The following is a 111,518-nucleotide window of genomic DNA, read 5'->3' as shown; positions in this document are numbered from 1 at the left end:
GGGGGAGTTCATGTGCTTGTCAAAAATACTAGATATTAATTCGAAAATATTAATATAAGATATATAGGAAGGTTCAATTTGAGTTTATCAAATGTCCTAAAGCTAGAGGTGTCTGAAACAACGTTGAAATGCATTTCGATTTGCATAAATCGTCTGTTATAATAAGTCAATAATTTCTTGAATTTTTTACCAAATAAATTCGATGTTGTAACTGTTGATTCGACAACTTCAATAGGTAAAAAAATTAAATGTAACTATAATTTGGTCTGTTAAGTGTCTTATCTTAATTTGTAGTAGTAGTAGATTTGTATACCTTGGCGCAGAAATTGGCCAACTCCTATAAAAACTCCTATACATTTTATATTTTTTAGCATTTGTATTATAATAACGTTATTGTTATTTTAGAGCGCAAATACTTATTTATACAAAATTTTCAGTAAACTCACATTGCGTTTTTTCACCTCATTCATTTCTTTTCTATATATAAATTTATTATATGAGTATATAAGTTTTTAAAACAATATCATGGTTTTTAGAATAATTTTATAATTTATAATATGAAAATTTTATAATTTAGTTTCTAAAAATCAGTAAATACTTTTTTAACTTCCCGTAGGTTAAGTTATAGTCATAGCAAAAAAATTGAAAATGAAAATTTTTGTCTATATTTACGTTTGAAGACCTCCTGAATATTTGGGATATCTTAGAAAAAATGTTTGTATGTATGTGTGTATATATTTGGATACAATTTTTTGTCTACGGCTTCGAGAGCATGGATCATTTGAAATTTGATTTGTATGATTCAAAAACAATTTGATTCGTGTTAATGGGGAGGTGTGCTGAATATGTTTTGTCAAAGGCAGGTCCCGCCGTTTTGGAATTACACAGCAAAAATGGTAGTTATTGGGAGGACGGATCATCCCATTAGAATAATTTAAAACATATATAGCTTATGATGACGGAGTGAAATATTAGATAAGGATATGGATTAGGTTTTGTTTATATGTGTTCACTCAAATATAAGCACTTATGTTAGATCTATAAAATACGAGTATTGAATTTCACGGTATTTATAACAATTGTTTGAAAATATTTAAAACAACTATTATTAATCATTGAACAATATCCAATTGATTTTTGTTAATTTTTATACCTCAAGTATTTAATCAAGGTACGGGAAGTTCCAGCGATTTGTCTTAAAGCACAATCCCTTGCATTGCACCACTAGATTTGTAATAAAATATAAATGCCGAACATAAGTATAAATATCTCAATACATATGTACTAACATACAGATGTCGTTTAGAATAAAATCACGGTATTTTTACCGAGAGTTGATTACATTGAGAGTGATTCATTGTGGTTGAGGTTATTCAAGATTGCATGTATTATATTTCATTTCATGTTACCATGATAATTCATATGATTTCTAACAATTTAGTCATTACTATAATGATTTAAGATTATTTTGAAATGAGATATATAGGAAGTTTATAATTGAAACATTTGATAATTTTGCTGTTTTAAGAAATTCAATTACGAGAATTTTTTATAGAACACAATAAAAAGCAAAATTAACTGTTTAAATTCTAAAATGTTTGCTTTTATTAAAATAGATCAATTTTATGAATTTACATAGCACAGATTTGATCTTTATCACAGATAAAATGCTAAACTAGTAGTGCATGGCATTGCTTTAAGGTAAATTGCTGGAACTTCCCGTACCGCAAAATTAACTGTTTAAGTTCTAAAATGTTTGCTTTTATTAACATAGATCAATTTTATGAATTTATATAGCACAGATTTAATATTTATCACAAATAAAATGCTAAACTAGCAGTGCATAACATTGCCTTAAGGTAAATTGCTGGAACTTCCCGTACCGATGATTAAAGTTTCTAAAAAAAACTGTATGTGCATATGTCTAACGATCATTTTTGATCGCTAAATGACATTTTTTTTATAGGATTTACAAAACGGCTGCATCTGCTTTTCAAAAAATTTAATCAGTTCTTCGTCAATTGTTCGTCAATACAAATAAAATGTATTTTAAATTATTCAAATCGGACTCTCCGTTCTCTCAAAAACGGAATTACAATTTTTGGCACTTTTTGCCCTTTAATTTTGAAACGACTGGACCTGCCTTTGTCAAAAACTATAATCAGCATATAAATACTAATAGAATGTTTTTAAAATTATTTGAAATTAAATTATTTTTAACGATTGTGATGAATCCTATCATGATTATAGAGTTTATGGTTAACAAACATTCTATCATAAAACCTATTGAAAGTGCTTTAAATGTAATTTTTTTCACAATGAAGTTTGTAATAATGGGCTCCAACAAAATTTTAAATTTCGTAGTGGCAAAATTTCAATTTAATTGATAAGAATTTAGTTGATTATTTACACATGTGGAAAAGTTAGTAAAACTTGTCTTAAGGCACACTTAATTTGTTTTAATTATTCATATTAATCTCATGCTAATCTTTATTGCGTTAATGTTTGAATCTGATTTAAATGATGACTGATTAAAATAATAATTCAATTATGAATCGTGGAGTTCTGATCTAAAGTTGAAAACATAAGGAAGACTATTCATTCAATTGTGTAGGGCGGATCATCGACCCAATTGATTCCAATCTAATGCCATTTGTCCGCCATGTGCCCATACTGAATTATCAATGAACCGTATCGTCGGGCATGTTGTTTCAATTAAAAGAATGAGAAATTATAAAAAATATTCTATATCGGATGGAGATTAAAACATAAAATATCAAAATTGCCGTATGAGCTATTTAAATTTAGTTACAATTAAAACTAGTGGTGCATGACACTGTGTCTTAAGGCAAATTGCTGAAACCTCCCGTACCGTAATTTCGAAAGCTTCTGCAATTTTGGAGATTTTAGTTTTTTTTTGGTTGCTTTTGAGTTTTTTTCAAAGCGCGCTCTGTAGCTTTTTTAGTGACGAAAGAACCGAAGCGCGTAAGCGCCGCGTAGTAGTCTGTTGGCTAAACATTATAAATCTTGGTACTGAATCCATAGAAATGTAAACAAAATTTGGATTAATTATTATTATCTCTTAAAATTACTCATAATTTTATGTGCATATATCTAATTATGTACGTTTTAGACCGTCAAATGCCATTTTTTTTATTTGATCTCTGAAACCGCATTCCTCAAAAATTTAATCAATTTCTCATTCCATCAATACAAGTGAAATGTTTTTTGAATCATTAAAATCGTACGCTCCGTTCTCTCAAACTGAAACTGAATTGCCATTTTTGGCACTCTTTGCTCCGTATCTTCGAAACGACTGGGCCTGTCTCTGCCAAAATGCTAATCAGCACGTTCCTGCACCAATAGAAATATAATATTGTTTTTATTTATTCAAATCGGTTAAAATCAAATTGGTTTATAAGTGTTCTTGAAATCGTCCAAGAAAATTTGTATCCGTACATACATAAATACAAACTACACAGGCACACACAAACTAGCATGTTTTCTAAGGCATGCCCGAAGCCTTTAAAACGTTTGTAGAGATTTTATAGAGTTTTTTTATCGTCGACAAAAATTTGTATCCGCACATACATATATACAAACTACACATGGACACATAAACAAGCATGTTTCTTAAGGAATGTCCGAAATGTTCAGAAGGCTTTGAAACGTTAATATATGCAAAAAAATCATTTTTGATTTTTTCATGAGAACTTTAACTTACCCTACTGGAAGCGCATTATCCAAATCATTGTGTAAGTTATTGAGACTTAGTTACAATTAAATGAAAATGGTAATATTTTCGATAACTTAATTACTTCTTAAATTTAGAACCTGTATTAATTGTGTCAATTGTAAAAATGATTGTGCAGAATGTACATGTTTCTATGAGCAATTAATGGTTCCGTCACGTACGCGTCCAAACACATGTATTTATTTCTTGACAGTCGGGCAGAATTCCGATACATTGATTTGCATAGTTGTTATCTGTACAATAACTTGTGCATGGCTTTGTTTTCAGTTGCTTATCTATTGCGAAACCTATCACAAGTTGCACGGAAATGCGACATAACTTAATGCGTGTTATGCCTAATAAATAAAAATATAAAAATATATTGTGAAGTTAATACAAAGACGGTTTTTCAGTTCAGACTATTTCACTTATTTTCTCTTTCATTTCCTTTATTATTAATAAAATATAATAGAATAAAAACTATTTTTTCCATACGTTTGAATTTCTTCAAAGATTATTATTTTCACTTGAATTAATAAAATATTAGAGCATAATTTATAGTTCTGAAGTCAAAAATCGCATCAAAATAGTATTTGATATGCTACTTTATCACTGTAGCATATGGGAGACTAAAGTTATAAAATATCTCCTATAATTTAACTTATTAATATTTATATATTTGGCATAAATCAAAATCAGGGGCCGATTCTGCCGTAAAATAGGCCCACGTTATGGCAAGACTATGTTACGTAGCGCTTCTCATACAAAACGGTACTAAATACTGTCGATTTTTTTTGAAAATTTTGAATTTTTTTCACAGCAATAGTGCTGCGTGGCTGTTTTAGAGAAGAAATATCAAAGCGCCGTGTCGCACTCTAGCGAATAAACATTGGTACGGAACCTATAAAAAATTCACACTTATTATGAAAAATTCTATAAAATATCTTTTTATGCTTTTGTTTTACTTTTTTCACTCGGTCTCTGAAACCGCTAGGCTTGCTTTCGCAAAATTTAAACGGTACTTCATTTTGTCGATAATTATAAAATGTTTTTGACGCTCCGATCTCTAGAATACTGAGTTCTATGAATTACCATTTTGGGCTCTTTATGCCTCATATCTGCGAAATGGCTATATTGGACTCACCCAAACACTAATCAGCACGTATCCTTATCAATACAAATCGAATGTTTTTTTTTAATTATTCAAATCGGTTGATCCGTATTCGCAAAATTGTCGACGAAAATTTGTATCCGCACACGCACACATACATCCATTTTTTCTAAGATATGCCAAAATGTTCAACAACCCCTGAAATGTAAAGATATATAAAAATTTTTTTTTTCGATTTCAAAATTCTAAAAATCTCATTTTTTTCAAAGTTCATAAAATTTTAAAGGTTTTTTAAAAAATTGAATTTTTGGTATCAATTGCCTTAAGGCACGATGCCATGCACAACTAGTTTAATTAAATCACTCCTCATAGACCTATAATATTTTAAGGCTTGCGGTTTGACTATCAACTTTATAACCATACGAAATTTCATAAAAATCTCAGAAGAGTAAACCTGAGGTCTCCACGTCAGTGTTGATATAGATTAAAATAGTTATATTTGTACACTAAATAATTTGAGTTTATTGCCATGGCATATTCGGACATTCGTGTTTATAATTTTATCATTTGTTGCCGAATTTTTGTATTGAATATAGTTATTAGTCACTTTATGCATGACCCATATCCCACCTATGAGAGACCTTGTCAACTGTAAAACAATTACGGCATACAATGGCGCATTAGGTGGAAGAGTTTATAACACATGGTAAGAGCAGAGCTGGAAAGCCTTTTTTAAAATGCAAAAGAATCTAGTATCTAGATGGTTGCAGCAAAATCTTTAATAGTTTAATTTATAAGGTTGTTCAAAAAGTCACTTCGTATTTTTACCACAGAGAATTTAACTAGATTCTTTGAACCTAACACCCCACTTAAGCCCTATAATTATTATATGAAATGAAAGCTCACATTTTAAAGCTTGTGTGTGAAAAATTATAATCAATTACATTCAATACGAAAAGAATCAAGCAGCATTTTCGACATATTTTACTCTTTTGCTATAGAAAAGGTAAAAATACAATAGAAAAGGTATAAATGAAATTGATCAATGTGTATGAAAATAACGTGTTAATAGTACGACAAAGCAATAATTGGTTTGCTGAGTTTTATTCCTGGTATTTTGATGTCCAAGATGCACAACGTTCAAGAAGTATCGTTGAAGCTGATAAAGACGCGAGAAGTGCGTTAGTTGATGCAAACCGGCGAAAAACAATACATGAGATCTTATTGAATTTAAATTTCATAAATTTAACAGTTCATGACCACTTGAAAGGTCTGGGATATTCCTCTAAGCTCAATGTGTGGTTGTCATAGAAAAAAACCTGTGTAGTCGCAATGGCGTCTGCGATTCGCCTCTAAAAAGTCCTGCAAATTATTAGGTTTTGAAGCAAATTGTCAATAGGAATGTCAAATAATGTAGAATTGTATAAAGTATTGTAGAAAATACAATACACGCAATTTCCCACAAAACAAAAAAGAAGAACCTGCTCAAAACAGATGCAAATAAGCTGAAACTTGCCAGAAAAAGGTGATGAAGTATGTTTGGTAAGATTTTGAAGGAGTTGTTTGTTTTTCAGATTTCCCAAGATAATATTAGGGCTAATTCGAATGCCTTATGTCATCAGCTGGATAAACTAAATAATGTACCTTAATAAAAAAGCTCAGAAAAAAACCACAAGTAAGGTATATAACTTCATCAAGACGACGCAAGACCTCAAATAAGTTTGGTCAATCGCCAAAAGCTTTTGTAACGTGAATGGGATCCAATGCCCCGCATTCATCATATTCTCTAGACCTACCATCATCGGACCATTATTTGTTTAGGCAGTAAAACCTTTACCTCAAATCAGCATGTCAAAAAACACTTTGATCAGTTTTTTGCCCAAAACTCTCGGAAATATGCTAATACCAGATATATGACAAAAGACTTTTGATTAAAACAGTTAACACATAATTTATTAAAGTATTTGTTTATTCTACGAAAATTACGTGCCTAAATGTCTATAGAAAACAAAGTTACTTTCCGAACAACCCCATATTTTAATTATAAGATCGATTTTTAATGATCTCTTTGATTGCAAATACATATATGATTTTATTCATAATATATAATTTGTTATTTAGAGTGGAGCGGGGCACAAAGGTCCACATTGACTAAGTTTATTAAGTATATGAGAACCAAATCAATTATATCACAACAGAAAACACTTATCAAACAAACAACTACTAACCTATATTCAGTCAAACTCTCCGCTACTTCATTATTTTAAAAATGTGCTTTTTTGCTGTTTTTTAAACATTTGACTTCTGGTACTTTTTACTTTATAGGCGGGGTAAAATGGGAAGAAATGTGTTAATTTTAATTTTAAAGGGATTTGACGAAATATATCTACATTATTCAATCAATGGAAAATATAAATTTCAATAGAACATTTTTTACAAAGATAACACTGTATCTTAACACTGTTTTAGTCTCTTAATCCGATATTTCGTCAGAAATATTTATCTGCAGAGCTGGAATAACTATTTATTTAATTTATCTCTAGATTTTTTTTAACTTAATTTTTTTTATTTGCTATGTTTTATTGTTTACAGCTTTGCCAGAGTAAAGGTTCAGTTGGGCAATTTTACCACGCCAACATGTAAGCAATTATAGAGATTATATAAAAAACGGTTAAATATAACTTTAAAATACCAATACATCTTATTAAACAATATACTAAGGTATACACAACCGAGAAAACTAACAACGAAAGAAAGTACTTTTGTTATAGATTTTCAAACTTGGCCGCTTATTTAAATTATAGAAAGAAAATATGCAGCAAAACAAAGTATTGCGTATTATATGGAGAATTTAAACTAAAAATAAAATTTAAACTAATAATAAATGAATTAAGATGGCGCAAACATGAATTGATTTACGTGACATGAGATAAGAATAAATTACGAGAACTGCAATGCAACTCATTTTCTTATGTTTCTTTAATCATTTTGTGAATAATGGTGATTATGCATATTATTAAAATGTCCTTTAGCTCTCTTTGCACATGGGAAACTTATGTTTTTCAAACCAAGCAACGATAACAGACCATAAGCACGCACAGCTCTTAACGCTTCAGCAATCGCATGTGCACGATGCAGAAATTACCTTATGGGAATATTTTAAAAGAATTAGAATATTAAGTATATATTTTTCTATTTTATCTCTAAGGACGAATCTATTTTGTTTAATGAGTTCTTTGTTATTAAAGTTTTCGATAAATAAAAAATAGTTATATTACTGCGTCAACAAAACTATTGAATTAGCATGTTCTTAGGAGTTATTGTAGTTATTTCAGTCTCATAATGAGATAATTACATTACTGAGAAAAGAGAGTATTTGTCACAGTACCGGCATAATCTATTTTGAAGTAGAACTTCTATAGGCGCGACATGAATGTAAATCCGTACAAATGCAACGGAAGTGAGTTACGCCAAGATCGAGTGCCAATAATTCGTCATTCGCTCTCGATGTATTTCGGTCATATCTGTGTGAGGCTTCTTGGTATGTGTGACTTTATACGTGCGTCGTATTTATACGAGGCTTCTTTGTATGCGTGACTTTATACGTGCGTACGTCACCGAAATCGTGAAGCATATTGTTCATTATCGGTGTTTCATGTTATTACATTTTAACGTTAAATATTAGTACAAATCTTGAGTTAATAAAAAATGTCTGGATCTGAAGAATATTTTATCTCGTCCCCCATAAATAATTATAATGCAGATAATAAAGCAAATGAAAAATCTGTGCCGTATAAGACACGTAAGTTTATTGAAGTACTTAAGTTAAATACAAATGTATTACTCGTGGTTACTAGAAAGTTATTTTTGAGGTTATTAAAATGAAAATTATTTTTATATGCAAATATAAAATCATGCATTTACATCATGATTCTTGAATATTTTGTTTATTAGAGTTTTTCTTTAATATAATTTTTATCCAAATAAGTATGAGGACGTCTATTCGCATGAAAAGCATTCTAGTTGAAATAATGGCGATTGCAAAAATGTTAAGACTATGAATCTATATTGATTCCCGAAACCAAAAAAAACGCAAAGTCTACGTTAGGTTTCAAATTATATACCGAGGTTTTAACAAAAAAGGTATTGAAATAACAAATAATTTTCAAATTAAACCTAGTGCCCTGAATTTTAAAATAAATTGTGTGGTCCTCTTTATAACATCATGACATGCGACTTTGAGCAAATATGCTCAAAGAGAACAAATCATACATCGAAATATTCAGAACCAACCTTCTCTGGGCTCAGAACGGGAAAGAGGTTTTTGCAATACATGCAAGTCTATTTTTTTACTGGTGGATTGGTTAAAAAACAATAGCGTTAAACTATAAAATAGCAATATGGTTTATAACGACTTTTCCTGTCAGAAATATGTAACACAACACAACATGATTATTTAAACACCCACAAAACTTATCAATATATTATAACAAAGTATACTTTTTAAACAAAGTTTAAAGGAAGTTACTTGCGGTCAAAATTAAAATCGGTCAAAAATGTTAATCTATATTTTTCAGTTCAAAAATTAAATGCTAGTAATTCACTAATGATTGTCAACTTCTAGCAAAATAAAAGAAAGAAATCTATATGTATGCAAATAACAGTTATTACTAAAAGATGTTGATCGAAAAACTTGTTCGAATAAACATTCTACATCTTTCTCCTCTTGGACCAATATCAATATCAGTATAGTTCAGCTTAGTTTACCATGGCACAACGTTACCTATGCCATTTTGTTTATTGTTTTTGTTTGTGTCATTTTGTGCGAAAATGAACAAGAATTAACGAATAATTAAAATTCCAACAAACACCTGATAATTGCAATAAAATTGATCGAACTTACTAGCCTAGTGCTAGTATAAGTATATTGATTTTAATAGAAATAATTACAAATAACAATGAATAAGGTCTGAAAAAATACATGACTAAAGCAACAAAATAAACTTTTGAAGGCGAGACACGCGTTTGAACTGATTATTTGACAAAGCTGTAATAATGACGCTCAACATCTGACATGTTATACAGTCGCAGTAACGTTACTAAAACTAGCCAATTTTTAAATAAGGCCACTGTGACATTTTGTCATATATACCATTTTGTCTTACCATAAAAACCAGCCCCGTTTGCATTTAAACCATAGACCTTACACTACATGAACTGCTAGTCCTCATATGTTTCCGATTTTATTAAGTATATAAAGATAGAAAGAGACTGTGGGGTCACTTGCGTTGCTGACAATGTCCCATGTTTTATTTTAATAATATAATGGCAATTGTGTAGACTGATTATTTTATAAAAATTTTGATATCAATACATATAAGTACAAATATTCGAATCCACCTGTTAAAATCGGTTTATATGTTATAAGATTTAAGCTTGTTACGTTTATTCATTCGGGAGTGTTCCAGAAACCACTGCGTGGACTGGTTTTTTTCATCACATCAATTTAAGAATTTTAAGCACAAGATTCAATTTTCGGGAGTGTTCCACGATTGTCGGAACCTCTCGTTTAGCAAGTGACGTCACTAGCCACTTTAATCTTTATACACTTATTTTGCACTCGACTAGCATATGTAGTGTAAGGTCTATGGTTTCAACGCCAGTTTATTTCATCAACTTTATTAACACTAGAAAGACGGACGAATTGAGTATACCTACATTGCCTGAAAACAGTCAAAATGACTGCGTCGTGAAAAAAATAAATAATGCGTTTAGAAATTTGTTTAAAATTAATTTTTATTATTTCATGTACTATTTACATTTATACAAATTATCTGAGTGCTAAGTATAAAAAAAAATAGTTCATCTGACAAAAAAGTTCATTATTTTTACAATTCATGCAAATGTAATTTGAGATCTTTTTATGAGTACATTTTCCGCAAACATGTTTGTTGCAAATTTGACACCTATTATTAGTTTTATTATTATTACAAAGTCTTATTTGGCAAAATTTTCTTTTATTACTACTGGTATGTGCATGGTGTCTGTGGGTCATCATTTTCCTTTGATTTTTTTTGTGTTGATGTCGTGTAGTCCGCGGAAAGCTGTTCTGCCAATTCAAACAAAAACTGTTCTCTAAGGATTTGTTTTCTTTGGATTTTTATTCCTGTCGCTTCTTTGTAAAGAATCCAGACATTTATCGCAGCCAAATCCAAAATATTGAAAAATATTTGCAGGGGTCATCTACGTGAACTACGTGGGATTTCACGGTATATTTTCTTTACCTTTGATCTGTCATGTCTTCTTTGCTGACCATAAGTAAGTCAATTTCAAATTTTTTGCCTCATAGGCCCCACAAGCATATAAAATTCCAATAAATGCATTCCAATAATATTTCCTGTAACGATGTTGTCCAATCGTACACCAAAATTTGACTGCCCTCTTTTTCTGTGCACTGTTTTATGTGTTTGATAATATAATTATCTATTATCAACGAAAATGCACTGACAAGATCACCTGTAATAATATTCTTTTTTGAAAAGCTCGTTGGCCCTTTCACACCCTTGAAAACACAGATGATGACCTTCCTGGAGTACCACCTTCGGCAATTTTTGTCCATACAGTACCATCGAGAGCTGTTTCTGTTCCTTGAATTCTTTCATCAGTTTCTGGGCCACTTAGCACCCTCCTGCATACACTTTCATTTTCATCAATAGTTATCACCTTCATCGCTACCCTCAGAATTAGATGATTCACGTTGAATATAATCCAATTCATCATCAAATGATTGTGCCCAATTTTCTGCATTTGATTCTATGTCGGAACACTCTTTACTTATGTTTGTTAGCTTTTGCAATAATTCACTTCTCTTCGAAATTTTATTTATAAGTTCTAAAAAATCAACTGAACAACGCGTTGTACTGAAAGTTACTACGTGAAAAAGACCGGTCTAATGTCAATACTTACCAAAATTCGGTTATTTTTAACTTCCCGTAGGGCAAGTTATAGTAATCGCAAAAATATCGAAAATGAAAATTTTTGTATTTCTCGACGTTTCAAAGGTTTCTGAATATTTTGGCATACCTTAGAAAAAATGGATGTATCTGTGTGTGTGTGTGTGTGTGTGTATGTGTGTGTGTATGTGTGTGTGTATGTATGTACGTGTGTGTATGTATGTGCGGATACAAATTTTCGTCGACGATTTCGGGAACACGGATCAACCGATTTGAATAATTCAAAAAACATTCGATTCGTATTGATAAGGAGACGTGCTGATTAGTTTTTGGCGAAGGCAGGTCCAGCCGTTCCAAAGATATGGGGCAAAAAGTGCCGAAAACGGTAACTCAGTTTTTAAGAGAACGGAGTGTCCGATTTTAATAATTCAAAAAACATTTCACTTGCATTAACGAGATGAATAACTGATAACATTTTCATGAACGCAGGTCTAGCGGTTTTGGAGATATGGAGGAAAAAGTAAAAAAATGAGCCGTTTGGCGGTCAAAAATGATCATTAGACATATGCACACCAAATTATCAGATATTTTATAGAGATTTTAACAATAAGTATACATTTTGTTAACATTCCTATGGGTTCCGTATCAATGCTTATGCGTTAGACAGCGACGCGGCGCTTACGCGGTTTGATATTTTGTCCCTATGCAGTTAAAGCAGTACGATTGCTTTGAAAAAAAGTTTAGATCTTTCAAAATATGTCAAAATAAAGAAAACAAGTTTTTTCAAAAAATTAAAAAAAAAAATTAAAAAATTTTTTTTTTTTCAAAAAAAAGTAATTTTTTGTCTAATTGTTTGTCAAAAATCTTATTATTTCGAAGTAATTTTTTTTCAAAAATGTTAATCGTTTTTAAAAAAATAATAATTTTTGGTACGGGAAGTACCAGCAATTTGCCTTAAGGCACGATGCCTTAATTGCCTTAAGAGAGAATTCCACTTACAGCTAGTTATATAACAAATGCATTATCGCATATTGTAGATGAATGCACGCGATATAACGATTTGCATTACAATAACAAAGCCGTTTGTAATGTAAAATTTCTAGAGCAGTCAAAATGACTGTTTTCCGTCCATGCAGGCATAACATGTAAGAATATTGAAAATAAAAGTGAGATAAAGCAAATAATACGATTTATCTACGCATTTATATGTTGTATAAAAAGTCACAAAATTTCACGAAGCTGCGACTTCAAATACATAGTTATTTTTATGTTTGAAAATGGAAAACAGTCAAAATGACTGCGTCCGTCTTTCTAGTGTTTACTAAATTGTTAAAAACCTAAATGTAATAGTAGCTAAAATACATATCATAGTAAATGATATGTTTTTATTGAAATCTAGTAGTTGACGTTGTTTTTGTCAAAGTTTAGTAGATATGTTTAAAATAATATTTCAAAACAAAAGCTTTGCCAAGGAATCGGTCCAAAATTCAAAATCATTTTTGTTTGACTAAAATCTTTCCGCGAGTTATTATTCATCACAATGATGTATTATTAGTTTCTAAATCACCGCGTAATACCAGTACGTCCAATGTTCAATTAATATTCTAAAATTTAGTGAAAATGAGTGATGATAATTCTGGAGAGCGAACTCCTCCAAAAGGTGTTCCCAAAAAAACTACAGCAACATACTCCCTTACAAATGGACGCTGGTATACGGAAGAAGAAATTGACAAACTGCATGTCAGACATGAAACACCATTGAGGTTGTTATTTTGAATCTTTATTTAACTGAATGATTTCGAACAAAATAAGTTTTGTTCGCGTGAGTTAGATAAAATCAAGTCAATCAGTCAGTTGTTAAAACTTCTTGAATACTTACTCTGTTTATCTAATTTTTCATTTGTAAAGTTTGAAATATGTATTTTTATTAGAGATACCGTTTAAACATTAAAATAAATAATGCTAGAAGTCAATACTATGGCTGTAAGAGTGTGATTAAAATTTTATTAAAACAACTCAGTTGTCACTTTCGGCATTTTTTAAAAAATCTTCGAGAGATATAGGAAATCTAAACTAGTCTTTAGAGCAATAAATATATCCAAATTTAAATAATCCGTCAAATATTAATAAATGGGATTGATGAGAATATTAAGTAAGTAAAATTGATATTCGCATTCGTAATGTATGTCAAAAAATACTATTAGAAATGTAATTATAACTAATATACGCTTTAAAAATGTATAAACATATGCATTATTAGAAAACGACAATCTGTGTCTTTTCGTCCTGATAACTACTTTGACTGGAGGCAAAGGAAGATTATGGAAGAAAAACCTCAACCTAATCCTAAAAATACAACTTTTGTATGGAAAATTGACACTTCTAGAATAGCAGAAAAAAGGCATAAGTCAGCAAATCATGCATCTAGACGAACTACTGATAACAGTAATGAATTTTCCTCGAAAATAGTTGATGATTCAGAAGAGGTAAAATCTAGTCATGAGGCTGGTCTGGCATATCTTGTCGAAGCTCGGAGGAAACTGCAACTAGTAAATATTCTCTATTTTCTTTTATTTAATTGATTTGATAATTGTATTGAAGGATGGTTAAGATATAATTTGATTGAGGTATTTGTACTCTCTCAGACAGAAACATTAAGGTATCTGTACTTGATTTGTAATAGTAGTAAAAAACATTAAGGTTTCTGTATATGCCACTATATACAGCAATTATCGTTTGTGCCCGCTTACCCAGAAAGAAAATCAATAAGTACTATGTAAATTTGTGGCACTAAATCTCAACTTAGGAATTATCTGACCAAATAAAATCAGAACCAAGCATTTTTCTAGAGTTTTAGAACTACTTATTGGACAATAACAAATAACATAATGAATGGCGCCTTTTTATATACAATTTGTTAGAGACTATACATACTGATAACATTAAGATATTTTTGGTAAAAGTAGTGCGAGCATATGAGATAGTTGTAATCGAAATGCGGAAAATTTAATATCCTATGAGCGATTTACTCATTTATAAAATTTTACACTACATTTAAACATTATCCAGTATATAACAATTCAAAAAAATAACTAGTGGGGTGTATGGTGCCTTAAGGCAAATTGCTGGAACCACCCGTACCGTAGCAAAATGTTCGAGGAATACTGAATGTTTTCAAATAGATTATTATAAATATTGTAACATTATTGTAATTATTTTCGATATACAAAAAAACTAAAAAAAAAATTTTTTTTACAAAATCAATTATTTTCTTAAGACAAGCAGAAAGTTCTTTGAATCATTCAAATCGGACGCTTAGTTCTCTCAAAAACTGCCATTTTTCACATATTTAGCTTCGTATCTTCGAAACGGCTGGGCCTGCCTTTGCCAAAAACTAATAAACACTTCTCCCAATCATTACTAATTAAAAGTTTTTTAGATCATTCAAATCGGATACTCCGTTCTCTCAAAAAGTCGATTTCTATTTTATGCACTCTTTGCTTTGTATCTCCGAAACGGCTGGACCTGCCTTCGCCAAAAACTAATCAGCTCTTTTCCCTATCAATAGGAATCGAATGTTTTTTGAACCATTCAAATCGGTTGATCCGTGCGCCCGAAAACGTGACTGGAAATTTGTATCCATACATACATACACACACACACACATCCATTTTTTCTGAAGTATGCCAAAACGTTCAGAAACCTTCAAAACGTCGAGAAATGTAAAAATTTTCAATTCCGATTTTCAGCCCATTACAATAACTTACCCTACGGGAAGTTAATAATCAATGTTTTTCCAAATATATTCTATTTTTTTGTTGTTCAAAGTCTAGTAGTTTTAAAGAATTATTCGTTACATGAAATTATAGTAACTATGTCTTTAATATAGAGAAAATTTCAAGTAAGAACGTTTTTAATATAACGACTTTAATAAAGAAAGTTTTTAATATAGAGAAAATTTCAAGTAAGAACGTCTTTAATATAACGACTTTAATATAGAACGTCTTTAATATAGAGAAAATTTCAAGTAACGTTTTTAACTGATAAAAATACTTGAGATATTTAGAAACTACCCATATTTATTATCAGGACGAGCAACCATATCCAGATTAAAATTCTTGAAGATGATTTAAAAAAAAATCATATTTAAAATTGCATAAGTAAACAACTAAGTTTTGACAGTAATTTCTATTAAATAGGCTAGAACTTAATAAATTATTAACCTAATAATTATTAATATTATTTTATTTCAATGTTTTCTTATAAAGCAAAAAGATACTGCCTTTATTGAAAGGCATAAGAGGGTGCGATCACATTCCGAAGAGAACAAAGGCAGGTGTCGTCGTATTCCTGCTGATCCTTACACGGGACCAGAAATTCTACCATTGCCCACAACGGCCATGCAGTCAAAGCTTCGGTCGCCATCAATTCATAGAAAATTAAAACTAAACCATGCTCTACCGGTACCATCACCTATTCCGGAAGAATCAAGCTCTGCATTAAGCTCTGATAGTAAACCTACTGTTCGAGGTGCTGGCGATAATATGAATAAACATTATTTGAGGCAAAATCATAGTGTCCCTGAATTAAAAAGTAACGAAAAAATTGCAAAAAATACAGATGAAGAATTGAACGCTCTGCAAGAAAATGCTTTGAAGAAATCAGAGGACAAAAAGGCTTGCAGATCTCAAGTTATTCATAAACCTTTAGAATTTTCCATGCCAGGAGTTTCAATCAAATGTGAAGCATCTACTACCACTTCCAAATATAGTGTGAACAAAACTTGCGATAACATAAATCTCTTACAGCATAATGTTCGAACCCAGTCCCTATCAAAATTGCAAAGCCGTGCATTTGTTAATGCGTTTGATAATTTATGTGAAAATTCCAAAACACCCTCGCAAACTGTCAGAGAAACATCTCCAAATGAATCTTGCACTCATGTTCCCCAAAAATGTGTTTCAAGACATAATTTGCCAATCGAATGCAAAGCCCTGAGAAATGCAAGTGTTTCTCGACATAGAAATAAAAGAAATCAAATCAAAGAATCACTACGACAAAAAACCTTGAAAAAGAATTGTATGGCTAAAATTTCAAAAATCTACAATTTGGATATAGATCCAAAATATTACGAATATATTAAAATAGAACAGCTGCAATGCACTGACATTTTGAAAGAACTTCCGAATGTTAAGGATTTCAAAGAACCACCACCACCTCTGTCTCCATATTCGCCTGCGTGGCAAAAGAGGTAAGAAATTCAACACAATTCTGAATTAATAATTAAACCATAATAATATATAATATAATAAAATATCCGTGATATTATTTAAAAGTTATATAAATAAAATCATTCAAATGCGTATACTATAAATATAAAAGCAAACCTGAAGTTTCTTTTTGTGTAGATGTAGAGTTTTGCCCTTTAGTTTCTCTTGCAGATATTATTATTATACAGGGCAAACTATTTTTATGTTAAAATTATTTTATTTATATTAAATTAAATTATTATATTCGAGGCTCCTTTTTGCAGTTCCTTAACGATTATTTACATGAAACTATTCTTGATATTTAGTAGCTCTGTTATCATGTACAAATGATAATCCAATGTCATTAAATAATTAATCATCATATATTTTCAATATTATTCTATTTATGTAAATATAAAATTTACAATATATTCAATTCAGATGCAGTAATTGCTCTCGCACATATCCGGAGTTAGTTTTTAATAAAGGCGTGCAATGCGATTGCCGCAAAGAACGAAAGGATTTAGAGAAAAATGGACGAAAAATATCAAAAATAATAGACACGGTGGACAGCACTACTTCAACTGAAAATATCAATTTCGAATCAACAAGCATTGCATTTACAAGCTGGAAACTTATGTGTTTGGTGACACAAAAAGTTTTATCTCTGCCGTTTATCCAAAATATCAAGTACGAAAGCAGTTTTAACATAATATAAAGAAAGTTTTATCTACTTTTCAGCAGCCAATATATTATTTTTATTTTTATTTTCCTTTGCACTTACAATTAACTTCTATGATTAGCTCACACTCAGTAATATGAAGTTCATTTATTACACCAATAATAATTTAGTTATAAGTAATTTATTACAATTTGATTTATTAAAACGGCTCAATTCAAAAATATTATTTGGTTAATTCAAAACCTCATATTTTAATTTGGTTTGAATGGGGTTAGGTGCTTATTGTAACAGTTTTTACTTTAATTAATATCTATTGAGATCCACTAATTATATTTTTACAAAATAATAATCGATAGTTGCTGTAACTATTTCTCTACCAAATACAGCAAAAATAATTCCACATTTATAGTTCATAAATTCACAATCAGTTTCTAATAAGAGTGCGTTGTTGTGTTTGGGGCTAGTTGCAACATCTACCGGGGCTAGTATACTATATATAATATAACTATAGTTATGATAAGCATACGACAATAATTTCTCTTATAATTTATTCACGCATTTTTGAGAAAATTGTCTTGTTTCTAAGTATTTTTTTCATACATTTACGTTAACTACAATAAATACAAATATATGCTGTGGTATAATTTTTTCACATAAATCAATATAAACTACTAATATCATAATTCAAATAAAAGATGTAGTGCTTCATGTAGCACAATTTACACGTACCTACATCTTAGAAACTAAATTTTCGATTAAATCTTCTTGATTTGAATCTATATATATATATATTATATATATATATATATATATATATATATATATATATATATATATATATAATATATATATATATATGGGGTGGTCCTTAACAAGGACATTTTCGAATTTCTTTTGCTCCCAAGGGCTCAAATGGTTCCAAATTAATAAAAAATGAATATGTAATAGTATTAGCTCCTAATAAAAACATTTAGATAGAGCGCACGCCAATTGAAAGTTTCTTATATTTGTTATTAACATATGTCATTAAGATAATTCTTGCGCCATTTGTATAGTATTTCTGAACTCAAATATTTTGGCACGTAAGAATATTGATCAACCACTTAACCTATAATTAAATTCACGACAAAATAAGATATAAAATTTAGAATTAGTCAATGATAATAATGCAAGTCAAGATTTTATGATATATCAATTTTATGTTTCTTGTCAAAAATGTCGGACCGGCACAGTTCTGTATATTGCGTAGTGGATGAAGACGGATGAAATATTTCTCTATTATTGAAAATTCTATTGAGAAAGCCTGCTAATAGTTACCCTGTTAAAAATAGCACCTAGTTTCCCTATGATTTGGTAAATACTTATTATGAAATAATAGGCATATCAGCTTTAACAAAGATGTATTTAATCATCCTTGATCGTAATTGATTGGAAATATAACAAAAAGGATTACCAACCATGAAATTGCAATTCCGATCAATTCAAAGATAAATATGAAATATTAGACAAAATGTTTTTACAACATAACACTGAGAATATTTTGCTATTATACATTCTTCTTCAATTGTGTTCCAAACTAAAAAATCTCTACAAAATAATAATAATGACAACGGTTATTTTTATCTTTGTTTTTCGCAGAAATTTTTCACTAAATGCCTTCATAATAATCAAGAAGGCAAACCACGATTCTTTGATAAATCGAATCATAGTTATTAATTTATTCATTTGGGTCATTTGATCGGAAGTAACAGAACTTTCATTATGTAAGTAATGATCCTTTAGTTCGGTCAAAGGCATTAATAATGACGGTAAAATAATTTTTGGTTTTTAGGCGGACTTGGATTCGATTGATGCCGAAAAAATGTCAAAATCTTAATTCGGCTGTTATAGTTACGATGCTGGGAATATTTTTGTCCTGTCTTACCGTACAGCAATCCGAAAACCTTTGGGATATTGTCGCAGTACTTGCGAGGTGATTTTTAAAAAGATATTTGAAATATTTCGAATAATTAACCAGAAGAAACTTTTTTTTTTTAATTTATTTAAAATACTTAGAAAAGATTGTAATTATATTAGACGATATATAATTACAATATTTAATGTGGTTATGAAAACCAATAGACATATTATTAACATAATTACTTAGACATTACCTTTTTAAATAACAATTTACAAAAAAATATAGTTTTAGGCCAATATACTGTAAAAGCTCCAATAGATTTAAATGCAAATCGAAACATTTTTTATATATAATTACAATGACATTCTATTAAAATACTATATTTAGTATAGAGGAGACTGGGCACGGTTGTGGCACTTTTTTATCAGCAATAATTTTGTGAATTTTCCAGTTAGCTGGGGGAAAAGAAAATTAAATGGTAATTTGAACAGTTGTCTGGAATACTGTCCTTAAATACGATGGACTTGTCATTAAATCCTATCATATAAAAAAGGGCTAGTGTCACAACCGTTCATACCCTAGGGACGGTTGTGACAGACATAAAAATAAGTTAAAAACCAAAACAGTTTATAACGACTTTTATTGTCGTTAATAACAATAATATGTAACACAATAAAGCATAAATATTTAAACAAAGATCACGAACAATATATATTTAAACATAATTTTTTAAACAAAGTTAAAGTTTCTCTTTCACCTCCTGCCTTACTTAACGTTAAGTTAGATTTTTTTGATCTGTTTAACCTTCACCCTGTAATGTAGTTGGTGGGTAAATGCTCAAGTTAGCAAGGCCAATAAATAAAAAAAAAAAAACAAACTTCACCCAAAAATGACAAGAAATACATGTCACAACCGTACCCAAAGCACATTTTTGAAAACAAAACATCATTATGGAGCTAAATTATCTGATTGTAAGCAAAAACTAAATGCTGGTAAACTCATAATGTTCAACTTACAGCAAAATAACAAACAAATTGATCTATCTGTAATATACAACTTTTTGTAACAATTATGATTGAAAGAATTTGAACATGAAAACTTACTTTTGGCCCTTTAAAAGCAATTTGGTCTACAGATCATGTTCACGTAAGGCATTGAACACTGACTGAAAGCAATAATGGAAACTTGCTTGAATAATCATACTTAATCTTTCTCACTTTGGATCCTATCTTAAAATCAGTTTAACAGTTATGGCAACTGTCATTACGTTCCCTGGCTTAACCGTATATAATATTCGTATTAATATTCGTACCGATATAATTTTTGATTTAAACATTGTATATAGAACTACATAATTAAGTTTATCTAGTAATGAGTTTTTAATATGGATATTTGCATAGAACTTCCATGATGTCTAGACGTCATTAATTGATATCAAACTTTGTTCGAATTAACCTAACCAGGTACGCTTTCGAGAGCGCGCCGGTCAACCAGGAGCTGACGTATCAAGAAAAATTCAATCAGATCGCCAAATTTATTCTGGAATGCGCGTACACTATTTTGTTCTCCACCAAGGTCGACAGTCAAGTTTGGCTACGCCGTGACATTTTTTAGAAAAAAAAATATTTTTGAATTGTTATAGTTTTAGTTTTCATATGTACGTGTTTGTATTTTTATTATATTTATTTGCTTTTTTTGATAAATTTATTTGAACATGAAAAATAAATATTACATTTTGTTTTGACCGATTTACTTACTAGTGTTTTAGTTTCAATTATCAATAAGGTAAAACGGGGCACAAAGGTCCAATTTGACTTTGGGAAATTATATTGTAACTAGCTGTAAGTGGAATTCTGTCTTAAGGCAATTAGGGCATCGTGCCTTAAGGCAAATTGCTGGAACTTCCCGTACCAAAAATTATTACTTTTTTAAAAACGATTAACATTTTTGAAAAAAATTTACTTCAAAAAAAGTAGATTTTTGAAAAACTATAAAATTGACAAAAAATTACTTTTTTTTGAAAAAAAAAATTTTGTTTGAAAAAAAAAATTTTTTTATTGAAATTTTTTTTTTTTTTTATAACAAAAAATTTTTTTTAAAAACAATGTTTTCTTCATGTTGACATATTTTGGAAATTTTGAACTCTTATTCAAAGCAATCGCACTGCTTGAACGGCATAGAGACGAAATGTCAAAGCTCGCAAGTGCCGCGCCGCCGTCTAACGCATAAGCATTGATACGGAACCCATAGAAATGTAAAATAAAAATTATACTTATTGTTAAAATCTCTATAAAATATCTGGTAATTTGATGTGCATGTGTCTAATGATCATTTTTAACCGCCCAATGGCATTTTTTTTTACTTTTTTCCTTAGATCTCCGAAACCGCTAGACCTGCCTTCATGAAAATTTGATCAATTATACATCTTGTCAATACAAGTAAATTGTTTTTTGAATTATTCAAATCGGACGCTCCGTTCTCTTAAAAACGGAGGTACCGTTTTTGGCACTTTTTGCCCCGTATCTTCGGAACGGCTAGAACTGCCTTCGCCAAAAACTAATCAGCACGTCTCCTTATCAATACGAATTGAATGTTTTTTGAATTATTCAAATCGGTTGATCTGTGTTCCCGAAATCGTCGACGAAAATTTGTATCCGCACATACATACACACACGTACATACATACATACATACATTCATACATACATACATACACACACACACACATACATCCATTTTTTCTAAGGTATGCCAAAATGTTCAGAAACCTCTGAAACGTAAAGATATATAAAAATTTTCATTTTCGATTTTTTTGCGATTACTATAACTTGCCCTACGGGAAGTTAAAAACCAAACCAATTATATAGCAATAAATAAAACATATCAAACAAACATTTTCTGTCTATGTTCAGTGAAAATCTCAGCTAATTCTTAATTGTAGAAATGTGTTTTTGCTTAGCTTTTTCAAAAATTTGTCACCTTGTCTTTTTTGCCCTATAGGTGGGGTAAGATGAGACGGCAGGGGGCAAACAACAATTTTAAAACGGTTTTACGAAATAATAGCTACATTATTCAACCAAAATATGCAAAATATTAATTTCATGGGTACATAACCTTGATTTGTTATTTCATCAGAAATATTGATTAGCAGAGTACCTATTTATTTAATTTATCTTTTGTAAAATTGCTTTTTTAAACTTAATTTACGTTTCTATTTATTATTCATATTTTTTAACTTCCCGTAGGGTAAGTTATAGTAATCGCAAAAAAATCGAAAATGAAAATTTTTATATATCTTTACGTTTCAGAGGTTTCTGAATATTTTGGCATACCTTAGAAAAAATTGATGTATGCGTGTGTGTGTGTGTGCGTAGTATGTATGTGTGTGCGGATACAAATTTTCGTCGACGATTTGGGGAACACGAATGGAGCAATTTGAATAATTTAAAAAACATTCGATCCGTATTGATAAAGAGACGTGCTGATTAGTTTTTGGCGGAGGTAGGTCTAGCCGTTCCGAAGATATGGGGCAAAAAGTGCCAAAAACGGTACCTCACTTTTTAATAGAACGGAGCGTCCGATTTTAATAATTCAAAAAATATTTTACTTGTATTAACAAGATGAAGATTTTATCAAATTTTTATAAGGGCAGGTTTAGCGGTTTCGGAGATCTAACGAAAAAGTAAAAAAAATGCCATTTGGCGGTCAAAAATGATCATTAGACATATGCACATCAAATTATCAGATATTCTATAGAGATTTTAACAATAAGTAAAAATTTTGTTTACATTCCTATGGGTTCCGTACCAATGTTTACCCGTTAGACAGCGACGCGGCGCTTACGCGCTTTATATTTTGTCTCGTTTCTCAAAAATCTTATTTTTTCGAAGTAATTTTTTTTAAAAAATGTATCGTTTTTAAAAGATAATAATTTTTGGTACGGGAAGTTCCAGCAATTTGCCTTAAGGCACGATGCCCTAATTGCCTTAAGACAGAATTCCACTTACAGCTAGTTATTGTTTACATTTTTGACACATTTGAGGTTCAGTTGATTTTATCTTCAAACATTGCTGTTTATCTCCCAATGGTGGCACCGTAAGAATCAAGGTGATAATTGGTTATACTTAACTTGTTTTTGAGATATCGCTGGTGAACCTTTTTACCAAGGGGGCCTTTAAGCCCCGCTCTACCCTATCATGAACACAATTTGAGTTTCTCCAAGTACCAGCATTATTTAGAACTACATCTAGACAAAACTAACGTGGAGTATCCATATTAAACAAAAGAGGAAACAAACCATGAAAAAATTCAACAGTTGTACTGGCTCAAATTAGGTTATCAAAAATGTCATTCTCAAACAAAACATTGATATATAAAACAGTACTAGCACCAATATGGGGCTACAGAGTATAATTATGACGATGTGCAAGTATAACAAACATAAAAATTATACAGCCAGAACAAAATATTAATAGCGATGGTAGATGCACTTTGGGATGTTACTAATGGGACCATACACAAGAATCTGGAAATTAAAACAGTAAACGAAATTAATATTCACGGATTTATTCTTATTACAATAAAATCGATGAACGTTGAAACGCAGAGAAGCAAATCATCAATAAAACGAACCAAACAAAAACACTGAATAACAAAGGGCCTACAAGTGCAAATCTTTGGCAGAATAACTGAGGATCTATGAACTGAGGAGTCTCTACTTTACAGAGGAATCCTCTAAACGCCAAATAGACTTATAGAAACTATGTATTCTGATTGTCTATTTCAATAAAAAAAAATCCTATATGGTAAAACTCCTGTTTATTTCTCTTGTATCTTGTTGTGTAATTACATGTTCACTTGTTCTATAAATATCAACCTCAATACAAAAAAGCATTTTTGTCCTAGAACGGTAACATTTGGTAAAATATAATATAACATCAATTGGACCATTGCCAGTGATTAGTCGAAGATCATATATATTGAATTTGATGATAACTTTTTTTTTATTCTGGCCGCGGTAGTGTTGTGGCGGAGTTTTCTGGAGAGCATGTTTGGGTGGTCCCCGAGATGGCTTTTGTACTCGAGTGAATGACTATTGATACCTTTCTTGACTGAGCTAATGTCAGCATCTTTGTGTATCAACCCATTTGAAACATACTTTGGTGCTTTAAATTTTTTTTTTTAATAAGTCGTTTTAGATTAAAAAAAGCAGAAGGTGTTCCATATCACGATGACAGTAATTCAAGTTGGAGCATTTTGTTTTTAATTTTTCTTGTTACTTAGTTTGAGAATGAATTAACGAATATATTGATATATTAATTGTAACATTAATTATATTAATAGTAAATCTTAATCAAATCAAATATTTGCAAGTATAGCTTATACATATGCGCAGTAAATCATTTATATTACATATGCACTGAAGCATTATTATACCAAATAACTAGTGCGCAATTGAAATGAAAAATGACTTACTTTTACATCAAATTTTATTCCATTTTTTGTATTTTTCCTTATTTTATTTTACCTCATAATTTATAACTGCCCTTAGTGTAAATAGTAAAAATGACAACTAAATAGTAAAAATGAAAGTTGCCAGTGTAAATTCCTACATGAAAAATAAAATAATGGATATGAATTTAATTCCTTCAAGAAGATTTCTAGCTTTTTTCGGTCTGTAGCAGACAAGAGGTTCTGTTCTACTTGTTTAGGATCAAATTGATTTCAAAAAAAATGTTTGCTTTTTATATTTCATAACGTCGAATAACTTAAGATTAGAACAAAATTTTCAAATTATTTAAAGAAATAGAAAATTCCGAAGAAGAAATTGTGGGAAAAATTTCAAGATTGGTGTATTTTCTTTGTACAAAATTGTTTATGATCATAATTACAATATAATAGGAGCATAGATTCGAAAAATATGATTTTTACAAAATGTGAATTTACTAGAATATAAAAAGTGAATTATCACATCTTATGATTAATTTAAAGGTAACTCATTAACCATTCATTATTGGCTGTAATAACAAAATTTTTCGTGTCGTTGAATGGAATGCAATGAACATACAAGTGTGAGTTTATAAATTCAAAAATATTATTCTTATAGGAGAACAAACAAGACGAAATAATATATGACGTCAAAATAGCTTCTATGCATACAATTTACCTATATTATTTATATATGAATTCCAAAAAACAAGTGGCGTTGAACATTAGCCATGTCGTCTGTATGAATGACTAATCGGATTTAATAAGAAAGACGACGTCATTTCTGAGGAAAAAAACTTCGCTGACCAGCAATTTAGCAACACCTTTCAAATGAGAATCACATGTAAATTTATTGTTCAATGAATAAATCATAATGCATTTATTTTAATATCAAAATAATACATTAATTTTATAAATAGTGAATTTTACTATAACGTCGTTGAACACATGTGAATTTGATTTATATTTATTTCATTAAAAAATTCATAAATTATATGCGAAGTTATTAATAAATCAATATTTTATTAGAGATTTTTCAATAATTGACTACTAAGACAGTATTATTTAACTTCCCGAAAAAGAAACTTGTTTTAGAAAATAAATACAATTTTCTAATTTGATGTTTTTTGACGTTTAAAGTCATTTTGAATCGAATGAGACCAAATTTGGGAACAGTATCGTTCTCCCAAAAACGTTCGATTTCAAAAATTTAAAAAAACCATTCGATGGATCTCGATAGAGACTAGCAATGATTAGTTTTGCGCAACGATCGACCGAGCCGTTTTTTTTGTAATTAGCAAAAAAGTTATTTTTTTTGCCCACGTTTTAGCTCACAATTTTGAATCGATTTTAAAAATTCACAAACTGTTCAAAGATATTGGTTGAGAATTGCGCTGATTAGTTTTTAGTAAAGATCGACCAAGTCGTTTCTTCGCAATTAAACGTTGAAAATTTGACTAGTTTTGTAATAAATTAAAAAGATAAATATCTACAAACTATAATTTCATTATGTAAATATTTTGTGACATTCTATAGTTCCTTGAACGTGAGAAAATACTTGACAGAAAAAATTGTTATGATGAACGGTGTGCAGTCAGATAACATTTTAATGCAGACACTGATTAAACATGGTTTGATTGAACATGACTGTATATTAGTTTATATATATATATATATATATATATATATATATATATATATTAATCAAGTCGCTTTAATTGGAACTTCAATTCGCTCCATATCTTATTTTTCAATTGGATATGGAGCGTCAAATTTGTTGAAGCATATTTTTTTATAAAAATAATATATTACAAATAATACAATATTTGCCTAAAAGTATATTATCCTAAAAACGTATATTTTTATAATTTTTACAATTGCACGAGCAAGGAATTTATCAACGCAGATAGTTTTACGCAATACTGCAAATTAATTAAATATAATCATTTCTTCATAGACAATTGATTTTTACTTTTGAAAAAGTTGTCAAGCCATCGCAGTTGGTATACAGAAATATAATTTTTAATTTGTTAAAAAAAAAAAATGATTTCGATCTCATGATTTATTTTTTAAATTGAATTATTAATTAATTTCATTTTTAGTTGTGCTATTGAAACAGATATCAAATGCCAATGAAAGCTAATGGTTCAATAAAAATACACCTATTACGTTTTATGATAGATTATATCTTCATTTTATATGTATCATAATAAGTTTGCATCGTCAAGCGTGAAAATTATCATAAAGAAATAAACAAATAGAAAATCAAATCCAGATTCAACATTGTGAATTTTTTCATGTCGTGAATATATAATAATAATATATAAACTATATAATAAATATTCCCGCATAGTGAGTTATGGTAATCGCAAAAAAATCGAAAATATTTTTTTTTATATATTTACGTTTCAAAGATTCTGAACATTTAGATTCCTATTGACACGGATATGTGCTGGTTAGTTTTTGGCAAAGGCACACCCGTATAGAAGAAATAGAGCAAAAAGTGCTAAAAATTACAGATTTTAAAAAAGCAAGCAGGAAGTTATTTCAAAATTTCAAAAATATATTTTTTTCATTCAAAAAAAAAAAAATAATATCGAAAATGATTCGGGTTTTAATTTTAATTATAATAAAATTTTAAATATCACTTATATACTTGAAATAAATAATTTTATATTCTCAGAAATTGATTAACTTCCCGTAAGGCAAGTTATAGTAATCGCAAAAAAATCGAAAATGAAAATTTTATATATCTTTACGTTTCAAAACCTTCTGAATAATTTGGCACCTTAAAATGAATGTATGTGTGCGTGTGTGTATGTGTGTATATGTGTGTATGTGTGTGTCCGTGTATGTGTGTGCGGATACAAATTTTCGTCGACGATTTCGGGAACACGGATGAAGCGATTTGAATAATTCAATAAACATTCGATTCGTATTGATAAGGAGACATGCTGATTAGTTTTTGGAGAAGGCAGGTGTAGCCGTTCCAAAGATATGATGCAAAAGAACGGAGCGTCCGATTTGAATAATTCAAAAAACATTTTATTTGTATTGACAAGATAAAGAATTTTCATGAAGGCAGGGTTATCGGTTTCGGAGATCTAAAAAGTAAAAAAAATGCCATTTGGCGGTCAAACATGATCATTAGACATATGCAGATCAAATTATCGGATATTTTTTTATAGAGATTTTAACAATAAGTGAAAATTTTGTTTACATTCCTATGGGTTCCGTACCAATGTTTATCCGCTAGACGGCGACGTGGCGCTTACGCGCTTTGACATTTCATCTCTATGCAGTACGATTGCTCTGAAAAAAAGTTCAGAATTTCCAAAATATGTCAAAATAATTTTTTTTGAAAAAAAGTATTTTTTGTCAAATTTATAGTTTTTCAAAAATCTAATTTTTTCGAATTAAAATTTTTTCAAAAATGTTAATCGTTCTTAAAAAAATAATAATTCTTGATACGGGAAGTTGCAGCAATTTGCTTTAAGGCACGATGCCATACACACCACTAGTTATGTTTTGTTTTAATGAGAACATATGTAAACGACGTCGTCCCATTTATAACATCTGATATTTTATCTATAAAATACGAATAATGAAAGGTGCAGTATGTACAGTCCATTCGAAAACATTTGAAATTTCTCGAATATATGATTACGGAAAGAAAAGTTCCAGCAATTTGCCCTAAGGCACCACTAGCTCGTAATCACTTCGTTTTGCGCTTTAATCTTGTCTCTATAAAACTAACAAAAGTTTTTTTCTAATCTGATAGACATAATATATTTGATTTCACGAATTTAATACAAATCATAAGCAACTATATGATGGGCTATAATATGACAACAAATGGGTTATAAGATTGATAAGTGATATTTGCGTTATTTATTACCAAAATTAATACGAAATATTTACAGGTCATAATTTACATAATAAATCATAAAGATGACAATTTTAAATGAACTGTTTTGTGTGCCTTTGTTATTTATTACTTAAGTAAATAGATATAAAGATCAAAATAAAATCAGATTAAACCGAGAGGGATGTTAATAAAGTTTTACAATTTCACTAAAATTAGGTATGCATTTATTAAGTTATGCACGCATATGTTGCGTTGTTAAAAGTAATTTTTATTTCATACAGTGTATTAGCCTTCACAATTTTTTTAGTCAATTAAAATCCTATTCACTCAGGTATTTTTTCATGTATTGTCAACCCAAGCATTAAATTATTTTTTTATATAATTAAGTTAAATCATATCTTAATAGACATTATGCATTAAATATGCACTATTATTTATGTTTTTATATATTCATTATTTTGTCAAAGATATAAACACAGTATTCACAGCTCTTTATATTTGTGGTAGTATCAAAGACGATACATAATTTATTCGCAATCGATTGAAGATGAGGTTTTACTGAATTACAAACTTGCTTGAATTCTAAGGATTTTTAATAAGAAGTTATTTTATTGACACAGTTAATAATTATTTCAATAATGTTATTAAATTTAAGTTATTTTTAATTGTTTATCAAAGAACGTTTAAACCTGATTACTCATAAACTAATTACAGTAATGTATCAGTTAATTGAAATATTATACAAATCATGATTCATATTTTTAATCATGTACGATGGTATGAATATGTATATATATATATATATATATATATATATATATATATATATATATATATATATATACGTATATATATATATATATATATATATATATATATATATATATATATATATATATATATATATATATATACCTTGATTTTTATGACATCGCTATAATGTTAGAAAATCCAAAATAAAAGTATTTTTTTCGTTGTTAGTTTTTATGATTCTGAGCACTGTTTTTTAGTTTACCGGACCCTAATATAATTTTTAGGTTTACGTTATTCATATGTTTTAAAAGATGCATTGCTATTTTCAAGTTAGATTTAAGATATGTTTTTATATAATCTCTATAATATTTTGCATGAACTGAACCCCTACCCTGGTGACTGAACCCCTACCATGTGTAAATAAAAATGTAAATTAATGGAAAAAAGCAATTTTACAAGAGATAAATTAAATAAATAGTTATTCCAACTACGCTGATTGTTATTTTTAAAAAAAATACTATATCAAGGTTATATACAGTATTTTCTCAGTAAAAAATGCACCCATGAAATTTATATTTTGCATTGGTTGAATAATGTAACTATTATTTCGTAAAATTCTTTTAAAACTAAAAATAAGACATTGGAGATATTTGCCCCTGGCATATGAACTTTTTTTAAAAAAATATTCATTCTATTCACTAGTTCAAACTAAAAAAAAACAAAAAATTAAGTAAATGCAATTTTAGTTAAGAAAAATATAACAGTTAAAAAATTAAAGATCAAATGAAATAGAGTTGATAATTACAATCACATATTCTTGATCAAATTACATCATTTTCTTTGAATGAGAGATCGGAATGTAAACTTTATGTAAAATGTAAAATGACTCATTTTAAATCAAATGTCTTTTAAAGTAATTTAATTAAAAAATAGACCAGAATGTTGAGTAATATTGACTCCATTTGACCTTGTTTGGACTAGAAATTAAAACTAATATTGAAAATCTCAATTGTTGATGGTCACACGTTGGAGAATGATATAGATTAGAATCGAATTTTTATTATGAATTTAAAAACTGTGTTTTATGAGAACATCTTAAAATATTTATTACTCAAATATATAAAAGAACATAATTTTCAATTGTTATTTATGTATGAATATTTTGAATGCCAATGTCTGGGGATAAAAAAATTCATCAACATTTTCTCAAAAACAAACAAAACAAGTAAAGTATAGTATTTTTTTCGATACTATTTTAAAGTAGAAGGTAAAGGATGTATAACCAGCCAGCATCTTAATTCTTATTACGTCGTTTGTCAGGAGATAAACGGCCTTGTATCAATATTCATAATAAAATTTTTTTCGTTGGTAGTTTTCTGGGTTTGAGCACTTGTATTTAATTTATGATACCTGCATATTATTTTCAAGTCTACGCTATTTAATTGTCTTATAAGATGTATTGTTATTACAAACTTGTATTTTTATAAAATTTTAGAATAGCTTAGATCTAGTTGAGGTAAAAAGGATCACCAGAACCTTTACACTGGAAAAGGTCTAAACAATATGAAAATAGGATAAAGTTGGAACAAGCAATTTTACTAGAGATAAATTAAATTAATATTTATTCTAACTCTACTGATGAATATTTCTGACTTTTTATAGATCATGATTATAAACATTATAAGCATTGCCAATGAAACTTTTATTTTGCATTAGTTAAATATTTTAACTTCGTAAAATCTCTTTGAAATTAAAAATAAGACATTGTATCCGTATGTCTAATGGCATTCTCTTTTTACCCAGACTATGGGGTAAGAAGAGGCAGATGACAAATTTTAGAAAACGGTAAAAAACATACTTCTATAATAGTGAATTAGCTGGGATTTTTACTGAACATGGTTCGATAGTTGTTTATTTGATACGTGTTATTTGTTGTGATATAGTTTATTTAGTTTAAACGGTATAGTTACTAAAAGTCAAATTGGACCTTTATGTCTCGATCTACCATATTCTAAATATAGAAGTCGTATTTTCCGTATTATCAGTTCTGTCTTTAGCTCACTGACTGAGTCTTACTATGAAGCGCAATACTTTAATTTGAATGCCAATAATTAGGTACTAAATTTATTAAAAATTTAATAGAAAATGTGCCATTTTTTTTAAATTGCAAATAATAGTTTATAAATGTCTATCTATATTTGAGAGATTAGAATAAAATGTTGTTTAGCAGCGTCTGTGGCCGAGTTGATTCTCGTTTGACCGCCAATGACTCTCGATTCATGTGCGGCTGACACACCTTTACAGTCCGCGGCAAAACGTGGAATTTCATAGCAGCACGATAAAGAAAAATCTATAAAACTGACCCTTTGAAATCCAACTGGACGGGGAAAACTACTAATGTAATGATAGACTCTTTTTTTAAATAATAGAGTAAAATTGAATGTAATTTTTTTATGTTAACTTATGATTATTAACATATTGGGTGGGGTTTTATTGTTTGGAAAATAAAACTTTGGATCAGTTAATTGGAAATTTCAGAAACGAAAGGGTAAATTGATAATATAAAGTTTAAGTATAATAAAAATAAAAACATTTTAGTAAAAACTATACAATTTTTTAAAATTTATTTTGTGTAGTGTAGAAAGTATGTGATAGAAAGAAAATAATCAGCATGGAATTTATTTTAGAACAAAATATTTTTTTTATAATTTAATATTCATTTAAATTATCACATGTATTTTGAATTTAAGTAATTATGATATTATATATTTATGTTTGGGAATTGATGTCACACTATCAACTGTATTTGAAATCATCACACCATAACGAAACAAGGAAAACATTGTGATACACATGAAATGAAAGAGTACAATATGTGTTATTTTCGATAAAAATTGATGGAGTCACTAATTTAGTACACATTATAACTCACCGTAAGAAAATCCGCGGTATTCAAATTCAAGATGCGCAAGAACTCTTACATGGCCTATTTTACACAATTTAGAATAACATAATTTTGTTTTACACAACAAGAACGATCGGTTGTACCACTTTCACGACACTTTGATATATGTTTGTTATTAATTAGTAGTTGGCTTGCACAGGTGTGTTTGAACACATCATATGGTGCACGAATGTATAAATACAAATGTATATTATTATTTTCAACTTGTACAGACAATGTCTACTTACTCCGGGCGCTGTTGAAAGACTAAAGCCTCGCGTTGGTGAGCGTGCCGCCGTTCTTCGCGTGGTTTTCTCTTCGGCGCGTGCATTTGTGTCCATCAAATGCTGCATTCGGATATAATTGCGTAACCAACTTATACCGGTTTTTTATTTGTTTATCCCGACTTCTATCATTTACATTCTTGTTTGTTTTTCTTACGTAGATTCCAAAAAATTCTACGGGCGATCCGGTTCTACCACTGACAAAATTCAATTCGTCTTCACATAGTTTCTGTTGGCTTTTGTTTCGATTTCGAGAGCGGGTTGTTTCTGTTAAATTCGTCTCTATATTAAACGGTGGAGGGGAATGTGGACGTTTGGACTTATTGTTAGCGCTTATTCGCTCACTCAATAAATGACTCGTACCTGGATTCGGAATCGGAGGTTCATATCAAACATTCAAAATATATGTATTATTATTGCTCAAAATTTAAACATTGGGAAAACGATTTACTTTAATAATATCAGTATGTAAAAACATTTTGGGCTTGTGAAATTTAAAATTTTATTTTTTTTTAATTTTATTATCAATAAATAAATAAATATACATACATGCACACACACATATATATGGCGCTAGTGGGCCATTTATTATTAATTAATTATATTTTAAAATGAAATCGCAATTAACTGTTGTAGACTCGATGATAAGTGAGTTTATCTATAACTCAATTTACAACGAAACTGATATTATATAAATTTTGATATAAATTTATTAGCCCGAATATTGATCGTTGACTAAAAACCGAGAGACAATTTTTACGCTCGTGAAAACAATAATCTACTATAGCTTGCTAGATGCGATATTCGCATCAGTGTAGCTCCAAGTGTGCTGTGTAGTTTAGTCATTCCGCCATATCATCGAGTCTACAACAGTATAAATTATTTATTATTAAATTATATATATATAATATATATATATATATATATATAATTTATTATGTTTAATTACATAAAGTTGCTCCACATTTTGTAGTATGATTTACTTTAATTCATGAATTTATTGAATAGTATTATTTAATTTATATCTTCAATCTTTTAAAGGTATAAATTTATTCTTTTTTAGCATCTAAAGAAATCTTTATAAAAAAATTAAAGTTTCTCAGATAAAGTTATTATTTGAATCACACAATGTGTTATGTGTTTTTATTACAAAAATCGATATATGCATCATCACAGGTCTAACTATATGATATGATATTATTATTAGTTTAGGGCGGGGCACAAAGGTCCAATTTGACTTTAACTAATTATGCTCTCTAAACCAAATTAATTACAGCACAATACAGGACACGAAATGTTTTTTTTTTTTTTACTAAAATTGTAGAGTCAGAGGGCAAACAGATCCGATGCCTTAATATTAATTTTAAATGAGTTTTACAAAATATTAGCTACAATATTCAATGAATGCAAAATATAAATTTCATGGGCACATTTTTTACAAAGATGGCACTGTATATAACCTTGATCTGATATTTTATCGGAAATATTTATCAGTAAAGATGGAGTAACCATTTTTTCATATTATTTTTAAATTTCCTTTTTAACTGAATTTACATTTTCATTTACTATTTTTTATTCTTTACACCTTTGTCAAAATAACGGTTCAGTTGTTTTCTTATGCCATCTACATCTAAGCTATATAGAGGTTACATTTTAACATTTGTTGAAACTCACTTAAAATTAACAATTCATCTTATAAAACGATTAAATAACTTATATTTAAAATATTTATCAAGGTATCGCAAATTAAACAACAGTGCTCACAACCGAAAATAAACTAACAATGAAAGGAAGTACTTTTGTATATTTTCAAACAAGCTTGTTTATCTTCTGATAGCAAAGTAATTAACACATTTTTCCCTCTACTTTTAAATGTTGCTAGTAAAAAGTTCTAAACTATACTTGTTTTTGATATTTTTTAGGGGTGGTACTTTTTACCCGTGGACCTTTAAGGCCCGCTCTACCCTATATTGCTAATTTGGTTGCTGTAGTTTATTTTATCTCTTTTTTATCAAAATGGTAAAATGATAGCAAAAAAATAAAACAAACTGATACAAATAAATAATCAATTTGATATACATTTTTGAATACTAAAAATTATATTGTTGGTTACTCTATCAATTTTTCACTAATATTTATGTTGTAGAATCCAATTTTCGGATTTTTGTTAATGTCATGTTACGGGTCCATAATCGTATAAGTTGGTAGACATGAAATGTAAAAAAGCTATGTGTTTGTTGTGCGATCAAACGTTTTACACATAACACCTAACCTCTAAAACGCATAAAAGTCAAATAAGAATTTACATAAGTGCAACTTTCTGATGCAAAGAATTTATATTTTATCCGAGAATTGGCTCTCTAATCTTATATTGTTAAAACTATAGTTGCGTCACAATTGAGTGATTTAAAAATTACGCAGTAAGTAGAACTTTTATGCAAATAGTGTAATATATTTTATATAGAATTATATGAAAATTTTATAATGATAATATTTTTGTTTTAGCAATATGCATTATATTTTTTAATAATAACAATTTAATCTAAAGCTGAAAATTATATTGTTAGTACCTCAATTAATTTTAACTAATGTTTGTTTTAAATTTCATATTGTTTAGAACTGTAGTTGCGTCACGATTGAGTCATTTAATAATTAATTTTGTAATTGGAACACCGATTCATAACACAAGTCAATAAGTAACGAGCCAAGCAAATTTTTTGTTTTATATTTATGAATTAGTTCTCCGATTACAATCACCTGAAGCATCGACTCGATAAACGTAAGCATATCGCCCGCACCTGACTACGGCGAACAGAAAACACACCTTGCGGACGATACAAACACACTCATACAATAAAAGGACTCGTTCGCTCATGGAATTACTATTATGTGCGAGTTGAATAAAAAATGATTGGGTTTGAAAAAAAGGCTCTTCGGAGATATCAGGGGTGTTTAGGATAGAAAATAACTAAAGTTCTGATCTTAACAAACAAGATAATAATGTAACCATTTTGTTTAATTAACTTCCCGTAGGGTGAGTTATAGTAATCGCAAAAAACGGTTTCTGAACATTTTGGTATACCTTAGAAAAAAATTATGTATGTGCGTGTATGTGTGTGTTTGGATACAAATTTTGTTGAAAACCTTTTTAAAAAATTTTGGTACAGGAAGTTTCAGCAATTTGCCTTAATAAGGCATGATGCCATACATCACTAGTTTGTATTTATTGTTAGTTGAATTTTTATATTTAACTTCCCGTAGGGTAGTTATAGTAATGGGCCGAAAATCGAAAATAAAAATTTTTGCATTTTTCGACGATTTGAAGGTTTCTGAACATTTTGGCATACCCCAGAAAAACTGGTTGTGTGTGTGTGTGCGTTTTGTATGTCCGCATTTTTTCGTCCACGTTGTCGGGCGCACGGATCAACCGATTTAAATGGTTCAAAAAACATTCGATTCCTATTGATAGGGAGATGTGCTGATTAGTTTTAAGCAAAAGCAGGTCCAGCAGTTACGGAGATAAAGAGCAAAGAGTGCAGAAAATAGAAATCGTGTTTTTGAGAGAACGGAGCATCTGAATTAGTAATAATTGGAAGAATTGGTTATTAGTTTTTGGCAAAGGTTGGCCCAGCCATTTCAAAGATACAGAGCTAAAGTGCAAAAAATGGCAGTTCTTGAGGGAACTAAGCGTCCGATTTAAATGATTCAAAAAACTGCTTGTTTTAATAAAATAATTGGTTTTGAAAAAAAAAATTTGTTTGAAAATTTTTTTTTCAATTTTTATTTCCAGAATTTTTTTTTGTCGAAAATAATTCAGATTTTATTTTTAATTCTGACTAAAGTTCTAATATACTTTAAACAAATAATATCAATTTTGCAATTCAGTTTATATAATTCTCATAAATATTACACAATGTTACAATATTTATAATAATCTATCTGAAAACATTCAATATTACTCCAACATTTCGTTACGGTACGGGAAGTTCCAGCAATTTGCCTTAAGGCACGATGCCATACACCACTAGCTTAAATTTGCTTTGGAAATTTTGAACTTTTTTAAAGCAATCACAGCTGATAACTTGATGTGCACATATCTAATGATCATTGGATCTTCAAAACCACTAGACTCTGTCTTCACAAAAATATCAGTTGTTTATCATATGAATATAAATAAATTGTTTTTTGAATCCATTAAATCGAACGCTTCGTTATCTCAAAAATTGAATTACCATTTTTGGCACTTTTTACTGCGTATTTTCAAAAGGGCTGGACCTGCTTTTGCCAAAAAATTAATCAGAGCGTCTCCCTTTCCGAATGTTTTTTTTTTAATTATTGAAATCGGTTGATCCGATTTTCGTGTTTACGAAATCGTCGACGAAAATTTGTATCGGAAATCACACATGTATCCATTTTTTCTAAGTTATGCCAAAATGTTCAGAAACCTTCGAAACGTAAAGAAATGCCAACATTTGCATTTCTGTTTATTTTTGCGATTACTATATCTTATCTTAGTGAGTTCGATTAAAATTTGGTTTAAACTCTATATAGTTTTATAGTTTTGGATTAGATTCTGTTAATGGGCGGTCAAGTTGTTTTTTAGCAATAAACTTTTATCATAACGCAGTTATTTTGCATAATTACTTATTCCAACAATACACAAATTATTTCATTTTACTTATATATTTTTGTTTTTTATTACTTTCCTTCATTTTCTGAGATATTATATAATACTATTATTATATATATTTTAAATTTGACAATGTGCGGATTTTTTTAACAATGCTAACATGTTTAAAAACTCAAAAAAATTTTGATAATAAATTAAACCATTAACAGTTAGATGAAGAAATTTGTAATGACCATTGAAAAAACTATCCGAATTATATAATAAATTTGCTGAACATATAATTATATAAATTATTTTTAACATTTTTAAAACCTAGATTTTTTATTTTGATTGATAACAATTAATAATAATAAATATATTTGAACAAATTTGTATAACAATGTTTTTTAAAAAAATTTGTTCGAAATTCTTTAACAAGGATTGTTTAGAGGAAACAAGTATCACATGATAAGAAAATACTGTTGGTTTCATCTAAATTTCTTATACACCTATATATACCGGCTGTCGTGCTTTTCCAAAATAAACGGAACGAAACTATGATATAAAGTAGCAGTTCCCTAAAATATAGTGCTTCATTATTTTTTATGCATTTAACATGCGTAAATAGATTATACATTTAGGGTGAATTTTTATATGTATTCATATATCAGATTAATGTGTCTTGCGCATGTAGGGAAACTTGGGGAAATCTGTGACCGGGGTAACTAGTAACAGGCGTTTCCTTAACGATATTAGCCCTTTCACTCGCTTACTCTTATTTATAACAATTGTGAAATAATAAACAACCTTTGTGGATATATGTCTACTTGATTTGTTAGAAAAATAGTTACAGCAGCTATCCATCTTTATTTGGTAGAAATATAATCAGTGAATTTCAAGATATATTAATTAAAATAAGATCTGCTACAACAAGCCCTCTGCTACCCTATATGTTGTTTTGAGATTTGAACAAAGAGTATAATATGTTAATGAATTTAGTAAAAATAAAAAGAAAATCATATGGTAATAAAAAAAACTGAAATAAGTACAACTTATCTTCCAGTCTTTTCTTTTGTCAAGAAAACAGGAACTAATCATTTTTAAGATAAAAAAAAATACAACGTTTTTCTAAAATATTTCAAATGACTACAAAAATATGTGATGTTATTAAAAATTCTAGTTAATTTTATTATAATTTAACAAATATTCAATAAGACACGTTTTTTTAACAAATTTTAACCTACTTCGAGTATGGCAAATGAGCAATATATAAATACTTTAATTCGATTTTATTTAATTTACGGATTATTTATTATCGTATCAATATGAAACAAATACAAAAGATACGTTGTATTCTAGCATTCATTATAATTTATGTGTCCTTGGACAATCATGAATAACCGTAAAAATTATACAAGGTTTTTCACACATAAAAGTTTTCTCAGGTTTTTTCTATCACAATAAATGCTTCCCAAAATTGCAATTGGTCAATTTTATATTGTCATATTATAAGTTATACAATCACCATATTATAATTAATTTATTGTAAGAATATAGGTTTAATATAAATTGAATTATCATATAATTAATGTAGGACTAAGAAAGTAGTCACGGGTATAAATTTCATACAAAAAATCCTTTATATTCACAAATCATTGAAATAATTAATTTGAGATAAATAATTTGGTAAATGTGTTTGGTAAATTATAGTTTTATATGAAAAACAAGTTTTATATTTTTTGTCAATTAAACTGAAATCACTAATTTCAGTGAAATTTTAATAAAAGATTTTGTACAGAAAAAACTGCTACGCAATTCTTGCAAATAATATAATAAACTGGTAGGGTGCATGACATCGTGCCTTAAGTTAAATTGCTGGAACTTCCCGTACCGTAATTAAAAATCTTGGTACAAAACCCAAAAAAAATTACACAAAATGAGTATACATTATAAAAGTCTCTGTAAAATATCTGATAATTTGATGTGCATATGTCTAATGATCATTTTTGACCGCAAAAAGGCATTTTTTAAACTTATTTTTATTGAGAGTCTATAATCGCTTCTCAAAAATTTAATCAGTTATTCATCTTGTCAATACAAGTAAAATGTTTTTTGAATTATTAAAATCGGACGCCCCGTTCTCTTAAAAACTGAGTTACCGTTTTTGACACTTTTTCCCCGTATCTTTGGAACGGCTAAACCTGCCTTTTACAAAAAGCAATTTTTTGTCAAAATCCACAGCCTATTATAAAAAAACTATTTAATCGTACAAATTTTTGTTAAAATTTTATTAAAAATGCTTCAGATTGACAAACTCTGTAACTTTATACTGGGACAAAGAACTCGTCTTATCAATACCGTGTGAAAATAATCGTGCAATTAATTTTAATATGTTGAAAATAGTCGTCAAACAGATAATACCTTACTTGAACATATAATAGATAGAAGTAATCGAAAATAGTTATAATATGTTGTTGTTACAATATTTCATTTTAGGCATACATATTTCGAATTTCATATAGTTATTTTTTTGTAATGATAAAATGTTAGCTTCGATTTCAAAGAAGCTTTCGGAGTTATTCGAACGACTGAAGTTATGAATATAGTGAAATCTAGATTTTTTGTTCAAGTGATATTGGATAGGGCGGGGCACAAAGATCCGTTGAATTTAAGTCATTATACTGTCTAATCAAAATAAATTCAATCACAACACAGCACGTATCAAACAAACAACTATGATCAGTGAAATTCCTAACTATATAAATGTGATTTTATTATTCTTTTTCTAAAATTTGTCATATGTCTCCCATAGGCGGCTAAAAATAAGACAGCTAGGGCGCAGACAGATCTAATATCTTAGTTTTAATTTTAAAAAGATTTTACGAAATATTAGCTACAATATTTCAGCATTTCAAACATTTCAAAATATACTTTTTATGGGCACATTTTTTACAAAGATAATACTGTACATAACCTTGATCTGGTATTTCGTCAAAAATATATAATTCAATTTAAAATGAACAATATATGTATTCAATAAAACAATTAAATATGGTACATTTAAAAATTATACGAAGGTCTCTTAAATTAAACAAAAGTTTTCACTTAATAGACGTTGCTTGATTTATAAGGTGATGTCTATTTACACACATTTTTCCCTCTACTTTTAAATTTTCTAATTTTATTTGTTTTCAAATTTACCTGCAGACCTTCAGGCTCTGCTCTACCTTTTAATATTTTCTTGATTTACATATTTTGTTGGGTTTGAATCATTAATTTCATAAGATATTGTAATAGGAAAATGTTTGAGAATTTTCAGAAACAAATATGTAACATTTTTATCATTGCTAATTTATATTAATAAACATATATGTATATGTGCATTTATATAAGCATTATTTTAATTTAATTTATTTATTTCGCCTTACATTCCAATATAGCTTTGCAAACATTTTATACCTTGCAACATTTCTACATACTTATTATTTCAAGTTTTCATAGAATCATAAATTAAACTGTAACACTTCATATTTCTTTTTAATGTAATAAAATTCAATAGCTTTACAATTTATTTTATACTCTAGATTTCAAACTAATATTTTTCTCTATTCTCCTTACATTTTTTGTTATTTATATTATTATATTTTGTTTTTTTTTTATTTTTATTAAAAACATATATTAATGATATTGTATCTAATTCAACAAAAAATATTTAATCAGTGCGTTTTGACAAGATATTTAAATAACTAAAAAATAAAGCTATGTATTGCAAATTTTGCTGTAACTTTAAGCTCCGAGGTATTGATTCAAAACATCAAAACTATGCTTAATTAATTTTTATGGTAATTTTGAATGTTAGAATTTTCACTCTTTCAAATTTTAATAAAATTGTAATAGAAGTAGTAATGAAACAATTCTTGGTGTTTGTTTCTTTATTTTTTCAACATCTTATAAATTATTTTCATCTTACATAGATTAAATGGACGGCATTTCACACAGCTTTAGTTATAACATTCACAACAATATAAACATTTCTTTAAATAAATTTATTAGTAATTTAACATAATTAAATTTATATATCTAAATAAATTGTTTACATTCACAGTGAATAAACTAAATATTTTACTAAAAGTGTCTGATTCATAATCATAATTTAAAAATTATAATTAGAATATTCAATCATCTTAATTAATATAATACTTATTGCATTATTAAAAGTTTTATCTACAAGTTTGTAGAAAAATAGTATTAATAATAAACATTTGTATATTATTTTACAGCAAAACATTAATAAATCAGATCAAACATAATTCTGAGATAATATAAAATCTTTAAGACTAACTGATATAGTCTTAGTCTAGTCTCCTTCAAAATAGTTTAAATTCATAGTCAATATCAATTTGTATCGATGCCTTTCTTAATAAATCGATATTTTCGATCTCCTGGTTATACTGACTTTAAAGAGAATCCCTGAATTTCGTTTATTTTTAATCTGATTGAATTCGTTTATTACTTATTCAATATCTAATTAAATGTCTGTATGATGGCTTGATTTTCTTTCTTGCATTCCATAACCAGAAGAAACTGATCCTTCTCTGGCTTGGAGTTCGTTCAGTCGCCTGTAACGAGTGCGCCGCGCCTCAACCAGGAACAATGTACCGGCTGGTAATAAAGCTATAGAACCTTCAAAGAAAAATTAAAAATGATAATACTTTGAAAAATTCATTCTCAAAGATATTACAAAATTACAAATCAATTAAAATAGATTTGATTCAATTATTAGAAAATATACGAATTAATATCTTGCGAATAATGTCGATAAGGTGGAGCAGGGCGTGGAAAAAAGATTCAACATCATTATCTCATGAGCAAGTAAAGTATGGTGTTTTTTATGATATAATTTTAAAGTGGAGTATTCAAGGGTAGTAACCAGCTTTCGCCTTAAAGATAAGGTGACCATATGTCGCGGTTTGACCGGAACTGTTCCGGATTTTCAACTTGTGTCCCGAGTTTTTCTAAAAGCATATTTATCCCGGATTTAGTTTTTTTGCCCCGGATTGTTCCGGGTTTTCGACAAATATAGGTCCAAATTGAATATTCGCCCTTACTTAATAAAATTAGGGGAAAGTTCCGTAATGTCGGACGCCACCAAGCACAGGACACTCTATTTAACACGTAGGTATTATTTAAGCGAGTATAAATCTTTTCATTTCAAAATACAAATGAAAGGGGCACTAGGGGCACACAGGTACAGGATCACGCACCAAGCCTCGCCTGTGACGCACACGGCCACGGCGAGAGCAACCCTTTCCTATTTCAGGCGCAAAATTACGGCGTCACCCAAATATCAATGGAAGTAATTCTAGCATATTTATGCATTTACATGTATCTCATTCATTTGTAATAATTGTAATTTCAAAAACAATGAGTATGATTATGGTATATTAAAACAAAAAATACCTACCAAAGCAAGATTTATGATTGTAGCAAGAGTAGATACAGATTTTTGATTTAAACCTAATAATTAAACTGCATAAATTGTAGCTATCATTTCGTAAAATCTTTTCATAATTAAAAATGAAATAACCCCCTGGCTTCTGTCCTTTATTATCCCGCCTATGAGTTAGAAAGGATTAGATGACAAATTACAAAAAAATAGCAAAAAAAACATATTTGAATTTTGATGAATTAGCTGTTTAGGTGCTTGTTTGGTATATATTATTTGTTGTGATGTAAGTAGTTGGTTTTTTTATAGTATAATTACTAAAAGTCTTGAATTGAACCTTCGTGCCCTATCCTATATATGCATTGGAGTAGAAAATTTTCAATAAAATTTTGAAATAGAAATTTCTCACCTGATATTAAATCTATTTGAGAAATTAGTTAATATGAATAGATTAAAATAGATATATATCATCTTCCAAATAAATAAGTTTTTGTTCAAGCTTTCTGAATCCTACGATACTGCTTAATTACTGATAATTTTAAAAAAATGTACCAAACTTATTAATATAAACGAACAATATCAATAATGGTGAATATATATTTTTTATTTAATGAAAATTTCATTTTCATTACGAATGTCGATTTAAAGACTACTAGACTACTTCTTTTAAAGACACTAGACTACTTCTTTTAGTAAGCTAAATATTAATAATGTCGCTATTCTTCTCATATGATAAGTCCTAATTATTATTAATAATATAGAGCATTATGGTTTACATTAATCATTCCTTTTTGTGCAAAATATCAACATACCCAAAACAGCCAAAGCATATGCCCAGCCCATATCGTTATGCTCCCAGTTGGGCATCCAGTCCCTGCCATCGCCGCGAATTCCAAAAATTATCACAGCTATTAAACCAGATATACCTGTGGATTAGAGAATATAATCATAAATAATATTTTGTTCAATCAATTTTTACCTAGGCTTATAAATAATTGCTAAGCAAGTCAAATTAATTAATGAAAAGAAAATGGTTATCGATTGTTCTTTGTGATATAAAAATTCCTAGTACTTCTAAAAACTGCAAAGGACCAATGAGTGTCATAATAATACTATAGGGTGGAGCGGGTTTTATAAGTCCGCAAGTTGAAAGTTCCACCACCGACATCTCAAATATCAGTAAAGTTAAGATTTTTTTAACGATAATATTTGAAAGTAGAGGGTAAAAGATGTTTAACCAGCCTTCGCCTCAATTCCTACGATGTTGCTATTAGGAAATAAACATCAATGTTTTAAAATCTATAACAAAAGCATTTTCTTTCGTTATTAGTTTTTGTGGTTGTTGAACTGAACTGTTGCTTAGTTTACGAAACCTGAATATATATTTTTTAAGAAATTGATTTATGAGTAATATTGTTAATTTTAAGTCAGATTCAACATTTTTTCATATAAATTCTATAAAAGCTAACACTTGAGCGGATTATAGAGGACCGATTTAACCTTTGGCAAAGGTGTTAAAAATAGCAAATAGAAAAGTAAGTTGAATGGACCTATGAAAGTTATATTCTGCATTGCTTGAATAATGCAGCTAATATTTGGTTAAATCCCTTTAAAATTGAAATAAGATATATATATATATATATATATATATATATATGTATATATATATACATATAAAGGACCTGTTGGGGTATGGGGTAGAAAGAACCAGGATACACATTTTTGAAAAGAAATATAAAAAACACATTTCTACAATGATGAATTAGGTGAGAGTATTACTGAACAAAGTTAGATTGGTCTTTGTTGCGTTGAAATTGGTTTGAGTCTCACAATATAATTGCTCAAAGTAAAATTGAACCTTTGTGTCCCGCTCTACCCTATAGTTTTGCTAACCACTTTTATTTTTTACTACTCAACAGACAAGAGCGACACAAATTGTAGCAATAGTGTATTTGATAATGAATGAAAGCATCCATTAACTTTTTTTAATGTAATAAAAATTATGGAATTGAGGCATATATCTCACCATATGTCTGTTACATAAGTATTCAATTTTGGTGTATGATTTGTTTGTAATTTAAAAGTAACACAGAAAAATTGATAGAGCTGGTAAGAGAATTTCTGCAGAATTTAACTTGTCCTTTATGATTTATAGGTATAGTATCATTATCATTATCAATATCGATCTGCATTCACAAATATTTTTAAATGATGAGAGTATAACTAACAATTTACTGCAAAGTTATAGGTCTCGTATGACACATAAGAAATAATATATTATATTAAATGTTTCCTGTTCTGCTATAAAAATGATTCAACTACATATTTTCTAAAATATGAAGTATGTATCCACTAAAATTGTGTTTCAATATACATTAGATATTATAATATAAATATATTCCTTTATAATAAGGCATATGTACTTTACCTAATAATAAATATGTAACTTGGGCTTTTTCTCAATTAAAATCATAAGATAGATATGGTGAGATGTATGCCGGCGAGGCAAATTCAATAAATGCGACATAAGGCAATGAATCACACTTGACCTTTAAATTGAGCTTCTCCAAAAGGGGTCTTATTAGTTCAATTATCGCGTTTGTCATCGTTAATCATGTTACGTTCAAGAGATGCTGGTTCATGTTTAATACAATTAACACGTTTTGTTATCTTTTTATTTGATGCGTATTACAATTAAAGAAATTATTTTACAGCCAAACACTACTATGACAAACGTTTGATACCTTTGAGCAATTATATTGTGTAAATCAAACCAATTATATCACAACAAATAACACGTATCAAACGAACAACTATCTGACTATGTTCAGTATTCTGTAACTCCCAACTAGTTCATCATTATAGAATTTTTTTTCCTGTTTTTAAAAAATGTGTAACTTCGTCCTCCTTACCTCATAGACTGGGTAAATTGGGACGGCCAGGGAGCAAACAGGTTCAATGTTTTATTTCAATTTTAATGAGATTTTACAAAATAATAGCTATATTATTCAACCAGTGCAAAATATAAATTTCATGAGTGAATTTTTTACAGAGATAACTCTGTAAATAATCTTGATCTGGTATTTTGTCAAAAATATTCATCAGCAGAGTCGGAATAACTATTTATTTAATTTATCTTTTGTAATAGTTTTATTTAACTCAATTTGCTTTCTTATTTGCTATTTTTTATTTTTTACACCTTTGCCAGGGTAAAAGTTCAGTCGGTCCTTTTTGCCCCACTTGTTGAATCTAACTTAAAATTTACTATGCATTTTATAAAACTCGTAAGGTCTCGTAAATTAAATCACAGTGCTTCGTTTAGTTTAAAAAAAACTAACAACGAAAGAAAATACTATACTTATGGACTATTCAAACATTTCCGTTTATCTCCCGATCGCAACATCGTAAGAATCAATGTGATGGCTGGTTATACATCTTTTACCCTCTACTTTCAAATATTGACGCCAAAAAATTCTTGACTTTACTGGATTTTGAGATATAGGTAGTGAACCTTTTTATCCGCGGACCTCTAAGCCTCGCTCTATCGCATTACTTTAAAGAACTTGTATATTAAATATTAACAGACAAATAGAGATTGCTAATAATGCAATGCTCAGTAGAAAAAAGGCTAGCTGTTCAACGGCTAGCTGATTGAAGACAAATCTGTGAGATGAGATTTTCTTATTCACAGATTCCATTTCAATCTATTATTAGTTGATGTGAAATGATACACATCAACTCTAATGCAGCCTTGTATTTAACTTTTTTATCTCAAGTAGGATAATCTTCTTAGTACACCTCGTACACTACGATGTACTGGAGTGATTCAATCATTACATTATTATTTTTCACAATATCAAATACATAACTAGTGTTAAATACCATTTTGCTTAAAATGTACGAACTTCCTGACAAGTATTATACATAAACAACTTAATCACTAAGAACTGAGAGCTATTTTTATAAAATATTCAACAGTTTATTTGAAAAATAACATTTTCGCTAAAAATAATCGATACGATTTAAAATTCATGTTTTTCAAACTTACTTATAATATCTATAATATGTAATTTTGCACATAATATCTTTTGAATTTTTAAAATCGATTCAAAATTGTGGGCTAAAACGTGTACGAAAATTTTTACATTTTTCTGATTATTACAAAGAAACGCTCGACCGTCTATCGCGTAAAACTGATAAAAGCTAGTCCTTATCGAGTTGCATCCAATGGATATAAATTTTTTGAAATCAGTTTAGCCATTTTTGAGATAATGTCTACGAAAGTTAAAAAATCTGCTCACGTACACACAAACACAATTTTGGGTTGATCACCGAATTTGGTTTCATTAGATTCAGAATGACTTCAAATGCCGAGAAAACATAAAACTAGCAAATCGAGTTTTTTGCGAAAACATTAACTTCTCTTTCGGGAGTTTAATAAATAAAGAAAAAGTTCAACACTCACAAATAAATTGAACGTTCACTTTTATATATTTTACATGAAAAGTTAGAATCAAAACTTGATCAAGCGGAGTTAGAATGAAGTAACATATTTCATATTCCAAAGAATTATATACATAAAATGAATTGCAAAGTTAAAACTGTTCATCTGAAGTGTGAGCTTGCAAAAATCAGTCCAGCCGTTTCGGAGATATGAAGGAAAGAGTGCAAAAAATGAAAATTGAGTTTTTGAGAGAACAGAGCATCCGATTTGAATGATTAAAAAAACAAATCAATTTTTAATTGTAAGAAGACGGAGTGATTAGTTTTTGACAAAGACATTCTAGCCGTTTCAGAGACAAGGAGCTAAAAATGAAAAAAGGCAGGTTTTTGAGACAACAAAGCTTCCGAATCAAATGATTCAAAATACATTTTACTTGTGAAGAAACGATTAGTTTAGGAAAGCAAAATTTTTTTTCCAAAATCTCAAATAATTTTTTTATTTCCAATTTTATTTTTTTTAAATATCAAAAATGATTCGAATTTTAATTTTAATTTCAGCTGAAAATCCAAAACTCTCTTACACACTTAAAATAAGTAAGTTTAACTTTACAATTCAGTTTATAAAATTTACTCTTTTTTAAATTCTTTTACTCTAACTCCGCTTGATCCAGTTTCATTTATTTATTTTTCAGGTAAACATATATAAACTTTGTCATCGAATTTATTAGCTTCTATATTTTGCCATTCAAATACCAATAATGAAAGTTACAGTATTTACAAAAATTTATTTGAAGTCATTTAATATTTCTCGAATATTTCATTACGGCACGGGAAGTTCCAGCAATTTGCCCTAACCCACGATGCTATACAGTGTATAGCATACACCACTAGTGATGATTTGTCTTCTTACGGTAAAAGCACTAAATTGATACATCGCTTATTTTTATAATAAGCAAGTTTGATAAAAACTGATTTTTTATTGCGCAAAAATTAGTTTGTAACAAATGTTATGCAAGAATGCAATAGATATTATATTTAAATCTATTTACATATGTCTCGATACTTTAACTGCAATTATTCTATTATTGCCTTTTTGGACATATTAATTCGAAATAAAACGTGTATTGTATTGTATCTCACAATCAGACCAAAGTATTCGACAAATGATCACAGATCACCAAAAATAAATTTAAGTAATGAGAGAAGTATTTAGTAAAAGGTCTCCACTGTATTGTTGGTGCACTTCTACTTAGCTATTTATTTAGCCAAAAATTTCATTATCTAGAATACCCTTATCATCATTTGGAAATGTGACATTAGTTTCATATTTTATGATCTTACTAAGTTGAAATAACTTTGCTCATTTAGTACCTGCTATAATTAGATCTGTTCCTACGGTCAGTAAAAGCAGCAAATATCTATCATGATGCCTGCTGCATATGCAAAACAAGGCAACTAACGCTACTGCGATTAGAAGCAATGTCATACATACTGTAAAGAAGAATTGAGTCGCTACAAAAAATCCGGGCAATAGGAAATCACCTGAAATATAAGAAATGAATTTGATTAAAAGTTAATTTAAACAATAAATATTATATTATTTTAGTTAAATAATTATAAAAAAATTTATCATTCGATTTCGGGAGCACTGATCAGCAGATTTAGATATTGAAAAAATATTTGATTCGTACTGACTGCTAGACGTACTGATTAGTTTTTGGGAAAGGCACAATTATCAGCATGTAGTCACTAGCCAGGGTCAAGTAGATAAGTAGAGAAGAAAACTGGTACACCAGTAGACAGGTAAACAGGTTTACAATGAGACACGTAAAAAAGTAACTAGGAATACAACTAAATTGGCGTGCAAGTACTCAGGTTGGAAGGTAGACAGGTACACAAGTAAACAGATGAACGGCTATTCAAATAAACAGGTAGACATGTAAACAGACAGATAGACAGGTGTAAAAGTAGGCAAGTAAATAAGTAAACAGAAATACAAGCTAAATAGTAAATAGGTCGTGAAGCAGACAGGTAGACACTAATGAACCGTTTCTGCCGCATAATAGACCAATATTAAGGTAAGGCTATAATATGAAGATTTTTTCGTACTAAATATTAACAAAATCATGTGGTTGCTGTGCAGTCAGGCGTATTTCTCAGGTTGTCATATACAAAACCTAACCTAGAAACCGCACAAATGTCAAAAAACGATGTTAGATAAGAGTGTGTTTCTGATACAGCTCCGTAACATACGAGTGAATGCAACGCCCGAATGCACAGCAAATACCTGACATTTTGACAGTATTCAGTATAATTCAGTAGCATAGTGTATGGAAGTTGGAGCGTAACCTGGCCTTGCCATAACATTGGTGAGGCAGAATCGGCCCATAAGACAGTTATTATTTATTACTCCGTTTATTAAAAGCATCAGAAAGTTCACGCAAGGCAGAATGCCACTTTACTCTAGTTTATTTTTGATAATGTGGTATTTATAAATTTTCTTATTATTAGGATTTAGAGTTAAGTGTTCTAAATTGCATTCGTGGATACGCTTTATCTACCAAAATAAATCTATTCTAATCTAAAATTTCGTTGTTAAATTGTTCAAATTAAATATACTCGTATATAGAGAAATATAACTCTTTCAGAACTCAAAATCTCATGTAATGATACTTTTCTTAAACTTTGAAGACTTCTCCGTTTTTGACCATTTATTGATAGTTTTTTATTAGAAAGCAACTAATTGGAAGCCTTTTAGTTTCAAATAGTGATGATATATCTTTACACATTGCAATAATGTCGGGTAGGATTATTTTCTATGATCTAACTAAGTTTTCAAATAAAAATCAGTACAGCTTTATATCACGTTGTCCGAATTGCGGATTTCAACCTGAAGCTCTTTGGTTATAAAGCCGGATGCTCTACGAAATATTTATAGTATATCTAAATAGCTATTTTAAATTAAATTTTGTTATAAATCTTGAAACTTTACCTATTATGTAAAATTCTTCTTCGAAGACCCACCAACATCCTGTAAACCTAGTGTCGTACCAATGATGTATATCTTCAAAGTCTTTAAAGCAAACCTCCCATAAACCTGCAGAAAATAAATGCTCAAATGAATGAAATAATATAGTATTAACAGCTCTAAAAACTACACACCTGTAATATGAGAGCAGTAACATTGCACGTTCGTATTGTAATACTATTGAAAAATGTCACAAGTAAATTGAGAAAAAATATTTATTCATAATACATATTGCAAAAATAGTGTATACATGATGAATAAATCAATTGTAAAAAACGAGATATTTGTAATGAACATAATTACTGTGTACATTGATGATAGTATCATTATGTTTGATATACTAATATGAAAAATATATGTATATAGGTAATATATTCCAAATGTAAACTGTAAAATCTAAACTGCATATCAGAGAATAAAAGTAAACTAAATAAGATAAATTAGGTAAAATTCCATAAAATTGTTCCATGTGTCAAAACTTATCAAAAAATCAAATATTATTTTAACAACACACAATAAGATAACTTATTTTGCATTGTTTATCTAATCGTAAGTTTTGAATTATCTCTGATTATTTATACACAGGCACAATGGAATTATTCATTAGGATAATTATAAATTTCTTTAACTATTCATATAAATTATTCCGCTTATTTATAAAATAATATTTGAAGATCATTAATTTAAAGAAAAATGAAATATAAAAATGTGTCATATACAGGGTGTCCCATAACTCAATGTGAAAACGAAACAGGGTGAAAGGATTGATTGTAACTATCGTGAATTTAAAAAAAAAAAAAACCATTGGAAATTACGAGCTTTTAAGTACAGCTCAGAGTAGAACTTTGATCGAACTGTGATAATTTTTCAGTGTTTAATTTTAATTATTTTTGTTCATTTAAACTTTGCAACCGTAATCATGAATTACATTTCTCGGACTACAGTAAAAAATAATGACAACATTGTCACACGATTTCTTGAATAAAAACTATTTGTTAAACAATGAAATTAAAATATTCAAACTGGTCAAATTTGAAAGCTCGTTTTTTTTAATGTACTAAAGTTCCAGTAAAAGTGGGCGCATTTAATCAGGATTGTCAAGATATGGTGCAATTTTTTAGTAGCATACTAAAAAAAAAAACAAGTAAGGCAGTGGTTTCAAACCTATTCGTACCGCGCTCTCCCATTCTTTAAAAATAAGGCTGCGCCTCCCTTAAATATTCTAACAATCTAATTTCGTAAAATAGTCAACTGATATAATGTATTTGTCAGGCTACAAATTAATATAACATATTATGAAAAAATAATTTAGGCTTGCAACGAATAGTGTATTCGACAAAATGACGAATACCGAATATTCGGCATGCTTCAGAGACCGAATACCGAATATTCGGCACGTTTTTAGCTCCTAAACTCGTTCGTATTAATGTATTTGCATAGTAATTACTATTCAAAGTTGTTATATTACTAACGCACTTCATGTTTATTCAGATTTTATGCCTAAGTTTGCAACGACTATTCAGTTACTCTTTGTTATTTGGAATATTTGGCATGATTTATACTATTCGGCCGAATACCGAATACTTGAGTACTATATGTGATAGAGAAATAAATGAAATAAACATAAAATTATTTCTTATATATTATTATAGAGTTAAAATATAGTTTGTATTTTTTCGAAAAAGAGCCTATATTTGATCTTTTTTTAGAAATGCTTATATGTAATATAATAAATGGCATTATTAAATATATTTACAACACATTTTTTTAACTGTTGGATTATAACAAACATATATACATTTAACAATTACGTATCCTTTGTATATTCAGAGGCGGGTTGTATTCATGTCATTTTTAATCTCACAATAACGAAATCATTTCTTCATATCATATTATGTAATCTAAATACTTCCAAATGCAAATTCATCGCAAGCTCTTTATCGCATAAAAGTAGGCTTGCAACGACTAGTATATTCGGCAAAATGCCGAATACCAAATATTCGGCATGCTCTAAAGACCGAATACCGAATATTCGGCTACTATTCGGTAGGTTTTTGGCGCCTAAACTCGTTTGTATTAATATAATTCGGTTACTCTTCATTATTTGGAATATTTGGTACCATTTATACTATTCGGCCGAATGCCGAATACTTGAATACTAAATGTGATAGGAAAATAAATGGTAAAATCATGAAAAAAGCGATTCTTTACATTTATATAAATGTAATTCTAATTATTTCTTTCCTAAACATTTTATATTTTCTTTTATAAACTCATTATTTCTTAGATATTAGGAAGGCTGATCATTATAAAATAAATAAAAAACTGGTCAAAAATATTGTATGTATATTTTGCGATAAGGAGTCGATAATAGCTCTTTGTTTGGAAACGCTTAGATTGAAAATAATAAATGATTTTATTGTATAGATACAACACATGCGTGTAACCATTGAATGATTTATCGTAATTAACATAAACATGTAACAATAAATTTTCTTTTGAATTTTCAGGAAAGAGCACTTCACGTGTTCATTTATAATCTCACAATCGATAAAGTTTAAATTATATATATACACAATAACGAAAACATTTCTTCATACTATATCATGTAAAGTAAACACTTCCAAATTCAGATCCATCGGGAGCACTCTGAGCTCTTTATCGGATAAAACACCAACACTACTGTCGCTGAGCGGCGGCGGCGCCTTAGATTTTAACTATTCGGTATTCGGTCAAATATTAAAAAATACGCCGAACATGCCGAATGCCGAATAGTTGCCGAATATTCAATACAAGCCTACATAAAAGATAAAACACACACACAATATTTTCGCCGAGCTTCTTTGATTTTCACTATTCGATATTCGGCCGAATATTAAAAAAGGTGCCGAATATTCGGTGCAAGCCTAAAATATATACATAAATAATAATTATTTATAGATTCATTTTATCATTTCAACGTTTTGGTTTATTTTTTGGAAACAGCTGTACGACCCACTTGTAACATCCTCGCGTCCCCTGAAAAATCGCGCCCCACAGGTTGGAAACCATGAAAGGAATAAAAATTTGATAACCCCATATTTTCACCGCACACGTTATAATATGCTTATTAGGACATTTTAATGCTACAAAATTTATAATAATTAACTTCCCGTAGGGTAAGTTATAGTAAACGCAAAAAAATGGAAAATGAAAATTTTTATATTTTAGAGGTTTTAGAGGTTTCTGAACAGTTTGGCATACCTAAGAAAAAAATGGATGTATGTGTGTGTGTGTGCATGTGTTTTAGTGGGTGTGTGCGGATAGAAATTTTCGTCAAAGATTTCGAGAACACGGTTCAATTGATTCCAATTATTCACAAAACATCCCATTGCTGTTGATAAGGAGAGTGCTGATTAGTTTTTGGCATAATTAGGTCTAGCCGTTTCGAAGATACGGGGCAAAAAGAACCAGAAACGGTAACTCAGTTTTTAAGAGCACGGAGCGTCCGATTAGAATAATTCAAAAAACATTTTACTTGTATTGACAAGATGAAGTATTTATCAAATTTTCATGAAGGCAGGTCTAGCGGTTTAGGAGATCTGGTAAAAAAAGTAAAAAAAAAAGTCATTTGGCGGTCAAAAATGATCATTAGACATATGCACATCAAATTATTACATATTTTATAGAGATATTAACAATAACTATAAATTTTGTTTATATTCCTATGGGTTCCGTAGCAATTTTTTCCGTTAGACGGCGACGCGGCGCTTACGCGCTTTGACATTTCGTGTCTATGCAGTTAAAGCAGTACGATTGCTTTAAAAAAAAGTTCAGAATTTCCAAAATATGTCAAAATAAAGAAATAAATTTTTCAAAAAAAAATTTTTATTTTAAAAAAGTAAATTTTTGTCAAATTTATAGTTTCTCAAAAATCTAATTTTTTCGAAGTAAATTTTTTTCAAAAATAATCTTTTTAAAAAAATAATAATTTTTGGTTAACGGAAGTTCCAGCAATTTGCCTTAAAGCACGATGGCATGCACCCCACTAATTTTATATATGATAAACAGTCATATTAATTATTATTAATTGGTAATATGTGTACAATATTGCTGAAGAATATAAAAATATTGAATATTATGTTTAATATAAAAAATGTAAACAAACGCGCGTACGAGCCCACACCTTTTACCTGCAACACAACACAACAAAACCAACACATGGACACGCTCACCAACGGTGACTCACGGTAACACTAACTCACCTATCTTCTGAAATTTCGGATTTCTTATTTTTTTATCAGCCTGCAACCAGTATGGTGATACGAAAGCTATTAGCACAAATAGAAAACCCACTGCCGTGAAACCCACTGCAAATTTTCCAGTTTTTGTCTTTGGCATTTTATAAAGAAAGCGAAACTATTTTATTTTAACACTATTATTTTGATCGTTCGTAACCGTGCCACGGTGCAGACAGGACTGAAGTCGGCCGGGCGTTGTCACGGAATAGTGCATGAAACACGACTACATTTTTCGATCATTCGATGTAAAACATCTCTAACCGAGATGATTTAAAATTTAATGTAAATTTCTACGCGCAAATACATTACAATGATATAACATATTAAAATAATATTAATAAATATGTAACTGGTGGTGCATGCCATCGTGTTATAAGGAAAACTGTAAACTGTCTACCGTAATTTCAAATTTTTAAAAGTCTCAACAATTTTAGAAAATTTGAAAATAAGGGAAGAACTTAGAACAGTCTAACGGTTAAACATTATAAATCTTTTTGGCATTTCATAGAAAAATTAGAAGCATGTCTGTGCTTGTATGTGTATGTATGTGTATGTATGTGTATATTATGTATGTGTATATATGTATGTTTTGAATAATTCAAAAACATTTTACTTGTATTGACAAAATGAGAAAAATTGCATTTTTGGGAAGACAGGTTTAGCTGTCGGGGATCCTATAAAAAAAGTAACTAATGGCTTATGCATCGTGCCTTAAGGCAAATTGCTGGAACTTTTCGTACTGTAACGAAATGTTCGAAGAATATTAAACGTTTTCAAATAGTTTATTATAAAAAAATACTGTAACATTGCCTTATACTTATAAGTTACTTATAATTCTTATACTTATAAGAATTATATAAACTGAATTGAAAAGTTAAAATTATTTATTTAAACTTTAAATAAATAATTTTAACTTTTCAATACTTTAAATTTTAAAGTATATAAGTGAGCTTTAGAACTTTAGCGAGAATTAAAATTAAAATCTGAATTATGTTCGATATACAAAAAATTTTTTTTAAAACAAATGTTTCGTCAACACAAGCAGAAAGTTTTTTTAATTATTCAAATCGGATGCTTAGTCCTCTCAAAAACTGTAATTTGTTGTACATTTAGCTTCGTATCTTCGAAACCTCTGCACCTACCTATGCCAAAAACTTACCACCACTTCCCCGAGAGCATTACGAATTGAATGTTTTTTAGATCATTTAAACCGGATCGTATGCTCCGTTCTCTCAAAATCTCGATTTATTTTTTCTGCAATCTTTGCTCTGTATCTCCGTAATGGCTGGGCCTGCCTTTGATAAAAACTAATTAAAATCAGCACATCTCCCTATCCTATCGATAGGGAATCGAATGTTTTTTGAACCATTCAAATCGGTTGAAAATGCGGACATACAAACACACACACGAACACATTCATTTTTTCTCAGGTATGGCAAAGTGTTCAGAAACCTTCAAATATTGTTTTGGGGGTCAAAAATGATCCTTAGACATATGCACATCAAATTATTATATATTTTATAGAGATTTTAAAAGTAAGTACAAATTTTATTTACATTTCTATAGGTTCCTAATGTTCATGCGTTAGACTGCAACGCAGCGCCTACGCGTTTCGATATTTTGTCTCTAAAATAGCTACGCAACGCAAACGCTATGAAAAAATTTCGAACTATTCAAAAATGTATTTTTTTAAGTTTTTAAGTTCCAGCAATTTGCCTTAAGACACGATGCCAAGCGTAGTCATGTTGATAATTTTGTATGTTATATTTATCAATCAGTGAGTTCCAGAACTTTGCCTTTAAGGGATTAAGTTAATTTTCTTTACTTTTCAAAGCTTGGATTATAAAGTGTGAAATTAATTGTTGAAGTTTTGTTAAAACTGAAATACGAGGGTGGGCTGAAAAATTTCCGATATCAACACGAAAAAGGTGCTACTCGTCAATAAAAACTGTTAAATGAAGTTGTGCATCTTTTAGAAGTTACTCGCCAAATTTTTGGTCATTTTGGGCGCTCCGTTTTCAATCGATAGCCGTTTGAGTAAGTACATGTAAGTGTTTTCGTGAAAATAGAAAAAATTGAATATTGAGCTGTTATTAAATATTTGTTTTTGAAAGGCTGTACGGATAGGCAAATAAAAGACATCTTGTGTTATGTGTGGTACCTCTGCACCATCATTTTCCACAATAAAATTTTTGGAGTTGAGTTTAAACGTGGCCGTAAAAGCTTGGTAAACGATGATCGTTCATGACGTCCAAAAACTTCAACTTCTGAATATAACATTGCTAAAGTTCACAAAATGAAGTTAGACAAACGCCGAATCAAAGTGTGGAAAATACCAGAAAAAATGAAGATATCTAAAAAATGTGTTTTTCAAATATTAAAAGGTAAGTTATACATGAGAAAGCCGTCCGCGCTTTGGCTGCCGCGTTTTCCCAAGATAGACATGTTCGAATAAACATTTTCAACGCTCTTAAGGCTGTAGATAATTCTTGGATTCACCATTATACGCCTAAAACAAAGCTACAGTCAAAACAGTGGACTACAAAGGGGGAAACAGCTACAAAAAGAACAAAAACAGTTGTTTTGGCTGGGAGTGTAATGTATTCTGTATTTTGGGATAGTCATGGAGATATTTTAATCGATTATCTTCAAAAAGGAAAAAGCAATAGGAAAGCATACTACGCACCATTACTTGACGAGCAAAAGGCAAAATGATCACATTTGCAGGAAAAGAAAAGCCCGTTTTACCAAAACAATGTGTTGTCTTTGCCATGGCAAAAATCCACCAGTTACGATTTGAACTTATTGGACCATCCACTTCACTCACTAGATCTGCCAGTAGCACCAAGCTACTTCTTGTTATTTCCTTATTTAAAAAGGAAAAAAATATTGTATCGTTGTTAGGTCGGAAACTTTTCAGCTCACCCTTGTATTGTTCATTTTTAATCCCTAGTTATTCAACGCTACAAGGAAACAACTCCCTGCTTGACTTTAACACTTAACTCATTTTGATGACTGTATTTAATATAGAGCTACAATGTGGTTGAAAATAATATTAGTAAAAACATTAGGCAGTAACATTCTTTTACCAAGAATAAATATTTTTAGTCTTCTTTTTTTTCAATTTCTATAGTTAAATGTTTAAATTTAAATTGATCATTATTTTGAATGTTGTGTTGAATTCTTATTTCGAATTTACTTTTAATATGTTATGTATGATTAGTGTTCTATGAACCTACGGATATGAGGAAAGCGAGTAGAATTCTTGAATTTTCATTACCGGAACCACTGGCATTCTGCACTCCCAATATGGCCGAACTGCGGGCAATGGCTGCTGCAATAATGGGGAATAGCCTGGTCGAAAATGTAAGTGGGAAAATGAATCAAATAGTATATATATATATATATATATATATATATCTTGCAAACTTCTTCTCTGAACTGCTTTTTAATATTCATGATGATCTTCAATCAAACTAATTTTGTTGGTAGTAAAAACTGTGAAAATGTCTGTCTAATTGCTGTATGATCAGGCGTTTCACACATAAAACCATGTGTTATAACATGCGCATCACAAAGATCCAGTTATCTAATATTCTTTCTTGGTTTGTTTATATGTAAAATACTGATGTAGATATATTGTATTGCATTAAATAATATAAAAATATAGTATAAGGTTGTTCAAAAAGTAATTTCATTTTTCTACTAGGATTTAATTGTATACCACATACAATGTGGTATACAATACTATCTTAAGTATCTTACCACATAGGATTTATTTGCATTTTTTTATCACACCCTAAAATTATTATATGATTTGAAAGCTTTTGTATTGAGGCCTGTATATAAAATTTTAATCAATTATATGTAGTGATTTTTGGATTGTGTTTCTTTAAATATGGAAAGAATAAGCAGCATTTTGACATAAGTTACTGTTTTACTGCGTATAAAGTTAAAAATTTATGTATAGAAAAATGACAGTGCCAGAACTGTTTTGTTAAATTTCGATTCGAAAATTGATTTTGAGGATGCGCGTTCATGAAGAACGAATAAGACGAAAAAGGCATCATTTGATGCAAACCGGCGAATAACAACATATTGAGTTTAAATTTATCAAATTTAACTGTTCATGACCACTTGAAAGGTCAAAGATTTTCCGAGAAACTCATAAGTTTTCCAGGTTCTTATAGAGAGAAACCTTTGTCGCCACATTGTCGTCTTCGATTCCCTTCTGAAACATCATGAAGATGATCAGTTTTGAGGCGAATTATCACTAGGACAAATGGGATAAATACAAAACCGATATTTACCAGGGACAGGTGATGCTATATATTTAGTGAGATAGTTGGTTGTTTTTCACATTTTTCAACGCAGCATAATGGTTTATTCGGATACCTACTTACTTTCTTACTACCTTCTTACTTTTAAGGTGTAATATTGCATCAAGACGACGCGTGACCTCACATAAGTTTGGTCAATCGCAAAAAGCTTTTACAGCTTAAATAGGACACAATCCGACAGCCACCATATTCTCTTGGGTTGGCATCATCGGACTATTATTTGCCGTAGTCACTGAAAAAAAGTAGACGGTAAAACTTTCAACTTAAATGAAGTTAAAAAGCACTTTGATCAGTTTTTTACCAATAAGAAATATAACAAAAGATGTTCGACTGAAACGGCTAATATATAATTTATCGTACGAAAATAACTAGTCAAAATGAAATATATAACAATCTAAATGTAATATATAACACAACCCAATATAATATATAACTTTGTTCTTTTATACGATGTTGGTTTATTTAAAAATAACTATTTTGTTTTAATATTATTACTAACTGTTATTTGCAGGTGGCAGACAAAAACTTGTTGGCAGAACTTAAATCATTATGTTCTACTCTGATCTTCGAGAACATTGTTGATGTTCTTGTAGTGACTTTAGGAGATAAAGGTGTTGCAATCGCCAGATTGTGTGACAACTCTGAAAGGCTATTTGACGACAGCGGTGTCTATATAAAACCAGGACACAAAACTGATAAAAAAATATCTGTTCGATTATATCCACCTGTAAGACTTGATTTATATAGAATTCTGAATGTTATTTGATATAGAAGACATGTTTGTTAAAACTCTTGAATCAAATTCACAAAAACTAAACACAATATTTAAAAAATCATTGTATTATCTACTTTATATTAAATAATTAATAACAGTTGGGAAGTAATGAACTAAAATAAATGCAAAAATTGTTTCTGATTTTATATAACTACATTCACAAGTAGTAGTAGAAGAATTAATTTGTCCGTAATTTTAATTGTATTATTATATTAACTATTATCTAAAGTATATATTAATTCTATGTATTTATAATTGCATTAATCTAGGCGCAATTACCTGCCAACTCGCTCTTGGCCAACACTTCTGGAGCAGGTGATTGTTTCGCAGCAGGATTTGCGGTGGCTGCTATGCTTGGTGTTACTTTAAATGGAGCAGTTGCAGCAGGAAACACTACAGCAATACGTGCTCTTCTTTCTAATATTCCCGTTCCTGATAAACTATTTTTGTTGACTAAACAGAATTGGACAAGTGAAGCAACATATAAAGAATTGTGATGATATGAAAATTATGGCGAAACTTTTGTTTATTAAACTTCTTATGATATTCGAAATAACAATTTTCTAATAAATACATATAAATTACAACTGTATGCGATTTTATTATTGAACTTCTTGTATTATTGAACCTTCAATGCTCCTGTATTTTTATCATTATAAATTTAATACATAAGAAGTTTTTTTAGTAAAAATATTTATAATATTTATTGTATCATGTTTGTATGTACCAATTATTTTTTAAAATCGATTTTATATTTGTATCCTACACTACAAGTTATGATGTACAATTTTTTGAATGAGATTACGTCAACAGTTGGTTCGGGCGATATAATATTTAACAAAACCAAGCTATTTTCATTTTTATTAATCAAAAATAAGTTTCGTCAAATTTTTCATCGATAGTTACATAAGCTTCAAAGTGAAGAAAAATCTCTTTATACTCTAATATAACGTCTGTTTGATGGAATGAGAGTAATCAACTATTCGGGCAAGGAGTGAGAAATTCTATCTAATTGCTCAACATATGAGATCAGTTTTCTAACCGAACTTAGATTTCTATTGCAGCTATTTCTTCTTCCTCTATATTTCCTTTACACTACTTGAAAAGCAGTATAAAATTATTTTTTTATGAAGATGATAAAGAAATTGGTAATCTGAAGAATAATAAATCTTCAGACTTTGGCTTAGTGATGTCCAGAATGCTTAAAGAAATGCACAAGAATAGTAGTTATCTTTTAAACATGTATATATATATATATATATATATATATTTATATATATATATATATATATATTTATATATATATATATATATATATATATATATATGTTTAATTTGAGTTTAATAATCGGGCGTAACGCCCGATTATTAAACTCAAATTAAACATATATATCAACATCAAATTCAAGACTATTCAAAAATATATATATATATATATTAGAGCGGGTCGATTTGTATGGGTCTAAAAAGTCCCTTAGGCACACATGATTTTCGGATACAAGGGATCAAAATAAGATACTTTGCTGAAGAAACTATACCTCTAAAATGAATTCTGATGTCCCGTGCAATGACCCAAAAATAAGGGTTGAAATTTGGAAAATTCTATTTTGACCTATTTAGAGTGCCCCAATCGCGTTCAAATGTATGACCGACAGCTACTAACTTTAGAAAGCCGATTTACCCATGCCCGTGGTTTCTCCTCGATTTTTGAGTTTTAAGGAATACTGTATGTAGGTTTGTTTAATTTATTGCTTGGAAATTCTCACTCAGATTCGATATTGGCTTACTAAAACTGACCTGATGGTACATACCCAGAATCTGTATTTATGCTAAGAGAAGTTAAAGGGATTCAGATTGGGTATACTAACAATAACATCTATTGTAATCCAATAAATAATTACATTGTATTTCTGATTGGTTACAATTTATATATCGTGTTATCATCAATGAGAAATACTGGATTATTGTAATTGCTCGTAAAAGATATTTAAATCTCATCGGGATTACCATAATTTAATAATCCGTAGTAATTGTAAGTCTAGACTAGACTTTAAGTTAGTTGAGGCAATCAATAATGGGGATATATCTTTATATGGCAATTTTACTAGAAAATATATTACTTTCAGATACGATAGAAATAGCAAATGCTAACAGTCAAAACCAATGCTAACAGCCTATTTGGTGCTCCACGGATTTTGTCGAAGTCAAATGTCGAAAAATGTAATAGTTTTTTAAAATTTCGCTGCATTTTGTAGAATAATATTTGATTGATTGTAAATGGCTTTTTACTTGAAAGACCAGTTTAAATTATATATTTTGCTATCGCGCATTTTTCTATATTTCATACTGCATAATCATGGTTGTAGTTTATTTGCATTTTAGTACATTTTGAAATAGCTTTTTAGGTTCTTGTTCACATTCGAAATTATACAGGAGAGTAGTAGTATTAATGATTAGGATAAAGTCATAATTCATAAGTCTAGTGATAACTCGCACTTCATGTCATAAATTTGGTAGTTAACAGGTTTCTGTATTAGATAAATAATAATAATCTTCATCGATCAATAAAAGTATAAAAAATATTGTTTGTAAAAATAGTCAAATCCACTACAAATTTTTGAGAAAGGAATGTTTATGAAAATTATATTTTTAAACAATGCAATCGAATGCTCAAAAATATACACCAGACTCAATAATTTGCAGTATTTTGTAAACAACGAAAAAGACAATAGAACTGAAGCATGCCGAACAATAGATCTGAAATTACATGTACATACAATATTATATATATATATATATATATATATATATATATATATATATATATAATTTCTGCATAAATAGCATCAACTTTTCAGACTTGATATCCGTTCAAATATATTATAAATATCAACATAATTTGCATGAAGAATAGATTCATATCAATCTATTGAATAATCGCATAAGAATGCAATGATGATGATTTCCAAAATATTCAATTGAAATTCTATAATATAATGACACATAAGCATTCATCGTTTAAAAATTCTTAATATGTACGTATTTCATCACTTCTACACACTTATTAATAATAATAACTTTATTGCATTTTACAATGCATAGAATAGAAATATATAGAGAGTAGAGCGCGGCTTAAATGTCCGCGAGTAAAAAGGTCCACCACCGCTATTTCAAGAACAAGTAAAGTATTTTAACAATATTTGAAAGTAGAAAAAAGATGTTTAACCAGCCGTGATGGCTCTTTTGACGTTCTGGAGATAAACGGCAATGTTTGAAAATCCATGACAAAATTATTTTCTTTCCTTGTTATTTGTTTTTGCTGTGAGCTGTGTGTGTTGCTTATTTTACGAGACCTTAGTATAATTTTTAATAGTTTTTTTATATGACCTCTATAAGGTAAAAAGGACTAACTGAATCTTTACCCCCACAGGTGTAAAAAATAATAAATAGCAAATAAAAAGTAAATTAAGTTAAACAAAGTTAAAAAAGCAATTTTACAAGAGATAAATTCAACTTCTACTTTTTTAGCTTATCGTAGGGTAGGTTATAGTAAGTAATCGCAAAAAATCAAAAGTATTTTTTTTATATATATCTAAGTTTCAGAGGTTTCTGAACATTTTGCCATACCTTAGACAGAATGGATAAATGTGTGTATGTGTGAGCGGATACAATTTTTAGTCGACGATTTCGAGAACAAGGATCGAATGATTTAAAAAAATTGAAAAGGAGACGTGCTTATTAGTTTTTGGCGAAGGCAGGATGGCTGTTTAAAAGATACTAGGCAAAAAGTGCCAAAAATTGTAATTCAGTTTTTTTTTAAAAAAAACAGAACATCCGATTTGAATGATTCAAAAAACAAATAGTTATTCCTATCAACTTTGATGATGAATATTTCTGACAAAATGCCAGATCAAGTTCATTTACAGTGTTATCTTAAAAAAATGTTCCCGTAAAATTTATATTTTACATTTGTTGAATATTGTAGCTATTATTTCATGAAATTAAAATAAACATTAGACCCTATAAAATTAAAATAACACATTGCACCAGCTTGCCTCTTGGCTGTCCCAATTAATTCGCCTATGGGGTAAAAGGGGTCATCCGCCTGGGAATTTTACTGAGTCACATAGTTGTTTGCTTGATATATGTTATTTATTGTGATATAATTGGTTTGGTTATCACAATATAATGCTCAAAGTAAAATTGGTTCTTGTGCTCTACCCTACCCTACATAAAGCAAATTGTTTGAAGAATACAAACAAAATTAGGCAAAGGCATTTAACTCCTGTATTTAACTATTTTATTTTGCTATTTTTGGTTTTTAAAGTCAATTGCCTCTTTAATTACTAACTTTGCAGATTAATTCAAATAATAACTGAATTATGAATAATATTTATTTAACACCTTGGAGTTAGTGGTATTTGTAATTCAGATGAAACAGATTTTATGTAAACCTTTATTTAAAAAACGTTATTTTTCAAAAATTTGAATGAGTTTATAAGCATTTCTTATCACAATAATTTAAAAATGCTATTTACACAAATCAGGATGTATGCTTTGAAACGGGTTACAACGTCTAGTTTTACTCTATTTGTAGAGCATATTAATAAACTATTAAACACACGATATGATTAGTACGTAGTTTAAGACAGTATATGTAAAGCTTTTCATTTTGATAATCATAATTGTATATTAATTTGCAAACTTTATTAATACGATGTTGAAAGCAGAGCATTGGAATACCTGGGATCATATTTACTTGACCGAAAACTGGAAGCAATAATAAATGGACATCATCATAGATCTAGATAATACGAAGCAACTTTCGGAGTTCCACAAGGACTTCATTTAGAACTTTTGCTGCTTGCTATAAAAGATTTACATATGTGGAAAACAGTGCAATCATCCAAGATGTTTCAACTCAGTTTCGTTTTCTTTTAGAGTGAGAATTTATTATAGAGTCTATATTACTGATCTTTCTGTTTTAAATAACTTTTTTAGATATTCATCAAGAATATTTAGTATATTGGAAACGATTATGCTACTTCGATAGAGTGCATTTAGAAAATAAAGATTATCTATATGCTTAATTAAATATTTATGCCTATGGTATTGAAAGCATCACAGATAATTTCATCGTCTATTATATGTATTAGGTTAATACTATTTTATACATTTAGACATACATGTATCATGTATATATTATATTATAAATATGCTATTATAATGCATGTCGCCAATATTTTATTACGTAACTGTACTTGACAATAAGCCAATAAAAAATAAATATTATATAAAAAGCATGAAGATACATATAGCAAAACCAATTATAGTTTTTTACGATGTTGACAGTCGTATAACAGTGAACGTAAAAAAAAAAATTGGTAGAGAGAAGTCCCCTATTGGCGGACACCTAAGGTTGTTTATAAATAAATCAAAAAATATTTTACAAAATGTTTATTAAATTATGACTCATATTAGATAACAAAGTTAGAAATCAAACTAAATTAACTGCAATATTTGCTAAAAAATAATTAATACTATCAATCAAACTTTATGTATCAAAAAATATGATTTTAAACAGTGGCACCTAGTACCGAACATTTCAAAATAACCTGCATTGATCACATATGTAGCCATTTCTACACTTTGGAATGTTTTCACATGTGTCTTTGACGAATATTCTTAGATATTGCAAAAAAAATCACTCTTTATTCACCCTTTTGGCTGAGCCACACCCATGCTCTCAGCTGGAGCATTCATCATAAGATTTGCATTCTTTGACAAAGAAATACGAAGAATGGGGGTATGTAGTGACCGTTAGCACTTATACAGAACAATATTGAATAATTGGATTAAATTACGTAAATACTCACCAGAAATATCAATAGGTTTACTGTCCAGCACTAAGAGACGACTTAGTGTCCGGTGCTAAGAGACAGACATTTTTGTTTATTTGGTGGCACTTACTAAAACTTACCACCAAAGCGTATGAAAAAAAGAATCTGCAATGATTTACTACAAAATATAACTTAACATCTATGAAGGCGCTATCGCAGGATAGCGATCCTTCTCACGCCGTCAATTAATATACACTGTTACAAATGTAGCTGAATGTACTTTGTATAGCTTGCTATGAATAATAAATAAAAAAAAAATTAAAAAAAACTTACTAAAACTGGTTAAAATATCTAATAATATTCTACCATTTTACAGATAACAATCAAGTACAACTTTTATCTTAGCATTCCACTCAAATGTAAATGCATAAATATGCTAGAATTATTTCTATTGATATTTAGGTGACGCCGTGATTTTACGCCTAAAACAGGGTTGCTCTCGCCGAGGCCGTGGGCGTCACAGGCGAGGCTTGGCGCGTGATCCTCTACCTGTGTGCCTCCCATGCCCCTTTCACTTGTATTTTGAAATGAAATGACTTACACTGGCGTAAATAATACGTGTTAAACAGAGTGTCCGGTGCTTGATTCCGTCCGGCGTTACGGAACTTTCCCCTGAATATTTTTTCTTCAATTTATTTGTCTATACAAATTATTATCGATATGTTTATCAATTAATTTATCAATATGCATTTTTTTATATAAAAATATAAAAAATTGCAATATTTTAATAAACAAATTTTGGCATAGCTAATTAGAAGCTGGTATAAATAGCTTTACTTAATATGTACATGTATAGCATTTATTTGTAAGTATATATATATATTTTTCAAAGTTCTCAATTCAATGACTGGATTAAAAAGCCGGTAATGGATCAAGTTGCTATAAACTGTTAAATTTCAACAAATGATTTTATTGTGTTTTATCAGCTTCGCCTGATTTCCAGTCTATTTTTATTCGAAACCTTTATATTACAATTATTTTTTATATAATTTGTATTCAGTTTAGTATTAAGTTTTTAGTTATATTAGTTACTGTGTAGAAAATCTAAAAACTATTGAAAATATTTTCATAATACCGACAACTTCTTGTAATTATTTTTTATACCATATAGAAACATTTTTCAGTAAAATTATTATTATCATAATATTTTCCTCAGCATTTACTCAAGCACTAATTATTATTAGTATTGTAAATCATTATCAAAATCATTTGTCTGGAAATTAAACCTCACCAACTTTATCAATAACTGATACGATAATACATCTACATAAATAAAACTCATAAAAGTACATGTAATTTGTTATATTAGTGTGAAACACAATATCATAAATCTGGTTTAGATTATTCAATGCTTGATATAAGTTTTTGTTTCAAAATTTTTGTTATGAAAAACAGGTCTAGGCGAAAGACCAATTAATATACGAGGTGTGTTCAAAAAGTACCCGGAATTACTAATAATTAAATTTCGCGGCTCTGGAGTGTCTGATTGTTTTTTTTTTTATTGTGTTGGTATACATGCCCCTAAAGTATGATGAAATTTTCAGCTATATTCACTGTTTACTTTGTCTGTGGTAGTCGCTAAGGTTCGACGTGTTTTTCTGAGCTCGGCGATTTTTACAATGGAAGAATTGAAAAGTCAAAGAATTTGTATTAAATTTTGCGTAAAAAATGAAATAAAGTGTTGCAAAGTGCAAAAATTCACCAGATATGGCTCCGTGTGACTTTTTCCTATTCCCAAAGTTGAAGAGACCCATGAAAGGACGGCGGTTTTCCTCGATTGAAGAAAATCGCTGAGAGTGCTCAAGGACATATCAAAAGTGAATATCAAGGGTGCTTCGAAAATTGGAAAAAACGCTGGCATAAGTGTATTATATCTGGGGGGGACTACTTTGAAGGGGACCACATTAATGTAGACGAATAAATAAATATTTTTTTGAAAAAACGAAAATTCCGGGTACTTTTTGAACAGACCTCGTACATACTATATGTTTTATAGAAGATTGTGACAGATAAAAAATTAATTTATCAATGGATGGGAATTTCAATTGAAAATTAGTTTATCTGTGATCGATTTTATTAAAATGTGATTGAAAAAAGGAAATAGTTTTTAATTGGTGATTAATTTTTTTTTATAATTTCATATATTTTAGATATATTGTTTTTGGTTATATGTGAGTATTTTATTTACAACAGGCAATTCAATGATACTATTTTTTTTCTATGATGTCACACATAATGTGAAGAGATTGACTCAAAAAAATAATCAAGTCTAAAGGCCAAGTCTGAAGTAGTTGACGCTGGAGTATTTGGGAATATCTATTCTGAACATTTTGGCATAATTCAGAAAAAAATTATATGTGTGTGTGTTTTGTGTGTCCGCATTTTTTCGTTCACGTTTTCCGGCACTCAAAAAACATTCGATTCCTATTGATAGGGAGATGTGCTAGTTTTAGGCAAAGGCAGGTGCAGCCATTACGGAAATCCGAAGCAAAGAGTGCAGAAAATAGAAATCGAGTTTTTGAGAGAACAGAGTATCCGATTTCAATAATCCAAAAACATTGAATTGGCAATAATTCGTAGAAGTAATGATTAGTTTTTGGCAAAGGCAGGTCTCGCCAATTAGAATAATTGAGCTAAATGTACAAAAAATTACAGTTTTTGAGAGAACTACTAATTGGTTTGAATAAACCAAAAAACTTTCTGCTTGTGTTGACAAAATAATTGCTTTGGAAAAAAAATATTTCAAATATTTTTTCAAAAAAAAAAAAAAATGTTTGGATATCGAAAATAACTCAGATTTTAATTTTAATTCTGGCTAAAGTTTTAAAGCTCACTTATATACTTTAAATAAATCATTTTAACTTTGTAATCCAGTTTATATAATTCTTATAAATATTAGACAATATTACAGTATTTATAGAAATCTATTTGAAAACATTAATGTTTATTAAATTTAATGTTTCCCGAACATTTCGTTACGGTACGGAAAGTTCCAGCAAGTTGCCTAGAGGTACGATGCAATACACCACTAGTCAATAGTATTTTTACCAGTTCCAGGAAAAGTTTGAATAGGGTAAGGCAGGACACAAAGATTCAATTTGACTTTGAGCAATTATATTGAGAAAACCAAAACGAATAGATTACAACAAATACTACATATCGAACAAACAACTATCTGACTATGTTCAGTAAAAATTTCAGCTAATTCTTTATTGTAAAAATGTGTTTTTTTGCTTGTTTTTCAACAACTTGTAATCTGGTCCTTTTTTACCCCATAGGCGGAAAAAATGGAACGGCCTGGAGACAAACAAATTCAATGTCTTATTTTCAATTTTAAAAGAATTTTAAGAAACAATAGGTAAATAATTTAACCAATTCAAAATAAAAATTTTATTGACACATTTTTGATCGGGTATTTGTCATAAATATTCATCAGTTTTTACTATTTTTGATTGCTTACATCTTTTCCAGAGCAAAGGTTTTGTTGGTTATTTTTACCCCACCCACGTATAAGCTTTTATAATGGTATTGTTTAAAAAAATGAGTCTAACTTAAAATTAACAAAAATATTTTTTCATACAATTTATTAACATATATTTGAATATTATATCAAGTTCTCGTAAACTAAACAACATTGTTCACAACCAAAAAAACTAACAACGAAGGAAAATACTTTTGTTATGGATTTTCACACATGCCGTTTAACTTACGATATCAGCATCATAAGAATTAAGATGATGGCTGGTTATAAATATTTTCCCATCTACTTTCAAATATTGTTGTTAAAATGTTTTTAACTTTACTTTTTTTTGACATATCGGAAGTGGACCGCTCTATCCTATATGTGTGAGAATATGCTTTAGAAAGGGGTTCGTAGCGCTAAGATGACTAAGATGCTTATCAGGATATCAGGAAGCTCGTGTTTAGGGTCCAACAGAGGCAATATCAGTTTCTAATTCAAAACATAGTCCTAAATATATTTCCAAGTGTTTAAGGAATAGCTGCAAATTCACAATAAGAGAGGACGGCCGTTGGGTTCTAATTCTGATTAAATCCTGGAGTGAGTACACAACCATTTTTCGTTTGTAATAACAAACATTGGATTGGTTTCTCATAGTAATAGTAAATTTTTACTTCCCGTAGAGTAAGTTATAGTAATCGCAAAAAAATCGAAAATGAAAATTTTTATATATCTTTACGTTTCAGACTGCCTTCTGCTTTAACTGCATGGAGACGAAATATCAAAGCGCGTAAACGCCGCGTCGCCGTCTAACGGATCAACATTTGTACGGAACCGATAGGAATGTAAAACAATTTAAACTTATTGTTAAAATCTCTATAAAATACTTGATAATTTGATGTTCATATGTCTAATGATCATTTTTGACCGCCAAATGGCTTTTTTTTACTTTTTTTTACTAGATTTCCAAAACCGCTAGACCTGCCTTTATGAATATTTTACTAATTTTTCATCTTGTCAATACAACTAAAATGTTTTTTGAATTATTAATATCGGACGCTCCGTTCACTTAAAAACTGAGTTACCGTTTGTGGCACTTTTTGCCCCGTATCTTCGAAACGGCTAGACCTGCTTATGCCAAAAACTAATCAGCTCGTCTCCTTATCAACAGCAATCGAATGCTTTCTGAATAATCAAAATCGGTTGAACCGTGTTCCCGAAATCGTCGACGAAGATTTGTATCCGCACACACACATATTTGACAATCATTGGATTGCTTTGAAAAAAAGTTCAGAAGTTCCAAAATATTTCAAAATAAAGAAAACATTTTTCTTCAAAAAGTCTTTTTATTTTCAAAAAAAGTAAATTTTTGTCAAAAATTTATAGTTTTTCGAAAATCTAATTTTTTTCAAAGTAATTTTTTTACAAAAATGTTAATCTTTTAAAAAAATAATAATTTTTGGTACGGGAAGTTTCAACAATTTGCCTCAGGGCCCGATGCCATGTGCCCCACTAGTTTTTTATTGTTTTGAACAGCAATCAAAACTTAAGAGCTCTATAAGCTGTTGGTCTAATTTGACTTAATACTAAGTCGGTTTTACAGGTGACAACGCAAACAGAATTACTGTAATAGGGTGAATTACTTTGTGATGCTGGACATGGGTTATTTTACTTGTAAACATATTGCCATCTATATTTCTATGAGAAACCCGATGTCACTACTGCTTGACATCAGGCTCGAAGCGGTATCAAACCTGGGATTCAGATCCAGTCGCTCTAGCCACTTACCCATGAGTGAGCCCTACAACAATAAAAAAATATAACTAGCTGTAAGTGGAATTCTGTCTTAAGGCAATTAAGGCATCGTGCCTTAAGGCAAATTGCTGGAACTTCCCGTACCAATTTTTTTTTTCAAAAAACGATTAACATTTTTGAAAAAAATTTACTTCAAAAAAATAAGATTTTTGAGAAACTATAAATTGGACCAAAAATTACTTTTTTTTGAAAAAAAAATTTTTTTTAAATTTTTTTTTTTGAAAAAAAAAATGTTTTCCTTATTTTGACATATTTTGGAAGATCTAAACTTTTTTTCAAAGCAATCGTACTGCTTTAACTGCATAAAGACAAAATATCGAAGCGCGTAAGCGCCGCGTCGCCGTATAACGCTTAAACATTGGTACGGAACCCATAGAACTGTAAACCAAATTCATACTTATTGTTAAAATCTCTATAAAATATCTGATGATTTGAAGTGCATAAGTCTAATGATCATTTTTGACCGCCTAATGGCATTTTTTTTTACTTTTTTCATTAGATCTCCGAAACCGCTAGACCTGCCTTTATGAAAATTTGATCGGTTCTTCACCTTGTCAATATAAGTAAAATGTTATTTGAATTATTAAAATCGGACGCTCCGTTCTCTTAAAAACTGAGTTACCGTTTTCGGCACTTTTTGCCCCGTATCTTCGGAACGGCTAGACCTCCCTGCGCCAAAAACTAATCAGCACGTCTCCTTATCAATACGAATCGAATGTTTTTTGAATTATTCAAATCGGTTGATCCGTGTTCCCGAAATCGTCGACGAAAATTTGTATCCGCACATACATACACACACGCACATACATACATACATACACACACACACACACACACACACACATACATCCATTTTTTCTAAGGTATGCCAAAATGTTCAGAAACCTTTGAAACGTAAAGATATATAAAAATTTTCATTTTCGATTTTTTTGCGATTACTATAACTTGCCCTACGGGAAGTTAAAAAATAAGCATCGTTCACAATTAAAAAGTTGGTTTTAGCAAACCAACGTGTTGGACGTACATATACAATTCTCTTGATTGCATTTTTATCTAAATATATTTACCGCTTTAGTTGCGAATCGTATCTTCTTATCAAAAACTGATTGCGCACAAAAAATATTTACCTGATTGCATCGTATTTGACCATCACAGTTTTTTAAAACAGATTTTGATTTTTAAAATCAAACAAGTGATGCTATAGAATTGTGTTATCAGTTTATCATTGTATTGCATTATGACTGTGAGGTGCGCAATCAAGACTTTCATTCGCGTCAATACAGAGACGTTCGTTATATCAATACGAATGTTACCTTACATTACATTCGACACGTGTGAATCATTTTAGTCTTCTGCGCGACACGAAACTATCGACTTCATCAGTTTTGTCATTTTCTAATTATTTGTCGAACCACAATTTTATTTAAATTTTAATTATTTTTTCTTTGTCAAACTTTTTTAATATTAATTAATGAACTTTTTAAACTTAAACTTTTTTAATATTAATGTTAATTTATTTATTTGACATAAATTGTTATCATTTAATAATAATGATTATGTGCACATATATAAAACGGAATGCTCTGTCTAGGTCCGTCAATATTATTAGTTGAATAAGATAGATGGATATGTGAACTTAATTTATAATTCAGTGAATAAATAAAAACATGTCAGGTGTGCTGAATCAAGGATTCGAAGAGGTAGTGTATATTATTTATACCCTTTTACTTGTCTAACTGTTTACTTATACAACTGCTACTTGTCTACCTGTTTGCCTACTTATCTACTTTACTAGCATTCTACCTGTCAACAAGCCCACCTGCCAACCTCTCTAGCTGTTTATCTATAGCTATACCTATTTTCCCATTGGTTTACTGGTCCACTTGCAAACCTGATCATTTGTTTACATGTCATCTTGTAAATATAACTGTGTATCAAAATTTCTGCATGTATATGAATCAATAACTAGTGTTCATGGCATCAAACCTCAATACAAATTGCTGGAATACCAAAAACCGTACCAAAAACCAAAATTTTAAAAAAGAACTTTAAAATTTTCTCAAAACATTAAATAAAAAAAATTAAAAATTGACTTTTTTGAAAAAAATGACTTTTTTATATTTTGATTTTTTTGAGAATTTTGAACATTTTTTTAAAGCATAGCGCTGCATAGTTATTTTAGAGTCGACATATTGAAGCGCGTAAGCGCCGACTCGTAGTGTAACGTGTAAACATTGGTACGGAACCCATGTAAATGTACACAACATTTATAATCTCTATACAGTATCTGATAATATGATGTGCATATGTTTAATGATCATTTTTGACAGATAGCATTATTCACCAGTTATTATTGTCGTCAATACAAGTAAAATATTTTTTGAATCATTCAAATCGGACGCACCGTTATCTCAAAAACTGAAATACCATTTCCTAAATATTTCAAATCGAACGCTCTGTTATCTCAAAAACTGCATGACGATTTTTTGACACCCTTTGCGCTCCGTACTTCCGAAACAAATGGGTCTACTTTTTCAAAATCTAACTAGTACAGCTTGCAGTCAGTGCAGACCAAAAGTTTTTTGAATCATTCAAGGAAATTCGTTTGAACTATATAAGTAAGCTTTAAAAATAAAAACTATTGGTAAAAAACTGGTTTGTATAAATAAAATTAGCACTCATGATAAAAATCTCTATAAAACATCTGATAATTTGATGTTCATATATCTATGATCATTTTCGACCGCCAAATATCATTTTTTCCATATCCAAAACCGTTGGACAAGTAAAATAATTGAAAAAATTCAATTTGGGGAAACTGAAACACTTTTTGCCTCGTATCTTCGAAACGGAGAGACCTATCTTTGCCCAAAACTGAGCAGCACGTCTTCCCATCAATAAGATTAAAATATTCTGCAAATCATCCACATCGATTGATCAGCACTATCAAATATGTCGACAAAATATTGTATCTGCACATACATACACCCAAACACAAGATCAACAAGACTATGACCCCAGACCAGCTGATTACAATCTCGAGAAAGAGCGCAGACAAAGACTAAGAACTGCAAAAGACAATCGCGAGCATCTAAGAGATAATCGAAATCAGAAACATTGAAGACGAGACAACAATAGGCATTCAGACAACCCTCAAAAGCAACTGGTACACCAGCGGAAGCTATCATGATCCGCAAATCCTACATATATACCCAGGTTGCTACAGTAACGTTACAAAATTCGAGTTTGCAGAATGAACTGCCATACAAGAACATCTATAGGCCAATCCATTGCTTCAAAGTTTAGCTTTTTGGGCATCACGAATTACAGTGCAGGAGTAAAGTAAACCGTTCAAACCTTTCCATTTGGTGCGGACGAGAAGGGCACAAAATCGCAGAAACTAGATGTTGTCCTGGAGACACGATTGCCTACGCCAAAGGCAAAGTAAACTTGATTTTAGGCATCAAGTCAAAAATAGCCTCGGCAGAGGTAACTGTAACTAAAAGGGTATGGACATCTACACTGCCAGCAACCATCATACAATACTATAAAAATGTAGATTCAACAAAACCTTAGTAAACCTATTAAGCAAGCTAGCTGCACATGCTGGAACCGAGGTGCATTGGCATAAATTTAGCAACCTCGGTGTACTGGTGTAACGAACATATCAGTGTCCGTCGTAAAGCAAGGGAAATACAGTAATCGATTTGTAAAAACGAAAAAAAAAAACAATATTGAATTGAGTAAATTTGTGTAACTGATCGCGGAATACAAGCGTCGTGAATTGAATAAGCTCATCAAAATTAGAGAACAAAGATGCTGGAAAGTATTCGTATGTGAGGTGGACAAACCATGTAAAGTAAGCTTTATAAGGTGGTTATGACTCTCCTACAAAAGCAACAAATGCTGACACCTACGAGTTTTCAATTTTTTTCACAAAGTCGTAACAGCGCAGTTTCCACAGCAACACAGTTTCAGTTATCAGTTTTTACCAAGCAAGCTGGATGATATGTTACCAGACTCTAAAGAAAATTCAATGAAAGTCTGTAACTGTGTAAGCAATAATAAAGCGCCGGGATTGGACAGAATTTCTAATTTAGCTTTGTAAACAATCATGAAGGAAGCGCCATTACGTCAATAATACATGCTTGAAATAAGAAACTTTTCCAACGGTTTGTTCTTCTGCCTAAGAGAAATAACTACTAAGAGAAATAGTTCACTAGAAATACTGTCTTCTTAGATATTTAAAGGTATTTTATTGAAGAATTAAATCAATTGTTAAGACATTCTTGGCAGACAACCAGCATGGATTCCGGAAAAGACGATTAACCCTGTACGCGATAAATCTAGTTGTTGATACGGCCATGAAAGCAATTACGGGAACAAGATTGAAGGGTCTGGGATATTGCCTGGTGACTACACTAAACCTCAGAAACGCTTCTAACTGCAAAAATTGGTACTGCATTATACAAGCTATTCAAGACAAGGACGTACCAGGTTACATTTGCAAAATAGTGTCATGCTACTTTACGGATAGAGTCTTGAACTCAATAAATATAATCTCACCGGAGGTGTACCTCAAAGCTCAGTTCTTGTACTACTGTTGTGGAGTGTCATGTACCACTGGCTTTTGAGACTAAACATCCCAAGACACGCCAAACTAGTAGGATATGTTCACGATGTAGACGTAATGGTTGTCGCAAAACACCTAGACAAAACTCGCCATATGTTTGACATTACCTTTGAGCAAATTAATCACTGGATGGATACGGTTAATCTGCTAATCAACTAGCCAAACAGACGACCGAAGCAGTGCTTATCACCAGCAGAAAAGTTATAGAGACCATTAAACTAAAAGTCGGCAAATAAAAATTGTCATCACTACCTTATATTCAATATTTGGGAGTAATACTTATGCTCGATTAAACTTTATGCAGCAGGTAAACACGCCAGCGACAAAGCGTCAGTAAAGTAGCGGAATCTAGAATTCTCTTAGAGTCTTTCTATTAGCCTAGAAAGAACGGAACCTTTACAAATAAGAGAGCTCAACGATACTAAGCGCTGAAAATACTAGTACTGAAGAACGGCGGAACAGCTTAAGATGACAGCAACTACAATGAGATGCCACAGTGGAGAGTAGATGGATGGCAAAAATCGATGTTTGGTTAAACATCAAACATCATGAAAAGTTCAACTACTATCTGATACAGGTGCTATCTGAACACGACTGTTTTTGAACTTATCTTCACCGCTTTAAGCGCGATGATTCTCCGAAGTGCCCGTCTTGCCAAAAAATTACTGAAAATGCACAACACGTTTTCTTGAAGTGCCCACGTTTATGTTCACAAAGTGATGAACTAGAAATTTTGAAGCATAAAATTCAACCAGATACACTAATAGGAGAAATGCTGTCATCCGAAGCTGTATGAAACGCCGGTAGAACGTATGTTGCAGAATTGCGCTTCGTTGAGAGAAAGAGAGCGAATAACAAAAACTAGGAAAAAGAAGTATAGCATCTTTGCTATCAGTTGCTAGATCCTACTCCCATAATGGATTGCCTAACAGAGGTTTCCGTGGAAATGCGATGCAGGAGGAAAATGGATGTTTTAGTTAATATCAACTACTTTCTTTACCCCGGCGTATTCAGATGATCCATTGCCATCTGTCGAGTATGTAAATGTATTTCGTTTGCTATGGAAAAATATGCATTCTAACATACATTTATTTTTTCTACGGTAGGGTAGAGCGGTGCTCAAAGGCCCGCAAGATTTTGCGATTACTATGATTTATCATTCGGGAAAGTAAAATTTTAATTTATTTATTTACTAAAAAAATATCTAGTAATAAAAATGTAGCGTGATAATGAAAGTTGCGTCTGCCGTTGAAACCGAAAACGGGTTATGTTTTAGATGTGATTGGTGTGGAAAAGTTTCTCTTCAATATTCTAATTAGGATAAACAAGAAACTGATGATTATGAGATTGAAACTTGTCGATATGAGATGTTTCTTCTAATTTTTAGCATCTTTGTGAAGGTAATATTTTGATATTAAACATTTGATCCATTTTTTAGATGTGTTCAGATATGTTTCAATATCTTCGTACAGAGTGGATCATTTAAAGTGAAAGCATCTGTTTTTGGAAAAAAATATATGGCAAAAGTGCGCGAAAAGTGCATACGCAATTAAAGTAAAACTTTTTGCTATTGTATAAGATGGCTATTACGTTAAAAATTAGATTTAAGCGACAATTTGTCTTGAAACAAGTTGCATTGATTTTCCGATATACGAGTATGTAAATATTCGATAACATCAGCAATAATTTTATTTGTAGATAATATACCATCTACTTGTATACCTGCTAACTTACCTAGCTCTATATCCAGTCAGGCTGGGCCTGTCTTTGCTAATCAGCACGTCTTCCTGCAATCATTGAAAGCGGTTAAGCGGTGCTCCCGAAAACTTTGACGAAAATTTGCATCCACTCAAAACGCAAAAACACACCCATACATCCATTTTTTTCTTAGGCATGCAAAGATGTTCAGAAAACTGTGAAACGTATAGATATGCAAAAACGCTGATGAATATTTAGGTATAATCATTGTAGGAATGGGTCCATGAAATTTGTATTTGACATTGCGTAAATATTATAGTTTTTATTTGGGAAAACCCTTATAATTAAAAGTTAGACTTTCGGTGTGTTTGCCGCCTATGTGTTAAAAAGGGGCAGGAAATTTTTTTTAGAAAAAATTGCATGTAAATATATTTCTATATTTAGGCAATAACTGGGGAATATGTCGTATGTGTTGTGATGTATGTTGTTTGCTTTTCACAGTATATTGACTTAAAGTGAAAAAATTTTGCTTATGAGTTATATTATACAGTGGGACGCTGAATGGGAAATTTCTCTCGTTGATACATCTAATACAGCTCAACGATCAATCACGAAAAATACCTGTGCTTTTTGCATCTTGATTACTAGATGCAAATTGTTAGAACTTTTATTTATATATTTTACGCGGTGATTGGCTACAGCTAGTTAAATATTTAAATTACAAATGAAGAAGTTTATAGTATTTATAATAATTATTTGGAAATATTTAAGACAATCGTTCTTAATCATTTGTAAATTTTTATTGGGTATATTTTTACTCGTCGAATGTTTAATTACGGTCCGCAAAATTCCAGCAGTTTGCATTAAAGCACAATGCCATGTACCACTAATAAACTATATATAATGTCTTGTTATTTTTAGGATGCTAACGAACAAGGCGAAAATTCGTATCCACTACGGCGACGTAAAACGTCAGACGTAACAATTGCCGTTCTTCCCGTAAGTTTTCAATGTTGCTTCTATTCAACTTAATCTTAAAAGATATGACAATTTTATTTGAAATTAAAGTAAAAATGAATATTTATGCTATATTATTGCATAAGTCACGCTATTTACGATATTCCCGTTGAAGATTAAAATAAATTAATTAAAATGTAACACCTTTACCTTCATTCGGTCATTTTCATTTCTACTAATAACACCTTTTTGATTTATGGCCAAGGCGATAAAGGTAATTTAACAAGATATCACTAAAAATCGGAAGATCGGGAAAAAAATTTATATCGAAGAAAGATAAAGATATAAGAAAGTAACAATTTCTGAAGCATGATCAGTTTGCGCGAGGTTCAGCTTGTATAGATATGTAGTAACAACAATCGCTTAGATCTATTATTAGTAAATATTAATTAATATCAATATAAATATTTTATTATTAATGAACTAACCATATGAATTAACATACATGCTATTCTTAATATTCCATAAAGAAATGATAAAATGATACACAATGAACAAAATGAACTAGATGTTTTAATTCTTTTTTGTTAATATCAAGAAATGTAGAGACATTTAAATCAGGGATGTCTTGAATAACCATAAATAATAAGACATGTGCAAATATGACATTTTTTTTGAATGCATTATTAGTGGTTGATAAATTTCGACAATAAAGAACTTGTTTGAATGACATTTTAAAAACAAATCAATGATTTTGAGTATTATTATTAATTTTTTTTTATTTTAATTTTATTTTGCCATCTGTATATACAATCACATTTAGCAGAGAACGCTGACAAGTTGTTTACAATTCGTTATTTATAAATTAGTGGCATATCTACTAGTGCTATTATTAATAATAATTTCAATTTTATTTTTTTTATGCTAGCATATTGATGCTTGGAAGAGTCTCAGAGATTTTAATGTTGTTATTGTCGGTATTTTACTTTTTCAGGAATCTTTAAATGATGGAAACGAGGACGATACCAGAGCGGTTGAAGAAAATGGAGTTTCAAAAGCTGTTGGAAAGCTTTGGGATATTATGGATTATTCTGTACTAAGGCACAAAAAAACTATCAAAGTCTTGGCTAGCATTTGCTTGCACGTCCTGGCAATAGTATATTTTGCTTACGCCACTTCGTACTGGTACAAACATGGTAATATAAATGAAATTACTTCATATCTTCACGTTTTGAAGGTTTCTAAACATCGTGCCTTAAGGCCAATTGCTGGAACTTCCCGTACCAAAAATTATTTTTTTTAAAAAAAGATTAACATTTTTGATTACTCTGACAAAATTAGATTTTTGAGAAACTATAAATTTTTGACAAAAATTTACTTTTTTTGAAAAAAAAAGATTTTCGAAAAAAAAATTATTTTGAATTATTTTAGAAATTCTGAACTTTTTTTCAAAGCAATCGTGTTGCTTTAATTGCATAGAGACGAAATATCGAAGCGCGTAAGCGCCGCATCGCCGGCTAACTCATAAACATTGGTACGGAACCTATAGGAATGTAAACAAAATTTATATTTATTGTTAAAATCTCTATAAAATATCTGATAATTTGATGTGCATATGTCTAATGATCATTTTTGACCGTCAAATGGCATTTTTTTACTTTTTTTACTAGATCTCCGAAACCGCTAGATCTGTCTTCAAGAAAATTTGATCAGTTCTTCATCTTGTTAATACAAGTAAAATGTTTCTTGAATTATTCGAATGATTAGTTTTTGGCAAAGGCAGTTCATGCAATTTCAACGATACAGAGTTAAATGTACAAAAAATGGCAGTGTTTAAGAGAAATGAGCGTCCGATTTGAATGATTCAAAGAATTTTCTGCTTGTTTCAACAAAATAATTGATTTTGGAAAAAAAAATTAATTCAATTTTCAAACTTATTTATCGTTATTCGTTAGAATCAATAAATATGAATTTTATTACAATTATCGTGTGTTTCGGTGTTTGATATAATTTGAATTGCTCAGTAAAATTTTGTTTACTTATGGACAAAATGACATGCATACACAATGTACAAAATCATTGTACTAATTTGCTGGGTAGCTTATTTGAGGCCAAGAACAAAGAAAATTAAAACCTGTTAAAGGTGATTGTTTTTTGACTTCTACTTAATCCATTGACTGATTGTTTTTTGACTTCTTCTAATTATCCATCCTTACGCCAGAGGTTTTTCTGCGGCTTGCCAAGCATTTCTCAACTACAGATTATTTTTCTAGACATTTGATCAAATACGGCTGTAAAGCCTAATTTTGTTGTCAGTCAAATACTGGTAAAACAGTTGTTCGTAGAAATAGCATTTCCTAATAAAATAAATATTAGTTTAACAATATTGCAAGAAAAATTGAGAACTTGTCGCGAGGTTTAAATTTTCGTGAATTTAAAGGCTTACTGACAATTTAGAGCAGTGATTCCCAAAGTGGGCGCCAGCGCCCCCTTGGGGGCGCTGCGGCGATTCTGGGGGGCGGTGATGGGCTTTGGTGTATTTAGGGGGCGATGCTTAGTTGTAAAGGGCGTTTGAAGCACAAAACTAAAAAAATATTATAATATTAATATTATATATAAATAAATGATTAAAATTGAATTATATTAAAAAACACTGAATTATATAAAGATAAATATTTTAATTAAAGTTAATCAACCATATTTGCATAGGTGTATTAGTAAGTAAATAATTTTTAAAACTATGCACTGCCAATTCTTGTTTCGCAAAAGGTTTAATGAAAAGAATGGTTCATATGTTTCTTTGTATGTCGATAATTTATATAACTTTTCAAAGCGTGTAACTTTACCAAATTTGGTAAGGGATTCTTTAAGAGATTTTTTGTAAGAGAATCTGTAAAGTTGGCGAATTATTTGTCGTGCTATTGATTATATTTCTTTGATATCTACCCGTAACTGTCCACCCGCGTTTTGTAAAATAGATTTATCGGGTCCTAGTATAATTCTTTCGTTACCTAAAATTTCAAAAAACGTATCAACACCTATCAACATATTTACTTCGCTGCGGAATATTTAAGTGTGAATCCAAAAGTTTTAATCCATTAGGAAGATTTGGTTCAGCAATTTGGATTTGCTGCGCGGGTAGTAGACTCAATATTTTCGTAAGCACAAAGGCATTTATATTTTTTTATTTTTTGCAAATGTACCATCTTCATTAAATATTTCTAAATTTGTAAAATTATTCGATTTCGTTGAAATTCCAACAACACCGTGGAGCTTAAGGCTCCTGGATTGAGATTTAACGCGTAATTTTTGGAATAGCGATTTTGATATTGTATTAATTTCCGAGTCTAAATCCGCTATTGCTTGCATTTTAACGCGATTCCCTTTATGACTTTTTGCAAACAAATTTACCGTAGGTACGAGCAAACCCCCCGTCATTCCTCTTCCCTCACATTAAAATTATAATCGAAATACATCGAAATACATCGATTGGCTTTTAAAATTTTAAAATCGGTTTATGCGCTTTTAAGCATCGTTGAAAATTCTAATTTTGACAAACGCCATAAAAACGATACTACTTTTTGCAAACTTTGACGAATTTTCAAAATTTAACGACTTGGCGTAGGACCGTAATATTTTAGTATGATCTATAAGACTGTGGTATCTACCGCCAAAAAAAATATAAATTGTCTAAAAAATTACTACTACTTATTAATTACTACTACTTAAATTAAAAAAAAACACTTTATTACAAGAAAACGGCTTGGCCGATCATTACCAAGAACTAATCAGGTCGATTCCCAACCAATATCTTTCGAACGGTTTTTGAATTTTTAAAATAGATTCAGAATTGCGGGCTAAAACGTAGACGAAAATTTTTTCACTTTTCTGCTATTTATAAAGAAGCGGCTTGGCCGATCGTCGCACAAAACTGACAAACAATAGTCCTCATCGAGATACATCGAATGGCTTTTAGATTTTTGAAATCGGTCCAGTCGTTTTTGAGAAAACGTCGATTTACGGCAAAAAAATCTGTTCACGCACACACACACATACTTTTTCCAAATGTTGGTCTCATTTGATTCAGAATGGCTTGAAACGTCTAGAAAACATAAAATTAGCGGATTTTTTTGATGAAAACAAACTTCTCCTTCGGAAAGTTTGTAAGGGGGGCGCTGAGTAACATTTTTTCTGGAAAGGGGGCGGTAGGTGAAATAAGTTTGGGAATCACTGATTTAGAGCATGGATATGGCGATGTGCTTTTCAATACCAAAGTAAGTTAGCTCAATAGTGATGCAATGCTTAAAGGAGTATACGACCCAAATTGCGAACTATACAATTGTTTTTGGATATGAAAGAACAATTGTAGTACTTTCGTCATTTTGGTAATAAAGAATAATATCTTTTGCTGTGTCTTGTGTTTCACATTCCATTTTCAGAAAAAGAAAATGTGAACAAATTTTAATTGAGATTCCAAATGTTCAAAGCTAACAAAACAGCTGTTTTCATGTAAATGTTTTTTTCGCCATTTACCATGCAAAATTATACAGATTTAGATAATGTATTTTTTTCAGTAAACATCGCATTTTTTTATAAATCTCATGTCAGCACTGGGACATTTTCGCTTTTAAAAAAAAAAAACAAATCAAATTATGATAAATTATTTTTTGGAAGTGCGTATATGTGCGAACAATTTCACAGCCCCTCAAAAAAAAAGTCGCTGGATAATAATTCATTCATTCAGAAAAAATGCTAGATTGTGCCAGATTTTAAATGTTTTTCTATATTTTGTGTCTCAAATTTGACTATAGGTTTATCTTCAGCGGTAAAAGTACATTGGAAATGCATAAAAAAACATATGTCATATACCTATATGAAAAATATTTAAACATCAGATCTGATAAAAAATACAATCCATTTGTCACTTGCAGATACTGCAAGAAAAGGGGACACCGCATTAACCAATGTCGAAAACTTACAAATAGAAAAAGAGATGACAAACTTAGAATCTACAATGGTGGAAATGACGAAGATTTTAATTTAATGTCGACCTTTGTGTACGAGTGTCGCCTGTAGGACGACATTAAGTGTCGATTTACTGCTCTGAGTTAAATTATTGAGAATCTTAATTTATTTTGTGCTTGATAATTCTTTAGAATGTAACTTTTATTTTTTTAATGCATTTTTATCAATGATGATTAAATTATCTAAAATATATTTGGGTAATTATTTTTTGGGTAGCTTGATCTCGTGTTTTCAAAAACGTTTTGGTGTTTTTAATTAAAATTAGCATGGCGATAAAAATCATGCACTAAACACTTAAAAACTTCATCTAATTATCAAAATGTCAATTTCTTTTGATAACGTCAGTTATTACACATATCGAAAAGTTCATAAAACTTGCCTTAATCCATATTGCCAATTACAACAATATTTATTTCTACCGTTTTGGAATCCCTCCACCGTTTTGAAATCAAAAATAAACCATTACGTCTACGTACCGAATTTTTGTGGACCCGTGTTAATGTCATTCAACCATGAAATTCATAAGAAATTACCACCTATCAAAACTGAGTAAAACATATCAAAGCTGCATACGTGCTGCTACTTTCCGCATTAAAAAAAATAAAATAAAGAACAAAATTTAAAAAAACGGCTGATTTTGATCAGCTAATATAAAAAAGCAGTGCCAAATTTCTTATTAAAGTTTTCAAGTAATATAGTTTTTCTTTTCAGCTATTATGTATTTTCATTTTGTATTATTATTTATAAACGCTTATAATATACACTCATAAATATATACTTTTTTGTGGTAATTTTGTTGCAATTACATTATTTCCGAGTCCAGAATTTTGAGGTTATGAAAAAGGTTCAGTTTTATTTTTATTAAGGGCTGTACAAACGTAACATTTTTTTTAAAATTTTGTTCTTTATTTTAATTTTTTTAATGCGGAATTCAAAACTACATACAACTCCATTACTTTCCATTACTTTATAATAGTCATTTTAGTAGTTCAATCATTTTTCATTTAGCTCGGCAATAGATCAATTAAACTTTTCGCCTTTTTTGTGAACGTTTTTAATTGAAATTCAATCAAGATTTTTCTGAGCTTATAAAAAAAGCTTAAATTTATTCGCTCTATTCTCTGCAACATTTTAAAAACAATAGTTAAATATTGGCAACAAAATGGTTACTTTCGATAGAACTAACTGATTTGCAGTATAAGCTAAGATAAATATTACCCGATGTGCATTAGAAGTACATAGTTTCTGAATGATTTGCAGAAGGAGCAATTTTAGCAAAAAAAATCTAAAAATTTAATATTAATATTCGAAAATAAAACTGTTTTTCAGAGAAAACTGATTTTTTTTCAGAGTAATTGATATCTCACTCGTTTCGCTAATCATAGCATAACCTAATTCAGATATGAATGTTAGTATTTTAGCTTTGTAGTGGGTAAATGATCAATGTAATTTGTGTCAGCTGCCCCTTTCATTTATATACCACATATTTATACGTTCAGAATTAGTTAGTCATTTCTAATACTGATGTTTTTCTAAAAATATTTCCTGTGGCTAAACGTTCGCCGGGTAAGCTAGTATATATATATAAACTACGTGCGGCCCGCCATATAATTTTGAAAACCAAATTGGCCCGTGGGTTAAAAAGGTTGCTCGACCTTGATATAGAGCGTGGACTAGCACCAATTAGTCTCTAGTCTCTTGTTCCCGCTACTGCCAAGTCTGACATCAGGCAACTTTGATGCCTCCATATAGCCACAAGTGAAAATCGCCTCTCGTGGGTATAGTTGCATATATAATAAAAATGTCAATGTCATAACTGGACTGGACAACTACTGGTTTGCCATCCATTCAAGATTCATATATAAGAAATTTAATAAGAAAAGTCAAAACAATTACTGAATGTCCTAAGTGTGACAGATTGCAATTAAAAAAAAAGTTAAAAATGGCTAATATTCTTGTCTACAAAGTCAATAATAATAATAAAAATATACTTCTACTTTAATTAATTTAAAAAACGCGCCATTTAATTTACGGGAAAAAGAAGAGATTGGCTTTATCCTAGATAAATAAGCATAAGGCTTTATATTGCAAAGACCTTTTTTCTCGTTCTTGTCGAAGGTTGATTGCAATGTATGACTTATTTCCTTTGGCTCATGCGCTATGTGCTGATGGCTCAGAGAGGGCCAAACGATATGATCTGTCTTCTTAAAAATAAATATCTTAGTATATTCTTAAATGTCACTTTGACTACCACATAAAGAAATGGTTTTATAATCAATTGCATTTTCCTTAATAAATTTATTATTTTAGTTTATACTTGTATAAAATCAATGAACATAAGATTAGTAAAATCAATCTGATTACAATATCAACTAGTGGGGTGTATGGCATCGTGTCTTAAGGCAAATTGCTGGAACTTTCCGTACCGTAACGAAATGTTCGAGAAATATTGAATGTTTTCAAATAGATTATTATAAATATTGTAACATTGTCTAATATTTATAAGAATTATATAAATTGAATCACAAAGTCAAGAATATTTATTTAAAGTATATAAGTGAGCTTTGAAACTTTAACCAGAATTAAAATTGTAATCTGAATTATTTTTGATATACAAAAAAAAATTGGAATGATTTTTTTTTCCAAAAGCAATTGTATTGTCAACACAAGCAGAAAGTTTTTTTAATCATTCAATTCCAATGCCTATTTTTCTCAAAAACTGCCAATTTTTGTGTATTTAGCTCTGTATCTTCGAAATGGCTGGGCCTGCCTTTGCCAAAGACTAATAACCGCTTCTCCCAATCATTAATAATTGAATGTTTTTTAGATCATTAAAATCGGATGCTCCGTTCTCTCAAAAACTCGATTTCTATTTTCTGCACTCTTTGCTCTTTATCTCCGTTACGGCTGGACCTGCCTTTGCTAAAAACTAATCAGCACATCTCTGTCAATAGAAATCATTTTTGAACAATTCAAATCGGTTGATTCGTGCGGCCGAAAACGTGGACGAAAAAATGCGGACATACAAAACACACACACACACACATACACATACACATTCATTTTTTCTAAGGTATGCCAAAATGTTCAGAAACCTTCAAAACATCGAGAATTGCAAAAATTTTTATTTTCGATTTTTGACCCATTACTATAACTACCCTACGGGAAGTTAATAAAATTGTTAAATATAATACTATATTAGTTAACTTTGAGTTAACAGTAGAAATTTTATAACATTTTTGGCCTTTCTTTTATTTAAACTATAGTCTAAAAAGCGATAGTATAGTTTTGTATTATAGTTTGTAGCTTTTGCCAATTCAATAGTTATTGCGTTTTAATATGATTATTTTGTTTTAAATCACATTACAATTTTTTTTTTTCAGATAAAGGGCGCTGCAATTATCAATGGTGTGATGGCTATGGTTTTCTTGCTATTATTTATCTTTTATTTTACTTGGGATTTTTATATTTTATGGTATTTAAACGTTTCGTATGGCCTGCTTTGAAAAAATTATTGACGCCGACTATAGAAGCATATAACAGTTTCACATCTGGAAGGTAAATATAATTATGATATTATATATTATGATATTGAATAAACAAATATTTGAAACTTTGATATATTAAAATGATTAAACTGCATATAAATCTTCAATTAGACATTATATTATTAATATTATAAATAAATATGTATCCTTAATGCAATAAAGTGGTAAACTAGCTGTAAGTGGAATTCTGTCTTAAGGCAATTAAGGCATCGTGTCTTAAGGCAAATTGCTGGAACTTCCCGTACCAAACATTATTATTTCTTTAAAAACGATTAACATTTTTGAAAAAAATTTACTTCGAAAAAACTAGAAGTTTGTCAAAAAATTACTTTTTTGAAAAAAAAATTTTTTTGAATAAAAATGTTTTCTTTATTTTGACATATTTTGGAAATTCTAAACTTTTTTTCAAAACAATCGTACTGCTTTAACTGCATAGAGACGAAATATCGAAGCGCGTAAGCGCCGCGTTGCAGTCTAATGGATAAGCATTGGTACGGAACCCATAGGAATGCAAACAAAATTTATACTTATTGTTAAAATCTCTATGAAATATCTGATAATTTGATGTGCATATGTCTAATGACCATTTTTGACCGCCAAGTGGCTCATTTTTTCACTTTTTTCTCCATATCTCCAAAGTCGTTGGACCTGCTTTTTCAAAAATTTGAACAATTCTTCATTCAGTCAAAACAAATAAAATGTTTTTTGAATTATTCAAATCGGACGCTCCGTTCTCTTAAAAACTGAGTTACCGTTTTCGGCACTTTTTGCCCCGTATCTTCGGAACGGCTAGACCTGCCTTTGCCAAAAACTAATCAGCACGTCTCCTTATTAATACGAATCGAATGTTTTTTCAATTATTCAAATCGGTTGATTCGTGTTTCCGAAATCGTCGACGAAAATTTGAATCAGCACATACATACATACACGCACACACACACACACATACATCCATTTTTTCTAAGGTATGCCAAAATGTTCAGAAACCTCTGAAACGTAAAGATATATAAAAATTTTCATTTTCGATTTTTTTGCGATTACTATAACTTGCCCTACGGGAAGTTAATAATAACCCAAAAAATAAGCATACAATTTTTACACATTTACCATCTTTATCAATAGTGTTTGATTTAGATTTTATTTGTGTTTCACTGAAATTTATGTTTTATTATATTTTAAGATGTTTAATAATAATATACAAATACGATCGTAATTCGTATTAATTAGGAAATCAGTTTTTTTTTTATTTTACTTATTTGTATCATGAAATCCATTTTATGGTAATATTATTTTGTCAATAATATGGTGCTTGTAATTAGTACAATAGTACAAACAATGAAAATTAGAAAATATTTGGGAAAAATACTGGAGTATTTTTTTGAGTCTAATTAAATAACCGTTATTTAAAGAAATAAAATTAGTGGAATATATATCGCAGTTATGAAGCAGACGTCTATATTATTCTGAAACTGAAAAGTATATCGACAAGTATAAAAAATAAATGACTATAACTTTGCGAACTAAAAATATTTTTGAAACGTCGATATGATATAAATTTCGTATTCGAGTCAATATAGCACCAAGAGCCGAAAAGAATTAATGATTAATAATGAATAACAAGTACATTTTATTTCAATATTTGCTCATTTAATTTAAAAACTAGAATCAAAGTGAAAAAACTGGAATGTTTTAATGAATGTTTTGCACATCATAATTTAACTATATAATTATGTATAATTATATATCCTTACCCATTCAAACCATTAATTCTGGATAATTGTACTATTTATTTTTAATTATCTTGCATATATGCATATATTTAGGCGCCTAATTTATGTTATCATATTCAATTCAAATATATATTTTATATATATATATATATATATATATATATATATATATACTAGCTGACCCGGCAAACGTTGTTTTGCCATAAAAATATTTCTAGCACAAAAGGTTTAATATGCCACATAACAATATGCCCAACAAATTGACTGAGATTGAAAATAAATGAGAGAGCGAAAAATTTTACAGCTTTGCCATAAATTTTTATAGTACCTAGTTGCCTATTAAAAACTGTTGCACCTTTAGATTTTAATATTCAATTAAAATTAAAATTTAACTCTTTATTTTTCTAAAAAAATTGCTTTTTAACTTTCCGTAGGGCAAGTTATAGTAATAGCAAATTGCTGGAACTTCCAGTACCGTAATTAAAAATTAAAATTTGGGTTCCGTCTTGGTACGAAACCCAAAAAAAATTACACAAAATGTGTACACAATATTTATCACAATATTAAAATCTCTATAAAATATTTGATAATTTGATGTACATATGTCCAATAACCATTTTTATCGCCAAATGACATTTTTTTACCTTATTTTATTGAGAGTCTATAACCGCTGGACCTGCCTTCCCATTTTGTTGTTTATTTTGTTAATACAAGTCAAATGTTTTTTGAATTATTAAAATCGGACGCTCCGTTCTCTTAAAAACTGAGTTACCGTTTTCGGCACTTTTTGCCCCGTATCTTTAGAACGGCTGGACCTGCCTTCGCCAAAAACTAATCAGCACGTCTCCTTATCAATACGAATCGAATGTTTTTTGAATTATTAAAATCGGTTGATCCGTGTTCCCGAAATCGTCGACGAAAATTTGTATCCGCACATTCATACACACACATACATACATACACACACACACACACACACATACACACACACACACACATACATCCATTTTTTCTAAGGTATGCCAAAATGTTAAGAAACCTCTGAAACGTAAAGATATATAAAAATTTTCATTTTCGATTTTTTGCGATTACTATAACTTACCCTACGGGAAGTTAAAAAGTTCGGAATTTCCAAAATATGTCAAAATAACATTTTTTTCAAATAAAAATTTTTTTTTTTCAAAAAAAAGTAATTTTTTGTCAAATTTGTAGTTTCTCAAATCTATTTTTTTCGAAGTAAATTTTTTTCAAAAATGTTAATCGTTTTTAAAAAAATAATAATTTTTAGTACGGGAAGTTCCAGCAATTTGCCTTAAGGCACGATGCCCTAATTGCCTTAAGACAGAATTCCACTTACAGCTAGTTTTATATATAATTTGAGGCAAAATGACATACTTATACAATAGACAAAATGACGCTGTGCTATTTTACTAGAATCACAGGGAAAACAACACATTTTTACTTATATTCTAAGTATGCAAGAAATAATTGCTAAAAACAAACAAAAAGATCCAACGGTATAAAGGAGTGCCTTAAGACAGAATTCCACTTACAGCTAGTTTTATATATAATTTGAGGCAAAATGACATACTTATACAATAGACAAAATGACGCTGTGCTATTTTACTAGAATCACAGGGAAAACAACACATTTTTACTTCTATTCTAAGTATGCAAGAAATAATTGCTAAAAACAAACAAAAAGATCCAACGGTATAAAGGAGTGACTTGTATATCTTGCAAAACCCGCTTTTTAACTTCCCGTAGGTAAGTTATAGTAATCGCAAAAAATCGAAAATTAAAATTTTTACATATCTTTACGTTTCAGAGGTTTCTGAATATTTTGGCATATCTTAGAAAAAATGGATGTATGTGTGTGCGTGTGTGTATGTGTGTGCGGATACAAATTTTCGTCAACGATTTCGGGAACACGGATGAAGCGATTTGAATAATTTAAAAAGCATTCGATTCGTATTGATAAGGAGACGTGCTGATTAGTTTTTGGCAAAGACAGGTCTAGTCGTTCCAAAGATATGGGGCAAAAAGTTTTAAGAGAACGGAGCGTCCGATTTGAATAATTCAAAAAAACATTTTACTTGTATTAGCAAGATGGAGAACTGATCAAATTTTCATGACGGCAGGTCTCGCGGTTTCGGAGATCTAGAGAAAAAAGTAAAAAAAAATGTCATCTGGCGGTCAAAAATGATCATTAGACATATGGACATCAAATTATCAGATATTTTATAGACATTTTCACAATAAGTATAAATTTTATTTACATTCCTTTGGGTTCCGTACCAATTATCCGTTATCCGTTAGACGGCGGCGCGGCGCTTACGCGCTCCGCTATTTCGTCTCTATGCAGTTAAACCAGTACGATGGCTTTGAAAAAAAGTTCAGAATTTCCAAAATATTTCAAAGTACTCTTTCCTTCAAAAAGCCTTTTTTTCAAAAAAAGTAATATTTTGTCAAAAATTTATAGTTTCTCAAAAATCTAATTTTTCAGAGTTCATTTTTCAAAAATGTTAATCTTTTTAAAAAAAAATAATTTTTGGTACGGGAAGTTCCAGCAATTTGCCTTAAGGCACGATGCCATGCGCCCCAATAGTTCCATTCATGAGAAAATGAGCTCTGCAAATTACAATGTATGAACCCTTTGGGTTCATGCTTTATGTGGTTATATGCGAAAGACAACAAAACGAATTTTTTTATTATTATTATTAAAATGCGATTTGAAAAAAGCCATTTTGAAGCAAATGAGACTAAATTTGAAAAATGTATGTTCGTGTGTTTGAACAGATTTTTGAACTTTCGACGACGTCTACTGAAAAACGGCTTGTCCAATTCAAAAATTTAATAGCCGTTTGATGTAACTTGATAAGGACTAGCGTTTGTCTGTTTTGCATGATGATCAGCCAAGCTCTTTCTTTGCAAATAACAGAAAAGTGAAAAAAAATTGTACCTATACGTTTGAACCCACAGTTCTGAATCTATTTTAAAAATTCTAAAACTGTTCAAAATATAGTGGTTGTGAAAGATACTGATTAGTTTTTGGTAAAGATTTACTGGCACGGGCATGGATATCATGGTCTTCTAAAACATAAAATATTACGGCCCTATGACAAGTCGTTTAATTTGAGAAATTCATCAAAGTTTGAAAAAATTAGTAGCGTTATTTTGAGGTTTGTTAAAGTTAGACATTCCATCGACTTTTTCTAAAAAACAGCTGAGTTGATTTAAAAAATTTAAAAACCATTGTATGAAACTTGATAAGCACTCGTATTAGTTAAATCACCTATACGATCGGCGGAGCCGTATCTTTGTAATTAGCAGAAAAGTGGCAAATTTTCTGTCTATGTTCTAAAAAATTTGAGTCGATTTCAAAAATTCAAAAACTATTCGAAAGATATTATTAGGGAATCGTGATGATTAGTTCTGGAAAAAGATCGGCCGAACCGTTTCTTTGTAATTAACTGTTCAAATTTTTTTTTTATGATACATTTTATGTTGATAGATATTATGGTTCTAACAAACATACTAAAATTTTACGGCCATACGGCAACAAGTTTAATTTTAAACATTCATTAAAGTTTGAAGAAATATTATAGTTAAAATTTGTCTCAAAAGTTGCTTTTGTGATGTTCTGAGTGAAACATTGTCAATTCACTGAAATTGGAAATAATAAGCTACAATTTTGGACGTGAATTTGCACTAATAATAATATAATTACAAATAATTTAAATGTATTTAAGAGATATCAATTGGAAATCGTAATGTTTAGATTTTATTGAAAGCAAAAACTTTATTTTCGAAATAAAGAGTTGAAAATTCTATCCAAATATCTAAATCTCAAGTTCGGTTGATTAAGTCAATTATTACACATTTCGGAAAGCTCATGCAACTTGCCTTAAGGTAAAATGTCACTTTCTACTAGTTTTTTAATAAATTTGTTATTATAATTTTTTTTTAATTAAAATACCATATTTTATTGGTAGTTCATAAACCAAAGATGAGTAAAAAATGAGAATGTGGTTATAATATCAATAAATCAATAAATATCATTAAAAAACAAAATACCTTGTTGTCCATAATTCCTCTAAATATATCATTTTGTATATGCATATGAAATTATAATATATGACGTTTACTTTTAGATGGGTATATGCGACTATAATATCACTTATTTTGAGCGCGATAATAATTTTTATTATCGCCGACAGTTGGAAAACGCCCGAAAGATTGCAATCATTTTCTGGAATATTTATCATACTTTTCCTTGGATTCTTTTTTTCTAAATATCCTGGAAAGGTTTGTTCATATTAACTTATTTAAAAATGAGTACACATCAAGTGTTTTATAATTGTTATAAATGATAACAACAATAAAAGCCATTTAATAATTTTGCAGATTAATTGGAAGCCTGTTTTTGGAGGCATTATTTGCCAGATTGTTCTTGGTATGATCACTATACGTTGGGAGGTAGGCAGAGATATTTTCAGGTATTTTTGTAATTTTTTACATTATAATCACATTTTACAATATAAATTCATTGCATGATATGATAGAAAAATATCAGGAAAAACTTCTGTAACAGTTTCTGTTAAAAATTAGAAGTTTTGTTAAAATATTGTAGTTTTCCGCTTTTAACATGGATATATTTTTAATCTCTTATTGTCAACGGCATACATAAGAATGATCCTGTGTAACAAAAATTAACATGGATTTCAAAATTATAATATTGAATGAAAAATTCACAACAATAGATTACTTTTACGTTAAACTTCATTTGCGCAAGATGCGTCATCTTCTTGAATAAAATGATGCTTAAGATAAACACTCTTTCTGTAAATATACTTATTGTAATAATTTCCTAAAAAAAATATTTAAATAAAATAACTAGAAACTAATAACTAGCGGTGGACAGACGTGGGCCACAGGTTGGAGTGGGCCACCCGAATAACTGTAAGACTAGTGACATGTATGTCAAACCGCGCACCTAGTTAGGATATTTTGATTCAATAAGCTCAATTGCAAAAAGTATTTGGAGGTTATACACATACATTTGCACTGTACAGAGAAACGCACTAATAATTTTCCTTCGTAAACTTTTACTCGATTTGTCATCACTTTTCACGAGAAAAATTCAAGTAAATATGCAATATATTATATAGACATATAATTTTTTGAAATGCAAAGCGATACTTGGCGATTGTTTACATTGTGTTTTTGTGGGATTAATTAATCTATGTATAAATTCTTTCGAATCTGATATTAACATTTTATTGGCTAAAATTATCGAATGAAAATTTCGTTTGTTTTTAGCTGCTTAGGTGAAAAAGTATCGAAGTTCTTGAAATATACTGATTCTGGTAGTGCGTTTGTTTATTCGGATTTGTTAGTATTCGACAATCCAATTTTTGGTTTTCAGGTATGATATAATTTAATATACAGATTGTCTTATACACATATAATAAATAACTTTTTGTTTCGTGTAATAGGTACTGTCCATAATATATTTTTTCTCATTTACAATAAACATTTTGTTTTACTTGGAAACTCTGCAATGGGTTCTTCTAAAATTGGGTTGGATTTTGCAAACAATAGTTGGAACAACAGTCTGTGAAAGCGTGGTTGCTGCTGCAAACATGTTTATTGGAATGGTAATAAAATATTTTATAATTTTATAAAATAAAAAATGAAAATTATAATATGCTCGCTAAATATTAGATTTTTATAAATTTAAAGTGTATGTTTGTAATACTTAAATAGCCGTTTTATGCTGCCTGCATATGAATGGTAATGGTAAATAGGTTAAATATAACAAATAAACATTTTTTTCACTTGCCGAAGCAGTTTGTGTTTTCGAAAAAAAAACTAGTTTCTAATTTTAAATTTTTGCACCACGCTTCAAATCATTCGAAATAGAATGAGACTAAATTGCGAAGTGTGTATGCCTATGTGTGTGCGTGTATGTATGAGCCGATTTTTCACCTTTCGTCGACGTTTCCTCGAAAACGTCTGGACCGATTTTAGAAATTTAGCAAAATTAAAGATTAGCTTAACTAATAATTCTTAAAATATTTTTTTAATAAAGATTTAAAAACCTAGAGTATGGCCACGGATAATGTACGCAACACCTCTTCTTGGACATAGTGTTTTATTTGAAAAAAGATTGTTTTATTTTTAGTAATAAAGTTAATATGTTCTTACAGACAGAAGCACCGTTGGTCATAAAACCATATATAGATATTTTGACTAATTCTGAACTTCACTCGATTATTACGTCAGGATTCGCTACAGTTTCAGGTAACAACAAATAGCAAATTTTATTAATACTTTATAATAAAAAAAAACATTTTAGGTACTGTATTAGCAGCGTACATTAGCTTCGGAGCTGAGCCAGCTCATCTGCTAACATCGAGTGTCATGGCAGCACCCGCTTCATTGGCATTTAGTAAATTATTTTATCCCGAAACAGAAAAATCAAAAACTACTGCTTCAAATATACAAATGGCAAAATCGTAAGATTATAATTTATTATTTATAAACGTAAATAATATACATAATAATATAAAGCAACATTTGAGATCAGTTTTCGAAGCGAAGAACGCATAATATTAATTCGTTTAAATTGACTTGAGTTTATAAATGATCATTTGATAATGCAATATTTATTTTTGCAGAAAATATTGCTTTTACGTTTAATTACTCAATATTTTAAAAAACCTAGGGAGACTGAGTAGCAATAAATCACCATCACTCCATCCACTCCAAGACAAATTGCTGGAACTTCCCGTAACGTAATTAAAAATTCGAGAAATGAGATTCGATTCGATTGTTTTAAATAATTTCAAATAGATTATTTATTATAAATACATACTGTAAATTTATAAGTGCTTATTATATTGGGCGAGTAGCGTATTCTACAAATAACTTATGTGTATGTTTACAAGAAATTTGTTCAATTTTTTTTTTAAATTTGATTTTTTTGATAATTTTGAAAATTTTTTAAAAGTTCGAAATTTTTTAGAATCTCTGTAATAAAACGATTGTTTTATATTTATTGATAATTTGAAATTTTTTCAAAATATCCGAATATTTCTTGAATTTTTGTAAGATTTTTTTTTTCATTTTGATATTTTTCGAAATTTAGATTTTTTTGAAAATGATAAAAATTTTCGAAAATTTGAGTTTTTGAAACTTTAATTTTTTTTTGAAAATTCTGAATTTTTTTTCGAAAATTTTCAAAACTACGAAATTTTTTGTGAAACCATTTTTTGCACACCGTCTACACAAACAAAAGGTTTTCGCGATTTCACACGTTGGTCTGTGAATCATATTGGCCACACTAAAGCAGATTGTACAGAATTCTGAATCTTTTTTAGTTCAGTACTTTATGCTTTAATTAATCCAAAATTAAGTAGATAAATATTTGATACCCGCGGCGTATTAAACTACTTGTGAGTGATATTTTGCCTTATAACAAGTTGCATGAACTAATAAGAATTCAGAATTAGCAATTTTAAAAATTATGACGAGATAATTTTAAAATTCTAACAAGGTCCACTTCTCCAAACTTTGAAATTTTGTAATTAAACAACTTTCGTAAGATCATAATAATTTAGAATGTTCGTTAAGACCATCAACACTAAGAGTTTAATCAAACTCATCGCAAAAAAATTTCAATAACTAATTTCGAAAAACAGCCCGTCCAATCTTCACCAAAAACCAATCAGCACGATTCCCAATTACGGTTTCATAACTTCGCAGAAAAGAAGTTTATGCTTTTGTCAGAAAATTGAAATTGCAATTTATATTTTTTCTCGACGTTTCAAGACTAAATAGTTTGATACCAAATTTGCAAAAAGTATGAGTGTGTGTGGTCCATGTGTGGTCGCATGTAAAACGATTTTTGACCTTTCGTCGCTAATAAGTTTTTCGCAACGCGTCGCGAACGCGTTCGGCCAAGCTGTTTCTTTACAATTGGTAAATAAAGTACAAATACTTTCGTTCAAGTTCTAGTCAAAAATCATGAGCCGATTTCAAAAATTCGAAAATTGTTTAAAAGATATTGGTCAGTTTTTTTGAGGACCGAATATACAATTTCAAAAAAGCAATATTTTTAACTGATCTGGTGCACATGAAAGAAAATAGATTACTTGATTTGAAATTTGTTTTGTGCAATAAGGGCTTATTTCTTGACATAGAGATTATTCTAATTATTTATATTCATTGTGTACGACTTATTTTTACTTTTCATGTCTTATTTAATAATAGTACTGATGCTTCATTATTGGACGCAGCGTGCAATGGTGCAATGCAAGCCACTAGCATCATTTTGGGAGTCATTGCAAATATAATTGCGTTTGTCGCTTTTGTGGCATTTTTAAATGGAACAGTAGGTAAGTCATTTGATATAGATAAAATTTGCATTATATAATTAGTTTAATTATTAAATACCAAGCTTAACAAATTGTTATTTGTTAAAGGTTATCTTGGCACCCTTGTCGGAAATGCCGACTTAACTTTCGAACAAATTTTCGGATACATCTTTATGCCATTGAGCTGGGTTATGGGTAAATACTAATAATTCTCTCTTAATTCAATAATTCTCTGGCAGTGTTAAAAAAGTTTGAAATTAGTCAAAAAACATCGCTTCAATCGATTTGTAAATTTGCAATAGATATTTATAAAGTTATTTCAAAATTGTACAAAATTATTTTTACTAGTTTATTAAATTGTAAAATTATTCATACACAGGAATTCCCTGGAGCGAATGCGAGTACGTGGGTACATTAATAGGATTAAAAACTGTAATAAATGAATTTGCTGCTTATCAGAAATTAGGTGCCTACAAAAAAGCAGGACTCCTTTCAGTAAGTTATTACAAGGTTACTCATTATATTTTGAAAATATTCAAAGCTTTTCACAAACTATTGCCATTTATGGAATCTTTATAAATTTTATCGTTATCAATATCGTTATAAATGAATATCATAATAAATTCGAAGTGTAAATAGAGAAATTAATTTTCAATTTATAAATTAAGATCGAAAAATGCAAACAATTATGTTTGTTTGGCGTTTTTTCAAAAGTACACTAATTCGTTGTCACTTGATTAGAGCTTGCATCGATTAGTTTTACGTGACAATCGTCCGGGCCGTTTCTTTAGAATTAGCGCTAAAGTGCAAAATTTTTTGTCCACAAAAATCCTGAACCAAGTTAAACATTCAAAAACAGTTCGAAAGATATTAGTTGGGGATCGTGATTATTAGTTTTTGGTAGAGATTGGGCGGGCCGTTGTTTCATAAATAATTCGTAACACGAAAATTGCTGGAATTTTCTGTACCGTAAATTGAAATTCATTGAAACTTTGGAAGTTTGACAAAATGTTGATTGACGAATGAATATGATCATTTTTAGCCGCTAAACGACGTGTTTTTTTAATTTTTTCTCCGAATCTCCAAAACCGCAGGAATTTATCCGATTTTTTATTCCGTTAATACAAGCAAATAATTTTGACGCGAATCTGCAAAACGGCTGAACCGTTTTGTGCTAATCACTAGTCAATAAGTCTTTGTATCAATACGAATTGAATGTTTTTTGAACAATTGTATCCATGCATACAAATAACATCAATCTTTTCCAAGATATGCCAAAATGTTCAGAAAACTTTGGAACGTAAAGATATACAAAAATTTTCATTTTAGATTTTTTGCGATTACTTTAATTTACCTTAGAGAAGGTTAAAACGGTTAGAAAGACAAAGCCTTTAAAAGTTTACATATGCAACTACTTGAAATAATATCACTGTCTCATTATACACAGGTCCACAAGAAAAATTGTCTCTATATTGGATGTGCGGCATATGTTTCCAATGTAGTTTTTGCCGCTGAAAACGAATCTAAACTAGGGGTCAATTAGCAGCAAATTAGAAAACAATGAACAAACGACAAAATCTCTCATCTAGTAATTCTTCTGCATGATGATGAAAATTATATATTTTCGATCGTTTCCTGCCCTTTTTACTTTTAATGACCATTGAGTATTCACTTATCACTTATAAAGATCTATTAATTAACTTCCCGTAGGGTAAGTTATAGTAATCGCAAAAAAATCGAAAATGAAAATTTTTGCATTTCTCGACGTTTCAAAACCTTCTGAACATTTTGGCATACCTTAGAAAAAATGGATGTATGTGTGTGTGTGTGTGTGTGTGTGTGTGTGTATGTATGTATGTATGTATGTATGTATGTATGTATGTATGTATGTATGTGTGTGTATGTATGTGCGGATACAAATTTTCGTCGACGATTTCGGGAACACGGATCAACCGATTTGAATAATTCAAAAAACATTCGATTCGTATTGATAAGGAGACGTGCTGATTAGTTTTTGGCAAAGGCAGGTCTAGCCGTTCCGAAGATACGGGGCAAAAAGTGACAAGAACGGTACCTTCGTTTTTAAGAGAACGGAGCGTCCGATTTGAATAATTCAAAAAACATTTTACTTGTATTGACAAGATGTAGAATTGATCAAATTTTCATGGAGGTAGGTCTAGCGGTTTCGGAGATCTAATGAAAAAAGTAAAAAATAATGCCGTTCGGCGGTTAAAAATTATCATTAGACATATGCACATCAAATTATCAGATATTTTATAGAGATTTTAACAATAAGTATATTTTTTTTTTACATTTTTATGGGTTCCGTACATATGCTTATGCGTTAGACGGCGGCGCGGCACATGCGCGCTTTGACATTTCGTCTCTATGCAGTTCAAGCAGTGCGATTGCTTTGAAAAAAAGTTCAGAATTTCCAAAATATGTCAAAATGAAGAAAACATTTTTTTCAAAAAAATTTTTTGTATCCAAAAAAAAAAATTTTTTTCAAACAAAAATATTTTTTTTCATATAAATTCTTTTTTTCAAAAAAAAAGTAATTTTTTGTCAAATTTGTAGTTTCTCAAATCTATTTTTTTTTAATTAAATTTTTTTCAAAAATGTTAATCGTTTTTAAAAAAATAATAATTTTTGGTACGGGAAGTTCCAGCAATTTGCCTTAAGGCACGATGCCCTAATTGCCTTAAGACAGAATTCCACTTACAGCTAGTTTTTTTTATAGAATACAGCAGTACCAACACAATTTCAGATATCGAAATTGCAAACGTGGTTTCAGATTACCCAAGGGCAATGGGGAGTGAATATTTTTGCAATTTACTGCTGAATTATACAAAAAACTCAATAGATCATTTAATTGAATCTCAGTTAAGTCATTTAAAGTAAAAATGGCCAAGTCATCTTAGTCATTTAAAGTATAAAGGGCCAAGAAACGACAGAAATTATAAGATTTCAAGTATCATGCAGAAGAATTACTAGATCCGAGTTTTTGTCATTTTTATTTTGTTTTTTTTTCCAATTTTTATTGTTAATTGACCCCCAATTTTGAATCTAGATTCGTGTTCAGTGGTAAAAACTATATTGGAAAACATTGCGCACGCCCAATACAGACACATTTTTTGTAGACCTGTGTAATTAATAAACATATGTTTGAAATATTATAAAAAGATTATTATATAAATACTGTAAAATAAGTGCATGCTTATTAAATTGGACGATATAGTTGCTTATAATGATTGTCAGACCTTTCTGATACATTTCTGATAAATGTTCGCCCGAATTATTAGGTTATCATATCACTGTTTATTAACTTCCCGTAGGGTAAGTTATAGTAATCGCAAAAAAATCGAAAATGAAAATTTTTATATATCTTTACGTTTCAGAGGTTTCTGAATATTTTGGCATACCTTAGAAAAAATGGATGTATGTGTGTGTGTGTGTGTGCGTGTATATATGTTTGTGCGGATACAAATTTTCGTCGACGATTTCGGGAACACGGATGAAGCCATTTGAATAATTCAAAAAACATCGATTTGTATTGATAAGGAGACGTGCTGATTAGTTTTTGGCGGAGGCAGGTCTAGCCGTTCCGAAGATATGGGGCAAAAAGTGCCAAACACGGTACCTCAGTTTTTAAGAGAAGGGAGCGTCCGATTTCAATAATTCAAAAAGCATTTTACTTGTATTGACAAGATGAAGAATTGATCAAATTTTCATAAGGGCAGGTCTAGCGGTTTCGGAGATCTAACAAAAAAAGTAAAAAAAAAAGCCATTTGGCGGTCGAAAATGATCATTAGACATATGCACATGAAATTATCATATATTTTATAGAGATTTTAACAATAAGTATAAATTTTGTTTACATTCCTATGGGTTCCGTACCAATGTTTATCAGTTAGACAGCGACGCGGCGCTTACGCGCTTTATATTTTGTCTCTTTGCTTTGAAAAAAAGTTCAGATCTTCCAAAATATGTCAAAATAAAGAAAACATTTTTTTTTTCAAAAAAAAAATTTTTTTTAAAATTTTTTTTTTTCAAAAAAAAGTAATTTTTTGTCCAATTCATAGTTTCTCAAAAATCTTATTTTTTCAAAGTAATTTTTTTTTCAAAAATGTTAATCGTTTTTAAAAAAATAATAATTTTTGATACGGGAAGTCCCAGCAATTTGCCTTAAGGCACGATGCCTTAATTATCTCAAGACAGAATTCCACTTACAGCTAGATATTCAAGATATGATTTAAAATTTCAAAATTTATAAATTTCAGCTTTTTTATAAGCTGTCGTTTAGAAGCCATCAAACTCACAAATCCTGAAAAGGATTGAATTTACCAACTTTAAATTTTTGCCACGATTGAACTATAATAACAATGCGTCCCAAGTTTCATCAAAAGCGCAAAATCCGTTTTTGAGAATAAATTCATTTAAATATTGGCATTGAGCGCAAAGCCATCAATCTCGCATATCAATTTTTTTTTCAGTTACTATGTCTTACCTTTTGGTTAGTTTTTAAATAATTACTTCAGCTACTTCGTTCTACCTTCCTACCTTAGTTTACAGTCAGAATTATTACTCAACAGCCACGTAGTGCTGCCATCGCCACTTACTCAGTGTGTGGATTTGCAAACCCTGCCTCAATCGGTATCGTAATAGCGGTGTTAGGAGCATTGAGCCCCAAACAGAAGCAAAATATCACAGCAGTCTCATTCAGGGCCTTCATCTCGGGTAATGCTGTGTGCTTTCTAACAGCCAGTATTGCAGGTATAATTATGATTTGTCAATCGAAACAGCAGTAACAACTGAAATGATAGATATTTATTACTAAAATTAGTGTTGTTTCTTTTAATAAAATATGATTAAAGTAAAAAAGCTGATTAAAAACATATTGACAATCATTTTATATAACTCTTCTTATATGAGAATTTTCATATGAGGACTTGATAGTAAAAATGAATTAGAATGAATAGGAATTCTAGCATTTAATTCATTGTTTAAATCGTTTTGTAAAGAGCAAATTGTTCTATATTAAATAAATTTAATTTTACATTAAATATGTACATATATGTTTTAGGTCTTTTGATGGGTGATGATGATCTTCCACAAATGAATACAAGGCACTCTTTTGGCATACTGAATACTTGACAATTCAATTACACTTACACCAACATGCTTATATATATATATATATATATATATATATATATATATATATATATTACACTCATGGGTGAATAATATCTTTCAACATTGAAATGCTATTGTACATATTTACAAAAATAGTCTGATTATATAGCATAATGATAAAAAATTATTTATTATATTTATTTAAAAATACTATTGTTTTATTTCATTCATTTGTTTATTTTAATGAAATACAAACTCATTGATATATTTTTACAAAATATATGTATTCTCTTATTTAAAGGGGCAGTAAAATTTATAAATTTTTAAGACACTTAAAGCAAAGAACTTTCTTCTTTATATAGGCTATCATATTATATAAGTCACAATACAGACAATATTATGTTTTTGTAATTTTTTTCAATAAATTCTTAACAAGTCTCTTTATAACATATACATAATTCTACTTCAAACATTTTTTTTTTTATTTAGAGTGTCACTACTTCATCCATCCAAATAATTTTTGTGCAAATCAGATTTCGATATGTATATATTATAAAACTTAATTTTCTCGTTTCTATAATAACCTTTCTGTTCGTGACTTTTCATATTTTATTATCACAGAGAAAAAAAAGCAATTAAATGTACTAACATCTTTTAAAAAATTTCTAAAATCAAAATGCAAAAGTGTCTTTTTGCATTTTTTATAAATTGGAATGATTTGTCATGTCTTTCTTTTTCCATACATCAAATAAAAATTTTATCTATATATTATTGGTTTAAATTAATATTTCATAATATAAAATATAGCATAGTGCATAGAAATCTTATATTAAAAACTTCTAGTGTGATTGAACTAAAAAATAATAAATTAATATAAAATGTAATAAATTAATTTAAAGGAATAACTCATGGGTTTGAGTAACCCAGTTCTAGGGCAAATCATGTAGATCATGGTTGGAGTATAAATCATCTGTTCGTTTATAGACATCTGCAGTTACAGACAGCATTTTAGGAAGCACTGTAATAGCTCTTTGTACATCCTCCTCATCGCCACAAACCTAAATGATAATTTAGATAAGAGATTATTTGTTTTAAATAGTTTACGTGGTAAAAATATATTCTATTAGGCATTTACAAGAAACACACCTTTTTCAACAATACTTCTCGGGTTGGCATGGTATACATGGCTACATTAGCTCCTTTTTTAATAAGCCATGGATGAAATTTAGCTAACGTATTATTGTAAGCAATTTGGCAAACATGACTAGTCTTTTGACAATTATCCAGTTCACCCAAAGCTTTCAGAAATTCTCTTATAAAATCTAGAACAGCAAAAATAATATGAATTAAATACAGATATAAATATTTGGAATATATAGACCCACAACATATATTTTGAAATCTTAGGATTAAAAGTAATGTGATGAGAAGTCTATTACAACTTAAGTCCACATAATGCAAATTCTGAATAATATAATCAATGTTTTCTGTGCAGTCACTCTACTTTAAGTACACATTCCGGCGCAGTGTATCCAACAGAATCAGATTTAAGTTTGGCTCAGAAGGCTCATTGTCATTATATTGTTTTTTCTATAATGCTGGATGTGTGTTTTATTAATAAATATAATACTTTTATAGTATAGCAGAATATTCATAGGGGTATATATAAAATATGTTGATGGCACAAACTATACATTTTTGTAAACAATACAATTAAATTGAATTTAAATATAAATTAGATCAATAATATTACAAAATTACAAATACAGTATTGCAAAATATAGATATATGTATGTGTGCTCAAAATATTTATGGTACAATTCCATTTTTCAAAACAATGTAATTGTTTATGTAAAGATAATTATCAGATTTCATTGGAGTTTTCAAACAACATAAGTAATTATCACATTGAAAACACAGTGCTTTTTAACATTTTGCATATCAAAAAGCGCCTGGCGCACTATCAAGTTATCGAAATTTCAACTAATGTAGATGTATACCTGGTAAAATAAAAAGACTACTAAAACATTCCATAGCATGCTAAATAGAGATAATATACCTAAGCCTCTATGCAATCATAATATTCCGCTGTCAGAAATGTACACATCTTTATCTAATATATCATTATTTCTAACATATTCCATCATTACTTAATATTTTGTATGTCAAAAAGCATCTGGCGCAGTGTACTTTTTGGAACAAATTCCAACTGTCAAACTTTGCAAAGTTCAAATACAAACTAATGTGGACATGTACCTAGTAAATGTAAAATAACAATGCTACTGAACTCTCTACTGCATGCTAAATGGTTGACCCTGTATCTGTCAGATAGACTGGGCCCGACAAAGGATTAAAAGAAAAGTTATACCTACATCGTGAAAGTTGTTTCATAATATAAATAACATACCTAAGCCTCTATGCAATCGCAGTAACGTTCTGCTGCCAGAAGTGTACTCTTCTTTATCTAATAAATCATTATTTTTTTCATATTCTATCATCGACTTAAACGTTTGGAAATTTTTTCCATTATTAGGATCATTTAGCAGACTTTCCAAAATATCTACCTTGGATTTTACGTCACTACTCACAAAACCAAACACTGTTCCCATGAGTTGGAAAAATCTAAAATATAATTAATATAAATACAATAAATATATAGAAATAAAAAATATGACAGTTTATAAATAATTTTTTTTTATAAATAAGAAGAAATATGAATGATAATTTAATGCATTTTAATTCGTACTTATAAAGTTCTTTATATCCATTAAGGTACGGTTCTAATCTCACATCATCTTCGCTTACTTTGTTAACCGAATCATGAAAATGATCGTGGACTTTTTGAAGATCAAATTTGATTTTAGTTTTGTCGCTCATTTTCTCTTCATTCAACAATCAAATATAATTTCAAGCATAAGTTACTGTTACTACTGTTATAATCTGCAATTTATAATTACTTTTCAGTCTGCTCACGTTTGACGTATGAATAACCTACAATCGAAACATTTATCGATGTCAAAGTGACAATTTGACATCGAAAGACATTTTGAAAATGCTTCTAGCCTAAGTCAATGTAATCATTATAAATGACTTCATGCAGTAGAAAAAACTATTGATTGTTTGAGGGAAAACAATGTTCAATGGGCAAAATACGTAGACCGGCCGAAAATCCATTCAAATTTAAAATATTAAAAAAATATATTCTTAAAACTTCATTGTGGAAAATTTAACTTAATCCATAAAATTACAAAATGCGATAAAACTAACAAAAATCTCAGCCAGACCGATTTGTAACTTCAGTGGAGGACAAAATCGTAATCAGATTTAAAATACCTTTAAATACTTTTGGATTGTATCATATTGCCCAAATTCCATATACACCTAAGTCTGTTTTTACACGGTAGATCGGTTCCAGAAGAAGCCGTGTAAAAAAAAAACGTGTAAAAAAGACTGATTGATTTTATACAAAAATGGGTGATTTGTTCCTAATCTCTAAAACCTATTAAAATTAGTGAAAAACAAGAATTTTCAAGAACAAGAATTCATGTTTATTTTAATAATAATTCCTCTAAATTAGTGCTATTCACATTTGCTTTGACCAGTAAAAATTGTTTGTACGCGCTAAAGGGGAATTCACTTAAATCTTTAAGCTAGTGTTCGCAAACTATCGATACTATTGATGGTTTCAGACTTTTTTCTTTCATAAATACTTTTTTGTGATATGAACATACTTCGCAAAAATTAAATTTGACAAAAAAATTTAAGTACATAAAATTTCAAATCGTGCTAAATGGAATAAAATCGTGTAAAAAAATTAAAAATATTCAATTTTCAAACCGTGTTATATCAAAACCGTATACAAAGAGACCGTGTAAAAACAGACTTAGGTGTATATTTATACCATGTTTATACGCACAAATGAAGGTGCGCCCACACCTAACGAACGAACATGAACAAGCAAGAACTGCGTACCAGAACGAACGGCAACGAGCATAGTGTGGACGCCACAACGAACACAAACGAACACAAACAAACATGGCGAGCAATGTTCCGCAACTTGTCGGTACATCAAAGAAAATTGTTCGTTCATGTTCGAACTTGTATGTGCAGTGTGTACGCTACCATGAATGCCGACAAACATTTTCCTTTTTTATGTTAAAATGTGCAGTCCTGCATTAGTTTATGTTGTGTTTATTATAAGATAAATATAAATGCATCGCAAAATTGTAGTGTTTCGTGTTGACACCAAAGATGTTCACAACAAATTTTTTCACTTTTGTTTTAGAGGATATGAAATTTGCTGCTGACGACTCTGATAGAAATAATACAGATTTTACAATTATAATACTAGTGTTTTATTATTAACTCTATAAAAATAAATGTGTCGCAAAATTGTAGTGTTTCGTGTTGTTTCAAGATGTTTACAACAAATTCTTTCACTTTTGTTTTAGAGGATATGAAATTTGCTGCTGACGACTCTGATAGAAATAATACAGATTTTACAATTATAATACTAGTGTTTTATTATTAACTCTATAAATATAAATGCGTCGCAAAATTGTAGTGTTTCGTGTTGATTTCAAGATGTTTACAACAAATTCTTTCACTTTTGTTTTAGAGATTATGAAATTTGCTGCTAACTCTATAAATATAAATGCATCGCAAAATTGTAGTGTTTCGTGTTTATTTCAAGATGTTTACAACAAAATCTTTCACTTAAGTGTAAAATTGTAGTGTTTCGTGTTGATTTTAAGATATTTACAACAAATTCTTTCACTTTTGTTTTAGAGATTATGAAATTTGCTGCTAACTCTATAAATATAAATGCATCGCAAAATTGTAGTGTTTCGTGTTGATTTCAAGATGTTTACAACAAATTCTTTCACTTTTGTTTTAGAGATTATGAAATTTGCTGCTAACTCTATAAATATAAATGCGTCGCAAAATTGTAGTGTTTCGTGTTGATTTCAAGATGTTTACAACAAATTCTTTTACTTTTGTATTAGAGATTATATGCTGCTAACTCTATAAATATAAATGCGTCGCAAAATTGTAGTGTTTCGTGTTGATTTCAAGATGTTTACAACAAATTCTTTCACTTTTGTTTTAGAGGTTATGAAATTTGCTGCAGTCGACTATGATAGAAATAATAGAGATTTTACAATTATAATACAACTTAGTGTTTTATTATTAACTCTATAAATATAAATGCGTCGCAAAATTGTAGTGTTTCGTGTTGATTTCAAGATGTTTACAACAAATTCTTTCACTTTTGTTTTAGAGATTATGAAATTTGCTGCTAACTCTATAAATATAAATGCATCGCAAAATTGTAGTGTTTCGTGTTGATTTCAAGATGTTTACAACAAATTCTTTCACTTTTGTTTTAGAGGTTATGAAATTTGCTGCTGACGACTCTGATAGAAATAATACAGATTTTACAATTATAATACTAGTGTTTTATTATTAACTCTATAAATATAAATGCGTCGCAAAATTGTAGTGTTTCGTGTTGATTTCAAGATGTTTACAACAAATTCTTTCACTTTTGTTTTAGAGGTTATGAAATTTGCTGCTGTCGACTACGATAGAAATAATAGAGATTTTACAATTATAATACTACTTAGTGTTTTATTATTAACTCTATAAATATAAATGCGTCGCAAAATTGTAGTGTTTCGTGTTGATTTCAAGATGTTTACAAAAATTTTTTCACTTTTGTTTTAGAGGTTATGAAATTTGCTGCTGACGACTCTGATAGAAATAATACAGATTTTACAATTATAATACTAGTGATTTATTATTAACTCTATAAATATAAATGCGTCGCAAAATTGTAGTGTTTCGTGTTGATTTCAAGATGTTTACAACAAATTCTTTCACTTTTGTTTTAGAGGATATGAAATTTGCTGCTAACTCTATAAATATAAATGCGTCGCAAAATTGTAGTGTTTCGTGTTGATTTCAAGATGTTTACAACAAATTCTTTCACTTTTGTTTTAGAGATTATGAAATTTGCTGCTAACTCTATAAATATAAATGCATCGCAAAATTGTAGTGTTTCGTGTTGATTTCAAGATGTTTACAACAAATTCTTTCACTTTTGTATTAGATATTATGAAATATGCTGCTAACTCTATAAATATAAATACGTTGCAAAATTGTAGTGTTTCGTGTTGATTTCAAGATATTTACAACAAATACTTTCACTTTTGTTTTAGAGATTATGGAATTTGCTGCTAACTCTATAAATATAAATGCATCGCAAAATTGTAGTGTTTCGTGTTGATTTCAAGATATTTACAACAAATTCTTTCGTTTTAGAGATTATGAAATTTGCTGCTAACTCTATAAATATAAATGCATCGCAAAATTGTAGTGTTTTGTGTTGATTTCAAGATGTTTACAACAAATTTTTTCACTTTTGTTTTAGAGGTTATGAAATTTGCTGCAGTAGACGACACTGATAGAAATAATACAGATTTTACAATTTTAATACTAGTGTTTTATTATTAACTCTATAAATATAAATGCGTCGCAAAATTGTAGTGTTTCGTGTTGATTTCAAGATGTTTACAACAAATTATTTCACTTTTGCTTTAGAGGTTATGAAATTTGCTGCTGACGACTCTGATAGAAATAATACAGATTTTACAATTATAATACTAGTGTTTTCTTATTAACTCTATAAATATAAATGCGTCGCAAAATTGTAGTGTTTTGTGTTGATTTCAAGATGTTTACAACAAATTCTTTCACTTTTGTTTTAGAGGTTATGAAATTTGCTGCTAACTCGATAAATATGATTATAAAGTTAGCAGCAAATTTTATAACCTCTAAAACAAAAGTGAAATAAATTGTTGTCACTTTTGTTTTAGAGGTTATGAAATTTGCTGCTGACGACTCTGATAGAAATAATACAGATTTTACAATTATATTACTAGTGTTTTATTATTAACTCTATAAATATAAATGCGTCGCAAAATTGTAGTATTTCGTGTTGATTTCAAGATGTTTACAACAAATTTTTTCACTTTTGTTTTAGAGGTTATGAAATTTGCTGCTGACGACTCTGATAGAAATAATACAGATTTTACAATTATAATACTAGTGTTTTATTATTAACTCTATAAATATAAATGCGTCGCAAAATTGTAGTGTTTCGTGTTGATTTCAAGATATTTACAACAAATTCTTTCACTTTTGTTTTAGAGATTATGAAATTTGCTGCTAACTCTATAAATATAAATGCATCGCAAAATTGTAGTGTTTTGTGTTGATTTCAAGATGTTTACAACAAATTTTTTCACTTTTGTTTTAGAGGTTATGAAATTTGCTGCAGTAGACGACACTGATAGAAATAATACAGATTTTACAATTTTAATACTAGTGTTTTATTATTAACTCTATAAATATAAATGCGTCGCAAAATTGTAGTGTTTCGTGTTGATTTTAAGATGTTTACAACAAATTCTTTCACTTTTGCTTTAGAGGTTATGAAATTTGCTGCTGACGACTCTGATAGAAATAATACAGATTTTACAATTATAATACTAGTGTTTTCTTATTAACTCTATAAATATAAATGCGTCGCAAATTGTAGTGTTTTGTGTTGATTTCAAGATGTTTACAACAAATTCTTTCATTTTTGTTTTAGAGGTTATGAAATTTGCTGCTAACTCGATAAATATGATTATAAAGTAAGCAGCAAATTTTATAACCTCTAAAACAAAAGTGAAATAAATTGTTGTCACTTTTGTTTTAGAGGTTATGAAATTTGCTGCTGACGGCTCTGATAGAAATAATACAGATTTTACAATTATATTACTAGTGTTTTATTATTAACTCTATAAATATAAATGCGTCGCAAAATTGTAGTATTTCGTGTTGATTTCAAGATGTTTACAACAAATTTTTTCACTTTTGTTTTAGAGGTTATGAAATTTGCTGCTGACGACTCTGATAGAAATAATACAGATTTTACAATTATAATACTAGTGTTTTATTATTATCTCTATAAATATAAATGCGTCGAAAAATTGTAGTGTTTCGTGTTGTTTCAAGATGTTTACAACAAATTCTTTCACTTAAGTGTAAAATTGTAGTGTTTCGTGTTGATTTTAAGATATTTACAACAAATTCTTTCACTTTTGTTTTAGAGATTATGAAATTTTCAGCTAACTCTATAAATATAAATGCATCGCAAAATTGTAGTGTTTCGTGTTAATTTCAAGATGTTTACAACAAATTCTTTCACTTTTGTTTTAGAGGTTATGAAATTTGCTGCTGACGACTCTGATAGAAATAATACAGATTTTACAATTATAATTTTATTATTAACTCTATAAATATATAAATGCGTCGCAAAATTGTAGTGTTTCGTGTTGATTTCAAGATGTTTACAACAAATTCTTTCACTTTTGTTTTAGAGATTATGAAATTTGCTGCTAACTCTATAAATATAAATGCATCGCAAAATTGTAGTGTTTCGTGTTGATTTCAAAATGTTTACAACAAAATCTTTCACTTAAGTGTAAAATTGTAGTGTTTCGTGTTGATTTTAAGATATTTACAACAAATTCTTTCACTTTTGTTTAGAGATTATGAAATTTGCTGCTAACTCTATAAATATAAATGCATCGCAAAATTGTAGTGTTTCGTGTTGATTTCAAGATGTTTACAACAAATTTTTTCACTTTTGTTTTAGAGATTATGAAATTTGCTGCTGACGACTCTGATAGAAATAATACAGATTTTACAATTATAATACTAGTGTTTTATTATTATCTCTATAAATATAAATGCGTCGCAAAATTGTAGTGTTTCGTGTTGATTTCAAGATGTTTACAACAAATTCTTTCACTTTTGCTTTAGAGGTTATGAAATTTGCTGCTGACGACTCTGATAGAAATAATACAGATTTTACAATTTTAATACTAGTGTTTTATTATTAAGTCTATAAATATAAATGCGTCGCAAAATTGTAGTGTTTCGTGTTGATTTCAAGATGTTTACAACAAATTTTTTCACTTTTGTTTTAGATGTTATGAAATTTGCTGCTAACTCTATAAATATAAATGCTTCGAAAAATTGTAGTGTTTCGTGTTGATTTCAAGATGTTTACAACAAATTTTTTCACTTTTGTTTTAGATGTTATGAAATTTGCTGCTAACTCTATAAATATAAATGCGTCGAAAAATTGTAGTGTTTCGTGTTGATTTCAAGATGTTTACAACAATTTATTTCACTTTTGTTTTAGAGGTTATGAAATTTGCTGCTAACTCGATGAATTTGATTATAAAGTTAGCAGCAAATTTCATAACCTCTAAAACAAAAGTGAAATAAATTGT

At 29.5% G+C, this 111,518-nt stretch overlaps 5 protein-coding genes across 6 annotated transcripts in view; 3 read left to right on the top strand and 2 right to left on the bottom strand.

Moving 5' to 3' along the window:
• Window positions 1-41,985: 41,985 nt before the first annotated feature.
• On the bottom strand, window positions 41,986-54,870 carry LOC113370698. The gene is made up of 5 exons (XM_026611393.1): window positions 54,735-54,870; window positions 50,455-50,559; window positions 48,834-49,004; window positions 43,832-43,945; window positions 41,986-42,256 (listed from the first exon to the last, which is right to left on the bottom strand). Exons 1-5 carry the CDS (start codon window positions 54,868-54,870, stop codon window positions 42,102-42,104), a joined length of 681 nt encoding a protein of 226 aa, XP_026467178.1. The 3' UTR covers window positions 41,986-42,101.
• Window positions 54,871-58,079: 3,209 nt separating this feature from the next.
• Window positions 58,080-60,382, top strand: LOC113371254. The gene is made up of 3 exons (XM_026611889.1): window positions 58,080-58,136; window positions 59,622-59,837; window positions 60,155-60,382. Exons 1-3 carry the CDS (start codon window positions 58,080-58,082, stop codon window positions 60,380-60,382), a joined length of 501 nt encoding a protein of 166 aa, XP_026467674.1.
• An 18,222-nt stretch (window positions 60,383-78,604) lies between these two features.
• On the top strand, window positions 78,605-102,210 carry LOC113371253 (solute carrier family 28 member 3-like). The gene is made up of 14 exons (XM_026611888.1): window positions 78,605-78,622; window positions 79,277-79,544; window positions 86,757-86,931; window positions 92,806-92,959; window positions 93,059-93,150; window positions 93,974-94,079; window positions 94,150-94,311; window positions 94,864-94,957; window positions 95,013-95,172; window positions 96,929-97,053; window positions 97,141-97,227; window positions 97,412-97,527; window positions 101,625-101,805; window positions 102,116-102,210. Exons 1-14 carry the CDS (start codon window positions 78,605-78,607, stop codon window positions 102,184-102,186), a joined length of 1,809 nt encoding a protein of 602 aa, XP_026467673.1. The 3' UTR covers window positions 102,187-102,210.
• An 876-nt stretch (window positions 102,211-103,086) lies between these two features.
• On the bottom strand, window positions 103,087-105,200 carry LOC113370695 (ceramide-1-phosphate transfer protein-like). 2 transcript variants are annotated; one of them, XM_026611390.1, is made up of 4 exons: window positions 104,915-105,200; window positions 104,576-104,790; window positions 103,315-103,490; window positions 103,087-103,226 (listed from the first exon to the last, which is right to left on the bottom strand). In XM_026611390.1, the coding sequence occupies exons 1-4, from the start codon at window positions 105,043-105,045 to the stop codon at window positions 103,098-103,100; spliced, it is 651 nt and encodes a 216-aa protein (XP_026467175.1). In that variant the 5' UTR covers window positions 105,046-105,200; the 3' UTR covers window positions 103,087-103,097. The 2 variants fall into 2 exon arrangements, with proteins under 2 accessions (XP_026467175.1, XP_026467176.1); XM_026611391.1 differs by having other exon boundaries at window positions 104,974-105,200.
• Window positions 105,201-109,791: 4,591 nt separating this feature from the next.
• The window catches only part of LOC113371252 (ceramide-1-phosphate transfer protein-like), an 11,910-nt gene continuing 10,183 nt past the window's right edge, over window positions 109,792-111,518 (top strand). The window contains exon 1 of the mRNA XM_026611886.1: window positions 109,792-109,868. Coding sequence (XP_026467671.1) covers window positions 109,792-109,868 — 77 coding nt within the window. The remainder of the gene's footprint in view (window positions 109,869-111,518) is intronic.

Source organism: Ctenocephalides felis, unplaced genomic scaffold (genome assembly GCF_003426905.1).
Source record: "Ctenocephalides felis isolate EL2017-DRISC unplaced genomic scaffold, ASM342690v1 CF-g0.4_SCAFFOLD_01492, whole genome shotgun sequence".
NCBI classification, from domain to species: Eukaryota; Metazoa; Arthropoda; class Insecta; order Siphonaptera; family Pulicidae; genus Ctenocephalides; species Ctenocephalides felis.
This window is presented reverse-complemented; position numbering and strand designations above follow the sequence as displayed.

Bases quoted from the DNA above. Each gene is read 5' to 3' on its own strand.
- LOC113370698 (XM_026611393.1), bottom strand. From the start codon at position 54,870: ATGCCAAAGACAAAAACTGGAAAATTTGCAGTGGGTTTCACGGCAGTG. The intron at 50,560-54,734 runs GTGAGTTAGTGT...TATTTTCTGCAG, and splicing joins TCCGAAATTTCAGAAGATAG to GTTTATGGGAGGTTTGCTTT. The intron at 49,005-50,454 runs GTAAAGTTTCAA...CTTATATTTCAG, and splicing joins AGAAGAATTTTACATAATAG to GTGATTTCCTATTGCCCGGA.
- LOC113371253 (XM_026611888.1), top strand. The intron at 94,312-94,863 runs GTAATAAAATAT...ATGTTCTTACAG, and splicing joins CAAACATGTTTATTGGAATG to ACAGAAGCACCGTTGGTCAT. The intron at 97,228-97,411 runs GTAAATACTAAT...ATTCATACACAG, and splicing joins GCCATTGAGCTGGGTTATGG to GAATTCCCTGGAGCGAATGC.
- LOC113370695 (XM_026611390.1), bottom strand. From the start codon at position 105,045: ATGAGCGACAAAACTAAAATCAAATTTGATCTTCAAAAAGTCCACGAT. The intron at 103,491-104,575 runs GTATGTTATTTA...TTGCTGTTCTAG, and splicing joins GCGATTGCATAGAGGCTTAG to ATTTTATAAGAGAATTTCTG. The intron at 103,227-103,314 runs GTGTGTTTCTTG...ATTATCATTTAG, and splicing joins GAGAAGTATTGTTGAAAAAG to GTTTGTGGCGATGAGGAGGA.
- LOC113371254 (XM_026611889.1), top strand. From the start codon at position 58,080: ATGGCCGAACTGCGGGCAATGGCTGCTGCAATAATGGGGAATAGCCTG. The intron at 58,137-59,621 runs GTAAGTGGGAAA...TGTTATTTGCAG, and splicing joins GGAATAGCCTGGTCGAAAAT to GTGGCAGACAAAAACTTGTT. The intron at 59,838-60,154 runs GTAAGACTTGAT...GCATTAATCTAG, and splicing joins CTGTTCGATTATATCCACCT to GCGCAATTACCTGCCAACTC.